Below are 130083 nucleotides of genomic sequence, written 5' to 3'. Positions count from 1 at the left end.
TTGGTTAATTTACAACACGTAAGCAGTTTACCCCAGTTGCTAAGTTACGGAATAAAATAATAGTTTAATATAACCCCAGTGATATTTACATGTATTAGCTATAATTTAACTCTTACGTACCTTCGAGTCTGACATACTGTCGTTGAGTATCCGTTATATGTGTTACTTCCAGGCCGACTGTTGTACAATGATAGGTGCCTTGATCTTTGGCAATGGGGTTCCTAATAACCAGTTGTAGATAGGAACGTGTAGGAGATGAGGGGTGAAATTCGCCGGAAATTTCATAATAAAACGATCTTTTTTCCGAGCCCAACTTTGTGCCATTTTCATCTATTGATCCAAGAAATACAGAATCTCTTTCAAGATGAATATTTGTGATTTTATCCAATCCAAGTTTAGATGATACCTCACAAAATATTATTAACGACTCGTCCCCATTTCGAAATGACGATGAGGAAGTAATACTTATTCTTGTATTCACAACTGAAAAAAATGAAACAATTTAAGTGATTATAAAGTTTAACTGAATGTACCAAAAAACAAATAGGGCCTATATCGAAAATACAGTGAGGAAAAGGCAACGTTTTAAAAGCAATCCGCGAATCATATTCCCAAAATAACAGTAACGAAGTTTACCTGTTGCTATTAAAAGTAGTAGAGTGGTTATTACATGCCTCTTGTCCATTTTTCTTATTTTGATTTTGATGATGCGGGTTTTCCAAGAAAATGTTTATGGATGCAGACCACCAAATATGTACTCAGTTGTTTATTGATACAACTTTCTTTGGGCTACTTGTTACATTGAATTGCTATATTCTACTAAATTATATTCTACTAATATTCATGATTTAGAGACGGAAGCGTGACGTAGTTAAAAGATCGTTTACGTTGGAATGAATGTACGGTGAATAGTTAGAGGGGTTTTTTTTTTTAGTATACTACTTTCAATTTGTGTTATGAAATGTAGCGATTTGGACACGAATGTAGGGCGAAAGTTATTTTTAGTCTTTCTCTCCCTTTTCCCCCCTTTTGCATGGCGATTTTTGTTGACTTTTTGGTGTCGAGTCGAAGAAAAGGGTTTGAAAATATATTTTCTGCCAGGTTTTGGTGAATATTCATGATTTTGAGGCGGAAGGATACAAGAGTTGAGAGGTTGGTTAGGTTGAAATGTAGGGTCAAAAATTGCATGTTTTTTTATCTCTACTTCCTGCGTGTGTATCTCAAGTTTTCCATGGTGAACCTCATACGTGCTTTTGGGCAAGGGGTTGCCACATGTTGCTCCATCTGCGGTAGAAAGCGTTCTACCCAACGAAAATTTGGGAAAAAGTTAGAGCCGGTCTAAGAGACGAGAATTAACATTAAAGTCAATCTGTGATCTGTGGTCTGTCTAGCCGCCTGAAACCATTTAAATTGGAGTTGCCTCCCTTGTCCTGGCTCACACGCCTCATTGGGTTTACACAAAGACTTTAATGTTAATTCTCGTCTCTTTGGTCGACTCTAATGTTTACCCAGGTTGGGGTCCCAAAAGCATGTGCGTGGTTGTCCATGGAAATCTGGAGATACACGACCTGGAAGTAGCATACTAGTAGTAGTAAACATGGAACTATCCGCCTATGGGTGACGTGGTCGTGGGCAAGATTCCGTTTCGACGTTTCACGCGCTGGTTGTCCCTTTCAGCTTCGCAACTTTCGTAAATCATTTACTGTATATGACACCATAAGAAAACACCAATTTTAAATAATAAATGTCAGTGTATTGATCAACAATTACAGTTTACAGTAGACAAATGACAAACATAAAACATCTTAGTTCAGGATTCACGTAATCATATAAATATGAAAAGTTCACCAATTACTCACGAAAGAAAGTCACATCTTCACGGGTTTCACTAGAATGACTAAATTACAGAATTAAGAGTTCACCACATAATTAACTGCTCACAAAATGTTCACGGGGTTTCACTGATCATATTCACAAAAGTTTAATTCACGATTCACATATTTACCACAACAATGCGGTCAGTAGCGGATTATCAGTGACGCTGATGAGGCTGCAGCCTCAGGCCCAAAGATTTTGTAAAAAAAATATTTTTAGACTTGTCTGATACGATTAAAAACGCATAGACAATGAATGTTAGGGGGGTGGGGTTTAGGCCCAACGGGAATTAACATAGGCCCTGACCCGAAATTAATTAGGCCCACGCCATTTTAAATAGGCCCTATTGTTTGGAGATCTGATCTTATTTTTTAAACGTAGGCCTACAATGTACGTTAAATCCTTGTAAGTTTTCGGTTATGTCTTGCTTAATATATTGTATCCACGTGACGTCATTTATGGGCATATAAAGTTACATTACGTTTATAATGTTAGCAACTACCTTGGCTCTAACTTTAAAAACTAAATAGGCCCTCCAGCAACTGCCGCCTCAGGCCTTGGTGGAGCAGCGGGGGGATTAAAATGCCAATTAAAATGATTTCTGACACTGAAATTGTTCAACTGAGTTTGATCCAAGGCTTGAATAGCTTCTTTAAATTCTTTGTTACAGGACGCTAAATTTGTTCCGTTGTCGGAGTACACATCTTTCGGGTAGCCTCTACGAGCAATGAAACGACGAATAGCTGCAATACAGGAACTAGTATCTAACGACTTGGCAGTTTCTACATGTATGTGCACTGCACGTGACGAAAAACAAGTAAAAATCACACCATATCTTTTCTTCATGGAGCGTCCTACTTTAATTTCGAACGGACCGAAATAATCAATCCCAACATGCATAAATGCTGGTTCATCAGCTAATAAGCGAGAAGACGGTAAATTCGTCATCTTTTGTTCACCGACTCGTGACTGTATTTTACGACACACTACACATTTTCGCAATATACTTTCCGCGAGAACGGAGAACACCAGATTTAATTATCCAAAAACTTTGACGTAACTCTGCAAGGGTATGGTTACGACCTTGATGACCTACTTTAACATGGCAATATCTTAATATTAACCTTGAAACATGACTATCCTTTGGTAGAATAATCTGATGCTTTGCATCATAACACAATGAGGAATTCTCTAACCTTCCTCCCACGCGCAATAAATCGTTTTTTAACACTGGGTCTAAGTCCGTAAGAACACTATTTGATTTCACGTTAGATTCACCGTCACGTAAACACTGGATTTCTTCAGGGAAAGCACTATACTGTACAAATCTTACAACAGCATGCTCTGCATTTATCATCTCGTCGGCAGATAATCGTTCACTTCTCAAACTAACAGGAATTTCTCTACTTTTACTTTTCAGCTTTAATATGGATTTTAAACTAGCCACCATGAAACAGCTCTTTTTAATTTTGTCCAGTCTGAGTAATGTTCAAACATTTGATTCACAACACTGTTAGCCTCTTGACTAATCTTTACCGCGTTCACATCAATGGATATAATATCTAAATTGTCACATGTCGGCATTTCCGCTGGCCATTCACTTTTAGGCTTAATTAGAAAGTCTGGTCCACTTAACCAATTAACTTGAGTTAAATTTAATGCGGAGAGTCCACGAGACGCATGGTCCGCTGGATTCTGTTCAGAAGGCACGTAGTTCCACTGATTAATTTCTGAACCATCATGAATCACAGCTAGTCTATTTGCCACAAATACCTGATGTCGCATTTTTTCGTTGCGAATGTATTTGATAACCGTTTGACTGTCTGTCCAAAAATGTACTTCGTTCACCGGAATTGTGAGTTCTGACATCAACATGCTGTTTATTCTAACAATGGAAGTAGCCGCAGACAATTCTAATTTCACGATCGTATGCGGTCTCAATGGAGCGACACATGATCTACCAAGTAGAAACGCACAGCTTACCTCATCATTTTCACTTTCAAATCTAACGTAACTTGCTGTACCGTAACCATCACTTGAGGCGTCTGCAAAATGATGTAACTGGATATTACTGATTTTTCCAAAATTCTTTGGTTTTATACAACGTTCGACTGATATGTTTATCCAATTTTGCCACTGAATTTGTTGTGCATAAGGAATACATGTAGGTTCGTCCCATGAAAGTTTTTCACGACACAGTTCCTGTAAGATCATTTTAGCTTTTAAAACAAAGGGGGACGCGAAACCCAAAGGATCATACACAGACGACATAGCAGATAATGTTTCGTCGCGTACATTTCGATGACAGTGTAGGTTTTCTACTCTGAACACAATACTGCACAGGTTCTGTGTTTATGTTACCACCAGGCCACCATAGAAATCTCATCATGTCACAATCAAACTTGTTCACACGTACCTGGTAAAACATACTTTCAATGTCTGCCATAAATGCATAAATGTCTTGTCGCCATCTTAATAAAACTCCTAAAAGTTTGTTTGTTAAATCAGGACCGGGTAATAACAGCGAATTTAACGAAACACCGTCAAATATTAAAGGACAATTGAAGACAACTCTCACTTTGTCTGGTTTGCGAGGATGGCTAACATTGTGGTGTGGAATAAACCATACTCTTCCGTCACTTCTATTAATTTTGTTTTTCGGGACCTTTTCGGCATAATTCTTGGTTTCTAAATTGGTCATGAATTCTGTGTACTGTTCACGCAGTGTACTATTGGCAGTTAATCTCCTTTTAAGCCTATATGCAAACATTTCTGCCTGTAGTTTGTTATTTGGCATACAAATAGTCCTATCACGAAATGGCAGATCTGTAATGTAATGATTGTCAACTAACTTTATGGAATTATCCATGATATTCAGGAACTGTTTGTCCTCCACAGATGAAAGTTTCTTATCTTCAGATAATTTTTCACCAAATTCCAAGTTGAAGTACCTCTTCACTTGAGCTTCTAAATTATCATCCAATCGACAATAACTAACATTCACAGTATTAGAAACATGATCACTTAATTTACCAGGAAGTCCATAAAATAACCATCCAATGGGTGATTTCACTGCATATGGCTCTCCTATATTACCAACAGCAACTTCCAACGGTATGGTTGCGGCTGGGAAGTTTATTCCTATCATTATGGTCACTTCTGGGATACAATATTCATCGGGTGCTAAGTCAAGTAGAGTTATACCTCTTAAATGCTTCCAGTTTTCCAAGTCAATTTGTTTGGGGGCATCGGATACTGAAGCAGGCAATTTATCTTTCACATAAGCTTGGGGTAAATCTAAAAATTTGTCACCTTTAAAATCACTGATCTCCAGCACATCAATTACCAAAGGCGTTTTAATTGTCTCTTCTAAGTTCATGGTCTTCAACATAACGTGTGTTGATTTACACTGCAACTTTAAGGCATTCACAAGAATAGAGTCTAGAAATAGAGCACTACACCCATTATCGACAAAGGCATAGGTTTGTATAATGATATCACTGAGTTTAGCGTTCAGTTTTACTGGAACAATAGCCATTAAAGGATTACCGCTGTCCAAAATGTTCGCTTTTCCACAACCAGAAGATACAGAAGGTTTTGGTTCAGTTTTATTAACAGATTCAGGTCCACTGTACTGATATTGTGGTCTGCGTATATCTTTACTTGAATCATGTAGTATGGTTGAGTGAAATCTTTGACATTTCTGACATTTTGCCCACTCAGGGTTTTCACTTTTTAGATTTTAAGTGTCCCGGATTAAGACATCCGTAGCATAAACCTAATTTCCTCACAGTTTCCGATTTCTGATCCGTTGTTAATGATCCAAATTTCCTACAGATTGAAAGTCCATGAAATGTATTTGGTCCACATAATAAACAAGGCACTGGCTTAAGTGCCAAGTTTTCTTTTAATTGTGTACTAAAGGCTTTCTTTGCGATTGCAGTTGGTTTCTTTAAATTATATAAAGATTGGGCTTGGTTCTGTTGTGATCTGTACTGATAGCCTAACCCGCTAATTCTAGGGTCATTTTCATTTCTCGATATAAGACCTACAAAGTTTTCGAAGTCGCACAGGGTTGGGGATCTAGATTCACATTCATGTATTTTACCTACTTTTGCAATCGTCTGTCGTTGTAAAGGTATGGGGAGTTTTGAACACAATGTCTTTATAAATTCAAATCCACCCATGCTATTCATTTCACAACTTTATCACCAGACTGTATTTTTGTCCAGTTTTCTGCTTTACTAAGGAAAGCAGATGCAATAAGAGGGGGTCACCATAATCTCTCTGCAGTAAAGATTTAGCCCATACATAACCTTGTTTAGCAGGCTCAATTAAAGGACAAAATCTGATCAAATCGTGTGCTTCACCTCGGGTACATGTATACTTTAGTAAGAATTCTAAACGCTGTTCTGGATTACTTGTATTCTTCTCAATAACAAGCTCAAAGTTTTTAATGAATGTTTGATATAACAAAATCTTATGCCGTCAAAGGGTTTGAGGTCCTGGGACGGTAAGCTTTGACCTTTTTGATTTTCTAAAAGTTTGTTGAATACTTCCATTAGGTTCATTCACGGTTTCACTAGGAGAATTTACAGATCTAGGGTGCACCAATGTGTTCACTGGTGTATTTGGGGTGGGGGTGTGCTGTCAATTTCAGTAGGGGGTTCTTGAATGTTACTTCAGAATCTGATTCTTTACCACGACGGATTTGTTCAAATGTTAAGTATACATCTTTTATCGCTTGAAGTTTGGCTTTCAAACTTATTTCCTTTTGTTTTCTATTTAGCTCATCAGTTCTTCTATTTAGCTCATCAGTTCTCCGCTGTCATTCAGACTTTCCCTGCTCTAACACATTAGCTTCTTTCAAGGCCGCTAACTCGTAACTTAATTCAATTTCACGTTGAATGTTCTTCGACTTCATTCTGAAAGTTTTTGACTTTGTTGATCTTGCAGACACATTTGATATACTGTCGTCGGGCATAATAACAGGCACATCATTATTATTAGATCTATTACCATTGTTAATACTTTCTTCATTCTGAACACTGAACAAATGCTGCACCGGCCCCATTTGGGACATTACCGGCTTCATCTCCTTCATTTGGATCGTTCATATTGTCGAGATGGACAATATTTTCATTGTCTAAACTTTCATTCAATCATTGACATTATTCAAACCATCACGTTGTAGCTGATTATTTTGCAAAGTTTGACCGATTTCACCATTATCAACAGACATTTTGTAATTCACTGCCACATAAAATGATGTCAACAACAGAAAAAGATACACGAAAGTAACAAATTTTAGAGCGTTTTTCACTAATATGGGTGACGTGGTCGTGGGCAAGATTCCGTTTCGACCTTTCACGCGCCTGTTGTGGTGCTGGTGTAGTGGTTCAAGGTAAGGTTGTCCCTTTCAGCTTTGCAACTTTCGTAAATCTTTTACTGTATACGACACCATAAGAAAACACCAATTTTAAATAATAAATGTCAATGTATTGATCAACAAATTACAGTTTACAGTAGACAAATGACAAACATATAAAACATCTTAGTTCAGGATTCACGTAATCATATAGGCCTAAATATGAAAAGTTCACCAATTATTACTCACGAAAGAAAGTCACGTGTTCACTAGAATGACTAAATTACAGAAATTAAGAGTTCACCACATAATTAACTGCTCACAAAATGTTCACGGGGATTCACTGATCATATTCACAAAAGTTTAATTCACGATTCACATATTTACCACAAAAACGGTTTCGAAGCCGGCGGGGACATTCTTGCCCGCCCGCCACACCAAGCTTCGGTCACATCCCATAATTATCAACAATCACCAAGACAATAGACGCGATTATACAATAATGACATCTTTTTAAGAAATAAAGACTAGGTCAATTAGACTCTCATTACTGAAATTGTACACGAGTAACTCACATTTCAATCACATTGTCAAATAACTAATAAATACCGAATGCAATAATTTGGACATTACACCGCCCGACATTTCAACGTACCCGCTAAGCAACCTCTCAATTATGTTATCCTTCCGTCTCATGAATATTCACACAAACCTGGCAGAAAATGTAAATTCAAATCCTTTTCGTTGATTCTACACCCGACGGCGGATTATCCATGGTGCATTACTATGTGCCTATTCATCAAAAACGACCTAAATTCACTACCAAAAAGAACCCCACAAACTACTACAAAAATTATAAAGACCTACCTACACATAGGCCTGTGAGTCAACTAAATTTAGGCTCTTACCTTTTTATTTGAATGTTTTAATCAGTCGTTGACTTTTATTGAAACCCCGGTCTTCATTAGCCTAGCCGATGCATAATAGTAGGACGTTAAAACCCATTTCATTTATTGAAACAATCTAGGAGATCTGTTACAGATGAATGGTTCCAATGGAATACCACAGACTCTCTGTCGGAGGTGACTCTCATTAACATGCTGAAACTTTTAAAGCTAAAACGCAAATTGAACACATCATTGCTATATGTTGTTTTGTTTTGTTTTTTTATATATATAATTTAGCATTATTGAACATTGAAGGTGCAACTTTAGTCAGAAATTAGTCAAGCCAATAAATATTGGGAGGGTAGCTGGCCAGGGGCCCCCGAGTGCGTTAGGACTCCTATGCGTCGTAATCCGTTACTATTTACACCAAACGCCAATAAAAATCGCCTTGCAAACAGGGGAAAAGGGAGAACCCGTTTTTATTAATATATTACTATTACAAAATTTACGAGTAACAAATTTTGTAAACTATTTTATTCGAGATCAAATGCCTTACGGCATATAAATAAAGAAAATATACATTGCATCGATGGCACAATCATACAGAGTCATTGAGAACAATAATAATAATATAATCAGCTACCGAACCGTAAGTAAACTTTCTCTTACACACAAAGCCTGTTTTAAAAATTTAACCAGATTGTTCAAAACCTTTACTTTGTTTGATGCGAACTACTGGGTAAGTTTACATACCGAAGTTTTTACAAAATAATACCGTTTAAGGTATTGTTCTCTGATCGATTTTTTAAACAGGACACTTCAGGACAAAATGGAATTCATCTTCAGTGTCGTCATTACCACAAAGTAGTTTGTAAATGACAATTTTGCAGAAGAATAATTATGCATACGCAAGGTATAAATCGAAAGAATAAAACAAAGGAGTTTGTTGCTCTAGCATTAACTGGGTGGCGATCTGTTAAATATAGTCACCTGCTCATATGGATTGGGACAGAACTGTTTCCCAAGTCCTTGACAGAATGTGTTTTAAAGGGTCAACCTCGATTATATTTTGGAGAATAAAACTGCTTAATTTTGTGTTAAAAGCCCTTAAAATCCTATACCTTAGGGCCGAGCAACTAACTCAATATACGTGATAACTTTTTTAAACAACTTAAACCCGTCAGTCTTCATCTGGGAATGGATAACGGTGTCCTAAGCTGTATTATACAGTGTCCGGATAAAACCAAACTTTAAACCGAAATCTTAAAAGGGTTACCTGACCCGATAAGCGGTTTTGACGTTCTTGCCCAAACGACTTGATATTTTGAGCTGAGGTAAATTCACCATTTCTCTATATTTTGGCGCTTATTTCATACGTACACGAACTTTTATTTCTGAGACTCTGATAAAATCGGGATGATTCCTTTAATCTAATGTTTGAAAGAACAGAGTAATAAATGTGTCATATGTGCACTGGCTACAACACTTTTGGTGACACCACAAGTTTAGCTAAAAATATTTAAAGCAAGCACAAAAAACAATAAAATGAGATACATTTTAAATAAATAACTTGGTGTATCAAATGGGTATTCGGAAATACAACTTGTGCTTTGATTTGTTTTCTACCGCTGCGAATGTCTACCCACGGGAACTCACTCAACAGACCATTTGATTGGCTCACCCCTCATATCAACCAGAACACATGTTTCAATTATTTCAGATCCTACTGCAGTAAACGCAGTTTTGAACTGTAAAAAACGAAACTGAAAATGATTTGTGTTTTAATCAGATGGTTTGGTGCTAAATAAATAGTGCTCAGAAAAAAAACACAGGGTCGGACAGGCGACTTCAATCGATCCAAAGCACTCTTTACCTCATCCACCAGTTTGTCTTATACAATGTAGAATATTGTCCTTTATGGATATTTACTATGTTCCGGTTTAATATTGGTGACCTGTACTACATGAAAAGCTAACTACCTCATTTCAGTTGATTTGTTTCAATGGCATTTAGTAAATCAACAGCAATAAGCGGTAATTATAGAATTGTGACCTGTGTATTCTTTTCAGTTGTCTGACTTAAATATTTTGTTTAAATGAGGTGGTTAAGTCAATTCAACACGAAAAGGATTCCATTCACAACACAGACTAACTCCAAATCCATGAGTAAAAAAGTAAAAACGAATTTTAACTGAACACAAAGGTGTCGTTAAATGATCAGCAACTAAACATAGAGTCAATACAGCAAAGAGGTACCAGTCTATAGCATTGTCAAATGAGCATATTGTCTATCCGGTCAATACAATATTAATGTAATATCAAGTATCCGGTCAATATACAATATTATTGCATAGTATCAAGAATCCCGTCAAGGTAAATACTTGAAAGGTTTGATATATAACACACCAGGATGACACAGCACTGCATGTGACATGCCTTTCTGTAATAGAACTTTCTGAGATTGTACTTCCTGAATCTGAAAAAAACAATGAATATCAATGCTGATTTATTTAGAACAAGATAAAGCTTAAGTAGGATTGACTTGGTCGTCGCGTGTTAAATGATCTTAACTACAGTATATGACGTTGTGGGGTGTTGAAGATTTAACCTGAATTTTTAATATAATATAACAGCCTCGAAAACAAAACAAAAACACTCAATAGTAGCGTATCATTTGAAGCATCGTTTGCAAACCGTATGACCAAGACAGTGGCCACAATGTATTTAGCTAAATTCAACTTCACAGGCTGTAGAAATGAAAATTATTGTAGACGGAATATGAATAACAGCTGAAATTGTTGATTGTTAATGTTAGTAAAATCCTGCTATTTATCCTAATCAAATTCAGCTCCCAAAACATGTATGTATTTATCTAATACACTAGCGAATTGTGTAGATTTATTAAAACCTACCCACAAGAACTATTAGATCAAGGAGAGAGAACGAGACAAAATATGTGTATAAGCATAAATTAATATTATAAATAATTCAGTTATAATAACCATGATTTTCCGAAAATGTTCTCATTTACGATTTTAACGAGTTAAAACACCATTAAGTGGTTTAGAAGAAGATGTGAGAACATATCTATATTGGCCACTTTAGGATGATCCTGAATCACCCCATATGAACGTCAGTTGTAAACATCATTTTTAAGGTATTGTAAAAGGTATGTGTCAATATTACGAATAATATTCATCAATAAATCTAAAACTCCAAAGTGAAATATTTATTTTTAGACAAGGTGGAGTCTTCTACCACAAAATCCTGAAGAAATATAACCTTACATCATGATATTAACTTACACCGTTCATAAAATTAGAGTCAGTCTGCGTACTATTTTAAAGGGGCTCAATCGCTAATATTTGGGATGTAGTAATTGACACACATGGGTCACAACGCATATAATAATGTAATATGAATGTACATATAAATTGATTTACATTCAATCGTTTAAATTAACTCTAATTTCTAAACAGTTATGTTTGGCGAAATACGCCAGAAGTCTCATTCGAACGGCAATCTCTAGCGTTTGGTTATTCCAGTCTAGACCGATAGTATTTATTGCGCATGCTCTCCAGATAAGAATATGAAGTAATCGTTTGACATGACTTGTGGAATATGTCTAGCCTGTTACAAATAGCACTGAAACGCATTATGATACACGATTCATGTACCAATGGTAAAATGTTTATTTTGTCGTAAATACTGGACATCAGACGCCCAACTTGACAAATAATTCGTGTTTTCAATGTCTAAGACTTTGAATGATATTGAGTTAGAGACTTAGCTACTATAAAGGAGACAAATTTGTATTGTAAATTTTAATTGTACATAATATTTATATATGATCATATTTTTGTTACTTTTTAAATATTTATCTACATAAAGGACTTGTGATAATGATATTTGTTTTTAATTTTATTTACTAATCTGCGATATGTTGTTTTATTGTATATAAATATACTGTAGACATATTTATCTCGTCTTTTTATATCACCATGTTTGGCGCAATATATCCCGGTTGGTGCTGTCGTCCAATTAAACATCATTTCAATAGAACAAAACTATATCCATACCCAAATGAGTGCATATTTGGTGGTCTGCATCCATGAACATTTTCTTCGGAAACCCTTATTTAATTTTTACTTTCGATTACCTCGGTTTACCTCGGTTGCTTAGTTACGAAGTGCCACAAACGTATAACTCCCTTGATATCGATTAGCAATTAAACTCTTACGTACCTTCGAGTCTGACATACTGTCGTTGAGTATCCGTTATATGTTTTACTTCCAGGCCGACTGTTGTACATTCATAGGTGCCTTGATCTTCGGTACTGGGGTTCCTAATAACCAGTTGTAGATAGGAACGTGTAGGGGAAGAGGGGTGAAATTCGCCGAAAATTTCATATGAAAACGAACGTTTTTTCCATCCCATCTTTGTGCCGTTTTCATCAATTGATCCAAGAAATACAGAACCTCTTTCAAGATGGATATTTGTGATTTTATCCAATCCAAGTCTAGATGACACCTCACAAAAAATGGTTAACGACTCGTCCCCATTTCGAAATGACGACGATGAAGTAATAATTATTTTTGTAGTATTCACAACTGAAAAATTGAAAGAATTTCGGTGAATATAAATTTAAATGAATGTACCAAAAAAACAAATAGGGCCTATAGGCTATATCGAATATAATGCGACAAAGGACAACGTTTTAAAAGCAATACGCCAATCACATTCCCCAAAATAACGATAACGAAGTTTACCTGTTGCTGTTAAAAGTAGTAGAGTGGTTATTACATGCAGCTTGTCCATTCTTCTTTTGGGCTTTTTATGATTCGTGATTATCACTCGGCAAACCTCAAGTCTGAGAATGCTTTGTGAACTCAAAATCTGGCTGACACCTGCATCACCCGGTTTCTATATAACATTCTAGAGGGTTGTGCTATTCCCTTTTCTATAGGATGAAATTCTATAGCATTCTACAGAATTTGGGGGGCCTGTAAGAAATTATGACCCCAAATATTCTGCAGTTTCTGTGGTGCAAATCACATAAATGTTCCAACATATTTATGCTAAAATTTCAAACGGAAAAAAATAGAGTATTCTATAATCGTTTTATAGTGTTTTCTATAGTGAATTCTGCAGTTATCTATTTGTCTTTAATCAGGTTTGTGAACAGACTGCAGTTGTCCCACTGTCTCTTGTTAATACTAACTTCTATGAAGTTGTTATACATGTACATTGAATTTAAAATTTTAAAATTCAACCAATAAACAAACAGTCTTCTCTTGGATTTAGCTAACGGATAATGGAACTGACTTTCCAGCAACAGAAATTTAACGGACTGTTAACAAACGACACGTTAGTCTATAACGATCGGTTAGGGTTTAACGGATCATTAAAATAACTTAGTTTTGAGCAACTAACTATTACACGATGCATCTTTATTTATTGTAAAAATATCGATATTATATTTGTTATTTAAATTAAAAATTCTCTTTATTTATTGTACATAGTCTGCATGACTGAAAGCCATACTGCAACAAATGTACATATAACAATTGACAAAATCGAGATAACAAGCATCTGTGGATAATTTCATGAAATAATTCACTACAAATGCACAAAACCGAAACGTCAGAGAACCATGAAACAAAGCAGGGGTCAGCTGAAATCAATATCAGGTATGTCCACCTTGAGCTCTTACACATGCCTGAAGTCGCCTTGGCATGGACTGGCACTACACTGTGGGATTGCTTGCCAATGATTTTGGAGTACCTGTGACGTTGATAGTAGCCCAAACCATGACGTCACCTCCCCCGAAACGATCCCTTTCCAGCACGCAGTTACGAGCAAAGCGTTCATGTCGACGTCGGTAGATACGGTGACGTCCATCAGGAAAAATGAGGTGGAATCGGGATTCATCTGGGAAGATCACATTTCGCCATGGTGTATTGTGCAGATACCCCTGATTTGCGGCCCATTGCTGCAAAAGGATTTGACCTTGGTATGATCTGATGTTCCAACAGTTTCCCTGGTAGTAGCAGTAGCTGACTGGAACCTGTTGCACAGATGCTGTAGTCTGATGTGGCGATCTTGAGCAGCGGTTGTTACAGGTGGCGCTTCAGGTCGGGGTCGATCGGCAACTCTTCCAGTGGCGTGGAAGCGTTGTCTGGGGCGAGCAATGGTCGATGGGTGGGCATTAAAGTGTCGGGCGACGGCTACCTGTTAAGCCCCCTTATCGAACATGCCAATAGCTCTGTTCCTGTTTTCTTGTGTAAGGCGTGGCATTTTTCCGAAATGATGAATTTTGAAATTTTGATCTGTATTTAAAGGGGCAGATTGCAGGGAATGCACGTGCAAACCGTGTGACATGGGACTGCTTAAATCGTGAAAAAGACAAGTGTTGCGTTTGCACGAACACAGCTCATTACCGAGAACTGATATTGAGTTCAAACCCAGAACTCAAAAAGAGACCCATCACAAGATTCACTTATGTGCCATAAGATAACCACCCCCCCCCCCAAAAAAAAAACCTTAACCCTAATTATTTCACGAATTAGGCATTGCGTTTTTAATGGCTTTGAGTGTACATATTGATTAATTTGGTAATAAACAATGTTATTCTACCCAACGATTGTTCCAACTCAAACCATAAAATATTAGACAGTATTTGGATTAAATTACATTTAACATCTACCAGTGATTCTAGAGATGATACTATGAATCAGGAACAGTCCACTTTGGTCCATGGCGCCATCGGTCCTCTTTTTTTCTAGATTAAAGAATTTCTATGTTACAAGTGTTGGTATTTGTCATCTTAGAATTCAGGGTAATACATTATATGCATACACAATAAATTATCGTGGGTTTGATTTCAAATTTGACCAACAAGAACATTAATACAAATTATAAGACACAGTCTAAGAAAAATATAGACATTTCGCCCACGATTTTGGTCCGACCAGTCATTAAATATTAATATTGTCATTAATTATTCGGGGAATATTCACTGGTCCGCGGGTTCATTAGTCCACCAATATCTATTATCAGGGTTAGGGTTCGGATTATGTTTTTTGATACCCATGTTTATAGCATTTCTTAAAGCGGCGGACTAGTGAACCCGCGGACTAGTGAACCCCTCTCAATTAATCATCAATGAATATATTTGTAAATGTGGATAGTCATTCTGATATATTAACTATTATTATGAACTACAAATAAACAAACAAAGAAGTCTTACTCGTAACCCATCCCCTAAGTTTCAACACCACTTCAAAAACTGCAGAAGATCTAACGGACATAGCTTTAATGTCGTCCACGTCCTTGCGTTAAAAATAGGTCGACGAAACTATAGGTTTGTTCTGTAGTTGACTTGTCATATGGCCACCATTTTGAAGAATCCACAGCACAAGGAATGGAAAGCTTCAGGAAACATGATCTTGAACTTGGGGAAATTTGAGATTCGAATTCGTGACTATTACCGCCCGTCGTTGCTTTCAAAGAACTATGATGAAGTCGACGATTGGATCGAGGCATGCAGGTACAAAAGTGTGACGTGAGATGTGTCAAACGATATCAACAGTCATCATTCCACATCAAAGGGAGCAGATTCTCCACAAGTAAGTACACTCCTATCGGATACGTTCATGCCAATTTTAAGTAGCTCTTAGGGTGTATCTCACGTTGCATCTAAACATCGCGATGGTGAATCATGCATCTGTACAGGTACTAGCTGGTGATGTGGTTGTATCTACATGCGGAGGAGACACCATTGTCTGAAAATAAATATTTTAAAATTATTGGGGGTCATTCTTACGGACATTCAAGTATAAACTTTCTTTATTTAAGCCAAAAATATTCAGGACTAAAAGTGGTGCAAGACAGAGGTTCTATAGTCGTTTGTGACGTGAACGTAAAATATCCCGTAATTACCCTCATAGCACACTGTATGGCGTATATCCGTATTCATCAGTCGGAGCAGAACTACGGGACGCTAAACCCCATTTCATTTTTGTTTTTTGAATATCTAACATGACCAATTATTATTGTGTGGGTGGGAGATATTAAAATCCGCTTACCTTTAAATATTTCTTCACGATACAGATCATGACACTAATGGCTACTACAAAAGTGACTATGCTGCCTATTACAAATATGATGTACTGATAATTCGTAATGGAAACCGACTCTATAAATTAAAATACGATATTTAATTAATGTACAGCTATGGGTTTATCTAAAGCCCCATTTTAACATACTCCTCGCAGTGTTTCGTTTGATTATATCTAATGCCACTTAACACACCTGTAATGGAAGAACATTTCTGCTCCAAATTATGACTGGTCAATAGTCCGACTAACAACCAATAGCTAACTGCGTAACATTATCATTACGCTTTAAACAGAGCTCCTAATTGGACCAATGTTTACATAACGTTACGTCATGACTCCCGATTTTATTACGCCCAATTAACCAGTGCATAGCAGAATATTGCAGAAAACTAATTGCGTGACAAACGAGGCTATTAAAACGGATACAATGTAAACAATACTGTTTGGAGACGAACAATACTTTCACCGTTTTTAATACCTTAAATCACTGTCCAAAGATTTAGAGAAGACCCCCAACGAAGGACTGTCATGTTGCTGTATCAGAGGCCAATCCAGCAATGGCCAGAGAGGTATTTCTCGGGCAATTGCTTCAGGAATATGCACTTTAGTGACTCCAAAATTTTTAACTTTATCGATTCTTGATTATATCCAATACTCCCATTGCATGCAGGGGTTAGACTTCAGGTAGGCATCTTCTGCCACCGAAGAGACTAATGTAATCATTGCGCGGTTGATTTAAATACTACGGATAATAATATGGTGGATTCAATTTCAATGAGAAAAATCGACCAACTATATTTCATTAATTGTGGTAGTGCATTATATGAGCAACTGTCGGATCAAACAAATTTCCCATTTTTAAGATTGATCAGTGATGGGTTTTAACTAGTTGAAATCATCAAAATACAGAAATGATTCGAAGATACCACTATCATCAACACTGAATACCTCTTACCTACCTGCTAAATAACTTTGTGAAGACTGTAATTCAGTGATTGGAGACGTAACAAATCCTATTGAATTATTACCCACAGTAGATTCTGTAGTGGGCGTGATGGTCATCATAATTTGGTCGGTTTCTGCCTGTGGATCAAGGGCAGGAGTAGAGAGTATTTTTGTTACGCTGTCGGTAGATCGGTGCGCGAAACTTCTATCGGAATTTGAACCCAGTAATGTTGTATAAGAAGCTTCAAGTTTTGGAGTGCCCTGTGGTGTAGGTCGGACGGATACGGTAATTCCCAGTGAAGATTCTGGGTCTGTATTAGTCAACTGTTCACTAGATATATATGTGGAGTGGGTGGATCCAGTAATTCCCAATGAAGATTCTGGGCCTGCATTAGTCATCTGTTCACTAGATAATTTTGCCGATTCGCGGGATCCAATACTTCCCGATGAAGACCTAGAATAAGTAAACTGTTGACCAAATGTATATGTTTCTTCTATAAACGATGATTGTGGTTTTGATGTATCTAAATTGGTCACAAATGACTGTTGATGAACTCGTGTAACTGTTGTAATACTTGGTGGAGCTGACCATTCTGTGATTTCCTTCACAAAAACAGTTGATGAAATTAAAAATAAGTCAGCTGAAAGTTTACTGCTTTCATATGGAGACGAGGTATCTGAACTTTGAACACTGATATCAACATAACTTGATGCCGTTGACGCAAAGGTAGCCAATTGGGGTGAGAACAATTCTCGAGTTGTTTGAAACGTTTCTGAAGAGGAAATATATAATGTAGTTAGTAAATCGGTTGGGGTGGTCTCTGAGGAACATAACGTTAACCTCGTGTTTCCGTTTAAAATGGATGAAATGGGTGTATCAGTTAATAGGTGACTTGTTTGAATGGTTTCTGAGATGGTGCTAGAATTTACAGTTGAGGAATCGGGTAGTACATCAGTTGGTGTGGTTTCTGGTAGATATACAGTAAAGGTATATGTGGAACTTGACGTTAACCCCATATTTCCATTTATAGTTGCAGAAGGGAGCACTAAATCTGTGGTTGTTATTTGTACTGATGATAGTATTGACGCTGATGTGATGTTGGTGACTACCGAATGGGTTGTAAAAGTTACTCGGAATCCTGTATATTGATCTGAAACGATGCAAGTTTAAATATGACATATTCACTATTGCATGTAAATAAATATCCTTCCTTTTTGAAATTTTTGGTGCTATTTGTGGTATAAATATTAATTACAAACACTTTGGAATCCTGATTCCGATGGATGGGATGTTTTGGAACATAGAAACTAAATTATAGCTCCATCGATCTTAAAGGGCAGTGATCACTACATTGGGTAAAATAATTACTTTTGCAACATATAAATTATTTTCTACTCACCCGATGCATCTGAACGAAAGTGAATTAAGAGATCATCACCGGATGGTGTTAGAATCACATTATTGTAAGTACCACAAAATGTACCAAGAAGAGGGGAATGTTCGCCATGGCCATCGTAGACATTCAAAAAATCATAAACACAGTTACTGCTTGGTTCTATCTTCAAGAAAAATAAGAAAACAAAATATAGGTTATGTGGCAACGAAACAAACTTCTTTGACGTTCGAGCATACATTGGAAACAGTTGTTATTCGATTTTCCTTCACCTTATATAGGTATATCTATACACATTTAAAAAATGATTCGAATGGTAATTTTAGTTTCCGGCGAGTTAACGTGTTTCCTTTCAAAGGGACAGAACTCCGAAAGTTAATGTCGGAATTGTTGACAATGAAAAGGATTCTTTCACCTCCATGTAAATTTTAAGAGGGTGATATTCATTGAATATGCCCACGTCCATTTCCCCAATTAGGTTTGACATATTATACATAAAACTAATACTTAAAATCGATTTTGAGGCATGAATTAAATTTGTATGCTGTGTCCCCGATACTCGACAGTTACCAGGGTACTAACAACCTCAGAAACTCAAGGCAGAAAAACTTTAAATTATCAATCTGCCTTACATCCACATGTTGAATATTCAGCTGTATAATCGAGTTGCTTGTAGAATTGATTATCCAGACGCAGTTGGTAGAAGGGGGGTACAAGGCTGGGTAGTTTGGAGATGTTATTTCACCATCGATATCATCAATTATAAATTTGCAAGCAGGAACTTGAAATATAAATTAAACACCGATTAGTTGTGATGTGAATTCCAACAAGTATTGTTTCTTCTAATAATTATTTTATTATACGATAAAATTTAAATGAAGTCAAATGGGGTTTAACCTCCTTTTCTTCTGCCCCGACTTGGATAATGAAGACGGGCATAATCCATACTGCGTGCTATGAGGGAAATTTTGCCCGGACAGCGACACTACGGCCTACTCTTATCTCGAATTCCAACCGTCAACGATTTTTTTTTTATTTACATGACTAATGTTGTTTCCCTGCTAGGCCCTCCTTCCTAACCCACAGACAAGGGGGGATCACGCTGGAAAATCCCGACGAACTTTCTCGGCCAATACCAGCATGGAACACGGGACCTCCAGGTTGGCGAGTCAACGCCTTTCTCATCGAGCCACCGCGGCTCCCTAACTTTAAAGGAGTTGAACCTCTATGATTGGGTGGATTAAATGTAAGTCAGTTTGCTTATTAATTTCATTTCCGTCTTGCCTTAATATATCTACACATGAACAAATATTTAGTTATATCTAAATATTAGATTTATCTAGGGGTGTAAAATTTGTACTAATTAGACTGTCATCCTACACAGCAAACCACAATATTATGTGTAACGAGTTGACCTACTGAACCTTGTATGATGGACACCTGGAAATCGAAATAAAAAATGCGTGTAGCTTCGCTGGCGGGACAAAATGTTCCCCCATAGCACAGCCGTCTTTATCCGGTTGGTATAGAACAATTAGACGTTAAACCAATTTCTTCATTTAATGTTTGCCGCCAGTTAGATTCGATTTGTGTTTGTTTGTGTGTATGCCGGGGGAGGCGTGTGTGGTCCAAGAAATCGACAAATTTAGTTTTAACCTGGATAGTAGAAATAGTCGCTATTGTAATTGCAATCCAAATACTTAACTTTGAAGTAGAAAAATACGAATCATACAGCAGGAAATCCATATGTATCGTGTACATAAAATAAATTTCTATATCCAAAGGAACTGAAAGGGATGGACTTTAATGTCTCGCCAACGCAATACTTTTGAGACGATGTGTGCAAAGCTATGGAGGAGAATCTTGCCCGGGCAGCCAACTCTTCTTCAAATTCCAACTGTAAAGGATTTTTTACGTACATGCTAACGTGAAGATGGGTGGACCTGGAACGACCAGGCCGAACTATAACAATCACAATCTGTTTCACGGGGGATTACGAAAGTCTTCTATTTAAAAAAGACTGCCTTCACCACGCGACGTGCATTGTTTACATAAGACGTTACTGAATCGGGCAGAATGCTGCCTTTTACTCATTTTAATACCCATTTACACTAAATAGGAAATAATTTTTACCTACAAATACTTCAAACGTCATTATTTATTTTTCTAATACATAAAAAAAAAAATGTTTTAGAATTTAATTTGTCGGAGGAAAAAAGTTAATATTTCGCTCATCAATGTCATCCTTATCAGTGATTGTAGAGGCCTAGCGAATATTCACTGCTGATCAGTGTAATGTACAAGTTATTATCTTCATTAATGTATGACAATGAAAACAATATGTAGATGGTTTTGGGATTATTGTCATTTCATAATATAAAGTCAAGCAGTAGTAAGAGGTTTTATTTTAATCCCTTCAAGAGCCTGTGTTCATAAGATATCAGGATTACTTAGCTTTGTTCACATAGTCATAGAAAAGGGAGAACTTTTAATTTATTACACTGCCATAGATTTATCATGGCCTGGAAGTTTAATCAAGTTATCGGGTTTAATACAAATTTCGTAGTGATCAGTTTTAATGATCCTTTAAGAAGTGTGTCCTTAGACGTGTTTGCTTAATTTTACTATGGGCATATTTAAATTCAATTTTTATGCTGGTTTACTAATTTATAGTCTACATACAACACAATACTTGAGATGTTTTGAAACTAACATAATATTATTTGTCTTACTATATCTTACTACATGTATATGGTCACATATGCATTCTAAGGGAGAGGAATTTTCATCTTACAGTGGCGTTTAGTTTTACTCTTTTTCGAATTCCATCCTCCAAGGGTTCTTTTTAGTGCAAGTATATACGAGTGGACCATTTAAAGACTAGCTAACCGGTGCTATTCTCGACAAGTGGGTACCATCTATCTTAAAACCTTTCTCGAAGAATCTATAAATCAGAAACATGTTTTTTTTTCCAGTCAACTATCTACTAGTTGCCATCACAGTCGTACCTTGTGAATATGAAATGTTCATTCCTTGTAGCTGTGTATTACTGTCTGATATAAAGTTGATATATAAATAACGACCAGTGGTTGTTAAATTGGGTGGTAATATATGACCACAATAACCAGCTATCACAGAACCAGTATCATCATCACCATCAATAAACTTGACTACATCTGTACTACATGTCGTATCTAAGACTATCTAAATATAGTATAAATTAAATAATAAACTTAACTACATCTGTACTTACATGTAGTATCTGTATCTTAAACTATTTAAATATATCATAACAATAACATAGATAATAAATAGTAGAATTCTAAAACAACCTTAGAATGTCAGCATTCCCTCGGTTTTTAAAGGAAATGTCCATCTCCTGTTTCACTCTGTGCATGAAGGCCAACCAAATTGCCGGTAATTTCAATGAAATGTATATATGCAAGTTTGGATTATTCATACATATATTTTGTACTTAACATGCCATCATTTCTTGCTAAGGTCCAGGAGCGAATATCTGGTTTGTCAAACAGATGTCAGACAATCTCTGGTTTGTCACAGACGTCGAGGACTGAGTAATGGGCGGCTGTGGTTTGGGGTGCTAAAATCATGAGATAGATAGAATTTATCGACCCAATGTATTCAAAATTTAAAATAATCACATTATTATGTTTTGATGTTCCCGATGTTGACTGGGAACTTAAACCATTGGTGAAAAAGTAATAAATTTCAAACAAATATTTCAATGACAATTAACATTAGGTTTTCGGAAAAGGGGGCATAACTCCATAAGGGAAGATTGCAGAAAGCTGAAACTCGAAATTACCTGAAATGTGTGAAATACCACAAATACATTATAATCCATTTGAGCTTCTATGATCCAGACACAGTCTTGGTTCGGTGGATAGGATCCAGGAAAATTAGGGGTTTGGATGGTTCCTGTTTCATCTGTAAAATATCCACCACACGATGAGAAATTTGTTTCTTGGCTAGAAACTATATAAATAAAAAAAGGGGACACTACATAGTGTATTGGACGTCACAATTGTAATGAACAACAACAAAGAGATTCTACTAAAACAACGCATACAGTGTTTGTTATATATTTGTATAAGTAGTGACAAGCGTAAGGCACGACACAAAGTATGCTTACTCTGCCAAGAAACAATACCGCTTATCATGTAGTTATTTGAGAAGTTGTACTTTGCTATTATTGATACCTGTATTTGTCACCTTACATCAGAGACATCTAAAGCTCGGGGGCATTTTGGCTCTGACGAGAGATTCTTACTCGGTCCTAATTTAAAAATGTGTAAAATTCATGAAATGCCCCAATCAGATTAAGCCACGGGTCATATTTCGATCCATTATTTAAAGTTCAAAATGTAGTTATACTGTTCTCAAAGTGGTGGGGATAACGAAAATATAAAATGGAACTGAATTTAAATACATTTACATAACTTACCATATATAGCGTTGATTAAATAAAACCAAACAAATATCATCCTACAATTATCCAGTTGTCCAGTAATATATTAAAAATATTCAACTTTCTGAATCGTACCCCAACATATTTAGTAAATTATCTATTTTTGGCAATGAGTAACACATGGAGACATCCACTCCAGTCACGAAAGACAGTAAAGGTATAATTATACCCTGTGTAATAATACGGTCCATTGTAAAATTAAGTTAGAGATTACCCTTAATAAATTTAAAGATCTATCTGATATACATAACTACAGGTATACATGAGTTAAAGTGTATGTCAGATAATAGTATGTGAATTGTGACAATACACTATCATTCCCGGGATTTATTTTAATATAACTGTAGGCCTATCACTGAACCGGACGTGTTTCACATTTGGTAATTTATTCACACTTGCCTGAGCTATATTCGATATAAAAAATAGTTCCCATGGGCGAGAATGTAAACCCTTTGCTTCAATCCTCCATTGATCAGTTAAAAAACATTGCTTCTGGAAGTTCTGGATCTAATTTCTCCAAATTTCTAAACTTGATACCAAGTGACATTGTCCTTGATCAGTTTGGTGAAGCCTCATTTATTTTTGAGGATCAAATGATCAGAGATGGCTTCAAGCAAAGGGGTGATGCACAAACTAGTTGTAATAAATTTATTTTAAATGTCATAGCTAATTTGAATGCTCGTTTTAAAGAGAAGGGAGATGCTGTTGTATTAAGTAATTTGTTTAAAATATTTGATGTAAATAGTAAGATAGAATATGCAGGATTTGTTGCTAACATTGAAGATTATGTGAATTTGTTGAAACTCGATACTTGTACCTTGTAAGAAGAAGTTATGGCATTTCGAAACTATGTTCAATTGTCTGACTTAGGTGATGTTACTATTACTGACTTTTGTAAATTTGCCTTAACCAAAGATGATATATTCCCAAGTGTTTGTGATATCAGTAAGCGCTTGCTTACAATTCCCGTGGCAACTGCGGAGTGTGAAAGAAAGGAGATTTAGTAGGCAAAATATTATAAAAAACAAATTCCGAAATTCATTAAAAACCAATACATTGTGCAATTTAATGGTACTTAGTATTGGAAAAGTGGGGACCACGTGGCTAAGTGGGTAAGGCGCTGGCTCGCTAGCCTGGAGGTCGGGTGTTCGATCCCTGCATTGGCCGAGAAAGTTCATCCAGATTTTCCGGCGTGGTTCCCCCTTGTCAGTGATGCAGGACGGGGGGGCCTGACAAGGACAGCTGTCTAGTCCTTCGGATGAGACGAAAAACAGAATTCCCGTGTATACATTGGAATGCACGTAAAAGATCCCTTGGCGGTTGGAATTCGATATAAGAGTAGGCGATAGTGCCGCTGCCCGGGCAAAATTTCCCTCATAGCACACTGTACGGCGTATGCCCGTTTTCATTAGCCCAGGTTAGGAGCAGAACAGTAAGACGTTAAACCCCATTTCATTTCATTTCATTTTATTGGAAAAGTGGTTATTCTTGATTTTGAAAAAGCGTTCAAAAAATAGGCTTCTGCAAAGCAGAGGAGAATATTGTAAATTGTAATATGTATATTGTATGTATTTATGTAAATAAAAATGTTTTAAAAATTGCTGATTTTTAAAAAAAAGTTTGGCGGAAGAAATATATGGCTAATAAATTAAATTGAAAAATTGGCGGAAAAAAAATGGAACCCAGAGTGAGCACTGGGCGAGATGGGGTGTGTGTGGGGGGGGGGGGGGGGGGAGGGGGGGTAATTTGGGTGTATTTTGCATCCTGGCCTTACCATGTGGAAAAAGGTACCTTACTGAAAGTTCGCTTCTGTTATCGGCCGAGAGAGGTCCGCCGGACATTCCAAACTGGTGAAGGACGGGGTTCAAAGAAAAGCCATTTCAACTCATTCGTACGATTTTCAGGGTTTTTATACGCTCACGTTTTCATGTGGACGTATATTGTAGTCGTCCCGGTCCGTCTGGACGTCCGCCCGTCTACAGTTGTTTGTGGACACTCTACAGGTAAAAGCCCCTCTACAGGTCACATTTTTTATCCGATTTCAACGAAACTTGAAATATAGGTTTATCTCCCTCAGATCGCGGTTCCTTTCGATATTGGTATGTACCGGACCGTAACTTCATGGATTATGGCCCCTGATTGTACGAAAGAAATCGCGTTTTTAGATAGTGTATACCCTCTAGAGGTCACAATTTTTATCCGATTTTGTTGAAACTTGAAATGTAAGTTTATAACCCAAAGATCTCGGTTCCTTTTGATATTCGCGCATATCGGACAGCAACTTCCTGAATTTTGGCTTTTGAACCCTATAGAGGTCATAATTTTTATCCGATTTAAAAAATCCGTTTGAATATATCAACGTTACACCCTAAGGGTGGTTGAGTTCGAATTTCGTAAAAGCCGGGCCAAAACTGACAGACAAAATCGCCGCCTCTAGTACTGAAATAGCGTAAAAAATATGATATATCACGGTTGTGGACCCTCTAGAGATCACAATTTTGTTCGGATTTTGATGAAACTTGAAAGGTAAGTTTATAACCCAAAGATCTCGGTTCCTTTCGATATTCGATTTAAAAAAAAACGTTTGAATATATCACCGTTACACCCTAAGATTGGTTGAGTTCGACCAACTCAATCGGACCAAAACTGACAGACAAAATGACCGCCCCTCGTACACATTTAGTGTAAACATCTGGTATATCAAAGTTGTGGACCCCCTGATGATTGTACAAATAATTCCGTTTGTTTTTAGCTTGTTCTCTATCCATCTCTTGCAAAATGTGGGCGTATCCTCCTGCCTGGCAGCCGCTGGTTTGTTTTATTTTCAGAAAAGTAATCCCAGGGTTATTACACCTTTACTTATGATTGCTGCCGTGCTTGCTAAAATAGTTCAAAAATGGCTGATGAAGCGTAGATAGTTTGATATCGTAGCAACGGCACTTGACAACCGAGATTAAACCTCGATTGTTCATTTTAACGTTATTTTTTTTTTAATCTGGCAGGTGTTAAAATCCATTTAAAGCTCGACCTGCCGATGATCTATAGGGAGTTCATTATATAGGGTTGTCATGTCTAAATAATAATTTATAAAACATTTGAAGCCTAGAGTAAAACCTCCAAAATTGGCAGATTTAGCTCCTCCATAATGGATCTTTAACCAATTTTCACAATTTGGAAAGTGATCAATGTTTATGGTAGGCCTACGTTATTAAATAAACAATGCCAAATGCGGCAAGTTAAACACCCCCTCACCCACAGCGGCATTCGGCCTTGATAAATGTCGGTGTGTTTGAATTTATACAAGGAATACTTCGATGAAATGTCGTTTATTTTCTTTACTGCGAAGGATTTATCATCTATACGATAATTCATTTTTTAGTCCAGTAATAGCGACTTTTTGCGCATGCGGATAGATATAATAAAAGCTTTATATGGTTGGTTATTCCAATATTGATGTCGGTGAAGTCCAAAACGATTAGATAATCCGGCCCATAATCGACAGTTGTGGGCAATGTGTGCCGAATGCAACGAATACTTCGGTAATCTCCGGCAGGGCTAGGGTATTCCCCCTTTTAAATGTGAAAGTAAAAGAAGAGTTGTCACGTGATTTCCACCGAATACCGTGATTTGGTTTTTCCTGGACTCAAATGCATTTTATGACGAATAACAGAAATAATGGTTGTGAGCAATTGTCTTCAAGACAGGTTTTCATGCCATATAATGTATGTTTGGTGAAGTTGTAGACGTTATGAATGATGTCCTATTGAGTATTGTTTGTATCTAAATACCAACGACTGGCGATTAATTCAAGACTCTATTAAGAAGTTATTAAGGCGAGCCCTACTATAACTATTAATACTATTGGTAAATAATGGCAACCAACAACAACAAAGAACAGAGAAATAAAATACTAGTGAAGGTTGTATGAATTGTTTTTGTCATCATTTTAATTTTTGATTGCTTAATATAGTAGGCTATAAAATATGTGGAAAATTCAATGAATGTTCATAATATGGATGGAAAATGAAAGAGAAAGTAGGCAACAACAAGGAAGAATTTTTATGTGATCAGAATATATTTTTAGGCTGTTAATTTTTTATTTCGTAGATATACGTGTACTTCCATAAGGATGGATAAGAATAGTGAAAGTAGTGGCAACACGGAAAAGTTTATAAAGATATTTTAGAAGTTGTATTGTAATTTCTTTTTCGTAGTATAACTGATTTCTGCAGAGCTGCAACTATTGGGGCCGATTATGTCAAGTGTTAGTCAGGACACAATAATACCATGTTTGCAAAACATAGCGGTCTATCTTATTAAACAAAATAAACACCCTCAAAACTTATAATTCCGCTTGATTTGATTGATCATGATGAGTGATTGTTCTGTTTTCCCAATATTTAATCTGTGCAAACAATGACAAACTTTTATTTTTAATCGATGTTTGATATATATAAGATTCCTGGGACAATCAGAAGTCATTTTACCTAGCAACAAACAACAACAACACTAACAACAACAAACGTCTTCAGTTTTTTTAACTGATGAAGACGTCCATTATGCCATGCAGTCCGTGCGCTATATGGGAATTTCTACACATGGTAGCCGCGTGCTTAGCCATGCTACTGCCTTATTTTCAACTGGCAGGTGATATATAGCATCATGCTAGTGATATCGTGGGACCTCAGATTTTCATCTTATTCACGGTTTATAAAACAATTCATAACCCTGACACTTGATTGCTTTCTGGCATTGTCTAATGATTGAATGTCTCATTAACACCCAAAAGTGCAGGTTAGCCACAGTGGTTTGGTAAGTAAGATGTTGGTACGCTAACCTGGAGGCCCCGAGTTTGATCCCTATGTTGGCTCAGAAAGTTCATCAGGATTTTCAGGTGTGGTTTCCCCTTGTCAGTGGTGTAGGACAAATAACTAAGTGTCGTGTACATATTGGCATGCACGTAAAAGAACCCTTAACAGTTGGAATTGAAAATAAAAGGAGTCCGTAGCGTCGCTGCCCAGCAAAATTTCGCTCTTTGCCCATTGCATGATTATCCATTTTATCGTTAAATCCATGTATGTCATGTCCATCTGATGGTTTAAAGAGTTGGTCATGTGAATAACTTCTAGATAATAATTTATATTTATACAACATTTGAGGCCAAAAGAAAGACTGGCAATCACCAGACTTAGCTCTTACAATGCATCTTTAACTGAATTATTCACTTTAAATCGATTTTATTATATTTTTATAGAATATACCAGCAGATTGGAATAAATATGTAGTGCAGGATTTTCTGGAGAATTGTTCAGATGATAAAGATGTTGAAAAATCTGAATTATTTGGAGGGGTAGAAAATGTTGCATTGGTGGAATTTGAACAAGAGATAAATGAAACCGGTAGGTGTGACATCATTCCTGTAGTTATACAAGCTTGAAAATCTTGGTGAAAGAGAGAGAAGAGAAATTTGGTTTAAGGTCCACTGGTCACAAACTAGATCATTTCGGGACTAACATATGGTTCAGTTTTATTTCAAGAAATCGCTTGCGCGCCATAGGGGGTCATTAGCTGTGGGAGGAAACCACAGTGACTCTAATGTACAAGCGAGTAATCAAAACTATTCCATTTGACTCAAGGACAGACCTTATGGTCTAACACGCATGTATTAAACCATTCAGCCCCCCCCCCCGACCCTTGAAAAATCTTGGAATCCTCCCTTGATGTACAATTGACGATTGTTGTCAGTGTATTTGAAGGTGCATTTATATTAAAAAAATAAAAATAAAGAAAACAGTAATTCTGCAAGAATATTTTTAGTGTATATGCAGAGATGCATTTTTATTAAAACAAAACAAAAATGGTAGTTCTGCAGGTATATTCTCAGCCTATTTGTAGGTGCATTTTTATGAAAAACGGTTGTTAGAATCTTCGCCTATACAGCTTTCTAATATATAGGTTGAACTTAAAGAACCTATAATATTTACATTAAGAATGTGTTATTCAGTTTAGTGTAGGTCTATGTTATGGGGTGGTGGAATGAATGATCTAAAACATGCGCTTTACAGTCTATTAATGAGTCATAAGGCATGATTTTGATTCCAAGCTTGTGCTGGGTTTTCTCCGGATCCTCCAGTTTGTTAAATACAAAATACTAACATTAGTGTATAAATGTCGCAATAATGCAGCTCCTCAATACTTATCTGAACTCTTATATGACTACAACCCTATTAGATCACTTCGCTCTCAAAATAAACAGTCACTAGTTGTTCCAAGATATAATTTGAAGTCATATGGGTATAGGTCTTTCAGTTCAGCTGGTCCTAGATTATGTAACGAACTTCCACAACAGATCAAGAATCAACAAACTTTTAATCAATTTAAATCCGCACTAAAGACTTTCCTGTTTCAACAGTTTTACCAGTAGAGCCATTACAAAAAGCGTTTTGAGCATGTGTCAACATGGAGAAGACGCTATATAAAACTTCATTATTATTATTATTATTAAATACTCCCGAAATGTTGTTCCAAATTGATCTAGCGTGTGTCATGTGAACGTTAAACCACAGTTTATCTCTCTCTCTCTCTCATGATATCTATATCGATTTATACATTACTGCTGTGTTAAATCTGATTCAAATTGGTGTGATGTAATATTGTGTGCAGTGTGCTTTTTAACATTGTGTGCTGTACTCCTAGTACTCTGTAAATTATATATTGTAGGATTATATATTTGTACTGCTGTTGTGCGAGGATTTTTAAATATCTGATTATATGTTAGTACATTTAAGTATAATTGATTTTAATTTTTATTTGCACAGAATTTAATGAATTGGTTAAAATAGGAAAGGTGAAGAAAGAACAAATAGAGTTATCCCTCTTGACGGAACCAGATGGATTGATCATAGAGAATGTACCTTCTAGTATCAGTCTAGATACGATCTGTTCATACTTCACCAAGTCGCATGGCAAGAATATTATTACACAGAAAAAATCTTACGTAAAACCTAAATGCACGGTTTTCTACATCAACAATATCAATGGTAATATATTTAACTAATTTACAATTGTTTTTCAATAGAAATATTAAGAGACTATCAATTAGACTGTAACCAGGATATCGTTTAATTTCCCGACCACTGTTAAAAAATAACCAACCCAATTGATTATAACCTGAAAAGTTGTAAGCCTGAAAAGGATAGATCGATTGGGTTGAAACAGACTTTTGCCACCAACAAGTACAATCATTGAATGAATCAGAGACATAAGAACTGCAACTGTAGTTTTATTATTGTCTTTGTACCAGACCATCTTGTGAACCTACCCATTGAAATCACCAGAAAGGGACAAACTGGCTATAGTGCAGCCATCAAGTACCTACAATTGAACGAACTAACCCCAACGCAAATACATGCCGACATCGTCTCCACTTTAGGGGATGATGTCCCTTCCTTTTCCACAGTAAAGAAGTGGACTGTGGATTTTAAGCATGGCAGAGAGAGCCTTGATGATGACACACATCCTGAAAGGCCATTAACAGTAACCATTCAAGAAAACATTACCTGGGTACCTGACATTGACGATTGACCGCTCAACATATTGCCAGTGTTGTGGGCATCTCTCATGAGAGGACTGAGCACATTATCATCAGTGAGGAGATGCAGTCCCTTCAGTTTCCACAGTAAAGAAAAGGACTGTGGAATTTAAGCGTGGCAGAGAGAGCCTTGGCGATGACCCATGTCTTGAAACACCATCAACGGCAACCATTCAACAAAACATTACCTGGGTGCATGAAATAGTGATGGCTGATCGATGATTGACCACTTGACATATTGTTAGTGTTGTGGGCATCTCTCATGAGAAGATTAGCACATTATTGCCAATGAGTTAGGAATGACAACAGTTTCTGCAAGATGAGTCCCATATTGTCCTGTGACAGTCTGTGCCGTTTTCAAACAGATCCTGATAATATTTTTGGCCAGATTTGTTAAATAATGATGATGTTTCATAGCAAAAGGTTTCTAGAATGGGGTCACAACCAACAAACGGTTGGGAATCACTCGCTTATAAGGTATAATATTTAAATTTTGAATAGTGGTCGAGACATTAAACGCTTGTAAATTGGACAGATTTTTTAAACAAAGGTTCGATATTGACTGAATGTAAAAGAAATTAGGGCTAAATACACAAGATGTAACAATACCTATGTTACAGTGTTACTTCCTAGCCTATTTCTCAGCAATCTACCGTTTGTTACCTCGGTAACAATCACAATATTTTTATCATATCGGACGAGAAAGACAAACCTATGGACAGGAAACAATATACAGACACCAGAAACAAGAAACACACATATCAGATCAAGTGAATAGCTTCCACTGCGCTGCACTTATATTTAACCACTAGAAGAATGCCCGGCTTTGCTCGGGGGTCATAACTCTGAAACCGGAAGTGGTAGACTAACGCCACCTGGCCTATGTTACTCCCCGGTCCGAGCTACTCCTATACCCCAAATTTCAGACTCGGGGCAGACCTAGTGTAGCCGCCAACCCCGAACAGACACACAGACAGACAAACAAACAAACAGGCAGACAAACGACAGTCACAAATATTAGTATAGATAGATTATGCTTGAATTCTAATTGTTAAGGGTTCTTTTTTCGAATGCCAATGTGTATAGTGGATCTTGTTTTCTACATCCCAGCCGAAAGATTAGATTATGTTCCTTGGCAGGCTCTCTGTCCTGGACCACAGACACTGGAAACCACCCTGGAAAATCCTGGAAAACTTTCTTTTTGAACCTCTGGCCATCTGTTAAGGCGCCAGTACCTTGATCAATGAGCCACTTTGGTTCCCTTATTTGTTGCAAATGAAATGAAATGATATGGGGATTAAAGTCCTACTGTTCTGCTCTAACTGGGCTAATAAGACGGGCATATGCCATACTGTGTGCTATGAGGGAAATATTGCCCATAAAGAGCTGGGCTATGGGCTACTTTTATACCAAATTCCAATTGTAAGAGATCTTTTACATGCACACCAATGTGTACCTTGGTTTTTCATCCCTACTGATTGACTATATATGTTGTCCCTAGCCAGGCCCTATGTCCTGCTCCTCTGACAAGGAGGAATGACACCAAATCCAGATGAACTTTCCCGGCCATTGCAGGGATTGAACACCAGACCTCCAGGTTAGCGAGCCAATGTCTTACTCACGGAGCCACCATGGCACCCTAATTGGTTGCACAAATATTTAGATTTGTTTGCTTGCCTCAGAAGTTATTACGAAAATACTGGAAAAACTCTAAATTTATTTGCATAAAAGACTAAACTTTAGAGCAGTTAGCTCGACCCTTCATCCACACATGCTAAAATTTGTGTCAAAGGGAAATAACTGCTGTAACGTTGAAGGCAGACCAACAAATATTCTCTCATTTACTATGTTGTTAATATAATGCTCTCCACCACAGTTTTAAATACAAGGAGCTGCATTCATAGATTCTAAGATTAGGGAATTTAATGTAGATCTGCCTGTAATTGACAGGACCCTTATTATCTCCTTGGTTGTTACATGCACTTTGTGTCAAATCTTGAATGGATTAAGAGGAGTTGCATTTACAAGATCCTGAGAGACAGACAGATGGATTGACAGACAGATGGATTGACAGACAGGGTGATTCTTCTGTCATCCGACCCAAAACTTTGTTTGTGGAGATTATTTCAGATGTTTTTACTGCATTTTGTGAAAAATTTGTTACATTTGCTTGTGTTTGCAATTTTTACAATGAATTTGTTACATTTACTTGTGTTTGCAATGTTTACAATGGATTTGTTACATTTACTGTTTAAAAAGAATTTGTTACATTTACTTGTATTTGCAATGTTTAGGATGATTTTTGTTCTATTTCAGTTGCTGATGAATTGGTCAAGATAAAACTTCCGCATGACATGAAAGTTAAATTATTTTACAACAAATTCCATGGCTATATAATACAACAGCTTAACAAGCCATTACCATCACCAAAACCAACTAAATGTAAAATATTAGCAGCATTGTCACATTCTACAACCCATAATACAGATACAGATACAGATGATGATGATGATGATGATAATGATGATGATGATGATGATGATGATGATGATGATGATGATGATGAGAAGAAGGAGGAGGAGGGTAATGTTAAGGGGAGGGTTCATAGTATGGCTCAAAACTATGAAGGAAAGATTAATCATAGTACAGGAGCTCATTTAGTAGACAATGCAAATAATGATGATACAGATGATGATGATGATGATGATGATGATGATGATGAGGAGGAGGAGGAGGAGGAGGAGGAGGAGGAGGAGCATAATGGTATTGGTCAGTATAGTAAAGCTAATCAAAAAACAGATGATGATTCTGATGATGATTCTGATGATATTAATCTGTTCTTTGATGCTAAGGATATTGTTGGCACAAGCGATCAAAGGAAGAATGGTGCCAAGATTAACAAACCATTACCATCTTCTAAAGCAACTAACCATAACCCATTACCACCATCTTCACATTCTACAAAAAGTAATCGGAGAAACAGTGGCCCTCCAGTTCAAATAGTTCCACCAATACCAGTACCACAGTAAGTGAATTAACATACATTTGTATACAGCTTTCTTCATCACTATCAGTAACAGAAATAACACATCAGATTTACAGTATTCAATACTTTATTTTTTTTCAAAAGCAGTGGTCACACTAGGTGAATTCTCCACGTGATTCACCAGTCGATTGCATCACCTTTCACATCATATGTCTTCAAAAAACAATCAAGTGACTTCTTGACATCAATGGTGATTGGCTAATAAATTCTAAAAATTGTGTGAATGCTTCGGCAAATTCAATACTTTATTTTTTTTCAAAATTCAGTGGTCAAACTTGGTGAATTCTCTGCGTGATTCAACAGTCGATTGCATCACCTTTCACATCATATGTCTTTCAAAAAACAATCATGTGACTTCTTGACATCAATGGTGATTGGCTAATAAATTCTAATAATTGTGTGAATGCTTCGGCAAATCGGACCACTAGGCGAACAGTTTAATTTGGCGAATAGAAATTCAGCCGAATGACACTGGACACACTAAGCATATTTTGGCAGCGATTGATTCAGCCAAATGATTTGGCTAGTGTGTCCACCGCTTAACATCCTACTGTTCTGGATCGACTGATTTCGATTTCCAAGGGCTCTTTTATATGCATGTCAATGTGTCCATGCGACCTTTGTTATTCATCCTATCCAAACGACTATAGGGGGGTTGGATGGCTGAATGGTTAGCGTGTGCACGCTGTATCATAAAGTCTGTCATTGAGTCAACTGGCATGGTTTCGAATCCCCAGTTGTACGTGACAAGGAGTAGGGTCGCCTGTCCAACCTCGTGGGTTTTCTCTGGGCCCTCTGGTTTCCTCCCACTGCTAAAGACCCCTACGCGCAAGCAAATTATTGAAATAAAATTAAACCATATGTTAGTCCCGAAATGACCTTGTTCTCTCTCTCTCTCTCTCCAAACGACTATAATATGTTATCCCTTGCCAGGCCCCTTTGTTCTGCATCACTGACAAGATAATTAAAGGAAGAAACCTAGATTAGACACTGTCTTATGCTTGATGTTCATGATAGCATGTTCTATTACAAGGTAGCAAATTGGAGAGCCTTAAATTCAAATTCACCTGATAGAAGTGCCAGTACATTGATTAATATCACCATAGAAACTGATCAGTTTGGAATCTAGCCTCAGTTTATCCATTGTTTGAAAGCAGTTGTGCGCCGAACACTGAATTAGGTCACTCAATATTTGATAAATGCTGGACAGAGTTAAACCCAAGACTTCCTATATGGAACACCTACATTTACATGCTAGCCAATATGATGATATCCTAATAGCTAAGTTTTCATAACTTTTCACATTTAAACAAGTACACTGTAGATCACATGGTTTAGGTAGATTTGGTCTTACATGTGTATCGTTGATCATATGGCTTAGGTGGATGTGGTCTAGATCACATGGTTTAGATGGATGTGGTCTAACATGTGCACTGTAGATCACATGGTTTAGATGGATGTGGTCTAACATGTGCACTGTAGATCACATGGTTTAGATGGATGTGGTCTAACATGTGCACTGTAGATCACATGGTTTAGATGGATGTGGTCTAACATGTGCACTGTAGATCACATGGTTTAGATGGATGTGGTCTAACATGCGCACTGTAGATCACATGGTTTAGATGGATGTGGTCTAACATGTGCACTGTAGATCACATGGTTTAGATGGATGTGGTCTAACATGTGTACTGTAGATCACATGGTTTAGGTGGATGTGGTCTAACATGTGTACTGTAGGTAGCTCACAAGGTTTAGGTGGTCAAGTGGTCTGCTGAACTGAGCGAGTGGTCTAACATGTGCACTGTATCTACATGTATGGACGTATATAATGGGTATCAGGTCCATGCCAGTTTTGTATGTGACAAGAGATAGCATCATCAGATACTCTTGGTTCCTACATTATTTGTGGGCAAGTGAATCATGATAATGATAAATGTCCATTTGTAATACACTAGAATCTACAAAAAATAGTGCTCAAAGCTCTTGACTCTTCCTAACATACAAAGATTTATATAACACAGTTTGTTAAATCCAGAATGGATGATAATTCATCAGGTAGTGAATGCCAAATTATTTAAATAAATATATAGACCATTTATTTGTTGGTTTGTGAACGATTCTCTCCCCACACTTCTCTGTGACATATAGATATACATCCTGATTCAATTACTATTTATAATAAAAGAAACAATTATTTTAATTTCAGAAAACAAACTCAGGTTATTACAACAAATGAAATAGAATTGAGCAGCCATCAAATTATTTTAATGAAGAAAAGTGCATTTGTTGCCAACTGTCATTTATGTAAGGTTACAATTGACGAAAAGAAACAGATTGTTATTTTTGCAGGTACCCAAGAAGATATTGATACTACGAAAGTTGAAATGTATGAAAAATTGGGTAGTATTTCTGAAAAATCTTGCATTATTGCGAAACCATTTTGCAGTCTGTTGAGATCTGCAAAAGGAGAAATGTATCTTGAATCAATCTTTGGAGCTGAAGATTCCGTTATGGGTTACGTCAACAATGATGGTCTGTTAGTTTGTGCAGGGTTCGGAGAGGATTCAACCCAAAAGTTTCTTGGGATTTGTAAAAATCTACTGTTGACCAACAGAATTGTTTATAAAAACTCATACAGGCATTTTCTTAAGAGTAGTAAATGGGAAAATGTCAGGAAAGTCATTGAGAACGACTATTTAGTTCAAGTACATATCGAAGATGATAAGATGATTGTTATAGATGGTTTGAACGGAGACGTGTCTGTGGCGACCCGAGAATTAAAAACAATACTTGAGAAAAACGAACACCATGTTAAGACATTGAATTTTGAAGGTGCCAAGTCTCGTTGTATGCAGCGATATTTTCAACCACAGATCAATTCTATAAGACAAAGTATGAGGTAATTATTTCTTCTTATTATTATTAGAAAAATTTCAATCATCCACAATCAATCATTCAATCATGCTTTGTTTACATTTGTGAGATGAAGAAATGGTTATTGAATGGAGATGGGTGGGTGTGTGTGGGTAGGGGGGAGGGGCGAGTGGTCACAAGCAGTAAGGGAACCTACTCAACCTCACATGTTTTCTCTGGGTCCTTCAATTTCCTTGCACTGCTAAATACCCCTAGGTACACACATGCAAATTATTTGAACGGGCTTTATGTAAGTACTCACTTCAATATTTCAAAAATAGATTATTCAAAATGAAATTATTGAAAATTTCATTCAAATTACTTTATTTTGAGCGAAGTTATCAATGGTTGTAGTGTTGACAAGATGTGTGCATTGATCGTAACTACTGTACTGGTCATTCGAGTCATAGGCCCACTTCTCTATTTCTAAATTAAATCATTAAATGGTTGAACTGTTCTAAACTAGTTGAAATCAGAGCAATCCGATGGCATTGATAGTTGATTATGACATTTAAGGTTCAAAGAAAGACCTGCAATAGGCATATTAAGTTTTTGCATAATGCCTGTTTATATAAGAAAGGTACCATGTAATAGTCCTAAAATGACCTAGTTTGTGTCAAATGGATGTTATTCCATATTTCTCACGCCCTCTTTGTTCAGTAATAGAGATAACTAGATAAATTATTTTGATTCAGTAATAGAGATAACTAGATAAATTATTTTGATTCAGTATAGAGATAACTAGATAAATGATTTTGGTTCGGTAATAAAGATAAATGATTTTAATTCAGTAATAGAGATAACTAGATAAATGATTTTGGTGTTTTAGGGAAGGTGATGGTTATATTGAAGATGAATCAAATGATGCTTGTTTTAAGCTTGTATTATCAGGCCCACCAAATGTAGTTCAACAAGTTGAGGGTAAACTGAGGGAGCTAGAGAAAAAGGTGTGGCACTGTAAACTCATATTTAAAAGAGACATCGTAACAGGCAGAGGTAAAATTCAAATATTTATATTCATGTCATCTCTAGGAACTGTTAAAATTATTTTCGACTGACTGAAAGTTATTTGTAGACCAGAATCTGGACCCCAAGCACTACTCATCTTGTCGTCTTCCTTGTTGTTTTTCTTTGTGGAGGCAACACTCTTCGAAAAACAATGCTGATGATAAAATTGTTTCCCAACACATTCTACACACAGAGATCAATCTACTTCATACTTTAAGAATAAATCTCTGTCCTGAATAGCCGCCATTTAGTATATAAGTATATTGTTTTGTAATGTGGTTCTACTCCGTCTCACATCTCGCATACACACAAAGACTAAATAAACCTATTCAATTCCATTAAATGGAAGCAGAATAAATACTTTTCAAAATTCTCGAAGTATGCTTGTTTTTTTCGACTAAAATTATCAATTTAAGACTTAAAATGTTGGTCAACTAGCTTAGTGTCTGTTCTCAAGCGGAGCTAACTGAAGTCACGCAGCCTAAGTTTAGTGGGTTCCCACCACTGTGCTGAACTATCTGTTCAAGAGTAAGAAACATTTGTCCTCGCTGCTGACACCCAGAATCTTCTGTCATGGTTTGAGCATGTAATGTTTGTTGGAAAATTAGAAATGTTACTAACGTTGAGGAATAACATTATCAGAGGCAAAGATTAAGATAGACTTTTGAAATATCTTTCTTTTTTGGAACATCTATTTTTAGAATTAAATACATTGGTAAATGGTCTAAAGAATACAAATCAGAAACGATTAAAGTCAACATTTGAAGAAGAAAATAAATGCTGTTTAGAATTCCTGAATTTAAAACCAGAACAAAGGAATTCATTTAGGAGCATGAGGTATAGATTCTTTTCTTAAGTGGCAGTTAGCTTGTTAACTCAATTTAGGTTTAATTTCCTGGTTTACTGTGGAATTCTGAATTGGTTATACCAAACACTTTATCTATATAAGACTTTTACCGAAAATAGATTGTCAGTCCATGAAACAAATTAAAATATAAAATCTGCAATGTGTTAGCATCAAAATGACCATGTTATTGTGTTAATGTTTCTTTGATTTCTTTTACTTTTAGAACATTTTCCCCTACTAAAGATACACCTAGAGAATATCTACCAAGAAGAGCTGGTCGTGGAACTAGATGGAAGTCTGCTACTGCTAGGGTAACTACGATGCGCTCATTTTCAAAGCCTAAGATACAAAGTGTCACCTTTAACCAGGCAACTATTAAGGTGAAACAAGGAGATATAACGAAAGAAAAGGTCAGTATTGAGGTGAAAGGGTATCACATGATGGAATTTAGAAGCCAAGACTGTTCACATATTTTGAACAATGTCCTAGAGTCAGAAATACTAAGCATTGTTTTGGTCATCCTCGGTATCCCTAGTGGTCTCATTCTACTCCACTATATACCCTGGGTTCATCCATGGGTTATTCGCATAATTCACGTTTTCAAATTATCTGTCCTTGATTGTAGCTTGATTCTACGAAACAATCAAAAAAACAGATAATTTGAATAGATGTCTTTCCCATGGATGAACCCAGAGGTTAGTGGAGTGAAACGGAATGATACCACTGGTAAGGCTGGGAATCGATATGAAATTTCAACATCGATTATCGGCAAGAATTTGTCAGCGATTATCGATAATAATCGATTATCATTCTTCCGGAAAAACCGAACTTTACCGACCTTATATTTGTGTTGATCGAGTTACAGTAGTGTTATTATCCTAGTCTAATACTGTGCCGATGTACGTAAAAAAATCAATTAATGTAAAATAATTAGCTGCTAAATGTAGGATTAACTTGAGTATTATTCTAAGTTTTGTTCTTGATTCATTTGAACCATTTTTTTATTCCAATATCTCCGATAAATACAAAGACAATACATGGTTTCTCTTTGCAAGTTACTGGCGATCACACAGTGTTACTAATAATAGAATAAAATATAATAGAAGGCGTCTATTGATTGGACAATAAAAAAATAATTACCGGCTTTCAAAGTAGAATTTTTATGATTGGTTAATTTTGACGAAAACCAAAGTAGAATTCTTCCAAGAAATTACGAGAGATATAGATATTTTCCCGGGAATTCAAAAACGTGTTTTGTATGGGCTGTATCTGACATGATTTAGTAATAAAAGCTGAGTTGATCATTAATAATACAATTAGTTTTATCGTGAAAGCAGACAATTTCTCTACAAATCAATCAAGAGAAAAGAAGGGAGATAATTCTAATTTTACTATATCACGTGCGATCGTCATTGTTCAGAAAGTGCGTGACCTATTTTAGTTTCAACTGGTAATAACAACAAAAAAAACGAAAATATTAAAATAATGTATTTAATCTTAAAGTTTAGTTTTTTTTACAATAATATATATTTAAAATGTGCCAGTTTGTAAGCAGAGGGGGAAAATAGTTGTTGTGTTGACGTTGTGTATTCGTTCATTCGTCTGCATGCCAGACTACGGCAAGTTCAATCATGTGAAAGTGACCGTAACTTGCCGTCAGAAGGTAAATATACCGATAATCGATATTTGAATTTCAGTATCAATTATCGTATCGCTAAATAACTTCTACCGATTATCGATTATATCGATATTTTTGCACAGCCTTAACCACTGGGGATACCGAAGATAAGTTTAGGTCGGGATTTCTTTTAGTTCAAAGGTTGTAAAGGAACTTTTGACATATGAAATTCAACGAAGAGTAAGTGGAAACACCCTGCATCCAGGAAGAATTTCTCTCATGGCACACTGCATATGGCATTAGCCCTGTTGGTGCAGAAAGTTAACCCTTAACCGGTCATTGTCGACCATAGTCACCACAACGTTATACGGCTAAGTGGTCAAGGTCGACTAAAGTCGACCACAGCAAGAACCTTTTTTATAAGCCGCATTTGAGTATTTAGTTTTGTATTTAATTGCGATATGGTAAACGCATGCGTGTCAGACAGGAACTTGTCTTGTCAAGGGCATTGAGAAAAACATGTCTTTGTTCAACATTTTTTGACGAAAAATGTAATTTAACGGTGTCAGGAACGTTAAAGACACTCAAAGTGGTTGAAATACTTATGAACAGGCATCAATATTTCCGCGCACATGCGCACGGCGAGCGCAGGCACAATTGCTTTAAAAAAAAAATTGGCAGGCACATTTTTAAAGATGTAGCCACCCCGGCGGCGCCTGCGCCCGGCACTATTTTTGCCGCCCAGCACAAAGAAAAAATCGAAGAAAGCCGCCCAGTCGTATTTAAACCCCTTCGTCCTTCTCTGTACACAAACTCGGCGCTCAAAATTTACCACGGCAATTAAACGGCAAAGCCATGGTAAAAGCCGATGTACGCAAACCATGTCTGTCACGGCATAATTTATTTTTGTGTGCCGTAGTAGACCCTATCATCCCAAATTAGTTTAAAGAAAGATGTATTGATATTTTGTTTATTTATACTTAGAAGATGTGTAGGCCTAGGTATATTCATTTTACAATTATTCTACGGTCTTTATATTTGTTTATTTGCCGTAAATAGGTCACCGAGACCAATTTACGGCACTCCAATGTTACAGGTTTGAATGTCGTAATTGTCCAACACGTGCCTGCAAATTTTCATGATGTTTCTTATTTTATTTCTTACCTGTGTTGACCGTGGATTTGCTACAGCTCGAGAGTAGGACTAGGAGGACGATGAGAGCTTTCTCAGTTTCTGCCTGACCTGATTCTCATTCCACCGTAATAATAATAATATTCGTGAGACACGTACAACAACTTTACAAACAAGTCAAATAATACAACGTGTTTTAATTATCAATATCTACCTGTTGTCATAATTCGTTGCAGTACTCAAATAAAACACAAACACCGTTTTAAGAATCGTTTTAATTTTTAATCTCAAAGTAATATTTGAAAAAAAAATCCAACAAAACAACAAATACCGAAAGATCCTCAACTATCCAGAGAAACAGAGTGGGGTGGGACAATTTTATGCTTGGTCGGGTGGTGTCAAAAAGTTTTTAGATCCCTGTATCATTGATGAAAATTAAGTGAATTTGGTAAAATTTGAATATATAAATGGAAATTTGATTTGCACTGAACCAAATACAAAAGGCTGCAGATGCTCTGAAAATACACCAAGAAGGGTTTAATTTTCATAAAAGACCACGCCCCCCTCCCAAAAAATTTTTGCACTCGCTAGATATATTTATACACCACTCACCAAATCATATCTACATCCCTGTGTTTCAGTATGACCCTGCAGGCACATTTTCTAGTGTGTGCGCAGGCACACTCAACTTTTATAGAGCCCTGCTTATGAATTATTCCGAATCGGATTATATCGATGACACCGATTCTGAAGACGATATTTCTGATGAAAAAGATTTAGATTCATTTGCAAATTATAGATCAACTTATCCCCAGCAACTTTTTTATTGGTGTCAAGAGTCTATCACTTATAATTATTCGGCAGTAGTCGATTGAAATAGGCATACAAAATATTTCACGTCAGCCTTTATTTAGCCTGATCACTTGACGTCATAACGTCAAAATGACGTCGACCGGTTAAGGGTTAAGAGGTTCAACCTCATTGCTGTTCTCTAACATAAAACAATCACGAATCTGCCTAGAACATATGGATAAAAATATAGTGATAGAATTCAACAACTGATGTGTTCTTTTTAATATTGTATGTTTTTTTTTTATTATACAGGCTGACATTCTAGTGAATGTATTAAGTCCAACCGTAAATTTAAAGCATACAGCAGTTGGTCAAGCATTTTCTAAAACTGGTGGTGTTGAGTGGGCTAAGGTAATTATTATTAGAATGAATAGACCTCTTTGTTTTAGGGAAAAAAATAATAATCAATTGCTTTGAAATATTATCATATGGGGTCATTTGTTTTGTAGGACAAGGAGTAGGGTCGCCTGTCCAACCTTGTGGGTTTTCTCCGGGTCCTGCGGTTTCCTCCCACTGCTAAAGCAAATTATTCAAATAGAATTGAACCATGTGTTAGTCTCAAAATGATCTAGTTTGGGTCGAGTGGACGTTAAACCCCATTTCTCTCTCTCTCTCTAATCAGTGAGCCATGTTGACTAAGTGAGTAAGACACTGACTCACTAACCAGGAGGTCATAGGTTCGATACCAGTGTTTTAGCATGGTTTCCTCTCGTGTTTTAGAGGCATTTAGTAACTGGATAGAGCAATACACAAGAACACATAATCATAAAAAAAACCAGCTACTTATTTATTTGGCCGACGTTTTTCGAAGAGTATTCTGTCAACGTTATCAAGCTATTATACTGAGCACAAAATAATTGCAAGCTGTTTATGGTGGTCAGTACAAGAATGGCCAGACTTGGAGAAATGATTACAGAATTTGTATTAATATTATAAACACAGACAACTAAATATGGCAGCATGATTGCACTAGAAATATCTATAGGCTTAAATTTTAGTACAATTGCTTAAATGGTGTACAGTTTATATTGATATCCCGAAATGATATTTAAAAGTATATTTATAAGATTGATAAAGCACACAGCTTTATGGAGTTATGGCCCTTGATCACTTCAAAAAATCTTGTGGACGCTCTAGAGGCGAAAGTTAATATCCGATTGACTTTAAATTTATACACAGTGTTTAAGGTCATGAAGCGAAGAAGCCTATTGATTTTCACCGATTTCCGATAATTACTGCCAGAGTTATGGCCCTTGATCACTTTAAAAAATCTTGTGGACACCCTACAGGTCAAAGTTAATATCCAATTGACTTTAAATTTATACACAGTGTTTAAGGTCATGAGACGATGAAGCCTATTGATTTTCAGCGATTTCAGATAATTACTGCCAGAGTTATGGCCCTTGATCACTTTGAAAAATCTTGTGGACGCTCTAGAGGCCAAAGTTAATATCCGATTGACTTTAAATTTATACACAGTGCTTAAGGTCATGAGACGAAGAAGCCTATTGATTTTCAGCGTTTAAGATTGATACACAGAGTTTAAGATCTTGAGACGAACAAGTATATTGATTGTCAATGAATTTTTATGACTTGAACAGCTAAATCCATGGGGCAGAACTTTATGAAAAACATGCAAATTATAATGGTTTTCTGATAATTACTTCATGAGTTGTTACTCTTAATCAGATTTTAGTGTATTATAAATGTTTCATTACCGAAAGAAGTAAAAATATGCGACAACACTTGTTGACTGCCCAGATGATTTAGCTGCTGTGGGCGTATGTTTCGTTGCCTGGCAACCTATCTTCTTATTTTGAGAAAACAAAGGAAAACGTAATGAATGAATATTAAACCCCAGCTCATCCATTCATTTGACTATTGAGTTTCTAGGTTTTGCTGTGGTATACTAGGCAAATGAAGGAAGTTGCTAGGTTGTGTCATGGGTGTAACTGCTTACAAAATCAAAGGATTGGAATATCTAGTACAACAACAGGAAGCACATACCCTAGTAACTACAAATTTGGTCCTAACTCAATTTTGATAAAAAAAAGTGAGTTACTAGGTTTTGCCTTTTGACGGGAGCAGCTTCTCAGTTTATTCATACATTGTTTAAATACTGTAACTAAAAAGTAGCAAAGTAATGTTTTATATAGTATGTCCACATTTTTGCCCAGGACGTATACTGTTGTCCCTTCGATGTGAAGCACTGGGATAATGAGAGGTTGAGGCTGAGCCCTATCGATTTTCCATGTTTTCTGTCCATCTCTTGTAAAAAGTTGGTGTATCTTGCATGGCAACCACTTGTTTATTAATGGAGTTTTCAATAGTTATTGAATGATTATGATCTTTGATTCTGTTATGCAGTCCAGACACTTAATTTAAGTTGATATTTAAGAAAGCAGGGGACTATTAAATTGGGTTCGTCCGTCTGTCCATCCGTCCGTTTGTCCTTCCGTCACACTTTTTGGGACACAATAACTCTCCTTCTAATTAAGCTAAAATGTTCAAACTTGGTGTAGGTGTTTATTAAGTCAATGCCTTGATGGAGTTCGAAGATGAGCATTTTCTGCTTAGGGTAAGCAGAGATAAGCAATTTGATTGGTTGATGCTTTGGGACACGATAATTTTCGTTCTAATTAAGTGAGAGTGATAAAATTTGGTGTATAGTTTTATTACATCAATAACTTAACTAAGTTCGATAATGAGCATTTTCTGCTTAGAGTAAGCAGAGCAAAGAGCAATTTGATTGGTTGAGACTTTGGTACACGTGTTTATTAGGTGAATGCCTTGATGGAGTTCGAAGATGAGAATTTTCTGCTTAGGGTAATCAGAGATAAGCAGTTTGATTGGTTGATGTTTTGGGACATAATAACTTTAGTTCAAATTCAGTGGGAGTGAGGACATTTGGTGTATAGTTTTATCACATCAATACCTTGACTAAGTTCGATAATGAGCATTTTATGTTCAGGGTAAGCAGAGCAATAAGTAATTTGATTCGTCAAGACTTTGGAACATAATAACTCTCCTTTTAATTTGAGGTAGAATGTTCAAACTTGGTGTACATGTTCATTAGGTGAATGCCTTGATGGAGTTCGATGATAAACATTGTCTGCTTACTGTAAGCAGAGATAAGCAATCTGTTGGCTTGTTTATTTTAAAGTTGGCAATATATAATTTATATATTGATATTTGTGATTTCAGGGTTTAGAAATAGAGAAAGGTAAACTAGGTTTGGTTGGTGATATTAATTTACCGCCTGGTTCAGTTATAAAGACGGCATCCGGCGGACATCTTGGTTGTAAACAAGTTCAGCATATGATATTAGACAAATGGAAGGGACCAGCTACCACAAAAGTAAAAAAAAATTATGTGTATCTCATCACTAAAAACAGAAACTACTTCAGTCTTTCAGTGTAACATCCTTTCAGAAATGAAATTGTAAAATCACCTTTGAGCATAAATGTTGTTTCGGCAGTATATGCCTTGTACTGAGCCACATGTTCTAGACTTTTTTACTCTTGAGCTAGTTGTAGGCTCGAAACCATTATTCAATAAGATGTTTCTAAAAACATTGGAACCAATTTGATGCTATTATGTTTATCAGAACCATAGTCAAGATATCTTTTGATTAATTTCATCAATGTGATTAATTCTACTTATATTTTAATAAAATTTGCACTTGATAAAATAATTTCTGGAACAACCATCACTGGCTGTTTTGATATTTCATCATACCAATGAACATGGATAGGCATAGAGGTTTAACCATCCATAGAAGACAAAACCTTCTTGATCTTTCATACTTTTCATATGATAATGTTTTTAAATAACTAAAGACAGCTAATTTGTCCAGTCAATTTTATGCCGTGTTAATTACAGGATTTGGTGACAGCTATTGGACAAGTTTTACTGTCGGCCGCACGGGATAAGATGACCTCTGTAGCATTCCCTGCTCTTGGTTGCGGTAAATTATTCAAATTCCCTGCAGACCAAATGGCCGTGATCGCTCTTAATGTCTTACAACAGGAGATACCCAAATACCCAACAATACAGGTAGGTAGTCACACTGATCAGCAGTGAATATTCACTTGGCCGCTACAGTCACTAATAGAAATGACATTGGTGTGGGTTAATTAGCTTGAAAGATTAACTTTTTTCCTTCTACAGATTAAATTCTTGGATATTTTTTTTTGAAACATTAGAAAAATAAACGAAGGTGTTTGAAGTATATCTCTGGATAAAAAATATTTCCTATTTAGTTTAAATGGGGTATATTCTGGCCAGATGAGTTAATGCTACTACGTCCTATGTAAACAATGCACTTGCAATCGAGTCATTGATCGATGCTGTATGGTGTGACGTCACATGTAGAAAGCATACTTGAATTTATAAAGGTCAGTCATCTTATACAGAGTTATAAGAAGGCTTTCGCAATACCTATCTGAAACAGATTGGTAGGTAGCATAACAAGTTCTTTTCAGGTATAATTTGAGAAATGGTCCGTATCTTTGTAGACAATTTGAATGTCACCCCAGTAAAGGGATACCCCTACTTTGCGTATCGTGGAAATCCTGAAGATTTAAACCTGATACATACCGGTAATAGAATGACATGTTTTGTTTATACAACTGCTGTATACATGTTTAGATTTATAGGGCATCAAAAGCCATCCATCCAAGCCGTCACATGGACTGTACTCTGGTCCACGATTACTATATAAAGGGAACTTCTGATGAGTTTGTATTAGAATAAAACTATTAGCTTCATGAGAAAAATCAGGGACGGCTACCCGCCACTCATAGATTTACATTTATATCCATCTAATTTGACTATTTGTTACCATTTCAAAGGACGGTTAAGTGATCCTATGTGTACACTGTAAGTCATATGGTCTGTTATCACCTGTCCAACCTTGTGGGTTTTCTCCAGGTCCTCCTGTTTCCTCCCACTGCTAAAGACCCCTACGCGCAAATGCTTTATTGTAATATATCTGAACCATATTATTATGTTAAATTTGTGTCTAGTGGACATCACCTCCCTCCCCCTGCCCTCTCTCTCCCTCTCTCTCTCTCTCTCTCTCTGTTTTTAACCCAAGTTTGTACATGAGAAGCAGGAAGTTTGAATGACCAAGTTAATCCTGAAACCAATAGATGTTAATCCTTTTTCTCTCTCACTGACTACACCATGTCAGCGATTCCACCAGCCCACCTCCCAGCTTAAAAATAGTGTTATTAATTTGTTCTCAATTTACTTTATTTTTAGACAATAACGTTTGTCATCTATGATGATGATGTTTATGTAGAATTTTTGAGGAAACTTAAAAAATATTCTCCAGATGGCAATGGAGCTGTTGGTGGAACCGTGGATGATTCTGATTCCGATGATGTGGATATTAATGATTCGGATTCGAATGATTCAGATGATTCAGATGAATTTTTCAACTATATTAAAGCAACAAATGATGCAGGTCAGCCTGTTTAAAAACTAGAAAAAAAAACGTTTTCAGCATTTTAGTCGCCAGATTGGATCAACCATTTGTTACATGAATTGGATTTTGTCCAAAATGAGTCTGCTGACCAATAAAACCTAAAAATGATATATTATACATGTCATTTCACCAACAATGTTTGTCAAGCTCAATTTCAGACCATCTTTGGCTACAATTTTGGATTTTTCGTTCTCCTGAAATTAGCCTGTAGTTTTCAGTGGTAGCAAACTACATATTGTTTCACTAGGGTCCCTTCTATCAGAAACCATTGTCAAACCATGTTCTCGATAAATGTTCATGGATCTGGTTGTTATGCCCGGACTCTACTGCTAATTACTGAGTGATGTTTTGACTAGACTAGAGAAGACTAGTCGAAACATCACTAAGTAAAAAGCTGTAACTGTCTCAGAAATATGTCTAGTGTATTAACAGTTCAATTACTAAATGCCATTACAATTACTAAATGCCATTACAATTACTAAATGCCAGTGAAACATTTTAACTTTAATACAGCAACCTAAATATCTATATATGATTTCCTATATGTTCAAGATGATGTTTTGAACAAAAATATTATCTTTAAAATGAACTACGTAATTACAAACGAAGGATGGTTGGGTTGCTGAGTTGTCTATGGACTGTCATTGAGGCAGGAGTATTTTCTTTCTCACCCATGCGCAAGCAATTTAATGAAGTAACAGAACATCTTTTGAATGCCATATTTGATTTATATATGTGTCTTAATTTCATAAATTTAATTAATGGAAGCTAAATTTTTCCACCTATTATAAAATGGAACAGACCAAAATATCAACTTTAAAAATTACTATTTCAGGAGAACTGGAGGTACAAGGATCGGCAGATGCTGGTATACAGATTTATGCTGCTAACAAAGATATATGTGATCGAGCCAAACAAAACTTGAAGAAGTTTCTGAAAGACAATTATCTTTACGAAGACTGTGTTAAAAATGAAACAATCACACGTCTGAATCGTAGAATACATGAAGAAATGAAGAAGATAGCAGACAGATTAAACGTGGATATTAAAATACCTAATATAGAACATCTAAAACATGGTAAATATAACACCTAATATAGAGCATACCAAACTTGATAAATATAATAATACCTTATAACAAACAGAACATACCAAACTTGATCAATAATATTACCTAATATAGAACATACTAAACATTGTAAATATAAAAATACCTAATATAGAATATAGCAAACCTGGTAAATATAATTATACCTTTTATAGAAGAAACATTTTAAATATAATAAAAGCTAATATAGAACTCAGCAGACATGGTAAATATGATCCTACCTAATATAGAGTAGAGCAAACATGGTAAATATGATATTACCTATATGGCTAATATAGAACATACCAAAAATTGGGTTGGATCGCAGTGTTGGTCAAGCCCATACCTCAGATCTTTTCAATGGAGTTAGTAAGGGATCATATCAGGAATGGCAAGATAATGTTTCTAGTGTCCTGTGTACATGTTGGTGTGCATGTAAAAGAACCTTTGACAGTTAAATATGCTGTCTGGGCAAAATTTCCCTCATCGTACAATGCATGACTTGTGCCTATCTTCTTTAGGCCAGTTAATGCAGAATGCATGGACTTTAAACCCCCATTTCATTTTTATACACCCACATAGAAATGTGGATGTATATTGCCGTTGCCCCCGTCCGTCCATCTGTCGATCCGTCTGTCATCCACAATTTTTTGTGAACGCTCTAATACCAAAAGTTATCATCCAATTGTTTTAAAATTGATATATGTTGTTTAAATTAGTAAGATGAAGTATCCTATTTAATTTCAATAATTTCCATTTATTACATCTAGAGTTATGGCTCTTGTTTCACTTTGTTAAATCTTGTGAACTCTCTTCTAACGCCACAAGTTAACATCCAATCGTTGTGAAATTTATGCATTATTTAAATTAGTGAAACGAAGATGCCTATTGAATTTCAGCAATTTCTGTTTATTATGTCTTGAGTTATGGCCCTTGTTTCACTTTGTTGAACCTTGTGATCACTCTAACACCAAAAGTTATCACCCGATCTGTATGAAATTGATATGTGTCATTTAGATTAGTAAAAAAGAGGAATCCTATTGAATTTCAGCAATTTCTGTCTATTACTTCTAGAGTTATGGCCCTTGTTTTACTTTGGTGCAGCTTGTGAATGCTCTAACATCTAAAGTTTTCTGCCGATCTGTATGAAATTTAGGTGTGTCATTTAAATTAGTAAAAAGAAGAGTTCTATCAAATTTCCGCAATTTCTGTTTATTGGGTCTAGAGTTATGGCCCTTGTTTCACTTTGTTGACCCTTGTAAATGCTCTAACAGCAAAAGTTATCATCTGATCTTTGTGAAATTTATATGCATTATTAAAATTCGTGAAACGAAGAAGCCAACTGAATTTCAGCAATTAAGCGCCAAAATATAGAGGAATGGTGTATTTACCTTGTCTCAAAATTTCAGCTCAAAATATTGAGTCGTTTGGATGTGAACGTCAAAAGTGCTTATCCAAACACTAAAACCTTTTAAGATTTTGGGTCTGTTTTTTCGTTGGGTGACCTGATAATCTATTCCCGTTCCTTTAGGGGTCTATACAGTGAATGACCCATGTGCTCTACTTGATAACGAAAGATAAATTTCATCTTTTCATTATTTTTATAAAATAAAAGTCTGGTTTTATCCAGACACCGCATACTACAGATTGGGACACCGGTCTCCATTTCCAGATGACGACTGACAGTTTAAGTTGTTTGAAAACGTGTCACATATGTTGCATTAGTTGCGCGGCCCTAATTTAGAGAATTTTAAAGGATTTTAACATAAAATTAAGCAGTTTTATTCTCCAAAATATTATCGGGAGTAAAATGAAAAAGCCTTTCAAATTTCAGACTTTTCTGTAAATCAATTCCAGAGTTAAGGTTCTTGTTTCTATTTGTAGAACCTTGTGAATTCTCAAACGACAAAAATTATAATCTGATCTGTGTGAAATTGTCTTGTAAATGCCCCCAATTATATGTACCTACAAAAGAATAAATATGCGACAACCCTTGTCGACCACTTGGACGATTTAGCAGCTGTGGGCGTATGTTTCGTTGCCTGGCAATCTATCTTACATTACTGATGTGAATTAGAAGCTGGTATGGGTCGGCATGCCATCTTTCTATCGTATTACGAAAACACGTAATTTTGTAGGAATATTTCTGACATAAATTTGAATACTGTACTGGAATTAAATATGAAAAATAGTGAGGTGCACCTATTTGTATTACATGTGAATATGAATATTTTGTTGACACATGATTTTTATTTGTGTTTTGAATCCATCTGCTTAAATGATGACAAGAATTATGCCCTTTATTTTCGGTAAAAAATTTTGAAATAGCAACACTGATTACCTGTCATCATGCTTTTATTATTTAAGATCAGAGAAAGGGTAGATTTATTGTTCCTCAGATTCAACTACAAGGTGAATCCTACAGTGTTGTGAAAGTGAAAGTAGCATTGCAGGAACTGCTTATGGTTGAAATGAAGAAATCCCATAAGTACTTTGATAGAAGTGGGGAAAGTGGTGTACCTAAACGTGGAACGATGGAATTTCTTCTTCACATGGCAGGAGCGGAAAATCCTTCACCCCCGTCTTACTGGCGACATTCAAAAACAAGACTTTCAAATTTTAAAGAAATTATAGGAGCTGGCAGTAAATTAGTATCAATTAAACCCTCCAGTTCACTCTATTCTTGCATTGTTGACCTTGTAAATAAAACGTGGAGGCCAGACTTAGTGGGACACGGAAAAGATGCTGTGAATCTTTCACATAAAAATATTCAAGTTGCAAAGATTGAACGTGTTGAAAACCTTTATCTTTATCGTAAATATTATGATCGAAGAAAGGAATTATTTGCAGAAGCCGTTAAAAATAAGTCATCTTGTGTGAATATTGACAAGATTCCAGGAAGTAAAGGACCTGTTCTCACAACAAAACTAAGCGGGGCTGAACTCAAACATAACGATTTGTACCCAGAGATAAATGAACATTATGTTTTTCATGGAACCTCAAAAGAGGTGATAGATACTATACATACGGAAGGTTTTGATCATCGAATTGGCAATGAAGGCGGACTGTTTGGAATGGCTTTGTATATGGCTGAAAGCCCGACCAAAGCTGACCAATACGCTGGTACATTTAACATATTATTCATATTTTAGAGTTTGTTTATTTTTAGAGTTTGAGTTTTTATCCATACTAAACTTAGGCTGCCTGTCTACAGTTAGCTAGTTGACCGACATTTTAGGTGCTAAATCCACGATTTTAGTCGAAAACATCAAGTATACTTCGAGAATTTTGAGAAGTATTTATTCTGCATCCAGAATAGGTTTATTTAGTCTTTGTATGTACGCCAAATATTAAATGGAGTAGAACTGCCTTACAGAACAATATATTAATTATTGGATATGGCGGCCATTCAGGACAGAGATTTATTCTCGAAGTATGTAGTAGAGGGATCTCTGTCTGCAGAATGATTTAACTGCACACAATAAAGCATATGGACTGACTGGTTCCTTTCGTCTGAATACTGGCTCTTAACCCGGTAGTACCGGGTATTATAAAATGTCGGTAAAATGCACGTACCCGGTATTACCGTGTACTCAGTAAAGCCCTCGCTAAAATTAGTACCGTAACTGCAAGTGCCATCTATTGTATTTTCTATACACTAGAACATATTTCCACGTGTTTCAAAGCGGCAAACCGTAAAATGGCGGAGTGCATAGTGACAACGTAGACGATGCACTCTCCACGAAGTCGTGAATGACGTCTTGCTGACCAACACGTGGACAATTTCGAGGCGGGTGATACACATAATTCGTTTCCAGTTACTTGATAATGATAGTAGTCAGGACAGTGATTGGTATTATGAAGTGTGTGATTTGTTGCGCGACGTTCCGCCCATGGCTATAGCTATGTCTCCCGTGCATGATGAACAAGCCCAATGTGAACACGATAGCCCTGTGTCTGCAGTAGATTCTGACAATAATTCTGATGTTGATAATAATGCTGGCCTGCTGGATCGTAAAAGACGTATGCAATTCCTGAGTCCCGAACGTGTAGATCTATTGACTGACTATATTGATAATGATATGGGACTTGGGGATGAAAGTGAAAGTAAAAACAAGGTATTGCATTCCGCCCGTGGTCATGGCAGCGGGAGACGTGATGCGCGTGTTCGTGGCGGCATTGCTCATGGCTGCTATTGATATTTTTGTTCATTTTAAATATCTTTATCAAAATCCAGTGAAAAAAACAATATCTTTTAAGTATTTCATGGAGAAAAATTCGTTTTCGTGTTAGCTTTAGTGAGAAATGAGAAATCCAAAATGGCCGCCATGACGTCACGTGATTACATTATTATGCAAATTTCCAAAATTCTATTTTTTTCTCTTAGCCCAACCTTATGCCCATCCCAACAGACAAAAAGATTTTTCATAAAAGCTTCCATAAGTACTGCTTGGCATTCAGTTCCAACCTCCCTTTTTTCCTCAAAAAAGGGTCTAGCACAGGCAGTGGATTTACGTCTAGCATTGAAAGGGTTAAGAATACAAAAAATTCAACCGAATGATAGGTATGATTCTATGATTCGACCACAGCATTTAGTTTGTTGCATTGTGATTCTTTTATTGGTAGAAAACAAGACACTTGAGGGACGGTGATCAAGGTTTATGTGCCTAGGTGTATGCTCGTCTTCAATAGCCCCCATGGATCAAAAAAGTAGGATGTTAAACCCCATTTCATTTGATGCAGCACATACATTTTTATACGCCCACATTGAAATGTGGTCGTATATTGTCGTCGCCCCCGTCCGTCCGTCCGTCCGTCGGTCCGGCGTCCACAATTGCTTGTGGACGCTCTAGAGGCCAAAGTTAATATCTGATTGACCTAAAATTTATACACAGTGTTTAAGGTCATGAGACGAAGAATCCTATTGATTTTCATCGATTTCCGATAATTACTGCCAAAGTTATGGCCCTTGATCACTTCAAAAAATCTTGTGGACGCTCTAAAGGCCAAAGTTAATATCCGATTGATTTTAAATTTAAGGTCATGAGACAAAGAATCCTATCGATTTTCAATCATTTCCGATAATTACTGCCAAAGTTATGGCCCTTGATCACTTTGTGACGCTCTAAAGGCTAAAGTTATCATCCGATTGACTTCATTTTGATACACAGCGTTTAAGATCTTGAGACGAACAAGTATATTGATTTTCAATGAATTTTTATGTCTTGAACAGCTAAATCCATGATATTAAAAGTTTTGTATACAAAACGTTAGCATGGGGCAGAACTTTATTAAAACAAACAAATTCTAATGGTTTTCTGATAATTACTTCATGAGTTGTTGTTCTTAATCAGATTTTAGTGTATTATAAATGTTTCATTACCGAAAAAAGTAAAAATATGCAACATCTCTTGTTGACTGCCCGGACGATTTAGCTGTTGTGGCCGTATGTTTCATTGCCTTTCAACCTATCTTGAATAGTTCTTGTCAATCAGAAAATACTTTTAGCCACTATAGAGAGCCTTTATAATATTTAATTTTTAAAATCTTGATTTCTTTTGTAGATCCTAAAACTCATCGAAGTGGTGGTGAGAAGAAGATGTTACTTTGTCGAATATTGTTGGGTAATGCTTATCTGTGCTCACAGAAAAACCCTAGTAAATACAAGAAACCGCCATGCAAAGATTTACATCATTTAGAACCAAATTGTACTAAGCATCATGGATTTTTTGACTCGGTTCTGGGAGATGGACAGTGGATATTTCGAGAGTTTGCTGTATATGATGGTAAAATGGTGTATCCAGAATACATCATAACCTATAAACGCATATGATGGTGTTAAAAATAACACAACGACTTTTCAAAATAGTTTTATTTGACCAACCAGAAAATACTTGAAAGCGCATTAGGAACTAAATGTTTAGTAATCATGCGCTATATAAATCGCGATATTATTATTATTATTATTTTATTTTTAAATTACGTTTTGAATTTGAATCTGTGAAATGAGTAGTAAGTTTATGTTTTTATCTTCATCCGGATGATATTCTGTGTTTAAAGATGCATTATGTAGGATTTAGATAAAGAGCTGGCCATTCTTGTTATAATAGATAATCAAAATGAATATATTAAAATATTCATTCAAATTACTTTATTCTAAACAAAGTTATCACTGTTTGACAAAATGTGGCATAGGTTGTTTGTTATCACAACAACGGTACCAGATTTAGCTCTTGCATTATACATGTACTTGTATATAATGCATCTTTAATAGTTTATGGCATAAAAATAAAAATAGTAAACAACCAGGTTGCTGCTTTGCCTGTCAAGGTTAAAATCTGATTTACTTTAAATTCATACACAGTGTTTAAGGTCATGAGACAAAGAAGCCTATTGATTTTCAGCGATTTCCGATAATTACTGCCAGAGTTATGGCCCTTGATCACATCAAAAAATCTTGTGGACACTCCAGAGGTCAAAGTTAAAATCTGATTTACTTTAAATTTATACACAGTGTTTAAGGTCATAAGGCAAAGAAGCCTATTGATTTAGAGGCTAAAGTTAATATCCGATTGAATTTAAATTTATACACAGTGTTTACTTTCATGAGACCAAGAAGTCTATTCATTTTCAGCGATGTTCGATAATTACTGCCAGAGTTATGGCCCTTGATCACTTCAACAAATCTTGTAAATGCTCTAGAGGCTAAAGTTAATATCCGATTGAATTTAAAGTCTATTCATTTTCAGCAATGTTAGATGATTACTGCCAGAGTTATGGTCCTTGATCACTTCAAAAAATCTGTAAATGCTCTAGAGGATAAAGTTAATATTGGACTGACTTTAAATTTATACACAGTGTTTGAGGTCATGAGATGATGAATGATATTGATTTTCAACGATTTCCGATAATTACTGCCAAAGTTATGGCCCTTGATCACTTTGAAAAATCTTGTGATGCTCTAGAGGCTAAAGTTATCATCCGATTGACTTCAGATTGACACACAGAGTTTAAGGTCTTGAGACGAACAAGTATATTGATTTTCAATGAATTTTTATGCCATTAACAGCTAAATCCATGATGTTAAAAGTTTCGTATACTAAACGTTAGCATGGGGCAGAACTTTATAAAAACCAAACAAATTCTAATCGTTTTCTGATAATCATTTAATGAGATGTTACTCTTCATCAGATTTTAATGTATTATAAATATTTCATTGCCAAAAAAAAGTAAAAATATGCGACAACTCTTGTTGACTGCCCGGATGATTTAGCTGCTGTGGGCGTATTTTTTGTTGCCTGGCAACCTATCTTTATCCAAATAAAACAAGTCTTTTCCTTTAAAGCGATGATAAGTCTAGCTAGGCAAGCCTAATCTGATTAAAACACAGATCCTATTTCGTTTCAGTTTTTATAGTTCGAGATTTCGTTTTTATCCACCTACATGGAAATGTTGTGGTATATTGCCGCCGCACGCGTATGTCAGTCCGTCGTTCACACTTTCTTGTGAACCCTCTACAGACTACATTTATCATTTGATTGTTTTGAAATTGATATATGTTGTTTACATTACAGAGTTGAAGAAGCTTATTTAATTTCAATAATTTCGATTAATTTCTTCTGCAGTTATGACCCTTGTTTCACTTTATTGCACCTTGTGAACGCTTTAAAGACAAAAATTATCATTCGATCTGTATGAAATTTATATGCATCCTTTAATTTGAATTTGTGAAACGAAGAAGCTTGTTGAATTTCAGCAATTTCCATTAATTATGTCTAGAGTTATGCCTCTTGTTTCAATTTATCAAACCTTGTTAAAGCTCTTGCAGCAATAGTTATCATCAGATCTGTATAAAATTTATATACATTATTTAAATTCGTGAAATGAAGATGCCTATTTAATTTGAATAATTTCCATTAATTTCCTCTGAGTTATGGCCCTTGTTTCACTTTGTTGCACCTTGTGATCGCTCTAACAAAAATTTACAGTTATTATTCATTCTGTATGAAATTGATAGGCATCATATAAATTAGTGAATCGAAGAATCATATTGAATTTCAGCGATTTCCGTATATTACCTCTAGAGTTATGAGTCATAACTCTAGAGGTAATAACTTATGACCTTCACTTTGTTGAACCTTGTAAATGCTCGAACAACATACGATCTGCATGAAATTTATATGCATCATTTAAATTAGTGAAACGAAGAGTTGAATTTCAGAAATTTCTGTTTATTGCCTCTAGAGTTATGGCTCGTCTTTCATCCTGTTAAATCATGTTAATACTCCAACTAACAACAAACCTTATCATCCGATCTGTATGAAATTTATATGAATCATTTGAATCGGTGAAATGAAGATGCCGATTGAATTTCAGCAATTTCCGTTAATTACTTCTTGAATTGTGACCCTTGACTCACTTTGTGGGACCTTGTGAATGCTGGCACAACATAAGTTATCATCTGATATGTATGAAATTTATATGCATCATTTAAATTAGTGAAATGAAGAGAGGGGGAGAGAGAGAAATAGAGTTTAACGTCCACAAACTAGGTCATTTCGGGACTAACACATGGTCCATTTTATTTCAATAATTTTCTTGCGTGTAGGGGTCTTTAGCAGTGGGAGGAAACCGGAGGACCCGGAGAAAACCCACGAGGTTGGACGAGCGTTCATACTCCTTGTCACATACAACCGGGGAGTGGAAATCGTACCAGTTGACTCAATGACAGACCTGATACAGCACGCACGTTCTAACCATTCGACCTTCCAGCCCCTCCCCCGTGAAATGAAATGGGGTTTAACGTCCTACTGTTCTGCTCCTAAACTGGTCTAATGAAGACCGGCATACAGTGTGCTATGAGGGAAATTTTGCCCAGGCAGCGGCGCTAGGGCCTACTCTTATATCGAATTCCAACTGCCAAGGGATCTTTTACGTGCACGCCAATGTGTACACGGGACTTTGGTTTTTCGTCTCATCCAAATGACTAGACAGCTGTCCTTGTCAGGCGTTCCGTCCTGCATCACTGACAAGGGGAAACCACGCTGGAAAATCAGGATGAACTTTCTCAGCCAATGCAGGGATCGAACACCTGACCTCCAGACTAGCGAGCCAACGTCTTACCCACTTAACCACGTGATCCCCCCCCCCCCCATGAAATGAAGAAGCCAATTGAATTTCAGTAATCTCCGTCAATTACATCTAGTGTTATGTCCCTTGTTTCACTTTGTTGGACCTTGTGAACACTCAAACAACAAAAGTTATCATCCGATCTGTATGAAATTTATATGCATTATTTAAATTAGTAAAACGAAAAATCCTGTCAAATTTCAACAATTTCAGTAAATTACTTCCAGAGTTAAGGCTCTTGTTTCGGTTAATAGAACCTTGTAATCCCTCAAACGACTAAAATAATAAATATGCGACAACCCTTGTTGACCCCCGGACAATTTAGCTGAGAGAGAGAGAAATGTGGTTTAAGATCTACTTGACACAAACTATGTCATTTTGGGACTGACATATGGTTGGACAGGCGACCTACTCCTTGTCATGTACAACCAGGGAATCCAACGATTTAGCTTATGTTGCTGTATGTTTTGTTGGCAGGCAACCTATCTTATTATATTGCTGGTAATCAAATATACTGTGTTCCACCTATAATTATGTATTTTGCTCAAATGCTTGATTTAGTTTTTGCAAATCATGAATTATCATCATAAGTTCTAAGCAATCGTTTGTTTAATAAAGACTATAGAGGTCTTGTCAAAAACGTTCCTCAATCATATAACCTAATTGTATTTCATTGTGCAGATATTTGAAGTACAGGTCAATCAATTGTCATGGCAATAGTTGAAAATTCGCAGAATTGAAAGTGCTGAGGCTCTCAGAACTGTTCTGACATTATTTTATATTTGTAAAAATCAGATGTGGATAGGCTGGTTCCTGTAAATCTCTGTGATAGCTTTGTTAAGTTATATATTTAGTGCTATTTATGCGATTTATATGTGTTAATGTTGCGTTGAAATTTTGATAGTCTGTACTTATGTTTACATGTATGTTAATATTATTTAAGAGTATTTAATTAGTTATCTTTTAATATGTGTTGTCACTCTTGTACATGTATGTGATCATTGTGCCTTCCCCCAATTGCTGCAGTTTTAAAATGTATATGTCCTTATAACAGGATCGTTATTAGGTAGTACTGGATAGTCTAATACCTGGTTGACAGTTCCATTACGATTCCAGTATGATAAATTAAAACATTCCAACTATTAGCAAGGCTAGGGACCAGGGCGTGCTGTTGGTGAAAGCAAGCAAAGATGGTTTGTGGTACTTATGTTTTATAAATATGTATTTGATTTAAAGATTATCACAATTTTCAAATGGAGCTATTGTTTCATATATAAAAGTTTGAATACAAATAATTTTTCAAGATGATTCAAAAGGATTTTTTAGTAGTAATTATTTCATCTTAAGCCTGCTATGAAATATTGTAAATATGATATCAATAAAAATAAACTACAATTTAAAAAAAAAAAAGGAAAATATAAATCTAAAAATGTTCTAATAATTCCAGCATGGTTAAATGGACAATAATCCCTGATAAATTATACACCTACATGGAAATATTGTTGTACATTGCCGTTGGCCCTGTCCATATGTCGTCTATATGTTCTTGTGAAGAGTTGTGACCTTCCACTTTGTAGAACTTTTTACAACAAAAGTTATGATTCATTATGTATGAAATTTATGTGCATTATTAGTAATACAGAGAAGCTTATCAAATTTCAAATATTGCCATTAATTATTTCCAGAGTTGTGGCCCTTGTTTCACTTTTAGAACTTTGGGACTGACAAAAGAATAAATATGCGACAACCCTTGTCATCTGCTCGGACAATTAGCTAGTTTTGTTGCTTGGCAACCTATCATTAAGAAATCTTGTTAGCCCCATCTTTTTGAAATTTAAACTGGTTATCTGATCCCTAAATTGATTTTCAATATTTGCTAACCCCCAGACTTATTCACCTATTTTACAAAGTCTTGTTAGCTACCTAAAAGGCTTAGCTTTTATGAGTTTGTTATTTCTAACTGTGGATAAATGATTTAGCTGCTGTTTAGTTGTGCGACAAGATATGTCTATTATGTATATAATTGTGATTATAAAGATAATGTATAATAATGCTTTACACAATAAATATCATGTATAATAATGCTTTACACAATAAATATCATGTATAATAATGTTTTACACAATAAATATCATGTATAATAATGCTTTACACAATAAATATTATGTAGTCTATTCACTAACAAGGTTCTTTAATAGAAATGAAATGGCGTTTACTGACCTACTGGGCTAATGAAGACAGGCATACAGTGTCCAATGAGGGGAATTTTGCACTACGGCCTACTCTTACATCATATTCCAACTGCCAAAGGATATCTGATGTACACGCCAATGTGTACACGTGTACATGGCTCTCTTCTGAATAGAAAGGGGTGGGCCAGAGGCTTGGATCGTAAGCTTGTACATGTATGGAACAAGGAGTAGGGTCACCTGCCCAACCTTGTTGGTTTTATTCCAGTCTTCTTCTTCCTCCCATTGCTAAAGATCACTATGCGAAAGCCAATTTTTGCAATAAAATTATACCATGTTAATCCCAAAATGACCTAATTTGTGTCAAGTGGAAATTAAACCCAATTTGTCTCTTCAATAGAGGGCCATGGAATACATGCATGTCATTTTCACAGAATTTAGACAGGAGACCACAAAACTTTATAGCAGGTGGCTTATATATTCTGGGCTTTTCTGTCACACAGCTTTAATACTAACAAATGGGTTTTGACAAATCTTGGTAAATACCTTCGTTATGACAGTCTGCCGATGTTCAAAAAGAAGGGATTTCAACATCCTACTTTTCTGCACCAATCAGGCAAATGAATACATCTACAGGATACTGTTCCTTGCCAGACCCTCTATTCTGGAACATTGACAAGGAAAAACCATGCTGAATACTATCTATTGCTCTCAAGTGACTAATATATATTACATGAGGATTGACTACATCATCTTGCGCTTTGCTTCATTCAATAATCAATCCAGGTAGCATTATTGCAGATTGCCAAACAAAGAAATAAACAGTTAAAATATCACAGTAATAACTTTAATTACTGTTATTTCCTGATAGTGGAACCGATAGTAAAAACAATTTACAACTTTATATAGTACTATTTCGTATTCGAGCCAATAAAAAATTATAACATTAGGATCATCTAATAACAAATCTAGTACTACAATATACTCTTAAACCCAACAGTTTCACAGTATTATACTACTAATTGGTATCCATTTTAAAGTCTTTCTGTCTATTTCGCCTCAAGATACTGCATAATCCTTAATAAAAAACCTTAAAACAATTTCTTAGTTTTATCTTTAATGTACTATTTATTGTTCTGTGTAGTTGTCCTGAATGGTTCATATAGCACTAATATTACCGTAACAGTATTTCATCACACATCACACACAATCATCTGTTTCATCATCAACATCTTTTTTAAGTTATCGGACAGGGGTCCATGGTTGAAAAACATCCTTGAACTTTTTAGCCTCTGAAAAACAAGAAGTTCTGTTTTAACATTTAATAAACAGGATTCATTATCTCATGTATGACTTTTTGACAATTGGCTATATGTAGGTAAAGCAACAATGCGCCATTTGCATTTTTCGGTTAAATATCAATTGTCTCACAACTTGATCCACGCTAATAATATGTACTCAGATTGATTATTTAAAGAAACTCACTAACACAAGCTGTTCAGTAAAACAGATTTATCCAATATACCATTTACTACCTCAATCGATTTATAGTCCCAACAACCATGGGATTGGTTTGCCTGTATATAACGTCTCAAAAACTTAGTGTATAGTTTATAATCAGTTTGATTGCTTGAAACACTGGGGGGGGGGGGATTTCAGCGGGGGACATAAGCCTCACTGTTGGCTTGTTTTATTTAATGTTGCTGTGTTTTAGATGCTACGTTCATCGGGACATCGAATAAAATATAAATGTTTTAAGGCCACTGAGTCCCAGAGTGTACTACAATAACAAAGTTAAAGGAAATGAATTAATATTGAAAATGAATGAAAACTAGATAAATTACGTTTTGTGTCGAATCCGGTTTTGGAATTTGAATTTGCTAGGTTAAACTAGGTCATTTCCTGTTTAAAGGTTTGCTGTAGCTTGGCCAAAGCAGGGATCGAACATGGAATTTCCAGGTTTTCGAGCCAACAACTTGGCACCATGGCTCCCACATTGAAGTGAAACCTGACTATTTGTTAAAAATTTTGTGCTATTGATATTCCTGTTACTTTAGATGAGGGTGAAAGATAACTTCCATAATATAGAAAGATCAAGTCACCTGACAAATTTTGAGAGAGAGAGAGAGAGAAATAGGGTTTAACGTCCACTCGACACAAACTAGGTCATTTCGGGACTAATATATGGTTTGATTTTATTTACATAATTCGCTTGCGCGTAGGGGTCTTTAGCAGTGGGAGGAAACCGGAGGACCCGGAGAAAACCCACGAGGTTGGACAGGCGACCCTACTCCTTGCCACGTACAACCGGGGATTCAAAACCACGCCAGTCGACTCAATGACAGACTTTATGATACAGCGCGCGCACGCTAACCATTCAGCCATCCAACCCCCCTGACAAATTTTGATGTAAATTGACAAGATTTGGTACTACAGTTGCCTACCTTGTCCAACAAAATCATCAGGATGTCTTGCCATGTAATCTTGTAGAACCACCATACGTTGATTTATAGCTCTTTGTTTATATCTATTCAAGGCATCACCAGTATAATATCCTAGTGTTCCAAAACCAATATGTAAATAAATACCTGAAAAATATATCAAATCAATATAGAGAACTACTTTTCTGCACTAATCCAGAAAATGAACAGAACTAAAATGGGGGTTTAATCTCATACTTTTCTGCTCTAATGTTATGCAGAACTACCTTATTTCGACACCAGGTTAATGAATAGAAATAACAGATCCTACTTTTCTGCTCTAATGACAAATGGCATATTGTACACAGAACTGCCATATTTCTGCACAAATAATAAGGCTAATGGAAGAAAAATGAAATGGGTGTTTAAGGTCCTACTTTTCTGCACTAATGACAGACAATAGGAATCTACCATACAGCAGCATTGACAGGAAGACACCAGGATCGAACTGAACTATCCTGGTTATCAAGCCAGGGTGGTGCAGGACAGGGGACCTGGATGGGACAGGTATGTGGGAAGGAGGGTAAACAACATATTTCATTTAAATTGTGGCATTGTTTCTTAAGGTAATAAAAGATGATGAGAGGAAGAAAGAGCTAGAAATGGGACAACATTCATATTATGGTTCTATTTTATTTCAGGGGTCTTTAAGCAGTGGGAGGGAACCAGAGGACCCACAAAAAACCCACAAGGTTTGACAAGCGACCATACTCCTTGTACAAGCGGGGAATCGATACCACACCATTGACTTATTTTAATGACAAATCTTGTGCGTTGTCAAACTAGGTCTAGGTCATTTTGGAACTAACATGGTTAAATTTCACTTCGACACTTCTATAATTCGCTTGCGCATAGGGGAGTTTAGCTGGGCGGGGGGAAACAGAACACAGAGAAAAACCACGAGGATGGACAGGCGACCATACTCCTTGTCACCTACAAGCGGGGAATCGAAACCATGCTACTTGACTCTAATGACAGCCTTTGGACTAGAGAAATAGAGTAGGCTAGGGCCTAGATCTTTCTTACAAAAAAGGTGATGACATTGGTTGGACATGATTTGTTATTGACTTGAAATGGAAATGTGTATTTACTTGAATGGCCTGGCCTCGACCGACTGATATTGTATACTATAGCTGCTCCGACGCCAAGTGTTCCAAAAAACAAAGAGTAAAAGTTCGAAAGTTTCTCAATCCCTTCGATACGCATCTTGATGACTTCAACCTCCGATCACAACAAGAAAATTGAGTGCTTTGGTTTGGGCATGCGTTGTGCGTTAAGAAAACAGGGGAGACAAATACAGTTTTGTATCTATGGATACAGACCACAAATAATTTTCTACGAACATCGATGACGGCAGTTTTTCCGTTTCATTTGCAATAAGTTCTCACTTTAAGAGACAACTGTTTTTTTAAACGTAAATGGATGGGGTGTTGGCGCTGAATCTCCCCCCAAATAACGATATTATTATGCCGCTGGTTGAAGTATTGCTGAAATTCAATGGTTCTCATCTCAACCTTTTTTTACCAATGGCACACCTTTGAACACATGAAAAAATAGCGTCACACCTGGCTTAATATATATGTAAAATATTTGAATATATATGTAAATAAAGAAATACACAGCCATTCACTTATCAGTAGACACCAGTGAATACTCAATTGGGATCACTGGTTTTTCGCCGCGGCGCACTGGTTGAGAATCACTGCAGTCTAATTGTTTGATCCTAGGTTGGTCGATAAAAATCATCGGATTTTCCGACGTGGTCCCCTTGTCCGTGATGCAAGACACAGGACCTGAAAAGGGAAACGTATGGTCGTTCGGAGGGAATGAAAAACAGATCCATGTACACATTGGCTTGTGCGTAATAAAACATTGGCCGTTGGAATTCGATATGAGAGTAGGAGTGCCGCTGCCCGGGCGAAATTTCCCTCATGTCTAATGTCACCACCTTATTTCTCTCAATTTCACAAATTTAAATGCAGTGGGGTTTTACGTCTTACATATCCGCGCTATCCGTCCTAATGAAGACTCACACACACCGTCAAGTTCAATGGATTTGTTTTTACGTGCACGCTAATGTTTACACAGGACCTTAGTTTTTTGTCCCATCCAAATGAACAGCCTCGGTTCGCTAACATGGATGTACCGAGTTCGACCACGGGTTTGACCGAGAAAGTTCATCAGGCCTTTACGTTGTGACACACCCCCACCCCCGGTCAATTATGAAAGACGGAGGGATTGGCAAGGGACGTATAGTCCTTCAAATGGCACGCAAACCGGGGTCCTGTGTACACATTGGCGTGCACGTAATAAAAACCTTGCTAGTTGGAATTAGATATAGGATTAGGACTTAGCGCCGCTGTCCGGGCAAAATTTCCCCCATAGCATACTGCATGGCGTACACTCGTCTTCATTAACCCAGTCGAAACAGAAGAGTAAGATGTTAAACCCCATTGAATATCTGAAAGACGACTAATTCTAACTCTTAAACATTGTGGTGTGATAATGTAATAATTGTTACACTGGGATATTTTTATACTAATGTTACCACCTAACAATATCAATAACATACCGAGGTATTTTTGCTAACAAAATGCTAGCCATATATTCTATACAACACAGACCAAATATTCAATACGCCCAAGTAGACCAAATATTCAATACGCCCAAGTAGACCAACTATTCAATAGGCCCAAGTAGAACAACTATTCATAAATAAAACAGATAACTACGAACGTTGCTGAATAAAATTTATTAATATTAAATAGTAGAGTGTCATAACGAAATCAAACTAAACAATAACGTTTAAAAGTAACAAGAACCCGAATAGCGAGGTGTTGTCTCCAAATATAACAACCCGAATAGTGAGGAACGTCTCCATAACAATAACAATAAGAATAAGTATGGCGAAGTGATTTCTCCATATATTAGAACCGAAACAGAAAAAGGATTTCATAACAACACGAATAGCGAGTGACTTCTCCATATAGAATCAGAACCAGTATGACGAAGTGATTTCTCCATTAGAACCAGGACAGAAAAAGTGATTTTCCCATAGATTTAACCAATCTGATTAAAACACAGATCCTATTGCGTTTCGTTTTTTATTGTTCAAAATTTCGTTTTACTTGTCCTTACTCAAAAAAGTGAAGGCTATCGAAAGTATAAAAAAAAGACACGAAAGATAGATGTGTATTTTAATCAGATTGTGATTTAGCAATCAGAATAGCGATGTCCACCATGGCATTCACTCTGCCAAACTCCTCAAGATCATCCTGGGAATGCAGAAAATAGAAAACATAAACTCTAATTATACACCAACAGTAGAAATCAGATAATTTGCTATCAAAAGTAATTGGAAATGTTTATATATGGTCAGTTCTAGGTGAGGTCACGCTACGCCAAATTAGATTCTTGGTCAGTAAACTGGAGATCCGTCTTCACGGAGGAGAGCTCGGGGTAAGCCTTTACCCTGAACAAAGGTATGGTCAGTTCTTGAGATATGTTATCCGGATTTACTATTAGCCCTATGCCGTTTGTCTTTTTATATGCTAAAATTTCAGTGTGGGCGTATAATGTCGTCACCCGATCCGTCGCGCCATCCGTTAACAATTGGCTTGTGACGAGATAGAGTCTACAGTTTTTGACCGTTTCTGTCAAATTTTGTCTGGAGCATCGTGGTCATTAGCTACGAGAACGTAACTAAAAACGCTGAGATATACTGATGTGCTTGTTTTTAGCTACGATTGGATGCCTTTAGTTCCAAGTGGCAAACTCAATTTCTTTATTAATGTATGAACCATCTTAAAAATAAGTTAATTTTATACTATTAGTACTTATTACACATACGCAGTCCAATCTACTGAAACAACATTCATTTATCAGCAAATATTGACAATAAAGTAAATCAAGCGTTGTTTTTATCATAATTGATTCAGACGTTCATAATTACGCCGTAATAACTACTGCGCAACTCTGATCAGTTGGGTACTTTGATTGGCTATTGCACACGAGGCCCCGCCTTTATGTGTGTACAGACGTAAATTTAAAATGTCGGGAAAAGCGATCTACTGTCGCTTTGATTTAAAAAGAGGGGATTTGTACCCGTTTCAGGTAGGATTATATGCTTAATTGTGGTTGGGTGTGGCAGAAATATTATAAATAACAATAACCAATCGTTGTTTTGATTAAAAATATTGTCAATTTTGTTTACAAATGCCGGGTGCGAATAGCTCCCGCATGTGCTACGTTGAAGGCAATGGCCTCATCTCTTATCTCGAAACACGGAGGTTTGAGAATTTAAGGTTTGTTATCTACGTGGTCATGAGCGGACGAACCCTGTCGTTATTCAATGTTATGCGACCTTTCGTACTAGAGTTATGCCCTTTTCCCCGAAAACCTTGATAATGCGATAGAGACTAAAGTTTTTCATAATTGGTGTGAAGGTCATGCGAGTACGAGCCTCATCAATTATCAGCGTTCTGTGACTTTACGTTCCGAAGTTATTCCCTCCCCATCCCTTGATGAAAACCTTGTGACGTGATGTAGTGCGTGTAACCGGACGATTTAAATAGGAATAGAACCATAGTTTGGAAACCTATTGGAATTTTACTACAGATTAGTGGGATCGACGATTTCTGAAATAAGATGCATACATACTTTACGTGACTATTTATATTACGATATATCATGAATATCATTAAATTACACTATCGAAATTCGGCGACCTTATAGCGGAATGGACAGAGCTATATTTGGTAAATACAATGACACATGATGTGTGAATACGAACACACGTCAGCTATAATTAAGACTGAGATAATACTATAATTATTGCCCACGTCATATTCCTAATGAACACGTGATGAGCGTAAACACGCTCTCCGTGTAATTGTACATGATATTTGTTGTTTATTTCTTGCAATGTCTGCAGGTTTGTCTTGTCGAATTGGTTTGCGTGTAGTGCGGTCCTCCAGCACGCACTACTAGGTTCCCACTGTTGTACGATGCGTTACGACAGGATTGTCCCTACTGAGTCCACGATCTGATGCGTGGAGATACGCCATTTTAGTTAAATCAAATGATCAATAAAAGACAATTACCCACTGGCCAATCACAATTAACACCTGCACACACGTCACAAATATTAACTGTAATAAAAGAAATTATGATTATTTTGATGACAATAACACAGCTGTATTAAAGATGCATTATGTAAGAACTGAATCTGAGTACTGCAGGTTATTATTCTGTCTTAAACTATTATTTAAACATTTATTAACATGACAAGCTGATAATCAACTCACTGGGCCACATGTTGGCTCTGGGACCTGGGTATATAACACCAGTGATATAAAATAAAAACAATAAGAATAACGTATAGATGGTGATCTGCTTCTATAATATGACAATTGTCGGATCGATATCAACATGCATACTTTTCTATTGGTCAGCCAAAGAACGTGGCGATGTTGTTTGGGGTCGGATGGCCTTGCTGGTGCGAAGATAACTGGGCGTGTCCATGTGTGTTGAGGTCACCTAAAGTACATAGTTTCACGATTCGAACTTCTTGGGGTTAAAGAGTAGGACCGTCAAATGGCCAGTCACGTTATTGTGAACACTATAACTGATATCGTACAAAGAGTAACATCACGCACAGGATACAGCATATTAGTCATAACAATTTCCACAAGGACGGAAGTGGACTATAAAGTTGGGGGACTGGGTAGGGATATAATATTTTGTAAAGATAATGTTACGGGAATTCGTGTTATGTTACATTGATATACTATCTGTTATTAGCTACATAATATGGCTATTAAAATACATGAACATCCCGTTGAACTTTTTCGGCCAACACAGGGATCGAACACGGGACCTCCAGGATAGCGCGCCAACGTCTTACTAACTGAGACACTGTAGTTCCAGGACGTTACAACCAGATTTCATTTAAGGAACTGTCAATAAAATACCCATATGGTGATGTTATTTACCACCACAAAAGCATGAAACATTTAAGTAACTTACCGTCACAAGTTTTTCCTGTATTTCCAGCATCACAACTACATGTAAAACCTCTATGTATCCTGTTACAGGCTTGATGACCTTCACATGGACTAGGATTGCAGTAATCGACTTGAAATGAAATATGAATAAATCATAGTCACGTGGTACATGAAGCCTGTCTATTTAAATAGAAATGGGGTGATTTTTTTTAGCACTAACGGAAGCCGGCCATGTTCTACGGGAATTGGCGACTTTATGTTTTGTATAGACAATGTAGCAGCTAGAATGTCTAGTAAATCTTAACAAGACAATCTGAAATCAGCTATAATGTTTGGTTGGCAATTCTGTTGAGCTTGGCTAGTTCACCTATATCTTTATCAAATATTATGGCACATCTGCAAATGATAAGCTACTTGGGAATCTGTCCTGGGCCCGTGGTGTGTTGGAATCTATAACAGTGAGAGGGATTTGGAGATCCCAGGGAAACCTCTCAATGTCACACAGGCAACGCAGGATCAGATTTAAGACACATATACGTGGCTGTTACTCATGGTGCACCTGCGGAAGACCTCCAAAACTGTAGCGGGCACGGGGGGGGGGGGGCTTAGAGAGTCAGAACACAGAAATGATTTTAACAAATAACATCAAGTACATGTATATAAATGTCTGAATAACAAATACAATTTTGGTGTCTAAAAGTACGTTTGAAAGACCAAAGAATACAATTATACCATTTAGAAAAAAATAAGATAGGTAAGTCACTTAAAGAGTCAGCATACAGAAATGATTTTAACAAAATACATCACGTACATCTATATCAATGTCTGAATAACAATTACATTTTTGGTCTCTAAAAATATGTTTGAAGGACCAAAGAATATAATTATACCACCTAGAAAATGATTAGATAGGTAAGTCACTTAATGAACCGAATCGCAAAAATCAATCAAATATCGGTTGAGTACCTGGGGGTTCTCGGTGACTCAGTGAGAAAGACGCTGGCTCGCTAACCAACATGACTTCTCTAATCAGTGGATTCAGCATGGGAGGGCATAACAAGGACAGTGTCTAGTAGTTCGGATGACCTACTATTTTTTTCGAATTTCAACTGCCAAGGGATATTTTACGTTCTCGCCAATGTGTACACGTGATCTCGGTCCTTAGGCCCCTATGTCCCTTAACGGGCCGTCCGACCGGCAAAACTAACAAGAGGGAAACACCGTGGAAAATTCCAATGAACATTTTTGGCCAAAACCGGATCAATCTCGGGACCTCAAGTTTAGTGAGCCAACGTATTACTTACTGAGCCACCGCGGCTCCAGGACGTTCAAACCAAATTTCATTTGGGGTACTGGTAAATAAAATACCAAGTGAGGTTACTTACAACTGCATGTTGGTCCAGCATACCCATTGGGACATGTGCAGGTAAAGCTACCGTCTAATCGTACACATGTCGCATGATTCTGGCACAGATCACAAAGGTCATCTGTAATAAAATAGAATATAATTGATCAGTGATGTTTAAAGATACATTATAGGAGATTTTTACAGAGAGTTGGCCATTCTTGCTATAACAGTTCAAAAGTAGTTGATGAAAGAAGAATATATTGAAAAATTCAGTCAAATTACTTTATTCTGAACATAGTTATCATCGTTGTAATATTTGCCTAGAAATGGTAGCGAATTGTGTCTTCACCTTCGCTGATCGTTTGATTGACAGGCGTTAACTCCACCTACATATCTCGATTATCAAGTAAAGTTTTCAATGGCATACCGAAACGCTTTACAGCGGCCTCGCTAAGTACACTCTATCATTTAGCCTCGATCTAACTGACGTATTTTCATCAGGTTATCCCTTATTTGATTTAATCAATTAGTGAAATCCTATTTAAATCCGAGCTGTAGCCGAGCCATCCGTGGGTCTACAGAGTTGATTTTGGTCTTGTTGTTTAAATAAAGATCTAATTTATAATTTCTATAACATCTGAAGCCTAAATTAAGACTTGCAATAATCAGATTTAGCTCTTGCATAATGCATGTTTAATTATTATAAAATGAGTTGGTTATAACTGTGATTAGTGGAAATAAAATAAGGCTGTTGTAACTACTTTAAGAATGAAGAGATCATGTCATCAAGAAACCTTCCTTACTTGCTTTTACAGGTTTATGGACGGATCGCAGCCTTGTTGTCTAATCAAAAAGTTCCACCCCAAAACTGGTTTCTGATCGGATCAAGGTTAGTAGTATGAAGGGTACTTTGAAGCAATTTTGGAATTCCAGACATTCCAAAGGTCTGACGTCACACATTCCTAAGGTCTGACGTCAGAGCATTCCACAGGTGTTCTATTTATAGGTTGAATATGGTTATTGTTGACTGAACAATGAGGTTATGAATAATAAAAAAAGGTATGCAGGTGTTATATTCTTTGATCGTGTTTGACTTTTGTAACGAGGGTATGGGGTCCACGAATTGTTTATTGGAGGGTAGGGGGGGTGGGGGAAGATATTTCGCTTTATAGGCAGGTGTGTAGAGGTTACATTGAGTTCACGCCAAGTGTAGCTATACCTGTATTAAGGGACAATGACCTCCGCCATTAAGCTTGACAGGTGATTTTGTCGATTTTGTTCTAAGCCAATAGTTTTAATCTACATATTTGTGACAGGGTGTAGTTAAATTTTGGTTTTAAGTTTCGAAAATCTAGGTATAAAAGGGGGTTGATTACACGTTCAAATGTAGAATTGTTTTATGAAGTTGAAAACAAGAGATTAACATCATGAGTATCGAGTTGTATCGAAAGGATATTGGAAATGATTATTTGGTTGTAAAATGTATTTGGCAAGAAGATGTGTGTTATCACATCAGACTGTATGGTTACGGTTTTAAGAGTGATAGATATCCAACACCCAATGGTATCATGTTTTTCGAGCGGCAATGGCAGGCATTGATGAACACGTCCTCAGAGATAGATGAGTATTTACAAAAAAACATTGTAAAGAAATCAGTGCCTATTGGTAATGACGTGTACGTAACGATCGACAACAAATACCCTGGAGTCAACATTCGTAAATTTTGGTGGTGTGAAGAGGAACGAATGCCAAAACCTACCCGAAAGGGTGTTCATTTAAACGTGAAACAATGGGAGGCATTGTAAGTTAGCTTCAAAGAGTTGTGTGAAAATAATTTTACGGGTGAGGAACCACCCCTAGGTGTAGTAGGCTTAGCAAAGGCGGAGACTTGTGTATAATTTCTGTCCAACGTATTTTTTATTTGGCGGTCTGTGCGAACCAATAATATAACGAGTTGTATATATATATATAAATAGATGCCTAACTATTGAGTTATCATACGAAACAACATGGCTTCACCCAAGATATTAGATGTTTCAGTCGGTTTGACATTGAGTTTAGGGGACAATGATAATACAACCCCTGAAATATTACTGAAGGCTGGTTATTTAGGGTTGAAGCGTAAAATGGTTTTTAAGATGACATTAAAAGAATGGAGTCGGGTTGTTGATCGTTTCAAAAGATATTTATCCTGTACAAAACCTACCAAATTTGCCATCAACAGTGAGTTAAGCTGTGAACTGGGAACCGCCCGCCAAATGGTTCTGGAGAGAAAAAATGGTAGACAATTGGTGATACCCGAAAAAACCTTTTCCGACCTAACGGGCGTGTCTCGAGTTACAAGATCGTTCAAGCGCGGTCGTTATCATGTGTATGGTTGTTCGCCTGCCAAGTCGGGTCTCGGGGTAAAGGATTGGAGTTTGTTAAAATCTGGACAGACGTGGCACAATACTCCAGAGGAATGTGTTTCTGCAGCAAACAATGAAGGATGGGACCAGCCTGATTGCTACAGCACGGAAGTACGCGTAGAAGGGGTCTACGCCGAAAATCAACTCATCTTCCACGAGGATCTTGTAGATGCGGAGGAACACGTTACACACCTCGTACCGTGCACCATGTGCTCAAAACCTATGCATGTCAATGACGATCATTACTGTCCTGCCGAAAATATACGTACGTTAGTTGTGCAAATATTGGGAGACATGATCAACACGGAGATTTCAAAAAGTGTAACCGGTTGCTGTGAAGGTTGTCTCAACGGTCGTGGAGGGCAGCTTGAACATACATGTCTGGGGATCGACTATTGGTTCGATGAAATCAACTTTGTGGACTTGTACTTCGAATCCTGTTTTCTAGAGTTGAATAAAGATCGTTTTTTACAGATAGCACGATTCGTCCCAGAGATTCGCGATCAGAGCGAAGAGTTGTTTCTACACGCAACGTTGTTTTGGAAACCTCAAATCCTAGAATGTGTTCACACGTTGACTAAATAACTTTTTTTTTTTTTTTTTTATGATTATAATTTTCATTTTCTATATGTATTACATTTGTACTTTGATATAATAAAAGATTAAACATTTTTAAATGGAATTAGTTATTTTTACCCCGGCTAACGAAATGGATGTAAGGCTAAAGACCCCATTTACATGTATGATATCAGGGCCCACACAATCGGGTAAGAGTCAATTGGTCAGGCGCTTGATTCTAGAACTACCACAAGTTGTCGATCAACCCATAGATCGTATCGTGTGGTGTTACGGTGTTTGGCAACCTTTGTACGAAGAATTAGCGGGTATCGTAGAATTTGTCGAAGGGTTATCCTCTAGTCTAAACCCCAAGGAAAGAACACTATTGATCATTGATGATTTGATGGACGAGACAACGGACAAAGTATCAAAACTCTTTACCCGCGGAAGTCACCACGAAAATACTTCCGTCATTTATATTGTTCAAAATCTGTTTCATAAAGGTAAACATCACAGGACGATCAGTCTCAATGTCCATTACATGATTATATTTAAGAACCCTCGAGACATGTCTGCTATAACGCAATTAGCCAAGCAGATGTACCCTGGGAAAACTAATTTTGTTCGTGAAAGTTACGAGGACGCTACAAGGAAACCCTATTCGTATTTATTTCTCGATTTGAAGAGTACAAACCCCGACCTTTTGAGACTTCGGAGTAGTATTTTCCCTAGGGATAACCCCACGGTGTACGTACCAAAGGTATAAAAGCAATTGATTTTCGACTGTACCTACACACAGTTGTCCGAAAATAGATAATGTATGGTCTAGATCGTCACGCCAAGCTATTACAAGCACTCAAGCGGGTCAAACCAAGACAGCGAATACATATTATTAAAAACGCAAGTAAACCAGTCATTGACGCATTGTGTGAGTGTTGTCTTAACATCTTGAAAGGGAGAGTTCGACTCTCGGCATACCACAAGAAACGATTGTCGAAACACAAACGTAGTCTAAGACATTTAGCGGACCGTAAAGTCGCCCTGAAACAGAAGAAAAAAATCCTGCAGAGGGGGTGGATTTCTTGCTAGCTTGCTAGCACCTCTGGTAGGGATTCTAGGGAGTGTGGTACCTAAAATATTCGGGTTGTAATGGAATTTACTAAAAAGATGGCTCTAGTACCCGAGAGTTTGCTGGAAAATTTGCAAACACCTAAACCCCAGATATTACAGCCACCCTCTGTGAGAAAAGTTTCTGAATTAGACGTCGAAATACGACGCATCCTCGAGGACCCCGAAATGGATGAAAAATATTATCTAAAATACTTAATCATTCAATATTCCATTATTTTGAAAATAAAAACCACACAAAAAATGTTTAGGAAGCAAATTTCTGAGCGTTAATATCCCCGTGAATAATATTATCTAAAATACTAAATCATTCGAGTTACCGTATATCCCCATAAATGTCCGGTATTTAAGACTGAAGAACCATTCCTGCAACAAATAAGTTATTTAACCGGCACGATTGTTATAAGATCGATATTGCTTAGTGTTTTCTTTTGTGTTTTTATGTAAGGTGAGGGAGGGGGTGGGTGTGGTGGGGGAGTTTTGTGTGGGGTATGTTGCGGGTGGGGGTGTTTTTGTGGGGTAGGAGTAGTGTTCAGGGGGAGGGGGGGTAGTAGTTTTCTGTGTATGGATGGGGGTAGATTTGTGATTTCTTTTGTGAGTATGTTGGTGGCGGTAATTTTGTATGGGGTGGGGTAGGGGTAGTTTTAAAATTCTAATATACTGTTATTTTATGCTATATAATGATGCCCAGCACAAAGTAATAGTTATAGAGATTAATAAACTATTACAATACACATATTACGTTCTCGTCACTAACAGTGCACGTAATCATCGCGACACTTGATAGATGTGAACGAGCTGCCCCCTGGCGTATTGTGGTGTAATTGAATATAGAAATAGATGTGTTAATAACGGATCTTATGACTTTAATCTCTTAATATAAATAATAAGCAATAAGACGATTTGAGTTAGAATCAAAACTTAAGAATTCGGTTCCGATCAATATTTTGTATACATTATTAATATCTGAAGACGCCTATAGAGGGCAAACAGCTAGCTTATATGATTTAACGTATGTCATAATGAAGTAAAGTGGAGAATTTTTTACCCGGTCGTATTTTTTATTATTATAGCCTAGACCTTCAAGTTTACTAAATGTTATCTGTGCTTGATAACGATAACGTCGTGATTGTGTATAATAAACCAATGATTGGTGTCTTATATAACTTTTTTTAAAATTTGTTTTAAAGTTCCAATTGAATTACATGAGTGTCGGGTTTTGTATTAATTTTGTCGGGCACTTTTATTTCGATTTTCCCGAAATTCCAATTCAACCTTCATTACGGTGGAATGGTGATATCTAAAAGTTTTTTTTTTAAAAAATCGGAAAACAATGTGACCTCTAGAGAATCCACAAGCTAAAAATGCGATTTTTCGACCAATCAGGAGCCATAATCCAGGCAGTTACGTTCGGATATGTGTGATTATCAACAGGAACCAAGATCTTTATGATAAAAACATATACATGTATTTAAAGTTTCATCCAAATCGGATAAAAACTGTGGCCTCTAGAGGGTCCTCAACCTTGATATACCATATTTTTTACATTATTTGCGTGCAAGGGGCGGCCATTATGTCCTTCAGTTTTAGTCCGATTTTAACGAAATCCGAACTAAACCATCGTTAGTGTATAACTGTGATATTTTCACACATTTCTGTTTTTTAAATCGGATAAAAATTGTGACCTCTATAGGGACCACAAGCTCAAAATGCGATCTTTTGTACAATCAAGGGCCATAATTCAGGAGGTTACGATCCGATATGCGCGAATATCGAAAAGAAACAAGATATTTGGGTTATAAACATGCATTTTAAGTTTCATCAAAATCGAATCAAAGTTGTGACCTCTTGAGTGTCCACAAGCTAAAAACGTAATTTTTCGTACAATCAGGGGCCTTTATCCATGACGTTATGTTATAGTCCGATACATGCCAATATCGAATCGAGATCTTTGGGAGATAGACCTATATTTCAAGTTTCGTCACAGTCAGATAAAAATTGTGACCTGTAGAGTGTCCACAAACAAATTGTGGACAGACGGACGTCCGGACGGACAGGGGCGACGACAATATACGTCCACATGAAAATGTGGGCGTATAAAAATTGGAGGAGCTAAATCTCTATTCTTTGGCAACTAGAAATGAACACAAATGGGTCGCAACGCATTTAATGATTTACATTCAATCGTTTTTGTTTTTACTATAATTTCTAATCAGTTCTGTTCAGCGAGTCAAGTTTAAGTGTACACCGGTTGTATTCTCCTGTGAGCTTCGTTCATCGAGTCGTTTCATTACAAATGGCACTCGAAAGCATTCTAGGACGCCATTCGTGTGCCAATTTCAACATTTTATTTTGTTTTAAATATAAGATATCAGACGTCCATCTTTTCATGGCAAGATAACACCATCAATGTTGATTTAAATTGACCAATAAGTCCCGCCCCTTCCATCCCTTCACCCTCGTTATCTGACCAGTGTTCCTACCTAGCATCTGATGGTACAGTATAAACCAGGACTGTTCCACCATTACCCTGCTCGTTGTTAGTGGTTACCAGTAAATCCTGAACGCCATCTTGGTTGATATCTACAACATCCACACCAAACACTCCTCCAATTGTTGAATCAATTACTCGTGATTTTACCTGAAAATCATGAAAAAAGAAAACATGGAAATATCTGCACCTTTGACAGACATGTGAATGGTATCTAAATGAACAAAGGAATAAAACAGGGTCCAACGAGGACGACTTGGAATGAAAAGAAATGGGGTTGTCTTTCTGTTCTGCTCCTACTAGACTAAGGAGGAAGGCATACATTTTGCCCGGACTGCGGCGCTCCGACCTACCCCAACTGTCAAGGGTTCTTTTACGTGCACGCCAATATGTTTTTGTCCCATTCGAACGACTATCATTTGAATACTAACATACAGTTATATTCTTCTATGGTCGGAGGAGAAGTTTCGCATAATCTTCATTGAATTTTATCTGTCAAAGGTTCTTTTACGTGCACGTCAACCTCGTTTTGTTTTCAGTCCCACCAGAACGCCCCTGTGCATCCCCGGACAACCAACTATCAACATTAAATCTATATATGTACCATCGACGGATCTGTCCATGTGTTTCCGGAAGTGAGGTAGTAGACGGAAAGAGCTTTAGAAAAATAACCGGAAGTGAATATAAACTCTGTAGGAATCCCAGAACTATTTAATACAGAATGGTGGAAGAATATATCTGGCCCCTCGCCCAACACGTGTTGTTTCCATGGATCCTGCATACTGTGGTTTGTTGGATTCTCTAACCAAAGTAATTGTCCTTCAGAAGATCCTTTAAATATAGAAAAGAGAAAGATGCCGGGTTTGACGTCCATTCAAAACGGTCATTTCGGGACAAAATTCATTTAATCCAAGTAGAAAGTGTAAAAATTGATTAGAATAGAGTGACCTATCGAGCAAATGGCAGTCTTCAAATAGAAAACCTATGAATTGTTTAGTTGGAAATCGAATCATATTTATCTCGAATATATTAACTTGTAATTGTTAAGTTCAAAATAACATTGTTTAAAGGAGCTTTATGTAAGAGCTAAATCTGCCTATTGCAGTCTATCTTCTAGATTTAAATTATTATTTAGACATTTATTCACATGACACGCCTATAATCAACCCTCAAGAAGATCGGATGGCTTAGGTATGAAACGGATTAGAACATTTTCGCCATTTAATGTATATAATTTAACGATAAACTGGATAATCGAAAATTTGTTTATAATCTTAGCATTAGTACTTGACAATCCCGAATGTCTTGTTATAAAGTCGCCGAGAATAAAGTAATTGGACTGAAATTTTCAATGTATTCATTTTTTATTATCTATTTTTAAACTAGTATAGCAAAATGGACAGCTCTTTATCTAACTCTTATATAATGCATCATTAACCGTATCAACAATCAATAAAGATGATATACCAAATATAGGTTTTCTGGCTCTACAAGTTAAAATGTCTAGGTCGCCATCTTTATCCATATCAACCCATTGTACTTTATGGTAAAACCAGTCTTTACTACTTCCAGCTGTGATATCATAGGGTCCTTTAATACTCGCCTGGCTCGTAATATCTGCGAGCTTTATGGCGCCATTAGTTTTAAAAGGTACCAAAAATCCACCAGCAATTGATATCGTGGATGTACCGAAGACAGCATCTTTAAAACATAAAACAAAAAAAAATGTTTAAATAGATATCCTTAATCTATCCAACGCCCACACTTCATGTGTTCGGGTAAACGATACTTTTTAAAAAAAAAAAAAATATTAGTTCATCTAGAATATACACATTTTTCATCGGTTTTTTTTATTTGAACGGGATCGTTGTTTACATAAATCTTACTTGTTATTATGTAAGAATTATTGGTTTTAAATGTAGGGTCACTAATAGTGACTGGGTATACATTTTGCCGAAATTTGTTTTCGCTTGGTTGTTACCAAGACACATGAAAGAGGTTAACTTCGCAAGCTTTTCGCATGAAACCCAAATCTAAGGCCTTTAAAATCCCAGGGTTCTCGGTTTCAGAATTAGATGCACATGTAAACACCCGACGCAACAACGCAATCGGGCGGTTACAAGAAAGTGAATCCCAGAGAGAATGTAGCCGGGCTGCTGAATGTTTCCCAGAGTACAATCTGTCGCCTTTGGATAGATACCGACAGCGAAGTTCAACATGTGACCGCCCATGATCAGGCCAAAAGAGTGACTCCACCTACCCTGGATTGTCACATCCGGTTACATCATTTGCAGCAGCAATTCCTGGGCGGCGTAGGATCTCAGACCAGACAGTCTGTAACCGCCTACGTAAGACCGGATTACGAGCCAGACGCCCCGTTAGAGCTGCTGTTTTGAAATACGCCGACACCGTCAAATCCGACTTAATGGGTTCAGACACACAGGGTATGGTCACAGCAACAGTTTGGTTCAGCGACGAGTCGCAGTTCGTGTTGCAACGAGGCAATGGTAAAGTGGGGGTACCGACGACGAAATGTCACTATGCGTCTCTTTTTTTTAAGAGTATATTTTATAAATTTTATTTTATTTCGTATTGAAAAAGCCTTTAATATTGGATTCTTCAACACAATTGACGGCCCAAATCAATATATTATATTTTATAAATTTTATTTTATTTCGTATTGAAAAAGTCTTTAATATTGGATTCTTCAACACAATTGACGGCCCAAATCAATATATTATATTTTTGTGCGAACACATTCAATTTCTAGGGGAAATGACATCATATTTAGGCTATGACCTGTGAAATCAGTGTCAACACCAACTTGTTGTGCAATGATGAACTAAGAAAATTAATCAATACGGAGGTGTTTTATGAATGCCGCATTCTTTCACGTGTAAACTAATCACAACTGAACACGTGTCAAGCACCTTTTCAAGTAATCTTCAACTTTTGCAACAAAATTGGGTTTTACGCTACAACAGTTCTCGCAGATTTTACATTGGTCACGTCCACTCATTTTTGGTCGGCTTTGAATGTCTATGGATAAGACGGGTCGTAGTGAATGTTACGTTCTGGGACGATAACATAAGTCGTTTCCAGATCATCCGGTAACACTTTCCCCATTGAATGTTTTTCTCAACTGCGAGGGCGTGTCATAGATATCAATTTCTTTAAATAATGCATTTTAAAAAAAAATTGTGTGGACTTTGGACCCACAGGAAGACATCTGTCCAAGCCCGTGGGTTTTCTCCAGGTCCTCCGTTTTCCTCCCACTGCTAAAGACTCCTACGCGCAAGGGAATTATTGAAATAAAATTGAACCATTTATTAGTCGCGAAATGACATATTTTGTGTCGAGTGGACGTTAAACCCCATTTCTCTCTCTATCATTTCTTGAAAGTTGACAAGTTGAAAAGAAATGTTAAGCTGAAGATATCGCTTAGACCATATCAATAACCAATTTTCTTAAGTTCATTTTCATACAAACCCACGTTGAATGGATCCATGCCCCAGGTATTTAAAAAAGACGTTGGCTGGCTAACCTGGAGGGGGGTTGGATGACTGAATGGTTAGCGTGTGCGCTTTATCATAAAGTCTGTCATTAAGTCAACTGGCGTGGTTTCGATTCCCCGGTTGTACGTGACAAGGAGTAGGGTCGCCTGTTCAACTTCGTAGGTTTCCTCCGGTTTCCTCCCACTGCTAAAGACCCCTACGCGCAAGCGAATTATTGAAATAAAATTAAACCATATGTAAGTCCCGAAATGACCTAGTTTGTGTCGAGTGGACGTTAAACCCCATTTCTCTTTCTCTCTCTCGCTAACCTGGAGTTCCCGTATTCGATCCCTTCATTGGCCGAGAAAGTTCATTGGGATCTTTCGGAGTGATCACCCCCCCCCCCCGCCCCGCCATCAGTGGTGCAATGCCCGAGGGCCTAGCAATTGACAACGTATAGTCGTTCGGTGGGGCGAATAACCGAGGTGCCGTATACACATGGCATTGGCTTGCACGTAAAAGATCCCTCGGCAGTAGGCCGTAGCGCCGTTTTCCGGGCAAAATTTTCCTCACACCACACTATGGCGTACGCCAGTCTTCATTAGTCCAGTCGGAGCAGAACAGTAGGACGTTAAACCCCATTTCATTTGATTTCGTTATAAAAGATTTTAATAATAATATCTTGAAGAAAATAATTTAGATCTATTTAACAAGTATAAAAAAAAACGAGAAACAGGTCTGTATTTTAATCAGATCGATCTATCTTTGCCTAGATCTATTTGTCAAGGCCAACTCAATTTTCGTAAAGGTCGCTGAGATGTAAATAAGATTAGGGCACTTGATTGTTGGGAGATTGTAGGTTAGGGTTAGGGTAAGCGTTAGGGTTAAGATTATCGTTAGACCTGTTTACATATCGTGACCTTTGACCAAACTTAAAGATGGCCTTATCAAATAGATCTAACCATCTATATGTCTCTTTAAGCACTTTTCAGACGACCTTGAACTTAGAAATGTATACCTGTACATGACATGTTATTAAAAAAAACCTGTTTGCCGGTATTGGAGCATTTCGGGTAATTTTCTTTCACTGTATATAATAGGTCTATTATATCACTTAGTCGCGGAATTCAATGTGCAAGGGTATATTGCGTGGGTATAAAAAATAGGCTATTATAATATAATGTATTTTCTACATGGAAATCCTTAGATCTTAAAGTGCACATAAGATGGTCCCGGAAGATTTGAGATACGTGTAGCCAATGGTTACTATATCCACTTTACGGCAAGTTCACGCCAATCTGGTTGAAATTAATTCAGTTATCTTCATTCAAAGTCGTAAAAATAGACCTTCCATATTAACGGCTTTGCCAATTATCGAAAACACTCTTAATCCCCTCAGACGCCAGTGACGTCACAGTGACCGAATGCATATTCGGAATGTTTATTCCTTAATTACCTATATACAGCCGGCGTGTGTATTCTTTAACGCCTGAAGGATTCCTTAATCCCCCTAATTAAATAAAACAATTGACTACGGAATAATTTGTTTTGTAATTTTTTTTAATTTAAGATCCAATTTAGAGTGCCTACAACTTTTAAGTCCTGAACTCTTAATTAATTTTTTACAATATGTAAAAAATATACGGGTCCAGTTATGTGGTTTTTACTGCGAGCACTTCGCTTTTCCACATAAAGTGTAGTGTCGTTAATATCTGTCATTAATTAATCAATCCGACTATAAATGTTATACAGGCATGGGTCATAAATTAATTTCAAGTTGGTGTTAGCAGTGAGTGTTAGTGGGATTAAGAATGTTGATTAGGTAATTATCTTTTTTTACGCCCGCCAGATGAAAGACATCACTCTCAGTGGAACGTGTGCAGAATACCTCACGAACGAACTATAGTAGAATCATACGTAAATTAGTCTTAAAGCACATATAATTTGTCTCAAGCACATACATGTCATATGAATGTATATAGAGGGAGTTAAATTCAATTTTTAAAAATCTTTATTGTAATTTCTAATCAAGTATGTTCGGTGAAATACATGAACAGTCCAAATTCAGCGATAGTCATTAAGCCTGTTTAGTAAATTCTAAACATTTTTTTTATTATTATATTGTCGTTTGTGAATCAGTCAGTACTAACTACTTCTGCATTGTCTCCTAGGATATACCATTCTTTGTTCATTACAAATGGTTTTCGAAACCATAAAAAATACATGTACTGATTTAAAAATGTTCATTATGTCTTTAATATTGGATATTAGGATCCAATACTTTCATGGCAAGATAACAACATCAGTTGTGATTGAAATGGACCAATATTAAATTTTAATTCGTGTTTTTAATTCCGAATTTTCTAGAAAATATAGAGTTAGGGATTTATCTCCTTTAAACAGACAACTAAGTTATGTAATGCAGTCCCAGTTATGTAGTCTCAGTTGCCCGACTGTATAACCTGCTTTATGGCTAAATACACAACACAGTTTATATGGAAATACAATCACTGGTTTATAGGCATAGCACGACGTTTAGACAAGTATTCTCTTATCGTTATCTTAACCGTGTTGTGTTTTTAATGTGTTCAATCGCTAAATGCCACTCAAGGATTATATGTTTTATGGCTGTAGGACAAACATAAAAGCTAAATGTATTACAGCGATCTCTTAAAATAAATTTCTCGACATTCGGTCCCCCATAACAGGCTACGCCCACCAGCAATCAACAAATCATACCAAGCAATATTTAAAACATCTAACTATAAAATATCATGGCGAATGTTGTCATGCATTCGTAAATGGTATTTCTATTCGCACCAGCCAACGTTTCGATTTTAAAGTCCACATAAATTACGGCAAAACATCAAGAACTGGTTTTCTGTAACAAATCGTTGTATAGTTAAACTAGTTTAGATCTGAAGAAAGATAAAACCCAAAAGATTACTACTGATAAGAAATATGACATGACTATTTTGATATTTTCTCCAATGCTTATCAATTTAATCAAATGACTACCAAGTTCTGTTGTATAGCGTAAACTGGGAAAACAGGGTTAAAATGAAAGTAGTGTACAAGTGGAATCCTTATGTATTTTCTTGAATTCTCGTGATTGGATCAATGAAAACAAGACTTTTGTTGGTTGCTAATATTTCTCTATTCTTTGGTTAACAATAATCAACATAACTTACAGCAGACAATTAATGTAACAATTATTGGTTCAATACTCCAAAGTGCTTATGGGAATTGATATAAACTTTTGTCTCGAAATATTCAAAGACAGGTAAATCAAGTCTGTCCTTCGGGATGTGATCTGAAGTTGATCTCCTTGTGATAGGTTTCTAGAAAGTTCCCTTTTAATTCGTTCGTTCGTTCGTTTCTGGAGTTTTACGTCCACTTCCACCTAAGGTGATATCGTAGACAAGGATGATTCCTAAGAAACTTACTGGAGGAAGCCGTATGGATTAGGCTTGGTCCAGTGTAATTTGAGACATAGTGTCTTAGCAGGGAATGCCCACCCTTTTAATTCTGTTATTTGGGTCTATATATCCTACAAATCTATCGTCTATACAAACAACACACCATGGTAACTTAAAACGCTTTAGCCCGTAGACGTTAATTATAATTTATAAGCTTAATTTAAAGTGTAATACAAAGAATACTGGAGACGGGTGATTAAGGAGATATATATATAAGACAATATTAAGTAGATATAAATAAAAGGGTAATTAAGGTGGATTAAGATCCATTAAAATATAGTTTACTGAATTAAGTAATATTGTGCGGATTAGCACGATAGATTAAACATTTACTATCGGGTCGTAATTCACCCTACTACAGTAGCTCCAAACAGAAAGAGAGAAATATGGAGAGAAATTAGGTTTAACGTACACTTGACACAAACTAGGTCATTTCGGGACCAGCATATTATGGTTCATTTTTATTTCAATAATTCGCTTGCCCGTAGCGGAAGAAACCAGAGTACCCGGAGAAACCCCCTCGTTCTTGTGACCTAACGCGCACGCGTTAATCAATTCGGACCCTACCCCTTCTGAATTCCAACTGTCATATTAAAGTTTTAGTGCCTAATGCATCTCTGATAATGGCTGTATGGAAAGCTCTATAGTTTTTATTATGACGAAGTTTATATTTGTATATTATAACGTTACACTGTCATACGTGTATTAGGCCAAGAAAATAAAATACCTGTGTTTTCGGTTACTTGGCTCTACGTCGGTCGGAGGTTTGTATTATCTATTTCCTAGCATTTTTAGCTTAATCACTGAGTAAGGATCTTAAAAATAAAACATAAATTGCAGTGTTGGAATTTCCAGAGAAAATCAGGACAAGGTCTAGTTATAGGGCCTGGGAAATGAGAGCAACGGCTTAGGATCGTCGGTCGGGTTACCGTAAACACAGATGATTTCTTAAGCAAGGCTGACACTTGCACGATTCTGTGGCAGTGCGCAAACTCGTCGTAAACTGGCGTGAAGTGTGCGTAAACCCGTCGTGACTGCGTGCCATGTCGGGACGAGAATTTTGAAATGTTCAAAATTTTGGTCACGACATAATTTAGCGACCGGGTCGTGAACTATGCGCAAACTGTTCGTGAACTCGTCGGGACGATGCGGGAGGATGCGTGCCAGTGCGTGGCAGCTGCCAGGTATAAGCATCTTCTCTTCCCTGCAATGATTGTGTCTCTGACATTCAGCATGTTGTCTCTTCCACAGCCAATCCAAAAATGACCAGGGGTTGGGGAGGCCCTCTTTTTATATGGCGTGCCCAAGTCGGCACGACACCGTCCGAATTGCGTAAACTCGTCGTGCCAATGCGGGAAGTGCGCAAACTATGCGCAAACTATGCGCGAACTCGTCGTGCCAGTTCGTGTCAATGTGGACACTGATAGGCACGCATTCGGGAACTCGTCGTGAACTAGTCGTGAACAGTGCGGGAGCCTCCCAGTTCGTGACCCAAAATGGCACGACTTGCCACGACAAAATCGTGGCCAAAAGTCGTGCAAGTGTCAGCCTGGCTTTATTTTGCCCTTAAACAAATATAACGATAATAGTGTGGTATCTGTTTCATACAAGCCATTCATTTCTTCGGGAACCTTACACTTGGTTGAGCTTTTAATAATAACACAATAACAAATATATTTACAATACAATAGTACATATCTTGAACTTTTGAGCTACATGTAAACGATCTGACTTGTGTCTTAAGACGTATCCTACCACTTTAATAGTTAAACCCCAGAGGCAGAACCTGTCTACCGCCCACATAACATTGCAGTGAGGAAAAACACTATATAGGACTCCAGAAGTTAGATGTGTGAAGTGGTATCGGGTGTTCTAGAGGGAGAGAGAAATGGGGTTTAACGTCCACTGAAGACAAACTATAGTCATTTCGGGACTAACACATGGTTCAATCTTTTATTTCAATAATCCACTTGGGCGTATGGATCTTTAGCAGTGGGAAGAAACCGGAGGACCCGGAGTAAACCCACGAGGTTGGACAGGCGACCCTACTCCTTGTCACGTACAACCGGGGAATCGGGTGTTCTACAAAGAGCAAGTATATATAGACCTACCCCGCAGGGTCGTATAGTAGTAGACAGATTTTGCAATTGCTTCATCCCCTCGTGAGTTTTCTCCGGGTCCTCCGGTTTCCCCCCACTGCTAAATACCCCTACGCGCAGGCGTATTATTGAAATAAAATTGATACATGTGTTAGTCCCAAAATGACTTAGTTTGTGTCGAGTGGACGTTAAACCTCATTTCTCTCCCTCGCTTCATCCATATTTCATTTTATTTAATGACTAAAATATCAGTTTACCTGGAACTTGTGCAACTTCATTGGGCCATGTTACTTGACTCGTGATGAGTTCTGGACGTATGGCGGCAATATTGGACAGGTATCTGCCAATATTTCGAACAATGTAGGCACCATCGGTAGATAATGGCACTGCATTGAATGAAGAGACCAACAAGTCATACGTTGTGATGTTTCCAGTCTGGTTCCGGAACACGGTTGTAAAGCCCGGGTGCTCTAGCTTAAAGGAGCCCAGTAGCTTCGGGATAGATGCATCGACGTTGAGAATACACAGACCGAGAGCCACAAGGCTTAAACTAGCGAATGTCAAGTAATTCATCTATGAAAACAAGCACGTTTTATCCCGGGTATAGTTTATACTTGTTGATGACACGATGTTAAATAGGTCACGATAAGGTCTAATAGTCATGAATTGAAGTGCTCAACAGTCTTTATATAGCATAACATATTATTATCTGACCGATAAGTATTAGCATATAATCTACAATAATTTCTTAACTTGTACCACCCGGGTCAGCCGCTAATGTTGGATATTTCTGCCCGGATTCCGACGCTGCAGTCCTAACATTAAGATATAATCTACACTATATTACAAACAAAGGAAGTGCATGGCGTTTAATGTCTCATCCTTCTACAACATCCAGACTAATGCAATGAAATGAGGGATAACATCCTGGGGCCTGTTTCACGAAATTTTAACTAAAGATAAAATTCAAATTTTAGTATATACTTCAATTTTGATTGGCTAAGCACTAAAATCAATCTAATGTTATCCAATCAAATTACTAAAATTTTGATTTTATCTTAGTTAAAATTTGGTGAAACAGGCCCTAGCTTTTCTGTTCGAACCGGACTAATAAGAGTGGTTTAATGGTCGAGTGCAAGACAGTAAACAACTTAAAATACTGACACCTATCCAGCACGTGCATTTCAATGAAATACGTCACGCGGGTCCAATTTAACAATTAGTATAAATAATGTACGCTTGGCCCATTGCCCGTACCATTACCGTACCATTATTTGAAATAATGGTACGCCAATATCAAAGGATGACGTCACATCTGTATTTTAAAGACGGTTATGCTATGTTGGATATTTCTGCCCGGACTGCGACGCTACAGTCTTATTAACAATCTAGACTTTTACGGGAGGGAGGGGTGGGGTGGATGGCCGAATGATTAGCGCGTGTGCGTTGTATCATAAGGTCTGTCATTGAGTCAACTGGCGAGGTTTCGATTCCCCGGTTGTACGCAACAAGGAGTAGGGTTGCCTGTCCAACCTCATGGATTTTCTCCGGATCCTCCGGTTTCCTCCAACTGATAAAGACACCTACGCGCAAGCGAATTATTGAAATAAAATTGAACAATATGTTTAGTCCTAAAATGACCTAGTTTGTGTCGAGTGGACGTTAAACACCCCCCTCTCTCTCTCCCTCCCTCTCTTTCTCTCTCTCCACTTTTACAAATGCAAATGGGGTTAAACGTCCTATTCTTCTGCATCACTCTGGCTAATGATATAAAATAATTAAGTTTAAAGTCCTCCTATTCTTCTCTAACCGGGCTAACAAAGACGGCCATAGGCTACGCGATCTGCTATGGAGAATTTTTAGCTCGGGCAGCGGGCCACATCCCACTCTTATTTCAAATTCCATTTGTCAATGGTTCTTTTACGTGTACACCAACGTCTACACAGGGCCTTGGTTTTCCGTCGCTTCCGAACGACTAGACGTTGTTCCTTGCCTAAAATTTTAGACCCACAGATAGATCCAACTTTGAGATACAACAAAGTTTATCTTCCACTGTAGACAACTTAAGCCAAAAACAAGGCTAAACTGACTTTCTGCTTAATATTTGGAAATTAAAATTTTATCGTATAGATTTTGTCATATCAGTAATCGAAATAACACCTCAGATTAATCCAATTAAATACCTTTTCTTTCACCTAAATCAAAGAAAGTTAACACCTTTAAACATCTATACGCAACATGGCAGACGTCGTGGTGATATCAGATTAGATTATGCATGTATACCAAACTTTGATACAAATCTGCTAACCCATGGCTGCAAAATATAAGCGTTTTCACTTTCAATTTAGTTGTTGTCAAGGAATTTCACCGACGCTCGTAAAAGGCCTTGATCCGGCTGGCTAGGTTAGTGATTTGATTTTCGATAAGGCTATTTTTAATTAAGATATGCCTGGTTATAAACATATGGTCAATATTCCAAATATATAGGTGAATTGTTTAAGCACCAACAGTTCATACTGATAAGAGCCCTTAAATGTTTCTTCTTTTTTCTTATTAAATGACACAGGTTTGTGTAAATATAATATTTACCTCTGTTTAATAGAAGCTCGTATAATATTCCCGCCTTCATTAGCCCAGGTGGGACTAAGACGTGATACCGTGAACTAGAAATGCCATACTCGTTGCTGTGTTACGTTTGGTAAGACCGGAATATGGGTTGTGCAGGCGTCCCCACACCTAGTGCAAATCCGTTAACGGACCCATGATTTGCATGGAGTTCTTAAACGTGTATAGGATTCTCGCCATGTTGCATGTATTCATTATTTTACCCCTTTTTCGCAGGAGCCGAGATGGGCCACATGATATAAAATACAGATTCCCAATTGTGAAGAGCAGGCAAAGAAATTATATCAAGTCGTCCGTAAAGAACAGAAATTCAGAATCCCTTACAAACATTATAGAGGTAGATTCTACAATCATTAAAATTCGCGAAATTCTGGAACACGTTTTAATCAATACTGGCATAATATATATTTACAATATCAACATGGCTAACAGTGGAAATATCCGACCGTGCATTCTTATGGGTGAGCTAGACACTTATAAAATTCGTAGGCTGAAATCTATACAAAACCCGTGTCTTTAGCTACCAGTTGATTATGATTTTAATTTTAAAAGAAAGACAAACATCAATTATATAATACAGCTGGGTTTAACGTCCTACTATTCTGCACCGACTGGGATAATGTAGTTAATATAAATGACGAAGCTCGTATTGTGAATTTTAAGTAGAATACGTCTTCTTTAATTAGCTACGAGAACGTAGCTAAAAACGTTGAGATATACTGAGAGAGAGAGAGAGAGGGGGGGGGGAGAGAGGGGGAGAGAGAGAGATGGGGTTTAACGTCCACTCGACACAAACTAGGTCCATTCGGGACTAACACACGGTTCATTTATATTTCAATAATTCGCTTGCGCGTAGGGGCATTTAGCAGTGGGAGGAAACCGGAGGCCCCTGAGAAAACCCACGAGGTTGGACAGGCGACCCTACTCCTTGTCACGTACAACCGGGGAATCAGATATACTGATGTTGAGAGATGAGGTTTGTTATCTAGTCTTTAAAGGCTCAATACCACTCTTGTTGTATCTGAATAATATATCCCAATCTTTATTCTGATCAACAATTTGAACTATTTTACAATATTCCAATTAATTGATGATATAAATTTCATCTTAACACACCTAATTTAAAAAATTGGAAAAATTCAACTAAATGATTTGAAAAGCCTAACGTAAACCTTTTCAAATGTGACTTGGATTTAAAAATATTTTTGAACCCTCTGGACAAGTAAAATAGGATTTAGTGGATAATTTACACAAAATGTAAGACACTAATACATCTAGTACTTAGAATAAGGCTATTTCTTTATTTTCTGGAGCTGTCAAGACAGCAAGAGTGTTATTGTCCCTTTAATATAAGAGCTAAATGTTCCTATTGCAGGATTTTATTTAACAAGTAACGTTGCTACGGTAATAATCAATATTTCCTACATCCTGTGAAAACTTCAAGCAGTGGTATCTTGTCTAAAGTAATTTGAATGTAATTTTCAATATATTGTCGTTGAATTACTTATTTTGATCTATTATAGCAATAACGGTCAGCCCTTTATTTAAATCTTACATAATGCATCTTCAACTAGACACTAATAATCTTAACCAAGTACTACTTAAACAGGCATTGTGCAAGAGCTAACTCTGCCTATTGTAGGTGTTTCTTTAGGCTTAAATGTTACATAAATTATTAATAAGACATTAATTAACTTACCAAAATCACAATCAACGCTCGATATGCCTCCGATATTAAGTAGATTTGAATGCGTTTTGCGGTTGATGATATAACCGCAAAAATGGATAATTGACACTTTGTTTATTATCGTAACAACGGTAGCAATGACATTAGAGTATATTATTTGCAAGAAATAAAATGAATGTTTAACGTCCTACTTTTCTGCTTCACCCTCCTTTTTACGCGAAATGAGGGGCTACATCTGTTGTCCCATTCATGTGAAACTTAACAAATTATCTTGAATGAGAGGATGAGCTCTATTCATTACCCACCCATTTCTTGCAAAACGTGGGCATCTTGCTTGGCAACCGTTTTTTTTTTTTGTTTTTTTTTTAACTGGCGGAAGTGAAGTGGCTTGAAATAAAGATCGACTGTCCAGTTAACTATTCGCGACCATCGCAACTTGTGTGCCATAACTTGGAGAAATGAAATGAAATGAAATTGGGTTTAACGTCCTACTGTTCTGCTCCTAGACTGGGCTAATAAAGACTATAGCATACTCCATACAGTGTGCTATGAAGGAAATTTTGCCCGGGCAGCGGCACTATCGCCTACTCTTATATCGAATTCCAACTGCCAAGGGATCTTTTACGTGCATTCCAATATATACACGGGACCTCGGTTTTTCGTCTCATCTGAAGGTTTAGATATCTGTCCTTATCAGGCTTACCATGGTGAAAGGTGTACTTGCAGCCAAATTAATGGGGGCGGGCATTCCTCCGGACTTGTCTTCTTAACATTTAGCCGGTAATTTTGCCTTAATCATTATTGGGTTCGCTTTGGGTAAAAAGATTTTAATCCATAGAATTTCAGCTGAATGTAAGTGTGAAGTCAAATGAGAAAAGAACAGTGATTTGATTCGAGTATAATTCAAGGGCGTGTCGCGAGCAAATTATCTCCCTTTACAACAGGCGTCGCTAACGCCAGAAAAGATACGAGTGGACTAGCCGACCTGATAGTGTATTATAGCACACCAGTACTACTACTAGCTGTCCGTTGTGTACCATCGAAAGGAACCATTGATTTGACTTTTTAGCTTTGGAAGAACTGACAATTAACATCCAAAATGTCGCAAGGTGGAACCGTTATTTCTCAACCACAATCTGGAGAAAAGGGCCAACAATTCCAGATGATGGCCGCACCCCCTCCAAATATTGTCGTGCCAGCAGGATTACCGGCCGGGTTGGCTTATTTGGCGCAACTTAGCGAGGTCAGAGTACATCAAATTTTAGAGTTATTGGAAGGTAAGTCCATTGGTGAAATTACGCAATAACACGGAGCAAATAATTTGATACCAACAACAAGGAACTAAACGAAAAAGTAGGCCTAGAGATAGAAGAGTGTGCACAATGTCGAGAACTGCAGCCGCGGCTTGGGCTACACGGGGTTGTTTACACTGTATGTAAGCACAACACACACGGTTTCGTTGGTTGCCAGCATTTAAAGCGACAGTAGGCTGACGGCATTTAATAAATTTGTCCATGGAATATTAAATGTTTTTTACCTTCTGGATAATGATTCATGAATGAATATTAATCAGACGCAATCTGTCTGGATGAGTTAAAATTCATAATTATTCAGATTATGGAAACTAATTTTTTTTATTTCTTTGCATAAGTCGGTGTCACAATGCTTCTAATTATTGCCATGCCCCTGCCGGGCATGCCCTTATTATTCTAAGCAACTTTCACGCTTTAGTTTAATAAAACTCTTTGTTAAGGCAGATTTATACTTGTGCTATAGTATAAGTATAAATAACTAAACTATACGGTATACAACTATACATGTATGTGAAGCCAAGAATTGTCTTTGCATACTTATGTACCGTCGCATGCTTCAAAACGGCATCCCTTCAAAGCCCAGCTTTCTGGCAAAGTTGATCATCATATCATAACGTCTTTGCAGATCAATTTTGGAGCGAAGTGAAGGAGTTGAACTTTGTTCAACGTCTCCGCTTCACTCCAAACATTGCAGCTGTTGCGAGCACATGATCCATCTAACAACACAAGAATGCTAGCTTCACTTTGGTTTGGTTACTACTAATTTTTAAGGATGTCATCCTTTTCTATATTGGCATGCTGTATGAAATTTATTAATTACAAATTTTTACTTATTATTTTACTCTTGATTTTGAATGTTCTAAGTGCCAACTTGACTCTATTAGTAAGTGCGAGAGAACTGCACTACATGCAAAACAAAAATCTACAAGATAAACCTGCGGACAAGACAGAAAATAGACATTGCACCAAATAAACAAATCAAATTAAGTGAATGGATCCCGGGGGCCAGCCGTAAGTGTTTTAAACATGCAACTCCCAGGCTAGTTTATTTTAACTAAATGTACATGTTGGCATGCTTTTACTTTCAGTCACACGCAATATTAAAATTGTGTTGATGACAGTAGGCCTAAGGCTGACGAAATTATTAATTTCATTTTCAAATCTATACTAATATTTGTGACTGTCGTTTGTCTGTCTGTTCGGGGTTGGCGGCTACACTAGGTCTGCCCCGAGTCTGAAATTTGGGGTATAGGGGTAGCTTGGACCGGGGAGTAACATAGGCCAGGTGGCGTTCATCTACCACTTCCGGTTTCGAGGTTATGACCCCCGAGTGAAGCCGGACATTCTTCTAGTAATGTATAATTGAATGTGCATTATAATATAATGTTTTATTTTCAGTTATTACTGGTTTTGAAAAGAATAACCGATATAGTATTTGCAATGAAGGAGAGCAACAGTTTATGTTTGCTAAAGAAGGTTTGTGCTTGTTATTTCTTTGTTAAATGAATTTTGGAAAATAAAGTACCGGTATTGATGGGGTTTTTTTTTACATTAATTATAATTATCAACTTATTTCTTTTAAAATGGAAATGTATTGAATTGGTTATGTCAGGTCACATGATGCCTATATTGTGCAATTAGTTTTTTTAAGTACATGTACGTAGCTCCCTATTGCACAGGGAGTTAATTGCAAATAAAATCTGTTCAGCTTCTTGTATATATTTCTTGAAGTGATCACATTTACTAACAATCTGTTTCACAGCCTAATTTGAAACTAAAGTTTTCTTTTAACTCTGTATAAGATAATATTGACCGTTAAGTTCACGCACAGTATTTAGGTCTACGTGTGATGTCACAACAAGCAGCATTGACAATGATAACGCTTGCATTGTGTATGTACATCAGACATAACACAAACTGGTACTGTCAGAGTTGGTGCCTTTTACTCATCTTGCCCTTTTGCATACTATCCAAATATAGGCCTACTTCAAACACCTTTACTTTTTGTTACGCTCACATTGAAATGTCTTCTATTGTTGTTGTGTGTGGCCGCTCTAGGGGCTTGAGTTATCATCCGATTGACTTTAAATTTATACACAGTGTTTATGGTCTGAATAGGATAAACCTACTAATTTTCAGCGATTTCCGATAATTGCCACCAGAGTTCTGGCCCATGATCACTTCTTAAAAAATCTTGTGGACGGTAAAGAAGCTAAAATGGTCATCCGATTGATTTCAGATACAGTGAATCCTATTGATTTTGAGCAATTTCCGATAATAACTGTCCTTGATAACTTTAAAATATTTTTTAGTTTTAGAGGCTAAAGTTACATGTATCATCCGATTGACTTTAAATTATTTATACACAGTGTTTATGGTCAGTAAATGAAGAAACCTATTTCCTGTAATTACTGCCATACATGTAGTTATCGCACTTGAATTAGCTGTATTTCTAGACTTGCCGGTTGTGTCTGATTGCGACAGGTGCCCTATTGTACTGCAGAATGCAGACCAATAATGGAATAAAAATGAAATCATATATAGTTTGTGTAAAATGGGCATTTAAAATCACATTTCTCTTTTATTAGATACTGATTGTTGTACACGACAGATGTGTGGTACAGCTCGACCCTTCGTGATGAATATTACAGATACTAACGAACAGCCCTTAATCCAGTTACACAGACCATTTAGATGTCAAGGAAGTTGTCTGTGGTGTTGTTATCTTCAAGAGATGGAAATCCAAAGTCCACCTGGTAATAAAGTTGGAGAAGTTAAAGAAGTGTGAGTAGTGGAATTTTTTAAATTTTCAACTCTGGTGTAATACCAGTCACCATAATCGTCCTACACCCACTTTGTAAAAATATACCATTTATATCCTCCCACAGCTAAAATTATCGAAATAAAACTGAACTATGTGTTAGTCCCGAAATTACTATCTAGATGTTAAATCCCATTTCTCTCTCTCACTTTTTACTACTTGTGTGGCATTAATGCATACAAGTGATCAATTTAGTCGAAGCTAATATTTATTTATTATTATGTTTAGAAAGTAATTAGAAATGATACATGGACCAACAAAGGCCTATTAATTCCAATTATTCACATTAAATCATACAATTACAAGTGATCATTACTCTTAAGTTAATATTTAATAATGATATAGAAAGTGATTAGTAACTGTCATTAATTAGCAGGTGTATAACTATAACCAACTGTAAACACTACTGAGTGTGAAAGTGTGACTCTTTATGACACCCATCACTACTGAATACACAAACCCAATGGTGTATCACTTATAAGTTATTAAAAAACATATGAAGCAACATCCTTTGATGTTGACATACCATTATTTCAAATAATGTGTGGCAATGTACCGATCGACTCGTAAATTATTTATACCAAATGAAATATAGGACGTGCGGGTTAGTGTATCTGTATTTTTAAGTTCTGGTCCCGGGCAAGACAATGCATAATATATTGAAACAGCACTCGACATATAAGGTCCCATGGCAGTATTAATATTCATGTTTTATTTATAATGTCTCACTCTTGAGTCGTCTCGACCATTACACCACACATACATGTAGTCATGGTCTTAACACTTCAGTGACATAACAAAAAAGACAAGTAGGAGATTTGATTTATCCCCCAAATAATTTATGTAAAGAGATTTCCTTGTATCTCCCAAGGAGATATCGCTCAGTAATATGAGTAAATTATGAAATTTATCACACAAGCGATATCTACTGTAGAATGTGGTATTGAGTGATAGAAATACCTACCTGCCCATAAATCATTGAAATGAATTAATTGTATTATGTGTTAGTTCCGATTCCGAAGTTTTGTGGAGGTTACTCATCTCTCTCTCTCTCTCTCATGGAGAAAACCAATCAATTTGATCAGATCTCCATCAGCCTATCATCTTACAATTTTCATGTGCCACTGTAGGCTATTTGTCAATAGTTTTGTTTATTTTATATTTTATTTTTAGATGGACTTGCTGGACACCTAAATACCATGTATATGATGCTACGGGATCTCCTGTATTCACTATTATTGGTGATTGCTGTTACTGTAAATGTTGTACTGATGTAGTGTTCAGGGTCAGTATGGTTCAGACAATTTACATTCTTAATTAAAATCAAGCCAAATTATAGGAAAAGGTTGTATATACAGCAGTTATAAATATGCTAGAGATTACTAAAACTTGGTTTACAAAGTAATTAAGAAAATTCAGTATTCCACTCCAGTGTAAAATACGTATAAAAGATGTGATATACAAGATTAGCTGAAAAGTTGATAATGCAAAATGAATTAAAAATTTCATACAAATGACTTTATTCTGATCTAAGCAAAGTTTTCACTGTTTGAAGTTTTGACAAGATGTGGCATAGATTTAGATCTTACATAATGCATCTTTAATGATATTGATAATCCCCCATGCCACACATGTACTGTATGTAATGACTTCGGGTTCTGTGTTCAGTAATGTTACATTATGGTTTTAAAATGGATAAATGAAATGTTGTAGATAACTATTTGTCAATCTTGTTGATGAATGAACAAATCTTAAATATGTGGTTTCTGATTTTAGGTTCTAGCAGGTGTTGATGATGGTGGAGAAGAAGTTGGGCAAATTGTTAAGCATTGGGGTGGATGTCGTGAAATGTTTGGTGGTGCCAATGACTTCTCTTTACGATGTAAGTAACCAATGGTAACCATTACTTTATTCAGAATCAGAATCCCAAAATAAAATGTGGGCTTGATATCCTACTTTTCTGCACGAGTGGTTGTCATAAGCTCATTTCAGGAAGAACATGGTAAACTTTTATGTCCATAATTCTCTTTTGCACATAGTTTTCTTTAGAAGTGACAAGAAATCAGATGGCCTGGAGAAAACCCATGGGTTTGGGCAGGTTGTCTATCTCATTGTCCTTTACAAGCTTGTGATCAAAGTTCATTGAACCCAACCCATGACTGTTTAGTCATACGGATGGGATGAAAAACTGAGGCCATGTGTACATATTGGATTACACATAAGATAACCCTTAACAGTTGGGATTCGATATAAGAGTTTATGTAATTTAACCTTTTGAAGAAGTGATATTTGAATAATTGTTATATATTTTTCAGTTCCTGCCAATATGGATTTAATGAAAAAGACAATCTTAATGGGGGCAACATTCCTGATAGATTTCAACTACTTTGAATATCGTGGAAACAACTAAACGAATGAGACAGGTTCAGAATTTTAAAAACGACGAGAAAATCATTTTTAATTGTTGTATAAACTCATTATTTTTATTAACCATTTAATATTTTTGACATAATCTAGTAAATTTTGTGTTCATATTATTTATATTTTATTTTTAAAAATTGTTATGCTGATATGGTATCGAACAAAATCTATCAATGTCATAATCTCATATAGTAACATTCAGAACTATTGTGTTCAAATAATTAAAGTCTGTTGTAGCAAAGTCAGTCAAAACAGCAGATGTTGCTAAGTTTATGTTCTTAGTTAACATCTTCATTGAGTGCCACTGTGGCAGTTAGTGTAACAAATTGTTATTCCTTAAATAGTTTTTCAATATGTCCACACAGGTAAAGCTTGAACTGAAAAACTTCTTTTAAAAAAGATAATTTTGAATTTTATTTATAGTAACTGTCCGATTTTCAGGCATTGGTCTAAAAGTACATATTGGCCATTATATTGATTTGCTGTCAATTACATATCTCTTGATTGATCATATATTGATGTGTGCTGTTCATTTCAATTATATCTGTATTCTGTATGCTGCAAATAGCTCAGACATTTCACTGTGCAGTGAATTACATGTATGTAAATATGTGAGTGCTGTAAATTGCTCATACATATTTGTGTGTGCTACAATTGCTCATATATAGTTCAGTGTGCTGTAAATTGATCATACATATTGTGTGTCCAGTCAATTGCTCATATATTTATTTTTCCTGTATGCACTTGAAATAGTTTAACTCTGTTTTTGCTCAAGATAAAAGGTAATATCGAGTATTTAGAACCCATGACATACTTAAACATCTCTGGATTTTATTTTATTTGTGTTGAATAAATCTGAAATACATCATTAAACTTATCTGTCCATTTAAATTAAGATCTGAATTTGTTCAAACAAAATCTTCAAATTTTATGAAACGATTTATTTTTTTTATATATATAGAGATTATAGAGCTGTAAAATTTTGATAATTTATTTATTTTAAATTTCAGATTACATTGATATTGTATGCATAGAACAAATCCATCCTTAGTTTTAAAGGATTTTTATTATTTAATTAACTGTTTTAATAATTAGGTAGTGAATTAATTGAAAAGGAAAATCAGCAACAACTTAACTTCTTTTTTGGAGTAGACTAAATGTCCTGCACATATGTTGTTTAACAATTTGATCTGATTAAGTGATCATATCAGTATATTAGAATTAAATATTTGACATCTGTGAGATTTTTCTTTACAATGGCTTTCTAAACTTTTCTAAACTTGCTATTTTGATATTTAGATTGATTCCATCACCCATCTATTTTTAGAACACTGTGGTAGTCTTGAGTTATTACATTGATAGCTGAATAATTTATTTGGTTAATTGATAGAATACAATGTTACAGTGCATTTATTTCGATTTCTACAGCTACCATGACACATATTCTACAGTTACTATGGCACACATTTTTTTTAGGTTACCATGATTCTTGATGGATCATAACTTACTTGTATGCCAATTATCATTGACTATAGCTTTATAACCATCAAAGTTGTCTCAAGGCCTGCATAACAACATTTACTGCATTAGATGTCATACATACAATTATTTAATTTTTATATCAAGCCATTTTATGTGTTTTTATTGGCACACGTGTTCCACTCACATTTATTATATAAAATCAATAGTAATATTTGTTATTTATATACGAAATTGCCATAAATTGTGTATCAGTCCATAATAGTAACATTCAAATTAAACTACAGATTTCCATAACTTGTACTAAGTCTTATTACTACCAGTAAGATTAAAGATGTTTTTTGTAAGATTCAGATAAAGAGCTGACAATTCTTACAATAATAGTTTATAAAAGAAATAAATATTGAAAATTTCAATCAAATTACTTTATTCTAAGCAATTGTTGGAAGTTTTGATAAGAATAGCGTAGTGTCGATTGTTAAGACAATGAAAAAGTCTTGATTATCCATTTTTAAATTTAAATTATTAAATGGCGATGGCGTTTCAATTCACTGTCGGATAGCATGGAAAACCGTGTTCCTATTTATAAATTGATTGTGCACTTAAAAGATCCCTTGATAATTTGAAATTTCAAAAAGAGTAGACAGATATGCTCAAGGCATTGCACATGTAACATGAAACAAACAATATGACATATTCTCAAAATACCGAAGATGCATAATAAAATCACCAATTTGTTGAGTTATTACTCAGTAGAACAAACCTGTATTCATATATTGAACAAATACACTAAGGAATGGGGAAATAAACTTCTTAAAGTGAAGATATGTTGGTAAACAACCATTCCCTATGGTTATTGAATTTCCTCAGTTTTTATAGTTGGGTCAACAATTTGCCTTTGTATTAAATTTTGTTATTTTTACAGGTTAACAGTTAGCGTCAGAATTTACCTGGAAACTTTATTTTAAACTTGTTCATGTATTGGGAACCTATAATGAATATTTTAATTACCTGTAAAGGTTTTCATATTGTAATACGTCATTTGGTTATATTGAAATATGCCACTTGGTTATACATATATTGTAATATGCTACTTGGTTATACTGTAATATGCCACTTGATTATACTGTAATATGCCACTTGATTGTATTGTAATATGCCACTTGGTACTTATGTTGTAATATGTCACTTGGTTATGGTGTAATATGCCACTAAGTTATATTGTAATATGCCCAGTGGTTGTATTGAAATATGCCACTTGGTTATACTGTAATATGCCATTTGGTTATACTGTAATATGCAATGTGGTTATATTGTAATTTGCCGCTTGGCTATATTGTAATATGCCACTTGGTTATATTGTATTATGTCATTTGGTTATATTGTAATTTGTCACTTGGCTATATTGTAATATCATTTGGTTATACTATAAGCAACTTGGTTATATTGTAATTTGTTTCTGGCTATATTGTAATATGCCACACGGTTATATTGTAATATGCCACACGGTTATATTGTAATATGCCACACGGTTATATTGTAATATGCCACTTGGTCATATTGTAATGAAATATATAAGTGGGTTATGAAATGCAAGTTAGTTGGTTATTTTAATGTTGTTGAATGCCATGTGTTAATATTTTGTTTTATTATAAATGTAGTTGATTTATATTTGTATATTTTAGTGATACTTTTATTTGAAGCCCTTGACTGTATGTGCCTATATTTCCTTACATTTTGTAAATAAATTGTTCTGCTGATCATTTTTATCTCAAAGTCTATTATGTTATAAAATTAACTTTTTAACTAGAATTGCTATACAGATGTGCACAAGCCAATTGGTGATGGTTGGATCAGAAGGTTTGTCATTCAGTCAAGTGACATGGTTTTGATTCCCTGCTTGTATGTGACAAGGAGTAGGGATGCCTGTCCAATCTCGTGGGTTTTCTCCGGGACCTCCGGTTTCCTCCCACTGCTAAAGACCCCTAAGTGCAAGCGAATTATTGAAATGAAATTGAACCATATAATCTGAAATCAACTTAGTGTCGAGTGGACATTAAACCCCCATTTCTCTCTCTCATGGTTTAAAAAGTGTGCAATAGTTATCAGTACCACTTTTCCAAGGCTAAAAATGTCAGATGCTTTTTGTATAATAAAGATGTCACATTGTTGTTTGTTAGATTTTGGCAAGGATGTCTTAAACCAACAAAGAAGTGCTGTAAATCTTATTCGGGTTGATGTAATTTTCAAAATTTTCTTGGGGGGGGGGGGGGGGAAAGGTCTTGACTTTGTTTGCTATAAGACTATACTATGTTTTAAGTGGCTGATAAACAAATCAGGGTGTTCTACCCGTACTTTCCCTTTAAGAAATAGGCTGACATTAAAAGCCTTTTATTAATATTGGATTGATGTTATCATGTACTAATAATAAGTTATAACTTTTTTATGAGTAAGCTACGGATGTCTGCCCTGGTGTCTCCACTATTGTATTGTTAGTACATGATAACATAAATCCAATATTTAATAATCAGGTTCTGTCTGTCTTGTATGAAGGAGATGCCAATAATACAGCTAGGTAAACAGAACATATACCAATAATAATACAACGGTATGTAAATAAAATAGAGCTAAATATAGAACTGTCAATACTCGACAGTCTAGTATAGTTTTAAAGGGGTATAGTATTATCAATTTTCACAATTGTGAAAAATAGTTTAACTACGGTGTGTAAATAGAATAGAGCTAAATATAGAACTATCAACACTCCACAATCTACTTTAGGTTTATCAATTTTCACAATTTTGAAAAATAATTTAACTACGGTGTGTATATAGAATAGAACTATCGACATTCTACTGTCTAATCTGTTTTAAAGGGGTTTTATCAATTTCTTCAATAAATCAAATGTAATATATTTATACCGAGTGTCCGCGGTGGTTTTGTGGGTAATGCTAACCTGAAGGTCACGGTGGTGCAGGACGGGAGGACGATGGGTATCCAGGGACAATTACCATCATAGCACACTGCATACTCGTCTTCATTAGATCGGACGGCTCCGAAAGTAGGATGTTTAACCTAGTTTGTGTCGATTGGACGTTAACTCCATCTCTTTCTCTCGCTCGACTTCTCTTTTCTCGATTAAGATTCGGTACGTACCATTTATAATCGTACATAAGTGATGTACCAATCAGAAACTTCCCGTCGGTTAATTAGTCTTATATCTATCGATTCGATCCCAGTCTAGCTGTTCTGTTCAACCGAATAATGCTTAATCGATATCATTTGAAACACTGATAAGTTGATAAGCATACCCTCACGTACATAATGGCCTGCGTCAATGAGTAGTTTATGTCCAAACAAACTTATAAGTTTGGTATTAAAGTAATTGTGTGTGATTGGCATTTTTAGGAACATATCAAATTTCTTACGGCTTAATCCACGTCAGTGTGCCCTCATATTGATAATTTAACATTTAATTAAGAAAACAAAATAAATATACCAACGCTAGATAATCTCCCGGCTAGGATTCAGTCGGATTAAAAACAGGCCTATCAATTAGTTTCGCGGTCAACAAAGATGTCGGCGTATTCTAGCAACATAGATCGATGTAATTTCAAATTAGCATATCTTTTTAATTACTGAACGAAATTGAACAATTTTGGGACAGATATTCCTGTTAGCGATCCATCTTTCACAATAGCATGGAAAACCGTGGTCCTATTTATAAATTGATTGTGCACTTAAAAGATCCCTTGATAATTTGAAATTACAAAAAGAGTAGACAGATATGCTCAAGGCATTGCACATGTAACATGAAACAAACAATATGACATATTCTCAAAATACCGAAGATGCATAATAAAATCACCAATTTGTTGAGTTATTACTCAGTAGAACAAACCTGTATTCATATATTGAACAAATACACTAAGGAATGGGGAAATAAACTTCTTAAAGTGAAGATTTGTTGGTAAACAGCCATTCCTTATGGTTATTGAATTTCCTCAGTTTTTATAGTTGGGTCAACAATTTGCCTTTGTATTAAATTTTGTTATTTTTACAGGTTAACAGTTAGCGTCAGAATTTACCTGGAAACTCTATTTTAAACTTGTTCATGTATTGGGAACCTAGGATGAATATTTTAATTACCTGTAAAGGTTTTCATATTGTAATACGTCATTTGGTTATATTGAAATATACCACTTGGTTATACATGTATTGTAATATGCTACTTGGTTATACTGTAATATGCTACTTGGTTATACTGTAATATGCCACTTGATTATACTGTAATATGCCACTTGATTGTATTGTAATATGCCACTTGATTGTATTGTAATATGCCACTTGGTACTTATGTTGTAATATGTCACTTGGTTATGGTGTAATATGCCACTAAGTTATATTGTAATATGCCCAGTGGTTGTATTGAAATATGCCACGTGGTTGTATTGAAATATGCCACGTGGTTATACTGTAATATGCCATTTGGTTATACTGTAATATGCAATATGGTTATATTGTAATTTGCCGCTTGGCTATATTGTAATATGCCACTTGGTTATATTGTATTATGTCATTTGGTTATATTGTAATTTGTCACTTGGCTATATTGTAATATCATTTGGTTATACTATAATATGCAACTTGGTTATATTGTAATTTGTTTCTGGCTATATTGTAATATGCCACACGGTTATATTGTAATATGCCACACGGTTATATTGTAATATGCCACACGGTTATATTGTAATATGCCACTTGGTCATATTGTAATGAAATATATAAGTGGGTTATGACATGCAAGTTAGTTGGTTATTTTAATGTTGTTGAATGCCATGTGTTAATATTTTGTTTTATTATATATGTAGTTGATTTATATTTGTATATTTTAGTGATAGTTTTATTTGTAGCCCTTGACTGTATGTGCCTATATTTCCTTACTTTTTGTAAATAAATTGTTCTGCTGATCATTTTTATCTCAAAGTCTATTATGTTATAAAATTAACTTTTTAACTAGAATTGCTATACAGATGTGCACAAGCCAATTGGTGATGGTTGGATCAGAAGGTTTGTCATTCAGTCAAGTGACATGGTTTTGATTCCCTGCTTGTATGTGACAAGGAGTAGGGATGCCTGTCCAATCTCGTGGGTTTTCTCCGGGACCTCCGGTTTCCTCCCACTGCTAAAGACCATTAAGTGCAAGCGAATTATTGAAATGAAATTGAACCATATAATCTGAAATCAACTTAGTGTCGAGTGGACATTAAACCCCCATTTCTCTCTCTCATGGTTTAAAAAGTGTGCAATAGTTATCAGTACCACTTTTCCAAGGCTAAAAATGTCAGATGCTTTTTGTATAATAAAGATGTCACATTGTTGTTTGTTAGATTTTGGCAAGGATGTCTTAAACCAACAGAGAAGTGCTGTAAATCTTATTCGGGTTAATGTAATTTTCAAAATTTTCTTGGGGGGGGGGGGGGGGGAAAGGTCTTGACTTTGTTTGCTATAAGACTATACTATGTTTTAAGTGGCTGATAAACAAATCAGGGTGTTCTACCCGTACTTTCCCTTTAAGAAATAGGCTGACATTAAAAGCCTTTTATTAATATTGGATTGATGTTATCATGTACTAATAATAAGTTATAACTTTTTTATGAGTAAGCTACGGATGTCTGCCCTGGTGTCTCCACTATTGTATTGTTAGTACATGATAACATAATTCCAATATTTAATAATCAGGTTCTGTCTGTCTTGTATGAAGGAGATGCCAATAATACAGCTAGGTAAACAGAACATATACCAATAATAATACAACGGTATGTAAATAAAATAGAGCTAAATATAGAACTGTCAATACTCGACAGTCTAGTATAGTTTTAAAGGGGTATAGTATTATCAATTTTCACAATTGTGAAAAATAGTTTAACTACGGTGTGTACATAGAATAGAGCTAAATATAGAACTATCAACACTCCACAATCTACTCTAGGTTTATCAATTTTCACAATTTTGAAAAATAATTTAACTACGGTGTGTATATAGAATAGAACTATCGACATTCTACTGTCTAATCTGTTTTAAAGGGGTTTTATCAATTTCTTCAATAAATCAAATGTAATATATTTATACCGAGTGTCCGCGGTAGTTTTGTGGGTAATGCTAACCTGAAGATCCCGGTGGTGCAGGACGGGAGGACGATGGGTATCCAGGGACAATTACCATCATAGCACACTGCATACTCGTCTTCATTAGATCGGACGGCTCCGAAAGTAGGATGTTTAAACTGTTTGTGTCGATTGGACGTTAACTCCATCTCTTTCTCTCGCTCGACTTCTCTTTTCTCGATTAAGATTCGGTATGTACCATTTATAATCGTACATAAGTGATATACCAATCAGAAACTTCCCGTCGGTTAATTGGTCTCATATCTATCGATTCGATCCCAGTCTAGCTGTTCTGTTCAACCGAATAATTCTTAATCGATATCATTTGAAACACTGATAAGTTGATAAGCATACCCTCACGTACATAATGGCCTGCGTCAATGAGTAGTTTATGTCCAAACAAACTTATAAGTTTGGTATTAAAGTAATTGTGTGTGATTGGCATTTTTAGGAACATATCAAATTTCTTACGGCTTAATCCACGTCAGTGTGCCCTCATATTGATAATTTAACATTTAATTAAGAAAACAAAATAAATATACCAACGCTAGATAATCTCCCGGCTAGGATTCAGTCGGATTAAAAACAGGCCTATCAATTAGTTTCGCGGTCAACAAAGATGTCGGCGTACATCAAGCAACATAGATCGATGTAATTTCAAATTAGCATATTTTTTTAATTACTGAACGAAATTGAACAGTTTTGGGACAGATATTCCTGTTAGCGATCCATCTTTCACAATATTGTAGTTTGCAAAGGATTCCTATTTTCATAAATTAGGCCCAGGGTCTTTAAGATACAACCGATCTTGTATTCAGTAGTCGACAGATTCTGACCAAAAAAAACCTTTATCCTAATATTAGCGAAATTATACGCAGGGTAAAACAACATTCGATAAAATTGACAAAATGGAGAGAATTCAAAATAAAAGATAATTTCAACCCATTTTTACACTTAACGTAAAAAATGCATAGATCCAAATATTCGACAGTGGGGTAAGGCACCCGCAGAACACGCCATTTTGGGCATCCAATCAATCAAGTTGTGGTGTTATTAATCGTGTGATTCATTATGAGACGCATATGTAACGACATGATTGGCGAGGCCCCCATAAAACCAAGTGACATTGGTTGGGCGCCCCGCCAATCCCGTCGTCGACGCCCAACCAATGTCGCTCGGCTTTATGGGGCGCCCATAGTAATATGGACACGTTGGTCGTTAGCTTCGTATTGCGTCCAATGGAAAGGGCGCCGATTTTTGTCCGGGGGTTGTGGTGGGGGGGGGGAGGTAAGCTGCTGCCCTTGCCCCCCCCCCCGCTAGCTACGTTGACCATCGTTTCCACTGGGTCTCTCTATAGTCATTAACAATCAAAGCTCAGTATCAATCAGTAATTATCCAGTTCAATCACTATGCGATCGAAGCACAGTATATAACGTGCTTTTTATTTGAAATTCCCACAACCGCTAGTGTTGTGTTATCCTACACATCAATAACTAACCACGGAACTCTATAACTTAACGTATTAATGCATTTTCCGATATTCTTCTGTACAACAAGTCTGTTATTATCAGCCAGTACTGTAAACTGCTGCGTGACTACATCTATATTAAAAGATGACAATCAATATAATCCCCAACAGATATTCGAATATTTGGAGTGTGTTTAACCAGTTTTATTACATACGTAATATTAGTAGACACCAACATTATAATGCCAATGTTTTTTAATTCATATTAATTTCTCCAATATTATTTAGTTGTTAGACACTGTTTTCTGAGGGGAAGGGGGAGGGGGAGGGGGAGGGGGAGGGCGAATGGTAACCGCGTGCGAGTTTTATCATTGAGTCAAATGGTGTGGTTTCGATTCCCCGCTTGTACGTGACAAGGAGTAGGGTCGCCTGTCCATACTGGTGAGTTTTCTCCGGGACCTCCGCCCCCCACCCCCAACTGCTAAAGACCCCTACACGCAAGCGAATTATTGAAATAAAATTGAACCATATGTTAGACCTAGTTTGTGTCGAATGGACGTTACCCCCCCCCCCCCCTCTCTATTTTCCGACCAGTGCGATGTTGAGGCCAAGGATTGGTGTCAATAGTGACGTATCTCTAAAAGGGGAAACCCCATCCATCAACATATCCTATTAAATCTGGCTGTATGATTTGGAAAAGAGTTCTACTTTCGTATGATACGTTCGTCTAATAATGTTTATTGTTTGTTTCGTTTCACGAACTTAACGATTTCTCTAAACACTTTGTCCCTTTAAACATTTTTAGATCTATATAGTACTACTGTCAATTGCTTAAGACAACCAATTAACGTCAAAGGCACAAAACTGGCAAATCTGTTTAAAAAATTAATTTAGAGATAAGATAACTTCTTCACACAAATGTTACACCTAAAACCCGCCTCCGAACCATGTGTTAGTACCGATCGAATAATACGGTAACATTTATGTTAGCTGTTTCTTTTTTCGTCTTTTTTTACTGACTACTGTACCTACAACATTTTTAAAAATATTTATTCGATTTGCAATTTAGTATAGATTATCTTCTTTGACATTTAGTAATTGAACATATTAACACAAGGTAAAATTTTTATGGATACTCAATTACTGTGTTTAATACTAAGCGACGTTTCGACGGGGATACTCTCTAGCAAAGACACGAGTATCCTCGTCGCAGCGTCGCTTAGTATTAAACCCAGTCATTGTGTATCCATAGTATAGATTAATTCATATATTTCTTCTGGATGGTACGTTTAGTCTAATAAAGGATTGTTTACCACAGTTAACACGCTGGTAGGCTTACTACTAACCAAATTCTTCAATAGACGGCTTGGTCTCGCTTTAACTCAAGACCGTTGAACAAAAAAGTTTCTGTGGAGATTTTTTTCAGATCGGTATCCCCTTGGCAGTGGTACATGACGGAAGAGCACGGGAAGGAAAGGACCGTGCACTAGAAAGATGTATTGACCATTGGAAACGGCCCCGCTTTAGCACACAGCATGATCCAACCCAATAGTTGTAAGGAATTCTTTGAATAAAACACGATTATTTCTCTAAATATATAAGCTTATAGCGTAATTCTCGACTGTTCATAAGGAATGTTGGATAACCAGGGTGTTCCGGGTTCGATCCCTGTGGTCGAGAAAGTCGGGTTTTTTCAACCGTGGTTTCCGCTTGTCAGAGCAACATCGGCAGTCCCGTGTAAACGTTGTCGTGCACGTGAAAAAAACTCTTGAAATTCGAAGTAAGAGTAGGTCAGTAAGTTGTAGCACCACTGTCCGTGCAAAATTTCCTTCATAGCACAATGGAGTATGGCCGTCTGCATTAGCCCGGGTGACGTAGACAAGTCGGACGTTAACCCCGATTTCATTTGCTGTCACTGACTTTACAGTGTATAATGACTGGAGATCTATTAATGGTAATGCCACAGTTATCCGTTGCTAGGTGTAGATTACTAATAATTATAAATATTGATTAGCATTACGATCCGGTAAAGGTCGATGTTTCATAAAACCACAGAGTTAAATATTCATGGGATGATCGCATCTTATTCTCTAAATGTCTTTATAACCATGAATATATACACAGAGGAAAAAGTATCGCACCAACCGAATATTTATGCGCTTAAAGATGCATTATGTAAGAAAATAGATAAATAGCGGACATTTCTCGCTTTTATAGATAATGAAAAAGGAATATATTTAAAATTTCAAATTACTTCATTCTGAGAGAAGTTTTGGATGTTTATTGAAGAATAACGTTTGAGATCAAAAGATAGATGTGCAACAGGCAGATTTAGATCTTACATAATACATCTTTAGAAGAAAATCTATTATATAAATAAATATATGCGAAAGTAAAATGAAAATTTTGAAGCAACCTGTCCTTCATACCCAATATGGGGGTTGGGTGGCCGAATGCGTTGACGCATGCGCTTTAGCTCATAACGTCTGTCATTGAGTCATGTATATTGGGCGTATGTCCAACCGTGTGGTTTTTCTCCACCCGCTAAACACACCTAGTTTGCGTCGAGTGGACGTTAAATCGCATTTCTTTCTTTTTAGAAAAGTTATTTTGAAATTGTATAATGCTCTTCTATGTAACCCAATGGTCAATATTTATTTTTCAAAATGTGTCGTCATCCTTTGATGTTGGCGTACCATTATTTCAAATAATGGCATGGGCAATGTGCCAAACGTACATTATTTATACTAGTTGAAATATTGGACCTACGTGACGTATTTCATGGAAATGCACGTGCTGGATAGTGTCTGTATTTTAAGTTGTTTAATGGTCTCGTGCAAGACATTACGTAATATATAGATATAGCACTTGTGCTAACGCACTCGTGCAATATCAATATATTACGCAATGTCTCGCACTCAACCATTAAACTACACTTACATGTCGAGTCACTATAGGGTGGTGTACACTAAACAAAATATTTATCAAATAGACGAGGTTCACTTTAATTCCATATAAAACAGCCAACGTGATGTTGAACATTTTGAAGGTTAATATATTAAATTGTACAACAAGTTAAATCCATTGTTGTGAACGTGCTGCACCTGTTTATAGTAGGCCGACACATCCTGATATCAGTTACAACAGGTCTTGTTATCAATTTTCCTGCGTAATTCTAGGCATTTAGATTGTTAATTCTCCTGTTTATTTCCTTGTAACTAAAAAGCTTAATAAACTTATATAAAATACCATTAACTCATCAATGCTGGACGAATCAGGCCATTTAAACTGTACATTATATTGTTTATTTCGATCTCTATTAAAACCATATTCTAAAAATCATTAGCGTATTAATGCTGGACGAATTCTGAGTATTTAATTAACTGTTAATTATCTTGACTGTTTGCTTCTAATCTGGTTGTATTAAATATGTAGCTATTTATAGACTAAGTGATATTGGAATCTATAGCTATTTACAGACAAGTTTATATTAGAATCAGTCTGACTTTTAGCGGCGCTACTGAACATGGATACGCAGGCAATGGACATACTTTCTTGCATACGTTTCTCCTATATTCTTTGCTTGGAAGAGCCATACGAAATTTAGCTGGTTGGCCGAGTATTTCACTCCCATTTCGACGAATTTAGACGAAAACACTCAGTATACATCTAGAAGTTTGGGAAGTATTTATTCCGGTTCCATTTTCATATGTAATGGAATTAAAAATGTTTTAGTTGCTGTGTGTGAAAAGGATATATTTATTTCATTATGGCGGCCATTCAGTACAAAGATCTTTTCTCAAAGAAGATAGTTCTGCTGTGTGCGGAACGTTGGCAGACTGTGGGCATATTCAGGAACTTCAGCAGCGGGGTTACAAAGGTGGAGGCAACGTTAAGTTTGGTCTGGGTTTTAAGGGATTACCGGAGAAGTTTCTAAAATCCGAGACAATTATTCGGCTCATTTAGGTGCATACATGTACGTACAGGTATATTAGGGTGTAGTGAAGCCAACATGGTTGGAAGGCTTCGCGCGTTTTATTTCATGTATAGGAACGATATAAACATCAACTCATAAGATATATAATGTCATTCAACTGAAAGGTGATACATGCAATGATTAATATCTACATTCAAGTCGAACCAACTGTGCATATTTATTTATAAATCTTACATCGAGCTGAATAAATTATATAATTTATTGTAATTAATTATTAAACACCAATGGTTGGTTAAAGCGGCATTAGCTGTAACATTATATAAAGAGCTGCTGACAGTTCTCGCTATAATAGAAAGGTTGAGACAGGACCAGACCAGCTTCCACAGAATTTTCGGTACCGGGCAAGACCAGCGCCTTCAGAATTGTTGGGACCGGGCAAGACCAGCGTCCACAGAATTAAAGTGATGAAAATGGTTAAACTGATTTCAAATATAATTTGTGGTCAATCCGTAAAATATGGTCGCAAAGGAAACTCAGTTACAAATAAATACAGAGAGACACCAACAGCTGACCCGACGATTTTTAAATGGTTTAACGTCACTGTGTCCACCCGTGCAAATGGGGCTTAATGATGAACATGCCACTAAAGTCCATATAATATAACTAAGGGGTTGATTGGTGCCATGGTTGAATGGCTCGGGACGTGCGCTTTGGGTCATAAGGTCTGTCAATGAGTCAATTAGGCGCGTGATTTCGTTCTCAAACTTGTACGTGCAGTTGCGAGAGGAGTTTGGTCTCCTGTCCCAAGCTTGTGTGTTTTCTCCGGGTCCAACGTTGCTTGGTCACTGCTAAAGATCAATAAAATTGAACCAAATGTTAGTCCCAAATGACCTAGACTGTGTCGAGTGGAGGTGGTTAAACCACATTTCTCGAATTCTCTCTCGCTATGTCTAGTATAAAGAATTGGTTTACTTCAATCAATATATTATGATCATAGAACGTTATCCAAAACCATACTCCTCGCAGTGTTTCGTTTTATTAGTCTCGGGCCATTGCCTCAGGAATATGATCCAAAATATGCTTAGCAGCTCATGATAAACGATTTAGACTAATATGGAAAGAATACTGTTATTATCACATGGCTTTAATGTAATATAATGGAGACACAATTGGTAATATAATCTAATGGGTACAATTTATGAAATTACGTCTTCTTGATATTAATATGTAGGATTGGACAGCTAATGTATTATCATGTTATTATCGGTAACTATATATACACTGTAAGTTATTATGACGGTCATTTCATTTCATCTCTGAATATCTATATATTAAAGATTGGAGCTAAGCTCATGGAACTCCATGCAGTTTACATTCCCATCTCCTGGGTCTCTAACACGTTTTACATCTTTCATACTATAAACAAAGACTAAATAAAACGTTTTCAATTTCATCAATTGTGAAAATGAAAGTGTTGACGAGAATTTAAATCCCACTCCTTCGGGACATTTTTTGGAGATTTAAAGTGGCGGGTCGTGTTTGAAAAGTAGACGAAATGAAATGAAATGAAATGAGGTTTAACATCCTACTGTTCTGCTCCGAACTGGGCTAATGACGACGGGCATACGCCATACGGTGTGCCATCAGGAAAATTTTGCCCGGACAGCGGCACTACGGCCTACTTTTATATCGAATTCCAACTGTCAAGGGATCTTTTACGTGCAAGCCAATGTAGACGCCGGACCTCAGTTTTTCGTCCCATCCGAACGAATAGACAGCTGTCATCCGTCCTGCATCACTGACAAGGGGGAACCACGCCGGAAAATCTGGATGAACTTTCTCGGCCAATGCATGGATCAAACACCCGACCTCCAGGCTAGCGAGCCAACGTCTTACCCATTCAGCCACCGTGATCCCCTGAAAAGTAGACTGTAATGGCGCGGGTGGGAGGGATGGGCAATGACATGACATTTTTCAAAAATCAGAGCTGGTTTAGAGCATTCTTGCAGAACTTCCAGATCAAGAAGCTACCCCACCTACCCTTCCATCCAAACACCAATGAGGTCGTAAAAGAATAAAGACCAAAGCTGTAGAAAAAGTGTATCGTGTTTATGAAAAATCCCCAAAGTCTCGCCAGCTATAGATGGTTTGGATGGACTGGTGGTCTAAATTCGTGGCCCATAGTCAATATATAAAATAAACCCCTGCCAAACACTTTTTTCCCGGTATCATATATTACTTAACGATGCAGACCTATAATTTGGCTCAAGCCAATAATCAACCTCCTAGAACGCCCGCTAGATTTACAAATTTAACGATCTAATCGATAGTCCAGACTATGTCTCGCTTGTCTAGCAACTATACATCTTCCAACACCTGTAACCTCGCTCAAAATAAAGTAATTCGAATGAAATTTTCAGTATATTCAATTTTCATTATCAATTTGTGAACTATTATAGCAAGAACGGACAACTTTTTTTTTATATCAAAATCTTACATATATGCATCTTTAAAAGATCGGATAATCTTAGTTTTAACTACTCGGATTGAGCTGAATGTAATCACACTACGATGGCCAGTGGTCATGTGGCCAGTGGTCATTAAAAGCTTAACCGACGATCGCTATATTTATACACACCGAAAGCATTAAACTAATCTGTAGTAAATTTTTGCTCGCTAGGTCTCAGTCTGGGTAAGCTAGGCTTTCATATATCTAGTATGGAAGAGTTTGAGTAAACATCTCAATTTAATGTATGTTATCGTCGTCACACTTGACATATTTCATGGACCTTATATTTTAAGGTTCATGCTTATATTTGATGTGGTTAAAGGGGCGTGTGTTTGCCCATAAGAATGAATAATTTATCGTTTCTATTAATTCGTTTGTTGGGGTTGGGGGCGAGTGGCTGAACTATATATAATATGTGTGCAATAGGTCAGCCTGCTTGTGATGTGCTCTCATTTATCTGCCATGTTCCTTATTCTGTTCTGTACGGTATTATTGTTCGGATGGGAGTAAACCCGAGGTCCCGTGAACACATTGGAATGCAACTAAAATAACCCTTCGATATACGAGTAGGCCGTGGCGCCGCTATCCGGGCACAGTTTCACTCATAGCATAATGGTAGGCCTAAGCAGTGGCATCATGGCAGGCGTATTCCCGTCTTTATTAGTACAGTAGAGCCCAGGAAAGTTCCGCTGGTTTTCGCCTTGTTAGTGATGCAGGATGTGGAATCTGGCAAGCAACAACGTCTTGTCGCTCGGATACATGAATAATCGATGCTCCGTAGGCCTATTGACATGCACATAGAAGGACGTTACCAATCTCTCTCGATCATTGAAGGCGATGAGCAATCTGAAACACAGTGCAAGAAACTGAATATTATTTAACTCCCTTATACAACACTTCCCCACTTTATTCCTATCCCTTTCATACCAGTTTCCAGTAATATTCGACGAAAGAATCATATTGATACATTCAACCCGAGGAGGCTTATAGAAAATTAACACTCCTTAGATATGCTATTTACCCTGGAAGAATAGCAGTTTTAGTTATCTTTATACAATATATTTTTGAGTGCAAGCTATTTAACGTTAAATAATTTAATTGTTGATGTTATATGTAAATGGTTTAAAATGAAATTGGTTTGAATGTTCTATTCTTCTGAGAAGCCACACTACATGGCGTATGCCCGTCTTCATTAGCCCAATAGGAGACGTTAAACCCCATTTCATTTTATTTATTTTCTATTTGTCTGCACCAACGGGTAGGTTAAAGATATTGCATTTACAGCCTGTCAGACACTCCCTGGTAATCGGACCATTATCATTAGAGATAGTAATTGTAAATAAACTCGTATAGTATTACATGTACATATCTACCTAGATATAATTCTCAATGTTACATTAAAGAGGCGTCTTAACAAGAAATGAAATGAAACGGGGTATAACAGCCTACTTTTCTGCCCTGGGTGGTCTAAGTTTGCCGGGATAACGGCGCTATGGCTTAATCTTATTACGAATTTTAACTGTCAAGGGTTCTTTTACGTGCACACCCATGGATACAAGGGAAATCGTTTTTTCCTCCCATCGGAACGACTGGATTTTAACGCAAGGGAATCAACCAATTTGTTGGCGTGGTGGGTGTTGCGGCGCAGTACACACGCTGCCAATCACTATTACCGCAACTACGTTCAAAATATAAATTTGGCGATATAACTTAAGTTCTCTGTTGAAGGGTAGCTCAAGATATTTATGGAATTTTGTGATCATCATGTTATGTATATGTATGTATATATCTTACTGTTAAAAATGGAAACGATAACTAATAACTGAGCTATTTCTTTTTTGGCGGAAAAATATATGATTATAAATCAAATTGAAATGCTGGTGGAAAGAAATGAAACACGGTAAACACTTCTGTGTTGGGAGAGAGTGTCAGTTTTACTAAAATTTCATTAGACGTACATGTACTAAACATATTACGTCAGTTCAATGCAATGATTGTTATTCTTCAGGAATGGGATGAGTAGACTAACTCTTGGGTTCATTACCGATACCCCAATCATTTATCATTTAAATGAATGTTCACGATGAACGCCTAGAAAATAAATTCATCGTATACGCTTTAATTAGCCTGCATCTGTATCTCAGTGTTGATTTAGTCCATCTGATAACTGTTTAGTCAAAGTAGAAAATTACGTTGTTTTTTTACAGATCTAAATAATGCATCTTCAAGTTGAATAACGATAATTAAAAAAAAAAAAAAAAAATGCTTACGTCCCACTATTTGTAAACTATAAATCGCTTTCATTACTGTCGAGTCACCCGATCCGTAAACACTGTGACAACCGTTTCAATGGCAGATGGTCTATGTGGATTCTCCCAATTAAACAAATATAACCTCATTTCTTTAAAGTGACAACAAACTTGTACTTTTCGGAATAACTTGACCTTAATCATACTTATGGCTAAATTATGTACATATTTAACATTTGATCAATTGTTTAATAAGCATATTAATTTTGAAATTCTAACAGTTTAGGCTTCGCTTAATAAATTACTTTCAAAAAATAATTCTCCTTGAAACATGTAAAATAGACGCTATTTTAGTAGTCTACTAATTTGAGAAGTGTAATTTTTAATTATAAATTTGTTTAAATTACACTGTGATTTAAAGTAGTCAAGTTGGGCTTCTGATATCCAATATTTAAGACAAAATGAAAATTTTAAAATTGGCAGACGAATCGGGTGCCAGAATGCTTTTCAGTGCCATATGTAGTGAAGCGACTCGATGAACGAGGCTAACCATATCCCACAGGAGAATACTACCAGTGTACACTGGAGTAACCAGACGCCAAAGACTGCCATTCAATTTAGACTCTTCGCGTATTTTGCCGAACATAAATGATTAGAAATGATACTGTAAAAAGTGAAACGATTGAATGTAAATCAGTTTATATACATTCATATATAATCACTGGGTTATAACTGTATGCAAAAACTACCAATTTACAAATCATGAAGATTTAGCTGCTTTCATTCAATTAGTTTAACGAATACACCTTTAAAAAAACATACTCAACACTTGGTTTTCTTGTTTGTTATATTCAAAATGAAATATATTTATTTTCTTGGTCAGTGAGATCATGCCGCTTTAGATAAAATGGCTGTTAATTAGTGGCGTTCCACATCAGGTCTTGCTTAAAGGATATTGAGCATTAAAAAAATAAAACAACATAATTTCATATTTATAATATCCCAATAAACAGTCCCTTTTGTGGGATTCTCATCCAAACGACGATGTTTGAACATAATAAAGCGCTAAACATACGCCAATTATATATACTTACCAACTATATGTACATCATTTCAGGTTTTGATAAAAAAAAAAGAATTTTTCGCTTGCAAAAACTGTTTTCTTTGTGTTACAGATTACAGAGGGGATTGTTTATTAATATATATTTAAGTTTTATGGAAACCATGTTGAAAATGGTTGGTCTAGCCCATAGATAGCCTCTTTAATAGGATATCTATGGTCTCGCCCTTTAAGAGAGGCTGGATAATTAAGTCTTATTTCTTATGGAGTTATTTCCCTTCTGAAACTCTTGAAAAATAGAAGTCTATAAAACGACCGTGGGAATTACGCGGATATTTACAAAAAATTATTTTTTTTAGAGCTGTATGGACAGGTAAAATCTCTTGGTTTTAATATCAAATCTATCTCCGGCTAGACTTACCTTCTCGTAAATAAATCTCAAAATCGCCATCTCATTATTTGGGGCTCAACTTCAGCATTGGTATCCCTATTATTAAAATGATACTCAACACAAAATGAACTAACAATAACGTCCAAAACCCCGGGCCGTCAGATTTTTTATTAACATTTTTATTGGTTATCACATGATTAAAATTAAATGTAAAATTCCATCAATTAGCAATTACCAATTATTAGGGCGATTTACCCAATACCGCTACACTACATGATGTAGGTCATTCATTGTGAAGACCTATATTGGGGATCACGTGGCCAAGTGGGTAAGACACTGACTCGCTAGCCTGGAGGTCGGGTGTTCGATCCCTGCATTGGCCGAGAAAGTTCATCCAGATTTTCCGGCGTAGTTTCCCCTTGTCAGTGATGCAGGACGGATGGCCTGACAAGGACAGCTGTCTAGTCATTCGGATGATACGAAAAACCGAGGTCCCGTGTATACATTGGAATGCACGTAAAAGATCCCTTGGCAGTTGGAATTCGATATAAGAGTAGGCGATAATGCCGCTGCCCGGGCAAAATTTCCCTCATAGCACACTGTATGGCGTATGCCCGTCTTCATTAGCCCAGTATAGGTGCAGAACAGTAGGACGTTAAACCCCATTTCATTTCATAATAATAATGTAACAGTTTAGACTTATTTATACTCTATAGGAGCTTTTACGAGTTTCCCTTTTGACATCATTTTCGGTCATGCGCAGACCCTGGCCTTATTCGTAGACAGAAACTCATAGGCCAGTGTGTGTTTTTTTGTGAAAATACCGTCGTACAGTAAGCTTCTTTTACATAAAATGTAACTGAACGCCATTTCTATATACGCGTAAGGTTTACCGACCGATGCCAGAAAGCGATATTTACAAAAACTTCGATATAGGAAAGATACGGCAAGTTTACCAGACCCGTAATTGGCCGTTTGCAATTGAGGAAACAAGTAAATGACTGATCCGTGCTCATGGCTCGAACTAGAATTAAGTCAAGTTTATTACGCATTTTACAGTCAAACAGATATATATATATTAATTACAGGACTATTGACACAAAAGATTTAAATGGCCTATCCTATTTACATTCAACTGCCGACTGGACAGTTCTTTGCGAGGTTGATCTATCATCTGCTATAGCATTGCATGCTACCCTACTCGACACAAAACACGGTACTATGTTGGTCTTTGAGGCTGTCGACTTGAAAATAATTCCAGCTAATAATACTATAAATAGTATGCAATATGCAAATAAGATTGTTTATGCATGCTGTTAGCCAATAGCTATTGTAAATTTCCCCGCGTTTAGACGGCTCTAACCAATGATAAAATAGTTGTTTGGTGCACGGGGTTAAACTTCAGCCATTTTTATAAATTTTCCTCTTGATGGGATAAAACGACGATCAAGTTGAATCTGTGAATATTTTTTAAAACCGTTTTTTTCTGTTAATTGTCGCCACATAAATCGTCTTGGCTCAGCTTTTTGGCACTCAGTGAAATTTTAATCCAATCAGTTTATCTTGCCGCAACCAAGAAGAACGATACATTTGTGTCCATTTTATCAATTTCTAATTCAGTACGTATTTGGTTCAGAGAACAACTATTGAATGAAAATATGTAACTGGACTCGGTGCATTCTATACATCGTGATTATTATTTGTTCTCTTTTTTATAAGATGTGCTACGGTCGTGCTTAAATTTTGATATCGTCTTGAATAATTCTTTCGTGGAACCGCAGGTCACCATCTCTAACCCATTCTATTATTTACTCTTATGCTCTATTTCATGGCATTTTACAACCAAACAGATGTTATCTATTAATTGTTTGTAGTAAAATTAAAACAAAACATATAAATCGGCTTCATACAGCAATGCATCTTTGTAATGCTTTTGCGTACTGCGGTCAACTGGACCGTGTGCGAGCTTGAGATATATCGTCTGCTACAACGCAGTATATCGTCAATAAAACAAAACAAAAATTATTTAGACACGATTTGAAATTGGTAATTTATGACGAATGCTACACGCAACTTACAACAAGAGTGGCATTCAAGAATACTTTTTGTATAAGGAGAAAAAGAGGAAAAAACCCATTTTCCCTAGCATTTACCATGTTAAGACCCGTGTTGAAAAAGGCCAGGCTAAAAATAGACACCGGAAATACGTCATGCGTAAAAGCTCCTATAGGTTAAATCCCGCTGGTAGTACCGAACTCCATGGAAAGGTGGAAGTAGTCCCGTCTATCCTGACGGACACCTGTATTATATAAGGCAAATGCCAAAATCACAACATTAATTTATTAATTTAAGTAGTAGTACTAAGGTAGGCAAGTCATTGTGAAGAACTAACAGTTTAGACTTATTCAATAAAATAATAAAACTCAAATGTAAATATTCAAAGATCACAGTAGTACTTGTAAATATTGGTAGAGATTCTGTTGGCAAATCTGTGCCTTACATTATCACATGCCCCAGCAATGTCAGTAACATGTGCTGCCTTATTTGCATGCTTGACATGGATGGTTTCATTGGGTGCCAGTTAACTCACCCACATGCAAACTCGTCCACGGTTAAGTTGTCCACAACCATTGGTTAAGTCGTCCACAAGGTATTAGTTATGTTGTCGACAACTAATGGTTGTTATTATTGTTACAGCATATTTATAGTGTACCCTTTCATATCACATCTTCAGGGGTACTTTACCATGCAGGAAATGTTTGGGGCCATGCAACAAACTTATACACCATGAGTGTGTGGATGACTCAACCAAAGTATTATTTTCATATTTGTGGACAACTTAACTAGCCTTTTCAGGTGGACGAGTTTGCTTGTGGTCGAGTTAACTGGCATTAATCCCCCATCTAATTACATGTACATGTATACAGTGATTAGTAAATTGTCAGAATTGATGTTTTTATTTTTACATTGTAGGTTAAGATGAGTTCCTCCACTGGTGCCACTGTCAGGAAGAAAACAGAAACAAGAGTTGCAGATGTGGCTGAGAAACTAAAAGACTGGGCAATAAATGAAATGAAGTTTAATCCACAAGGGAAATATGTTAATTCTAAACTTCCTGAATATGATGATTTCAAAGAGTAAGTTTGACATGTCTTGTTGAATTATTTCCAACTATTAAGAGAGCATTAAACTGGCATTCTGGATTCTCTTGTTAAATCATCTCTACAGTAAATGTGCAGTATACCCATGTTCTGTATGCTCATTTTTCTGGGGATTTTAAATATGTAAACATGTAAGGTACGATTGTGCTGCAGCGATCTAGAAAAATCGGAATAATGCAATATTTTACTAATGTGTGGTTAAACATATGGTACAGCATTAATTGATAACTCATTATTTGGGATCAGGTGTGAAATAAATTAGATAATAAATAAAATAAAAACTATTGGCAAGAATTGTATTTTTCTTTCCTTCATCTAATCTAGTGGGTTTACAATTTCTGAGATACGTACATGTATGCATACAAGTGAACTACAAAGACAGCATGTTCAACTAATTAAGCACATGATCATTGATAGGCATAATTGACAATTTGTAGGTCTGACCAATAATGTGTAATTTATTTTTCCTTTTTGTTTACGTTTTTCTTTTTCAATGTGTATGTCAGAATGTTTTAAAATGTACATTGTGTTACATTATGATTATATTAATTTCATATACATCTATTTATTCTTGTAGTATCTGTCGAGGACCAATGGCTGAAATCTGGAAATTTGTTACAGATAATGTTTATTCTGTTCAGTAAGTAGGCTTATATTATAATTATCATTACTAAATCTTTTGTACGGGTACTTTTGTACAATATGCAAGGGTTTGTCACATTATGGATTCAGCAAACACTTTACAGTGAAGAATCAGTTTGCTAATTATTGAGAATACATACCAGTGTGGTTTAGAGCAGGACACAGACCCTGCATACAATTTCAGTAAATTTAAATAGCACTGGTGAATCAGTGTGATATTTCAATGTAAAACCATTGACCTAATGTTCAAAAAGAAAATTGTTCTCAAAAATTTAGCTAGCTCTAGCTAGTGAAGCTTTTTACAGGCAACCTACATGTATTGTGTCTCTTGCCAAACTAAAAAATGTATCAAACTGAGTTAATTGTATGAATTTTGTAATTTTGTTTTCTTATTTTTTTGTAGAACAGTGAAAAAAGTGAAAGGAAACCTGGCCTTGTATCCTTTAAGATTATACACAAACAGATTTATGATTAAATTCCTTATTAATAATAACAGGTGTCATGTACATGTTTTAGACAGTGTATGCTTATTATAATAAATTCATTATTTAATCTGGATAAATATATACATCTTCATTATTTCCACTTAATAAGAATTTTAGAAAAGGTCATCAAAGGCACAGAAGATATGCTGTTCAGCTTCAACCGGGGTCGAAGTTCAATGAGAGGAAGGAAGAGTTGTTTGAAGAGAGAACCAATTTAAGCGGTCAGGTCACTAATTGTAACTCTGATGTCAAACATCTAGAAAATGATTTACATAGACTAGAAAAAGATATTCTTAGGACAGGTAAAATATGAGTTGTTTTTTTAAAGGTTTGATGAATGAAGCAGGAAATTGTTTACCTTTTCATGATGCATTACATGTATGCTTATTGAGGCAAAGTATCACTACTCTTACTTGAATAGACATCATATACATGTATTAAGACCACGTACATTAGAAATTGTTTGTTATATGTTTTTGCATGTCTCAGTTAGTAAGACACTAACTCATGATCTTCCAGTCTTATTTTACTTTATCAATTTGGTGCATGACAAGGAAAAGTGTCTAGTTGTTCCATTTCTTCTTGACAGTTGGACAAATTTCCCACATAGGACTCTTTATTATTATTAGTCCAGTTCATGCAGAAATGTAAGACATAACCACACTTCATAACATAACATTTAGCTATATGCTTTCAACATGTCATGTGTCAAGTCATCAACTTTTTTTTGATTGTATACACTCACTATTTTGTAATAAATTTGAGTTGATGAATGTGTTTATTTTTTTTTTTAGAACATGAATATAAATCAACTGTGGATGAAGTAGAAGATTTAGATAAAAAATCATGTTTATTAGAAGTTTTCTCCAGACAATGCAGTGAAACAGTTTTAAATTACGACAACTTCAGTGAGAAAATACAGGCCAAGGCCAAAGCCATTACGGAAAAATTACAGTATGTCATACTTTCTTTTTTTATTGACAAATATAGTTCTATGAACAAGTCAGAACAGATCCTCAGTTTGAGTTCAAGAAAGATCTCCACTGCTAGCTACCATTGTTATATAACACACAGTCGTAGACAGTTGTCAAAAACAGATGTCTGACCCTGAGTTCACAAAGTTAAGAATTTACTCAAAATTGTACGCCTTATTGTAACTGAATATAGCCCTTTTTAAAACTTTTGTTGTTATAATGTATCAAATACATCAATCAGAAACTATGTGTAAAGTTTTGTGTTTCTTGATCAAAGATATTTCTCATAAACAGTGATCGAAAGTTCAGTAAATTCTTAACTTAAGTCTGAGAATGCTTTGTGAACTTGTCACCTGGGTGTATACCATTGACATTATGTTAAAGATCCCACGCAGGTTGGAAATCAAAGTAAGGGTAAGATGAAGCGTCACTGTCGGAGCAAAATTTCACTCATAGCATGCGACCTGGCCTATGCCCTTCTTCATTAACCAAACTGTTGCATTTGTTACATATATTTTGACTGTACTGACTCTATTTGTTTCATATGTTTTGACTCTTTTCTTCTGTACTGACTATTCAACTATAATTTTACTGTACAGGCTCTATTTATACTGTACTCACTCTGTTTGACTATTTTTACTGTTTTCACTCGATTGGACTCTTATTTTACTTTATCAATTCTATTTTTACTTTACTGACTATTTCACTGCAGTTTTACTGTACTGACTATGTTTTATTGTAGTGTTGAATCATCTGGTCAACCATTATTTGTCACCAAATCTAAACCATGTGATACAGGTGATAAAGGTCTGGAAACTGTCAGTGCTGTAAGTATAATACAAAAATTATTTTTAACAACATGCTTCTACACTTGTGCATAGGAGAGGTGGGGGAGTGGTCTTACACATGGCTTTAGATCAGGTGGTCAGTCAAGGAGTAAAATGTTCTAGTTTCAATCCCAGAAAAGAAAGCCCTCCTTACCAAGTGGGGTTTCTGTAGATCCTCTGGTTTCCTTCCACTGAACACATAAGTGGATTATTGCAATAACCGGTAATGGGATTTATGTCTTGTTTATTGAAATGAAGATATACAATATATACAATCCAAAATTGAACTAGTTTATATAGACTGAAGTTAAAGCCCATTTTTCATTCTCTCACTGGTTGTGTATGTTAATTGGTTCTGTTTGTGTGTGTGTTTGTTAATTAGTACTGTCTGTTGGTTTGTATTATTTTTTGTTACTGTCCGTCTGTTTGTACTATCTATTTGTTGTACTCTCTTTTTTTGTATTCTTTGTTTGTACTGTTTGTTTTGTAGTGTTTGTACTATCTGTTTTTTTGTACCGCCTGTTTGTACTATCCGTTTTTGGGTTGTTTTTTTTAGTACTATCTGTTTTTTTAGTACTATCTGTTTTTTTGGTACTATCTGTTTTGTTTTGTACTGCCTGTTTGTTTAAATGTCTGTACTGTATGTTTGCTTGTACTGTCTGTCTGTACTGTGGTCATCTTATTGATATTATTCTGTTATAAATTTACAGGAAATTCAAATGATTTATTTTATTGTTATTTTATTTATTTCTATTCAGAAAAATGTTCGTGAAACGTGTGAAAAACTTGAAGGTTTTTTTAATGAAACGTTACAAGGTTCTTTCACTTCTGATAAAACTACTTTGTAAGTACTGAATACAATTACTCTTACCTTGTGCTTGAAAACGATAAGAGAACACTTGTCAATATGTTGTGGAATATGTGTACACACTTGTGATTGTTATTTTTTATATAAATTGTGTTGTATTTTTCATATTCAAAAAAACTTAATCTAAAATAGTTTAAGGATGCAACCTTTTGATTGGCTACAAGCTAAAATTAGTGCTAAGATTTCATTTCTCTTAAAAAAAAAAAAAGTTTAGTAGATGTTTTCATGAATAATTAAGGTTTAGTCTGTGTTTGGCAATAACTTATCAGTCCTCTAAAAATCTTGCGAATAAGACCCCATGCTTAATCAGCGTCCTAATGAAGTGTTTGTATAAATTATGTTTTAATCTGAATTCCAGTCATCAAAATAAAGATCAGTTATGGAGTGACGTAGAGCGAGTTTTATCAGAGTTTAGAACACAACAGATAGTCAGTTCTTTAATAACAAATACACAAGATGCTACACTCAGTCTTCGAGATAGAACAAATAAAATAAACATCAGAAAAGATGCAGAAAATTTAAGGTGAGTTAAAAAGTGGAGCATTTTCATTTATCTGATTAATATTTTTCATCATGTTCATCATCTCTTCCTTCGTCTTAAAAAATTTGTTGTTGACACTCAACAGACTACATTGATTATGTGATTGTTTATCATTTTATACATGTTGTCTACATTAGTAAGACGTTGGCTTGCTAACCTAGAGGTCCTGTGTTCGAACCCGGTGTTGGCCAAGAAAGTTCATCTGGTTTTTTGTGGACATGGTTCCCCCTTGTCTGTGGGTTAGGACTGGGTGTCTTGCAAGGGACAATGTATAGTCATTCGTGTGAAACAGAGAACCCAGCTCTGCTTTAGTGCCACTGTAATGGCAAAATTTCCCTTATAGCACACTGTATGGCATATGTATGTTTTTATTCTCCCAGTTGGAGCAGAAAAGTAGGACGTTAAACCCCATTTCATTCATTCATTCATGTGCATATAATTTGTTAATTGTAGATTTCAGTATGAACAAGGGGAGTTAACTGATGTATCATTGCCTTCAACTGCTCTACATAGTGTTAGACAATTAATAGAGGTATGTTACTTTTTATATCATTTCTAAAATGGGGATGGGGTGATGCATAAATACATTTTGTAATGTGTTTGCTTCGTCAAAAAGATCTGTTAGAGTTATATACCACAAAACAGCTTTATTTTGGTTGAGCTTGGGTTTTGGCATGTCTGGTAAAGTAAATGCATTTGACAACCCAAAGGGATGGCAATCTTTCTAATGGGGATATACACGTTATGTTATAATATTTATATTAGCAATGATCTTCCTGAGTAAATGGAATGAAGCTGATTACCTGAAATTACCAGCTACATTTCACTAAAACTGTGATGTTTGAAGCATTTTCACATCATCTTGACTGTTGTTTTATATGAAACCATATCAACATCTTTAACATAAATAAAATGCTAATTCAAATGGACATAAGTTCTTCATAAGTTTATTGAATTTAAGCTTGTGACCAACTAAAGCATCTGAAGCATGCACACAGCCATAAGCGTACTTAAACTGCAAAAATTCAGCTTTTTATCCTTAAAAAGGATTTTTCCTACATTTCAACACTATGATGTCTGTTGTTATCAGATTACTTACATTTTTCTTGTTTGATGATGTTTGTGTTTATTTCACAGGAAGGTCAAGTAAAACATGTCAACAGATTTTTTGAATCCGAGAAATATAAGAATCAAGCATGGCGGAGCAGACAACAATTGGAAGAAATAAAACAAAATATTGATAAAATACTTGTACAGAAATTTCAGGATAAACCTGGAGAATTGCAGTTAGCAAGGTAAGAAACCCAATATTTAACCCAATAGTAAGATACCTTGAAATAAACTATTTGGCCTTCTTGTTTTATTATGGTGGTATGAAATCAATGGAAACTTGAAATTGCCATATTTTAAGTTAGAATTCTTCCATTTTTGCTCCATGATTAGCCTTTATTCTGGCATCTATGGACTTTAATATAGTATGTACATGATGGGTCTTTGATATAGTATGTATACATGTACATGGTAGGGCTTTAATATAGTATGTACATGTTGGGGCATTAATATAGTATGCACATGTTGGAACTTTGATATAATATGTACATTTTGGGGCTTTAATATAGTATGTACATTTTGGGACCTTGATATAGTATGTACATTTTGGGACTTTGATAAAGTTTATGTAAATTTTGGGATTTGATAAATTTTATGTACATGTACATGTTGGGGCTTTGATAAATTTTATGTAAATTTTGCGACTTTGATAAATTTTATCTACATGTTGGAGCTTTGATAAATTTTATGTACAATGTACATGTTGGGGCTTTTGTATACAACAGGTTTATGTTGGGGCTTTAGTACAGGGGCTTTTGTATATAGTATATTGGGAACTTAAATGTACACTGTAGTCTGTCTGTACACACGCAAAACACAAAGAAAGAGGCAAAGATCATAGTGAGAAATCAGACACTGTAGACAATAATTCTTGTATTCTTCTTTATTTCAGAAATCTAATTGATACAAATCTGGCTCTTGCATCGGATAGATCTGGTCTCCATTGTTCTCTATCAGAGGCAGAACAATTACGAGAATCTATTAGTAAAGGAATACAGGAAAAAGAAATACTACAGGCCAAATTCTACAAGATTAAAACATTTAAAGATCTGACTGTAAGTTATTTATATATTCCAGATAATTCGAAATGTGAATAGAGAATTTGTTATTTTTGCCCCTTTCCTGTTATTAGTTTATTATTATTTTTGATTGTTTTCTATTTACAGGAACAGAAACAGAACCTAATTCGTGTTTTAGCCAAACAAAACTTAAATTCAAGATCTCGTCTTGATTCACAGCAAACAGAGGTAATATAGGAGATGGTTAATGAGTATATGTTTGGCCTCCGATCAGGATTGTCCAAGATGAAACCCGAGATGAAAACCTTTATGATTTTTCAATCCCAGTTCCTCACCTGTCAGTGTTGGTGCCTGTGGGCTAAACAAGAAAAGTGTGCCTTATCAGTCGAACGGAGAAAAATATTATGTCCACCAATGTACAGATAACGTGAATGTAAAAAAAAAACCATTGGCAATTTGAATTTGAAATGTAAAATTCCTCCCTCCCCATGCAAACGTAACCAATGATGTGAAAAATACCCTAATGTTAGAACCTAATTAACTGAAGTATTGTTGTGATGAATGAAGCCACAGTGGTTCAGTGAGTAGGACGTTGGCTCGCTAACCCGGAGTCCATGTGTAGGACGAGAAAGTTCATCAGGATTTACGGTGGTGTTCCCCCTTGTCAGTGGTGTAGGACGGAGGGCCTGGAAAGGGACAACGTATAGTCGGTCAGATGGGCGAAAAACAAAGGTCCCATGTACACATTGGCATGCACGTAAAAGAACTCTTGACAGTTGGAATTCGATGGCGTATGCCCTTCTTCATTAGCCCATTTCGGAGCAGAACAGTAGAACGATAAAGGCCTTGATTTTTTGATATATTTGGACTAAAAATATATTCAAACTAATTAAAAATTTGCTTCAAATCCCTCTCAAATCATTGTATTCACGAGAAAATACCCCAAGATATAAAAAATCTATTTTTAGAAGCCCTATTTGTCATGTAACTTGATTGAGGGAGGGCCCATTTTCAGAATGTATTTGTCCTTACTTATTGTCCATTCACAATACATATTGAAGTCTAAGTAAATTCTTGGATTATCTTCTGCTTACTTCTTTTTCTGATATTTAATTGCAGTGTCTGTTGTACGTGTAAACCCCCTCAATGTTTCCAAAACCGCCTAACCATTCGATAACGATACCCTGACATTATTGCCCAGTGCTTGCCTCATTGGTATTTTTTTTATGGAATCCAATATTTTTCTAGTAGGTTTGGGCATCCCTACTTTCCATATAAACAAAATTTGCCATACTTTTATTGGAAATTACTACCCTATAAATACTTTCGTGAGAATGTATCATTAAACCCCATTTCATTTCATTTGTTGTGATGAGACTTTAAACTCCATACAATTCTATTCTAAATTTTTAAATGAGTAAATCTAATTATGTATTGTAACAAAATATAGATAATGATGACATTACTAGTGTTTCCCATTCAGATATTGAATTTGTCATTAACTTTTTCAGATATCTAACTACATTAAGAATTCTCTAACTTCTCATCACTCAGATACCAAAACACTAACTGATGGTCTTAAAAACAGGGTATCACAAGAAATGGATAAATTCTCTACATTATCTCTACCGTATTTAATATACTTGTATCTAGATGGGTAAGTCTCTACATTATCTCTACATAGTCTAATATACCCGTATCTATATGAGTAACTCTCTACATTATCTATACCATATGTAATATACCTGTATCTATATGGGTAAGTCTCTACATGATCTATACCATATGTAATATACTTGTATCTAGATTAATATATCTGTATCTATATGGGTAAGTCTCTACATGATCTATACCATATGTAATATACTTGTATCTAGATGTGTAAGTCTCTACATATCTAAACCATGTTTAATATGCCTGTATCTAGATGGGTAATTCTCTATATTATCTCTACTGTATTTAATGTATGGTTCAGTTACTAAATCCCATTGAAACAATTTGTTTATACCTGTATCTAGATGGGCAAGTCTCTGCCTACCTGATTTTAATTGGACATGTTTTTACACCTTTTACAAATCTTGATTTTGTATAGGAACATATATTTTTCTCTCTATTTTCCAGTGCTAATAAAGTGTCTGGATTGGACCTGTCTATAAATCATTACCATCATCCAGCCTGTATTGCCTCCAGGCAACCATTACAAACTTTGATAAAACATTTGCACTTTCCGACTTATAAGGTATGATTGATTTAAGGACTAGTCTGTGAGATAAAGGGGGGGTGGGTGGTCGATTGAGTCCTGCGGCGTGGTTTTGTATCCCTGCTTGTATGTGGCAAGGAGTAGGGTCGCCTGTCTAGCCTTGTGGGTTTTTCTGGGTCCTCCGGTTTCTTCCCACCACTAAAGATCCTCCTGCGCTAGCGAATTATTGAAATAAAATTGAACCATATGTTAGTCCCGAAATGATATAGTTTGTGTTGAGTGGACGTTAAACCCCATTTCTCTCACTCTCTCTCTCTCTCTCTCTGCGATAAATATAAACACCAGTTTTGAAGAGTGTCATTGAAATAATTTAATTCATTGTTATGGGAAAATAAATACTCAAATATAAAATTTAAATACATTGAATGGAAGCTGTTGAATGGTAAAATCCTTGTTTTCATGTTTAGTTAGAGAGCTTTGTATAATGACATCATTATATAATGTTGTTATCCTTGCACCTGCTGCTTTTACTCCGTAGGCATTGCGATCTGTAGAGTTGGGACTATGATTATTCCTCTTTTGTTAACATCGCTTTTGTTGCCAGTCTCTCTCATCTTTCATGATAAAAATGATTTGTTTTTTGTTATAAACGGTAAATTGATCCCCGGCTTGTACATGGGAATTAAAACATGTATTTTCTCTGGGTTCTCTGATTTCCTGTCACATAGATCCCTGTACCTAGGCAACTTAATTTAATAATGATGTGCTGAAATGACAATTGACCCTAAATCCTAGTTCTCTCCCTTTCTCTCTCTAAACTATAAACAATGTTTTCAGGCACCAGAATGTTTGTTACCATGGTGTTTAAGTATGAAAACAGAAACAGATAGTTATAAAAGTTTAATGGTTTCACAGAATACAGCCAGTAGACGAGTTTATGGTCTTCAAGATAGAATAGATACCATAGAAAATATTACAGGTATGTATGACTGCGGGTTTTCATCTTGGAAATTAATAATATTTTTTTTTTATAATGATCAATTTTCAGTTCTGAATATTTTTAGTGGTCTATTGTGCATGTTTTAGATCGTAAGGTCTGTTAATGAATCAAGTGGTATGGTTTTAATCCAAAGCTTGTATGTGACAAGATGTAGGGTTGCCTGCCTATCCTCCTTCGTTTTCTCTATGTATGTCTAGTCTCCTTTTCTAAACCTGTCCAACCTCATGGGTTTTCTCCGGGTCCTCCGGTTTCCAACCTCTGCTAAAGACACTATGCACAAGCAAATTATTAAAATAAAATTGAACAATATATTAGTCCCATGGTCATGGACTTTAAAACCCATTTTTCTCCCCCTCCCCCCCCCGAAAATATTTGGTTCAACAGTTTACATTTACCTGTTCTCCGAACCTGGCATATAACATAAAATTCCATTATCTATAGGTATCTTCAATGTAGTGATTGTTTCTGTTAACCATACTGTTATTATAAACTCTTTGCATATAAATATGCCCTAGTTCAGCCCAATCTCAGTATCCCCAGTGGTACTGTTCTGTTCTACTCCATTCACCTCTGGGTCCATTCACGGGGTTTTCACGAATTCAAAATATCTGCCCTTGTTCGTAGCTTGATTATACGAACCAATCTTAGTTGCAATAAAATTTGAGTTACTTCCCTTTGCCACTAAATTGATCGATAAAATATAGCAGAAGTCAATCTGTTTCACAGAGAATTACGAGACTAGTAATATTTCTTTCAAGGATGACTGCCTTAACACGTGCCGTCACAGCACGCGGCATCAATCATTGGCTGAATGGCGCGTGCATCGTTTACATAAGACGTTACTGCTTCGGGCGAAAAGCTGCCTTTTAGTCATTTTAATACCAATTTACACTAAATAGGAAATAATTTTTACCTACAAATACGTCAAACGCCTTCATTTATTTTTCCAATACATAAAAAAAATGTTTTAGAACTTAATTTGTCGCAGGAATAAAGTTAATATTTCTGGCTCATTAAGTCGCATTGATGTCATCCTTATCAGTGATTGTAGCGGCCTAGCGGAAATTCACTGCTGATCAGTGTGAGCAGAAGTATCAAGGGTGGATAAGTTGACTATGTGTCTCCCTGGTGGATGGACCCAAAGGTTAGTGGAGTAGAAGAGAATGATATCATTTGAGATACCGAGAATGAGTTCAGTCTTGCTTTATATAAAATCTGTCCCAGGACCTGTTCAAACTTTCTACTATCTTCACCTGCTGAATTTAAACAGACCCCTTATAAGAATTTTTAAAAAGAACCTCATGTAGGAAGTTTTAAACAGATCCCTTGTAAGGGGTTTTAAACAGACCCCTAGTAAGGAGTTTCAAACAGAACCCTTATAAAAAGTTTGAAACAAACCACATGTAGGAGTCTTGAAACAAGCCCTATAGGCATAGTTTTAAACAGCTTTAAACAGATTCCATTTAAGGAGTTTTAAACAGACCCCATATAAGGAGTTTCAAACAGACCTTATATAGAGAGTTTTAAACTGACCTCATATAGAGAGTTTCAAACAGCTTTAAACTGACCTCATATGGAGAGTTGTAAACAATGTTAAACAGACCTATGACTTTCATTTTCAGCTCAAATAAAAGAAAATACTTTAGGTAAAACTTGC

The 130083-nt window shown here is 36.2% G+C and overlaps 3 protein-coding genes, 5 long non-coding RNA genes and 1 other non-coding gene across 11 annotated transcripts in view; 4 read left to right on the top strand and 5 right to left on the bottom strand.

Moving 5' to 3' along the window:
• LOC126829301 (uncharacterized) overlaps nucleotides 1-735 on the bottom strand; it is a 3299-nt gene extending 2564 nt beyond the window's left edge. The window contains exons 1-2 of the long non-coding RNA XR_007683343.2: nucleotides 637-735; nucleotides 121-483 (exon numbers count right to left, since the gene is read on the bottom strand). This is a non-coding gene — a long non-coding RNA (uncharacterized LOC126829301). The remainder of the gene's footprint in view (nucleotides 1-120; nucleotides 484-636) is intronic.
• Nucleotides 736-8673: 7938 nt separating this feature from the next.
• LOC126829305 (uncharacterized) lies at nucleotides 8674-12981 on the bottom strand. Its single transcript, XR_007683347.2, has 3 exons — nucleotides 12899-12981; nucleotides 12374-12739; nucleotides 8674-10605 (listed from the first exon to the last, which is right to left on the bottom strand). It is a non-coding gene; the product is annotated as an uncharacterized LOC126829305 (long non-coding RNA).
• A 13744-nt stretch (nucleotides 12982-26725) lies between these two features.
• On the top strand, nucleotides 26726-33309 carry LOC126829304 (uncharacterized). Its single transcript, XR_007683346.2, has 4 exons — nucleotides 26726-26996; nucleotides 28332-28476; nucleotides 29896-30117; nucleotides 32985-33309. It is a non-coding gene; the product is annotated as an uncharacterized LOC126829304 (long non-coding RNA).
• Nucleotides 33310-33442: 133 nt separating this feature from the next.
• LOC126829264 (protein mono-ADP-ribosyltransferase PARP14) lies at nucleotides 33443-55208 on the top strand. Of its 2 annotated transcripts, XM_050559028.2 has the most exons (12): nucleotides 33443-33693; nucleotides 35924-36616; nucleotides 37460-37626; nucleotides 38340-38475; nucleotides 38709-38895; nucleotides 42339-42437; nucleotides 45291-45443; nucleotides 45969-46142; nucleotides 47352-47556; nucleotides 48413-48655; nucleotides 51032-51787; nucleotides 54229-55208. In XM_050559028.2, exons 2-12 carry the CDS (start codon nucleotides 35985-35987, stop codon nucleotides 54495-54497), a joined length of 3021 nt encoding a protein of 1006 aa, XP_050414985.2. In that variant the 5' UTR covers nucleotides 33443-33693; nucleotides 35924-35984; the 3' UTR covers nucleotides 54498-55208. The 2 variants fall into 2 exon arrangements, with proteins under 2 accessions (XP_050414985.2, XP_050414986.2); XM_050559029.2 differs by lacking the exon at nucleotides 51032-51787.
• A 5605-nt stretch (nucleotides 55209-60813) lies between these two features.
• On the bottom strand, nucleotides 60814-63739 carry LOC126829296 (uncharacterized). The gene is made up of 3 exons (XR_007683333.2): nucleotides 63554-63739; nucleotides 62427-62570; nucleotides 60814-61274 (listed from the first exon to the last, which is right to left on the bottom strand). It is a non-coding gene; the product is annotated as an uncharacterized LOC126829296 (long non-coding RNA).
• A 1508-nt stretch (nucleotides 63740-65247) lies between these two features.
• Nucleotides 65248-68614, bottom strand: LOC126829312 (uncharacterized). Its single transcript, XR_007683353.2, has 3 exons — nucleotides 68490-68614; nucleotides 67565-67612; nucleotides 65248-65737 (listed from the first exon to the last, which is right to left on the bottom strand). It is a non-coding gene; the product is annotated as an uncharacterized LOC126829312 (long non-coding RNA).
• A 6362-nt stretch (nucleotides 68615-74976) lies between these two features.
• LOC126829291 (uncharacterized) lies at nucleotides 74977-86290 on the bottom strand. The gene is made up of 5 exons (XR_008789011.1): nucleotides 85730-86290; nucleotides 77868-78101; nucleotides 77005-77231; nucleotides 76381-76550; nucleotides 74977-74983 (listed from the first exon to the last, which is right to left on the bottom strand). It is a non-coding gene; the product is annotated as an uncharacterized LOC126829291 (transcript).
• A 4443-nt stretch (nucleotides 86291-90733) lies between these two features.
• On the top strand, nucleotides 90734-99581 carry LOC126829293 (phospholipid scramblase 1). Its single transcript, XM_050559083.2, has 6 exons — nucleotides 90734-91061; nucleotides 92496-92573; nucleotides 93686-93881; nucleotides 95092-95203; nucleotides 95695-95800; nucleotides 96234-99581. The coding sequence occupies exons 1-6, from the start codon at nucleotides 90884-90886 to the stop codon at nucleotides 96326-96328; spliced, it is 765 nt and encodes a 254-aa protein (XP_050415040.1). The 5' UTR covers nucleotides 90734-90883; the 3' UTR covers nucleotides 96329-99581.
• Nucleotides 99582-118571: 18990 nt separating this feature from the next.
• Nucleotides 118572-130083, top strand: part of LOC126829268 (uncharacterized) — a 13892-nt gene continuing 2380 nt past the window's right edge. The window contains exons 1-16 of one of the 2 annotated variants that reach the window (XM_050559036.2): nucleotides 118572-118736; nucleotides 119338-119400; nucleotides 119806-119838; nucleotides 120005-120189; nucleotides 120682-120841; nucleotides 121604-121688; nucleotides 122447-122532; nucleotides 122915-123079; nucleotides 123551-123629; nucleotides 124235-124392; nucleotides 125100-125262; nucleotides 125374-125454; nucleotides 126738-126883; nucleotides 127348-127465; nucleotides 128264-128405; nucleotides 130049-130072. In XM_050559036.2, coding sequence (XP_050414993.2) covers nucleotides 118579-118736; nucleotides 119338-119400; nucleotides 119806-119838; nucleotides 120005-120189; nucleotides 120682-120841; nucleotides 121604-121688; nucleotides 122447-122532; nucleotides 122915-123079; nucleotides 123551-123629; nucleotides 124235-124392; nucleotides 125100-125262; nucleotides 125374-125454; nucleotides 126738-126883; nucleotides 127348-127465; nucleotides 128264-128405; nucleotides 130049-130072 — 1846 coding nt within the window. In that variant the 5' untranslated portion in view covers nucleotides 118572-118578. The remainder of the gene's footprint in view (nucleotides 118737-119337; nucleotides 119401-119805; nucleotides 119839-120004; nucleotides 120190-120681; nucleotides 120842-121603; nucleotides 121689-122446; nucleotides 122533-122914; nucleotides 123080-123550; nucleotides 123630-124234; nucleotides 124393-125099; nucleotides 125263-125373; nucleotides 125455-126737; nucleotides 126884-127347; nucleotides 127466-128263; nucleotides 128406-130048; nucleotides 130073-130083) is intronic. The other variant, XM_050559037.2, reaches the window with a different exon arrangement.

Source organism: Patella vulgata, chromosome 8 (assembly GCF_932274485.2).
Source record: "Patella vulgata chromosome 8, xgPatVulg1.2, whole genome shotgun sequence".
Taxonomy (NCBI): Eukaryota; Metazoa; Mollusca; class Gastropoda; family Patellidae; genus Patella; species Patella vulgata.
Note: the sequence above shows the minus strand (reverse complement) of the source record. Positions and strands in the feature narration are given on the sequence as shown.

What these genes read in the sequence shown, in the direction of transcription:
- LOC126829264 (XM_050559028.2), top strand. Translation starts at nt 35,985, where the DNA reads ATGAAGAAAAGTGCATTTGTTGCCAACTGTCATTTATGTAAGGTTACA. An exon ending in AGGGACCAGCTACCACAAAA is followed by an intron (nt 45,444 to 45,968) that starts GTAAAAAAAAAT and finishes TGTTAATTACAG; the next exon opens with GATTTGGTGACAGCTATTGG. An exon ending in CAAAGCTGACCAATACGCTG is followed by an intron (nt 51,788 to 54,228) that starts GTACATTTAACA and finishes TTTCTTTTGTAG; the next exon opens with ATCCTAAAACTCATCGAAGT.
- LOC126829293 (XM_050559083.2), top strand. Translation starts at nt 90,884, where the DNA reads ATGTCGCAAGGTGGAACCGTTATTTCTCAACCACAATCTGGAGAAAAG. An exon ending in GTTTATGTTTGCTAAAGAAG is followed by an intron (nt 92,574 to 93,685) that starts GTTTGTGCTTGT and finishes CTCTTTTATTAG; the next exon opens with ATACTGATTGTTGTACACGA. An exon ending in GTTGGAGAAGTTAAAGAAGT is followed by an intron (nt 93,882 to 95,091) that starts GTGAGTAGTGGA and finishes TTTTATTTTTAG; the next exon opens with ATGGACTTGCTGGACACCTA.